This window comes from Stomoxys calcitrans, chromosome 5 (assembly GCF_963082655.1).
Source record: "Stomoxys calcitrans chromosome 5, idStoCalc2.1, whole genome shotgun sequence".
NCBI lineage: Eukaryota > Metazoa > Arthropoda > Insecta > Diptera > Muscidae > Stomoxys > Stomoxys calcitrans.
In genome coordinates this window covers 83,285,853-83,430,031 of record NC_081556.1, presented here as the reverse complement: position 1 = coordinate 83,430,031, position 144,179 = coordinate 83,285,853, and the positions used below count along the sequence as shown (strand labels likewise).

Here is a 144,179-nt window from a genome sequence, read left to right as displayed (position 1 = left end):
GCAACGCAGATATGTCAAGGAGAATACACTACTCGCTAAGGGCAAAAGGTTTATTTGCAGGAAAACATTAGGTGTTTGAAAACGTTTCAAAGTAATCCAGAATTGAAGTCCATCGGCAAAAAATGCTCAGTGCTTCAGTTCAAGAAGGAATAAAATTCTCTATTTCTCGTATGTATAGAACTAGCTGGACCGGTTTAATTTGCTACATTTTAAAATGCCAATAGATCGGCCTACATAATCCTTCGAAGAGCTTTATGGGACGTCCCACCCCCATAAAGCTTCCCCCAAAGTACTTGATCTCGTATATAAATGTCTTATTTTTACACTACTCAAAATGTAATTTCATTTGTGTCGCATTTGGTTCCAGTCCCCCAAACACTTTTGGGGTTAATGGGTTTTGGACCGCAAGTGGCCCTCTCGTAGAACTGGCAAAGTTCTTATCCATATTTTATTTTTTGTATGAATATCGATTGATATTTTCCATCGGCAAAGTTAAATTTTTAACAAAATTGGACAAAAATATACGATCGGACAACGAATATATCCTATACGAACATATCCTATGCGAAGTATGGTTCAAATCGGTCCATAACGTGGTATAGCTGCCATATAAACCGATTTGGGGTCTTGATTTCTTGAGCTTTTGGAAGGCGGACTTCTTATCCGATTTGACAGAAATTTTGCACATAGTGTTTTGATATCACTTCCAAAAACTGTGCGAAGTATGGTTTAAATCGGTCAATAACCTGATATAGCTGTCATATAAACTGAACTTGGATCTTGACTTTTTGAGCCTCCAGAGGGCGCAATTCGTACCCGATTGGAATGAAATTTTGCACGACGTTTTTCGCTATGACTTTTAACATTTGTGCTAAGTAAAGTTCAAATCGGTTCATAACCTGATATAGCTACCATAAAATCCTTGGATCTAGACTTCTTGAGCCACTAGAGAGCGCAATTCTCATCGGATTTGGCACAAATTTTGTAAAACGTGGCCTTCAACATACGTGTGTAATATGGTCTGAATCGATCTAAAGCCTGACACAGCTCTCATATAAACCGGTCTCCCGATTTTACTTCTTGAGCCCCGAATCAGACTAAAACTCGATATAGCTCCTCCTCCTCCGTCCATATTCATAATTCTAAAAAGAGATGCTGCGCAAAGAACTCGACATATGCGATCCATGGTGGAGAGTATATAATATTCGGCCCGGCCGAACTTAGCACTCTTTTACTTGTTTTCGTTTGAAATATAGGTGATGGGAAAATAACAATAGTATTGATAGTAAAGGGTGATTTTTTAGCTACTATCTTTTTGGCACCACTGGTTTAATCAGAACCCGCACGTTTCGTGTTTTGTTTCACTGTCAAACATCTTTAGTTTGGTCTATTATTTAACCATGAATCGTCTTACAAAAGAAAAATGCAAGTTATTGAATTTTATTATCAAAATTCGTGCCCTGTTAAGAAAGTTCATCGCGTGCATGTTCCATTTCATCGACGAAGCTCATTTTTGGCTCAACGGGTACGTAAATAAGCAGAATTGTCGATTTTGGAGTAGAAATCATCCAGAAGCATTGCAGGAGCTACCAATGCATCCAGAAAAAGTCACAGTTTGGTCCGGTTTTTGGGCTGGTGGCATCATTGGACCGTACTTCTTCAAAGATGATGCGAATCGTATGGTAACTGTGAATGGTGAGCGCTATCATAAGATGATATCCAACTTTTTTTGCCCAAAATGCAAGGTATTGACATTCATGACATATGGTTTCTGCAAGACGTACCACATGCCACAAAGCAAGCGCAAAAAATGAACTTATTAGGAGAGGAGAGTTCGTTGAACATTTTTTTTCACATTCGGGACCGGTCAATTGGCCTCCTAGATCGTGCGATTTACCGCATTTAGACTATTTTTTGGAAATATGGAAAGCTCATGCCTATAAAAATTCACCCTTTATATATTGAAAACCTTTCGCCATAATACAGTGAAAAACGCATCATTTATATCTTAATATAGTCCAATCTCCATCGTATTCAAGAAGGCTAGATAAGAGTCTAACACAACTCATTGTACCACATTCATCGGTTGAAAAATATTCTTTTTATGGGCCTACACAATACTACAATAAATGAAGCTTTTATGGGCCTATGATCCTAAATCGGAAGATGGGTTTATATAACAGCTATATCCAAATCTGAACCGATATACGCCAAATTGACGAAGGATGTTGAAGGGCCTAACGCAACATACTATCCCAAATGTCATCAAAATCGGATAATAAATGTGGCTTTTATGGGCCTAAGACCCTAAATCGGCGGATCGGTCTATATGGGGGCTATATGAAGATATAGTCCGATACTGCCCATCTTCGAACTTAACCTGCTTATGGACAAAAAAAGAATCTATGCAAAATTTCAGCTCAATATCTCTATTTTTAAAGACTGTAGCATGATTTCAACAGACAGACGGACGGACGTGTTTAGATCGTCTTAGATTTTTACGCTGATCATGAATATATATACTTTATAGGGTCGGAAATTGATATTTCGATGCATCGCAAACGGAATGACAAAATGAATATACCCCCATCCTTCGGTGTGGGGTATAAAAAGGCGTTAATTTCGGCTGGGCCAAACTTTGGATCCACCACCTCGGGTATATATGTAAACCGCCTTTGGTCACAATCTGGTGAAAAACTCTTAATTTATGCCCCAATAGCAGCTTTATCGAAATATGATCCGATTTGGACCAAATTCGACACGGACAGTGAGGGGTCTAATATGTACAAGTCAATGTTCAATTTTGTAGAACAAAATATTGATATTTTTGGTAGTACAATAATATCCAAATATAACCAATCTGAACCATAAATGCATAAGTCACTGTGTCAAATTTCAGCAAAATCGGATTATAAATGCGCTTTTTATAGGGTCAAAGCTTTAAATTGGGTTATAGGGTCAAAGCTTTAAATCGAGAATTCGGTCCATATTGCAGCTATATCCAAATCTGAACCGATTTGGGCCAAATTATAGAGGGATATCAAAGGGCTTTACCTAACTTACTGTCCCAAATTTCGGCGACATCGGACAATGCATTCGCCTTTTAATAACTTAAATAGAAAGATCGATCTGTGTGGCAGCTATATCCCAATTTGGACCGATTTAGGCCAAATTAAAGAAAATTATCTAAGGGGCATAACACAACTCACTGTCCGAAAATTTCGGCGCCATCGGACAATATATGAGCCTTGAATCAAGAGATTGGTCTATCTGGCAGCTATATCCAAATCTGGACCGATCTGAGCCAAATTGAAGAAGGTTAGCAAGTGGCTTAACAGAACTCACTGTCATAAATTTCGGCAAAATCGGATAATAAATGTGGCTTTTATGGGCCTAAGACCTTAAATCGGTCTGTATGGGGGCTACATCAAAATATAGTCCGATATAGCCCATCTTCGTGTAGGTGTTTTTCCTTTTAAGTAGTAAAACACTTTTTGTATATAATTTTTACTTAACATACGTAACATTTTGAATTGTTTGTCAAATATTTATTTCACAGAAAACTTAGATATACATTTTCTTCATTCGTTCTGGAACTGTTAACTAATAAACAACAAAAACCGACTTTGGGATTAATCAATTTATTTCTGGAAAATTGGTGCGTAAACAGCTGTCGGATCAAACATTTACGTTGCATCCCATAACTGGCGATCCTGCCAGGAGCTATTATTGAATTTTTTTGGAAAAGAGGCAAATTATATATTCGGATAAACGATTGCAGCTTTTTCATCAGTTTTTCTCTGTGGAACAACAGTGAGCAGTTTGAGTTTCCGCTAATTTGGTATACCAGCTCTGTGGGAATTGGGAATTAGCATTGGAAAATAGCAAAAATTTGGAACGTTCTCTAAAATCTAAAATTACGGCAGATTAAGCACTAAGAGACGCCAACAAAGAAATATAGTATCCTCATTTAGAAGCGGTCGTGAGTTATATAATTAAATTATCTTGTATAATTATCCATATCCATTCAATTAGGTTAAGATATTTTAAGCAAACACCAATTAACATACCACCAAACAAATTTATATACATTTACTGTAAGCTCTTCCACCAGTATGAATCCTTCTAATGTCGCAACAAATAATGAGTCTAGCACTCAAAATGGGCAGCCATGTCCTCAGCAAAGCATAGCTTCAGCCAGTCTTGAAATAGCGGTCACGGTGAAACTACCTGAATTTTGGACAAGTTGTCCCGAGGCATGGTTTATCCACGCAGAGATGCAATTCGCAACTAAAGGGATTACACAATCGAATACGAAATACGAGTACATTGTCACAGCGTTGTCTCAGGAGGTTATTATGTCTGTCTTAGATTTTATTCAAAATCCGCCTTCTAGTGATAGGTACGGAGGAATTAAGCGTATTTTGATAGAGCGTCATACTATTAGTGAGAACAAAAGGCTAGCCAAAATTTTGTCCAACACGGAAATTTGTGACCGCAAACCTTTAGAGTTTTTTAGATCCTTATCATTTCTTGCTGGGACAAACTTTAGTACTGATATTTTGACAAAGCTTTGGATTAGAAAGTTACCAAAAAAATTAAGCGTCGCTCTGACTGCGTCCAATTTAACAGATCAGGACCAGTTAATGCATTTAGCAGACAATCTATGGGATGTGTTGCAGGAAGACAACGAAATTGCAGTTGTTAAAGGGCTAACTGCGTCAGATTCAACAAAAGATAATTTGGGGAAAATTGTTAGCACTTTAGCTCAAGCCACGAATAATTTATGCGAAGGATTTAAAAGTCTATCTCTTGAAGTTAACGCAATGAGAAGAGATTGGGAGGAGTCTAGGCGGCAATCTCGTAGTTTCGGATTTAACCGAGCAAGGTCTCGTTCCAGGAGCAGAGGATGGCTTTGCAAATTCCACTATAGGTTCGGGGAAAATGCACGGAAATGTGAACAGCCATGTCACTTCGAATCTCGACAGAACCAAACAAACCAATAAATCCCATTGTTGAGGCGACAGACAATGGGCGGTCAGATTTAGTAACTCGTCGCCTTTTCATTTATGATAAGTCTAATAAATTAAATTTTTTAATAGATAGTGGTGCAGATATCTCTGTTTTACCTGTTTCTGCGTTTGGTTCATCTCAACGAGCATCAGATATTGTTTTGTCAGCGGCCAACGGTTCGAATATAGCTACGTTTGGCAGGAAAATTCTTCATGTAAATTTAGGACTCCGACGAGAATTGCCCTTTGTCTTTACAATTGCTAAAATTGAGAAGCCGATTATAGGCGCAGATTTTCTTCACAAGTATGGTCTTTTAGTTGATGTGAAGAACGGGGCTTTATTAGATCCACTTACTAGCTTATCAACAAAGACGGTTGGCCAATTGTGCAATATTTCCCTACCCAAGGCATTTGCAGTGGAAAATAAATACACCACCCTTCTCAAAAAGTATCCGTTACTGATATCAGAACCCGACTATTCAAAACCTGTAACACACTCAACGGTACATAGACTGACAACAAATGGTTCCTTGCCATTTTCAAAACCTAGACGATTAGATCCTTTGAAATACAAGATCGCGAAAAAAGAATTTGAGTTTTTAGTTAAATCTGGGATATGTCGACCATCAAATTCAAGTGTAGCTTCACCTCTTCATCTAGTCCCGAAAAAGGAACCAGATGATTGGCGTCCATGTGGAGATTTCAGAAGACTTAACGTCGTGACTGTTCCTGACAGATATCCATTACCACATTTGCACGATTTCAATATTAATTTGAGAGGTAAGACGATTTTTTTGAAAACTCGATTTAGTTCGAGCCTATCATCAGATTCCAATGGCGGAAGAAGACGTACATAAAACTGCAATCACTACTCCTTTCGGTATGTTCGAATTTTTGCGAATGCCGTTTGGGCTCAGAAAAACACCTACATTCGAACTTAACCTGTATATGAACAAAAAAAAAAAAGAATCTGTGCAAAATTTCAGCTCAATATCTCAATTTTTAAAGACTGTAGCCTGATTTCAATATACTACCGAGCGTACTGTGTGAAAGATTAAAACTTAAGGTCAATGGAATAATTGGGCCCTATCAATTCGACTTTAGACCTGGTAAGTTCACCCTGGACCAAATATTCACACAGCGCCAAATCCTGGGAAAGACCTGAGAAGGCCGATTTAGATACCTCTTTACGTTCAAAGGTATTTCAAGCCATGTCTGAGTTTGGTATCCCTGCAAAATTAGTAAGACTCTGCAGGATGACACTTGCTGATAGACGTTCCTCAGTAAGAATGGGAAAGAATCTCTCCAAACCATTCAATACGAAACAAGGTTTCAGACAAGGAGACAGCTCGTGTGATCTCTTTAATATCCTGTTGGAGAAGATTATACGAGATGCAGATGTGAATAGATATGGTACACTAATCACAAGAGAACACATGCTACTCGCCTATGCCGACGACATCGATATCATAGGTCGGTCACCGGTAGTAGTAACTGCAGCCTTTGAAAAAATCGAGAGTCAGAGTCTGGCAGTAAATGGAAATAAGAAGAAATGGATGGTTTCAACTCCAAAAAATCCTTGCACAACCGAGCAGATAAGAAAATGGAGAAAGTTGGGAACCACATCTTTGAGACAGTCAGTAACTTTGTCTAGCTCCGCACCCCCGTAACTAAAACGAATGATACTAGTTTTGAGATTAAGCGAAGAATAATAATGAAAAACAGATGCTACTTTGGACTAAGTTACCAGTTTAGAAACAAGGCCACCTCTCAGCTGAGGCATGGGTACTTGTGAAAGCAGATGAAGCAGTGCTTGGAGTATTTGAGAGAAAGATTCTTCGTAAAATATATGGAACAGTTTGCGTTAATGAACAATACAGGCGACGTATGAACCAGGAGCTGTATGACGACGATAGCATTTACACGCATCAAAATACAACGGCTGCGTTGGCTAGGTCATGTTGTCAGAATGGATAAAGAAGCACCAGCAAAAAAGTCTTTCGAAGACAAACACAGTGGTACACGCAAACCGAGAAGACGAAAAGCCCGATGGAAAGATCAAGTGATGGGAGACACCTTGAAACTTGGTGTCAGAGATTTTAGAATGAGCGCAGAAGATCGAGGCGCCTGGAACGCTATTCTATGTTCAGCTAGTGAAACAAGTGTTCTATCATAGCCAATTAAAGTAAAGCAAGTAGTCTGATTTCAATAGACAGACGGACGGACATGGCTAGATCGTCTTATTTTCACGGCGATCAAGAATATATATGCTTCATTCGGTCGGAAATGGATATTTCGTTGTGTTGCAAAGGGAATGACAAAATGAATATGCTCCCATCTTTCGGTAGTGGGTATAAAAATCCAAGCGAGCTCAGCCATATTTTGAAATGTATAACAATGCATGGATCAGGTACCCCCAGAAAAATTAGTCTGCTGATATCAGCAAACACTGTCTGCTGACTTTAAATAAAATATTTCAAACTTTTAAAAGAATCCATTCAAAATTTTTGAACTTCTAAACAACTATTAAGGCATTGGCTATATGTTCATAAAAAATTGTCATTGTTAGGCGATCGTTTTTTTGCTTAAAAGCATATGACTAATAGTAGTAGTTAATTTGTTTGCTGTTATTCGAATTAGTTAAAAAAAGTAACAAATTTTAGGAAATTAAAAAAAAAAATACGTTATATGCATGTAAAATTGGAAGATAAGATGGAAATCTAAAATTGTTGAAATATTTGAGCTTTTTTTAACTTTTTAAAAACAGCAGAAAATGTTTTCTGTTTTAGCAACAAATTACTGTCATCTTTTCCAACAATATTCGAAAAAAATTTGTAATGTGATGAAACCAGAACAGGCAAACATAAACAAGTAAAATCGTGTTAAGTTCGGCCGGGCCGAATCTTATATACGCTCCACCATGGATCGCATTTGTCGAGTTCTTTTCCCGGCATCTCTTCTTAGGCAAAAAAGAATTTAAAAAAAGAATTTCTTTGCTATTAGATCGATATAAAGATATGGTTCGGTTTGGACTCCCCCTTTGAGGGCTCCAGAAGTAAAATAGAGAGATCGATTTATATGGGAGCTGTATCAGGCTATAGACCGATTCAGACCATAATAAACACGTATGTTGATGGTCATGAGGCGATCCGTCGCACAAAATTTCAGGCAAATCGCATAATAATTGCGACCTCTAAAGGCTCAACAAGTCAAGATCCCAGATCGGTTTATATGGCAGCTATATCCGGTTATAAACCGATTTTAACCTTATTTGACACAGTTGTTGAAAGTAAGAATGAAATACGTCATGCAAAATTTCAGCCATATCGGATAGGAATTGCGCCCTCTAGAAGCTCAAGAAGTCAAGACCCAAGATCGGTTTATACGACAGCTATATCAGGTTATGGACCGATTTGAACCATACTTGGCACAGTTGTTGGATATCGTAACAAAACACGTCGTGAATTGCGCCTTCTAGAGTCTCAAGAAGTCAAGACCCAAGATCGGTTTATATGGCAGCTATATCAATACATGGACCGATATGGCCCATTTACAATCCCAACCGATCTACACTAATAAGAAGTATTTGTGCAAAATTTCCAGCGGCTAGCTTTACTCCTTCGGAAGTTAGCGTGCTTTCGACAGACAGACGGACGGACGGACGGACAGACAGACGGATGGACATGGCGAGATCGACAGAAAATATCGCGACGATCAAGAATATATATACTTTATGGGGTCTCAGACGAATATTTCGAATAGTTACAAACAGAATGACGAAATTAGTATACCCCCCATCCTATGGTGGAGGGTATTAAAATAACATAGCAACCTTTTCAGCAGATTTTGTTACATCAAATTTGGCACAAGCATTTTCTTGGTCCAAGAGACGAAGCCTATTGAAATTGGAAAAAATCGGTCCAGATTTGGATATAGCCCCCATATATATGTTCGTCCGAATTGGGCTAATTTATTCGTCACTTGTAAACCGATTCTCAAGAAAATTTTCACGATTCTCTTATAAGTCTCGAAATTATTGGTGAATTTCTAGAAATCGGTTTAGATTTAGATATAGCTCTCATATATTTGTTCGGGCGATTTAGACTAGTTTGGCAATAATTTGGTCATTTGTTTACCGGTTCACACGAAAACTGGAAACAAAGATTCCCCTAATGATTCCTGATATTGCTCTTGAATTTAATAGAAATCGGTCCAGATTTAGCTAAAGCTCTCATATATATATGCAAATCCCGATTTTCCCTTTTAAGGCCTTTGCTAAGCCATTTATCAATAGATCTTCTTAAAAATTTGCACAACGATTTACTCTATGTACGGATGTTGATCGAAATTCTACATACCAAATTTAAGCAAATTTAAGTTTCGACGACTTAACCTGCGTACCCAATGTGGTGTAGGTTACCAAAAGGTCGGATTCGCTCAACTTTAGCCCGTTTTTACTTGTTTTTTTAGATAATGTATCGTGATTACATTGATATATGCCAGGACCTATTGAGTAATGGTCGAGCATGTCAAGATTTGGTAGACCTTTATATGAATTTTTATACCGCCTACCATAGGATGGGTAGGAAGTATACTAACCTAGTCTTTCCGTTTGGAACACCTCGAGAAATTGAGTTACGACCCAATAAATTATACATTTTCAAGATGATCTTGACATTTTAAGTCGATATAACCATGTGCGTCCGTCCCTCCGTCTGTCCAAATAACGAACGGATGAGGATATTTGCTTGAAATTTTGCACATAGACTTCTTATTAATGTGTGTCATTGGGAATTGTAAATGCATCATATCGGTTCAGATTTGGATATAGCTCCCATATAAACCGATGTCGTGATTTGATTTCCTTTTGTCCATTTTGGATGAAATTTCGCACGGACTGTTTTTATATGACTTTCCACTTCAACTATGCAAATAACGGTTCAAACCTCTCAGTAACCTGACATATCCCCTTTATTAACCGATCTTCCCATTTGACATCGTGAGTCTCTGGGAGACGCAATTGTTGTGTAATTTGGCTGAAATTTTGCACAGCGTGTTTTGGTATGATTTCCAACAACTTGTTGTCAGTATCAATTACTGTTCAAGTCGGTCTATAACCTGATATATTAAATTTCACATGAATCCCATTAAAGAACTGGACGACACCACTTGGTGGAGAAGTTTTAACATGGCAGGATATCTCATACATGTAGCCAGCATTAGTAAGGGGTAACCAACGCTGAAAATATATCTGTTGTCCACGCCAGGATTTGAACCCAGGCTTTCGACGTCATAGGCAGACATGCTAACCTCTGCGCCACGGTGGCCCCCCTATATAAACCCATCTCCCGATTAATCTTCGACGGCCCCTAGAAACTTCAATTTGTGCCTGATTGTAAGAAGTTTGATATGTAAAATGCCTATATGTCTTCAAATATATTCATATGTGATTATTTTTTTGCAGAATTCGTAGAGGTGGGTTCCAAAATTCTTCCCTGCCGAATTCAGCACATTTTTACTTGCTTTCTCTTATGTCGACTTGTGGCTATATCAATTCAGCAAGTGTTTGATAAAAACCAACTTAAATAATATTTCTTGTCTTTTAATAATTTATTTTAACCCGAATGTATAAAAGGATACATGGCTGTAAATAGTCGAGCGTGTGATGTAGGACAGAGAAGAGAATACTTGTAAAAGCTTCGGAAATCAGTTGGTTATGTGCCACCGCGCGTTGCAAATACATCATCAGCTTGCTGCATTTTCAGCTAGCCACAGAAACCCAAGAAACAGATGTTTATAAATGGCAGAATACTTAATTGGGGAGGTAATTTTCAAGCTACAGATTTTAACTTAAGCATCGTAAAAAATAAAACAAAATACATATTACATTAAAAATGTACATTCATATACATATAATTTAATATTTTATATGTAAAGTAAAAAATGCCCACAGTATAAAACAAATGAGGACCATTAATCAAAATAATAAAAGCATGAAAACAATGATTTATTTGATGTATTTATTTTTTTTTTATACAGATTGTTTGTCATTTTAAATATTAAAGGCATTATTAACACTTATCGCATGTGCAATAAGTTCCAAAATGTAGTGTTTTTCCATGTACTTTTAGGGACCCTTTAGTGCTCACAGTCCCCCTAAAAAAGATTAACGAGTAGATTGAATATAACAGTTGAACACGGTGGATGGAACTGAAGGGAAAGTTTAAGCAGTTCAAATTTAAGTAAATTAGCTTCCATATAATATAGTTATGGTTTTTGAGGCTAAGGTTAAGTTAGGTTTAGGTGGCAGTTTGCCATCAGACTCACTTAGACGATTTTGTTCTATAGTCTCTTCAGATGTTCTATAGTCTCTTCTTCCTCGCAGATGTTCTATAGTCTCTTCTTCCTCGGAGTCCTCACAGCTTTTCCAAAAGTTGTTACTGCCAACCTTCAGTCTGTCAGCGTTTTTCCAGTCAGAAAGTGACCTGCCATGACGGACAGAACGACTGAAACCTCTGTTCTAGTCAGCGACACCAGTCTTAAATCTTAAATTTTTACACGATTAGTCTTAAATTTGGAGGCCACCGTAGCGCAGAGGTTAGAATGACGCTGAACGCCTGGTTCCGAATCCTTGCGAGAACATTAGATTTTTCTGCGGTGGTTATCCGCTTTTAATGCTGGTGACATTTGTAAAGCACTTTGCCATAAAAAACTTCTCCCCCAAAGAGGAGTCGCACTGCAGCACGGCTGTAAAAATGAGGCCGCTTAGATTTGAATCGGACAGCACTCGGTGCTATATAAATGGAATGCTCATAGGCAAATTTGCATTTGCAGTCTAAAATTTGGTAACAGATTTTGCTCAAAATAACTTTTAGATGCGTCCATAAAAAATATTCAGACCCATGTAAACCGAGCCCAGAACCTCTTGAAGCTTTAACTTTTTGCACATTTCTAGGTGTTTGAACCAGAGAATTGCATGAAACCCAAAATTTGGCACAATATAGCCACTTTGGCCAATGCAATTGTATGTTACGCATGCCACCTAAAAACAAAGTAAGCTAGAACACACTCAAATATAAAATAGAGTGAGCGATGCCCGAACGTTTTACTAATCGTTCAGTGGATGTGTTTTTCAATTTAGTCGACGAACATCGTGCATTCTTTGCAAATGAGCACCACTCAGATGAGTGCCAAATGAAGCCACAGCAAGCAGAGGAATGAGACATCAAGTGTTGTTGAGCGGCACAGATATACTCCGTTGTTATTTATTGCTTTTTATACCCACCACCGAAAGATGGGGGTATATTCATTTTGTCATTCCGTTTGCAACACATCGAAATATCCATTTCCGACCCTATAAAGTATATATATTTCTGATCAGCGTAAAAATCTAAGACGATCTAGCCATGTCCGTCCGTCTGCCTGTTGGAATCACAGTCTTTAAAAATAGAGATATTGAGCTGGAATTTTGCACAGATTCTTTTTTTGTCCATAAGCAGGTTAAGTTCGAAGATGGGCAGTATCGGACTATATCTTCATATAGCCCCCATATAGACCGATCCGCCGATTTCGGGTCTTAGGCCCATAAAAGCCACATTTATTATCCGATTTTGCTGAAATTTGGGGCAGTGAGTTGTGTTGGGCTATTCGACATTTTTCTGCAACTTGGCCCAAAACGGTATAGATTTGGATATAGCTGCCATATAGACCGATATCTCGATTTGAAGTCTTGGCCACATTAAAGGCGCATTTATAATCCGATTTCACTGAAATTTGACACAGTGACTTATATTAGGCTTTTCGACGTCCGTGTCATATCGTTCTACTAAGACCAATATTTTGGAGATGTTGGAACATTTCATATTTCAATTCCTTTATAACGAGTACTGCTCAAATATAAATGGCATGCCTGTGTCAATTAAAGGATGGTGGAGACTGTGCATTAAATAGAAGAATTCTTCGATGCCAAGGGGGTTTTCAACAATGTGTGGCCTAACATACTGATCTCATCTTTAGAGCAGTGCCGAGTGGGCCGAGATAAGGAAGAAATAGGTATATGACATGCCACAAAGGGTATTTTAACTCCACTACCTGAGACGACACTTGATGTGGAGTGCGAAAAAACTACTGCCAGCGGCACAGTCTTAGATTGAAAGAACTCTGGTATTGTCACCAGGAAGTTCATGCAATACAAATAAACCAAAGCTGGAAGACAGAGTTGGCTTGGGTTTTTTCATTGTGAACCCTGAGAATTGGAGTAAAAATGTGGGTTCCAAAGCAAAAATACCAGAAATTGGGGGTATATTTGTGTGGTTCATACACCGATCTGAACCGTTTTAGAAACAGTTGTAGATATGTCTAATAAAACTTCCCGTTCCAAACTTCAGCCAAATCAGATGAAAAATGCGCATTTTAGATCTAGAGTTTGGTACCGCTGCCATATAGACCAATCTCTAGATTAAACATCTTAGTCTTAAATGTTTTGTAAAGATCGGGTCAAAAATAGTATAGCCTTAAAGGGCCATGTCAGATGAAAGATATAAAAGGGATAACAACCAAGTGCTCTAAGTTATAATACCATTTTCCACAGTTGTTGTTTAGGGCATAAATAGCCTTAAAAGATATGTAGTACACATATGATTTCTTAAAGGCACATTGAATAATTTTTGCGATTTTTGCGATTTGGAACGAGGCCGAAGCGGGGACGGAGCTAAAGCGGAGCGGTTAAGTTTTTGCCGGAGAGGGAGTGCAATTTTTTCGACTCCAAGCGAAATGGCTTGAAATCTAAATTCCGCTCCGGCCACTCCGCCCCCATTACGCTCTAGCCATGCTCCGCTGCCGGCCGCTCCGAATCCCTGGTTTTAACTCTAAAACCGTTTTACGGTAAAAGAAAACTGCAAATAAAATTGAATAAATTTAAGAAGATGAGCAACATGTAGCTTTTTTGTTTAAAACAATGTTCAGAAAATACAAGGAAACTGCTCGTGGTGCCACATAGACAACAACAAAAGCCACCCTGACATTGCAATGAGTTTATGAAGAATCTTTGGCACGCTTGACATGCTATTTTTTTATTCATAAGAATTTTTTTCTTTGTTTTGCCCCTTTTAATGCATGCAACAATGTGTGGCATGAATGAGACGAGCATTAAAAAAACTGCATATTCAGAGGGTAGTGTTATATTCTGAAACTAGCACTCTACTCTAGCAGAGATATTAAGTCGTAACAATATGCTGATACACGTCTGTGTGGGTGTACACAAGGATACATACATGTATGGGTGACTATACATAATGCACTACTACAAATAATAAATTTTAAAATGAATGCAAATGTCATAAAATAAAACCAACTTAACCGAAAACGTAACACCGACCAACTACCCGTTGGCAGTCAGACGGGAATTTATCCCTTTGCCACTGTTGTTGCTGGCTGATGGCTTCCAGTTGGCGGCAAATATTGCACGTTACTTTCTGTTGCTCATTGTGGAGAAATATTTGTGGGCAAATGTTAAAGGGTCTTAAAACAATGTGATATAATATAGAATTCAAATGTTGCAAACAATCTTTCAACCGTTTTCATACTCACCGTTATGGTGGTGTCTATGGTATTCCTGCCATTGCGTTTGTAATACCTCGTAACCTTTAGAAGTCAAGATCCCTGATCTGTTTATATGGCAGCTATATCAGGTTATGTGTCGATTTGAAATTCATGCTAAATTTCGGCCAAATCGTATGTGAATTGCGACCTCTATTATATACCATACTTAGCACAGTTGTTGAAAATCATAACAAAACACTCCGTGCAAAATCTCAGCAAAATCGGATGAGAATTGCACCCTCTAGTGGCTCAAGAATTCAAGATCCAAGATCGGTTTATATGGCAGCTACATCAGGTTATGAACCAATTTTAACCATACTAAGCACAATTTTTGGAATTGATACCAAAACACCACGTGCAAAATCTCAGCCGAATGGGAAACAAATTGCGCCCTCTAGATGCTTAAAAAGTTAAGACCCAAGATCGGTTTATATGGCAGCTATATCAAAACATGGACAGATTTGGCCCATTTACAATCCCAACCGAAGTTTCAAGCTCAACAAAGTTTCAAGCTCCTAGCTTTTCTCCTTCCAAAGTTAGCGTGCTTTCGACAGACGGACGAAAGGACATGGCTAGATCGACTAAAAATGTCATGACGATCAAGAATACATATACTTTATGGGGTTTTGGATGCATATTACGAGGTACGAGGATATTACGAGGATAACGAAATTAGTATACCCGTTATCCTATGGTGGAGGGTATAATAAGGGACCACCTTTTTATACCCCAGTCCGAACGAAATGCTATGCGCCGACACCTCTGTAGGGAGAATTTTTAAATTTCTTGTACCCCACAGTTGTCACCAGCATAAAGAAACAATAGGTTAGGTTTAAGTGGCAGATCAAACTCACTTAGTCGTTTTCGTCCATTGTGATACCACAAGAATAGAAGAAGGAAAATGCTTTCTATTTTCTACCGTTGAACCATCCAGATCGCTTTAAAAAGCCCAACAACTTGCGAATGTTCACATCTGCTAAATCAGACAGGTTCTCAAGGAATGGAGAACCAAAATTGGAACTCCTTCTGACTGCTAGTGCGAGACACACACACACAGAATGCGTCTACAGTCTCTTCTTCTTCGATGTCCTCAGAGCTTCCGCAAAAGTCGTCGCTGGCAACCTTCAGTCTGTCAGCGTGTTTTCCGATTAGACAATGACCTGTCATGACGGAAACGTCTGTTCTAGCCAATCACAGCAAAGCGGTACGGGGTTTGCCTTTTATATTTCGGGATTGCACAACCCTTGTCTTGCAATCTGCCAACTGACAGCTCTATCGTAAAGCTTGACAATTTTGGGGTTATACATGCTCAGAACGTTTCGACATACGAGCGCTATTTGTGTTGTTTACAGTAACTTAAATTGCCCAACAAATGGAATTTAATCGTGAAAATTTTTCATGCGATTATTTTTTTCAACTTTCGACGTGGATTAAATCAACAACAGTGCATCGATGAACTTAATTCAATTTTTGGCGATGAAGCTTAATCAAGGACCAGAGTTTATCGATGGTATGGAATTCAGAAATACGTTCTCCAGGAATATAATGACTGCCAATCTGCCTGAGAACATATTTATGCCAATCGTCGTAATTACATTATATCTTTGCTATTCCACGATTTTCGGAATTGCAACGATCTTTGCTTGATACACACTGCAGTGGTCGGGTAACGTTTTCGATATGGCCAGTTCTAAATCTTAAGAGTACACACCTGGCCGTCTAGCTTGTAACCATTCGTATAGAAGTCTATGTATGTTCCATTACAAGGGATATCGTAGGTCCAATCGGTTCTATCAGGAATAGTGGTACAGTACTTTTTGTCAGAAAAGAGAGGTTAAACAACGCCGAAAATTTTTCTGATCGTCTCTACAGGCTTTTAACTTTATATGAGGACATGATAATCTCTGCGCCACAATAGCTTCACACTTGGGATAGTGTACCCTTTATAAATCAAACAGGCGAAGTAATGGCTAGATCGTCGCAGACGAGTATATACTTTTTAAACGGATAGGTAACATGAAATAAGGCGTTAAGTGGAATGTTCATGGGCAAAATTTGCAAATTAAATACAATTCATTGTTTAATTTTGTAGAACCAAATATTGGTACTTTTGGTAGCCATATCCAAATATAGACCGATCTGAACCATATATAGTCACTGTGTCAAATTTCAGCGAAATTGGATTATAAATGCGCTTTTATGAATCCAAGATGAATGGCAGCTATATCAAAATCTGAACCGATCTGGGCCAAGTTGAGGAGGACTGACGAAGGGCCTAACACAACTCCTTGCACCAGATTTCGGCAAAACAATAAATGCGCCTTTTATGGGCCCAAAACCTTAAATCGAGAGATCGGTCTATATGGCAGCTATATCCAAATCTGGACCGATCTGGGCCAAATTGAAGAGGTCATTCGAAGGGCATAACACAACTCCCTGCCCCAGATTTCGGCAAAAACGGACAATAAATGCGCCTTTTATGGGCCCAAAACCTCATATCGAGAGATCGGTCTATATGGCAGCTATATCCAAATCTGGACCGATCTGGACCAAATTGAAGAGGGCTGTCGAATGGCCTAACACAACTGCCTGCCCACAATTTTGGCAAATCCGGACAATGCTGAAGGACATGGCTAAATCGTCGTAGATTTTTACGCTGATCAAAAATATTTATATTGGGTTGCCCAAAAAGTAGTTGTCGGTAATATAGTAGTAATAAAGTCGGCGTTGACAAATTTTTTCAATGGCTTGTGACTCTGTAATTGCATTCTTTCTTCTTTCAGTTATCAGCTGTTACTTTTAGCTTGCTTTAGAAAAAAAGTGCGCGAAATTTTGTTTACATTTGTTTGTTTGGCGTCAATTTTAATATGGGTTCCACATGTATTGAAAGAAATTCATTTAACAAACCGAATCAACGCTTGTGATATGCACCTTAAACGCAATGAATTCGATCCGTTTTTAAAACGAATCATAACTGGAGATGAAAAATGGATAGTTTACAACAACGTTAGTCGAAAACGATCATGGTCCAAGCATGGTGAACCAGCTCAAACCACTTCAAAGGCTGATATCCACCAAAAGAAGGTTATGCTGTCTGTTTGGTGGGATTGGAAGGGTGTGGTATATTTTGAGCTGCTTCCAAGGAACCAAACGATTAATTCGGATGTGTACTGTCAACAATTGGACAAATTGAATACAGCCATCAAGGAGAAGCGACCAGAATTGGTCAATCGTAAAGGTGTCATATTCCACCAGGACAACGCTAGACCGCACACATCTTTGGTCACTCGCCAAAAACTGAGTGAGCTTGGCTGGGAACTTTTGATGCATCCACCATATAGCCCTGACCTTGCACCATCAGACTACCATTTATTTCGATCTTTGCAGAACTCCTTAAATGGTAAAACTTTCGGCAATGATGAGGCTATAAAATCGCACTTGGTTCAGTTTTTTGCAGATAAAGGCCAGAAGTTCTATGAGCGTGGAATACTAAATTTGCCAGGAAGATGGCAAAAGGTTATCGAACAAAATGGCAATTATATATTTGATTAAAGTTCATTCTAAGTTTTATTAAAAATGCATTTACTTTATTTTAAAAAATCCGCAATTACTTTTTAGGCAACCCAATACTTTATAGGTTCGAAAATGAATATTTCGATGTTTTGCAAACGGAAAGATAAAATGAATATACCCCCATCCTTCGGTGGTGGGTATAAAAACAAAAACAGCCCTTTCTGGAGAGTATAGAAAGTCGATTAGTGAAAAAGTGTTTCTATCTTGAAATCAATATATGTAAATTCCATCAGACCACTGGTACTGTGTAGTGGTACTGTGTTTAAGTCGTATATTTATGCTCTAGGTTACACAACTATTTGCAACTATCACGCGCATTTTGTTGCCACACTTTTGTATGGCTATCACTCTTGCTGGTTTCTATCAAAGAACATGTGTTGGGTGCGATAAAATCCAATTCCATAAAAATGCATAGAAAGTATGGGAGAGGGCTAACAACAGCGCCAACGGCACAAGCAACAGTGGCAACAATAACAATATTAAACTTAATGTTGGTACGAATAGTTCAACTACCAGCTATTCACTTAAAGCAACAGGACTAACGACGACAATAGCAATGGCAACGACAACGACAACGGTCACAGCAACAAAGACATCGACATCAATGACAATCCCCACCACATGTACAATAGTACAAAGTATTTGGAATGCAAGTTGACTGCAAGTACCATGGTAACAGGAAAAGGATTACTCAGAACACTATTGGGGTTGTACTCTAACTCATTCATGCAATATTTGACCAAACGACCCAGTCAGCCCAAACAATCTGCCAGACCAAAGGACCACATGTGGTAACAACAACCCACAGCTCCAGAACCTAAAGTCAAAAGGGTAAACAGGCAATACTAGCATCATTGTCATTGTTAGGACCCTCGAAGAGAATTAACTAACACACCCACATATGTTAGACAATCTTAAAGTATGCATGGATGTTCATAGAACAGTGGATGGATGATTAATGTCTACATCACAAACAACGTACCTGTAACGAAGCAAATTTTTTAATTAAATAGGTTAGGTTAGGATGAAAATAGGGTGCAGATATTAATCCCCATGCCATGCCCCATGCCCCATGCCACTATGGACGTACACCTAAGCTAGTAATCGGCTTGTTGTGCGCTCTAAGAACTAAGAAGTAATTTTAAGTTAGGAATTCCGTCCTACTTACAAAATCCTTAATTCTTTTCAATATAACTCCCCTAAGTTGGTTTATGTCTGGTATACTGTCCCTACCAAAGTGCCGGTATCTGTTAGACGCGAAAGCTGGGCAATGACAAGAGGAATGCTCCAAAGTCTCATCATCTTCCCCGCATGCCCTAGACATGCTATCACTTGTCGCACCGATTTTACATAAGTGAGCTCGAAGTCCAAACCGAGAGAGGTTGTTCCGGAAACGCATTCCCCGAAGAGATGAGTGGGTGGTGGGTTCTGTATTTGAGTGGGATGAGCCTCGGACTTCACTATTGGCTTTAGGATGGGGTCAGGGACAGTATTAGGGTCCAATCAGAGACAGTTGAAATCGGATTGTTAGTTAGATTGCAGGACGAGTGTGCTGTCTTTCGGGCTGGGGTCTGTGCCTTTACGTTGGCCGCAAAGAAGATTCGAAGGACGGACTTACCACCTTATAATACTTCTAAGGGGTAAGGATCCGAACCAGCTATGCAGAATGGCCGAAAAGATCTTGCAGTTGGCATACGACTGGGCTAGACCTAGGGTTCTCAATGATAACCCAGCGAAAACTGAAGTATACTTGTTCACGAGGAAGACAAAGATGGGGCAACTTTGACGCACCCCGTTTCCTTAATAGAACGATTTCAAGATCTGATAAGTACAAATAGTAAGGAGTGATCTAGGATAGGAAACTGATTTGAAGTGTCACATTCAGGAGCATACCGAAAAGGCTCCCAGATGTTGGACACTATGTAGACGGGCCGCAGGCTCGAAATGGAAACCGAATCCGATGTTAGTCCACCGGATCTACAAGAGCGTGATTAAACCAATTACTTACTTACGCCTCATTAGTTTGGTGAAATGCGATGGAGAAAAAAATCAACGTAAGGTTTAAACAGGTTCATCGAATATTTTGTCTTGACGTAGGCAGGGTGATGAGGACCACGCCCACTAGGACACCTATCTGACCCATAGACATACAGGTTAAGTGTGAGACAGACACTGCGGTTATGAGACTTAAGGCGGTGTGAGAATGAATAGCGATTAGGAGCAGGTCATACTATTGGGAGTATAATCGAGGCGACCACGGCAATCCAGAAAGGAATGGACGAGGTTTTCGATCGGATACCTGAAACGACACTTGAGATTGAGTGCGAGGCACTGCTGTCAGCGGCACAGTTTTGTGTTGACGGAACCCTGTTATTGTCATCTGGAATATCATGCTACACCGTTGGTTCAAAGCTAGAGGACAGACGGAGCCTGGGGGTCTAGATTGAGAAACCAGGGACATAGATCTGTTTTCGACTGCCTGACCATTAAACGACCCTGTAGACGGAGATCGGCCGATCACGTTATGCGTGAGGTGGTGTGTTGTAAACTTGAGGACGTCGAGTGTGAAAATCTTTACCATCAGTTAACTCACCATCAGGGCAAGAACAACCAGGACGGTAATGTCGCGAACAGTCTTGGTATGTAAGAAGAAGATTAACGCTTCCTCTGAGCCATTGTTTGGGTGCCGGGCCATAGAGGAGTAAGGGGGAATGATAAAGCAAACGATTTGGCAGTGGAGGCCAGAGGACTGCAGTCAATAAACTTTGTTAACCCGAATCCTTTCCGGTCGATGCAGTCTGAGTTAAGGGCGTGTGCTACGAACTGTGAAAGAGTCGGTTGGACGGCGAAAATCTTATGGGGTGATCTGGATCGTGGCGGGACAAGGGCATTACTGAAAGGAAGTAAGAAGGAGATCAGTATAGCTTTTAGTCTTATAAAGGGATATTTAGGACCACGAACTCACTTTTGTTAAATCGGTGCGGCAAGTGATAGCATGTGTAGGGCATGTGGGGAAGATGATGAGACGTTGGAGCATTTTCTATGTCATTGCCCGGCTTTTGCGGCTAACAGACACCAGTGGGGACACGATAGCAGACATGAACCAATTTAGAAGAGTGGTATGGAAATCAAATAAGGATTTTTAGAACAATGAAATGAAATTCCAAACTTAACATTTTCTTTTTCGAGGTTACTTTTTATACCCTCGACCATAAGATGGGGGGTATACTAATTTCGTCATTCTGTTTGTAACTACTCGAAATATTCGTCTGAGACCCCATGAAGTATATATATTCTTGGTCGTCGCGACATTTTATGTCGATCTAGCCATGACCGTCCGTCTGTCCGTCCGTCTGTCGAAAGCACGCTAACTTCCGAAGGAGTTAAGCTAGCCGCTTGAAATTTTGCACAAATACTTCTTATTAGTGTAGGTCGGTTGGTATTGTAAATGGGCCATATCGCTCTATGTTTTGATATAGCTGCCATTTAAACCGATCTTGGGTCTTGACTTCTTGAGCCTCTAGAGTGCGCAATTCTTATCCGATTGGACTGAAATTTTGCACGACGTGTTTTGTTGTGATATTCAATAACTGTGCCAAATATGGCTCAGATCGGTTCATAACCTGATATAGCTGCCACATAAACCGATATTGGGTCTTGACTTCTTGAGCCTCTAGAGTGCGCAATTCTTATCCGATTGGAATGAAATTTTGCGCGACGTGTTTTGTTATGATATACAATAACTGTGCCAAGTATAGTTCAAATCGGTCCATAACCTGATATAGCTGCCATATAAACCGATCTTGGGTCTTGACTTCTTGAGCCTCTAGAGTGCGCAATTCTTATCCGCTTCGAATGACATTTTGCACGACGTGTTTTGTTATGATATCCAATAACTGTGCCAAGTATGGTTCAAATCGGTTCATAACCTGATATAGCTGCCATATAAACCGATCTTGGGTCTTGACTTCTTGAGCCTCTAGAGTGCGCAATTCTTATCCGATTTGAATGCATTTTTGCACGAAGTGTTTTGTTATGATATCCAACAACTGTGCCAAGTGTGGTTCAAATCGGTTCATAACCTGATATAGCTGTCATATAAACATATCTGGGGACTTGAGTTCTCGAGCTTCCAGAGGGCGCAATTCCTATCCGATTTGGTTGAAAATTTTCATGAAGTATTTTATTCTTACTTTCAACAACTGTGTCAAATAAAGTTCAAATCTATTCATAACCTGATATAGCTGCCATATAAACCGATCTGGGATCTTGACTTCTTGAGCCTCCATAGGTCGTAATTATTATCCGATTTGCTTGAAATTTTGTACTACGGATCCTCTCATGACCATCAACATACGTCTTTATTATGATCTGAATCGGTCTATAGCCCGATACAGCTCCCATATAAATCGATCTCTCTATTTTACTTCTTGAGCCCCCAAAGGGCGCAATTCTTATTCGAATTGGCTGACATTTTACACAGGTCTCCAACATGTAATTTAATTGTCGTCCAAACCGGACCCTTTCTTGATATCGCTCTAATAGCAGAGGAAATCTTTTCTTATATCCTTTTTTTGCCTAAGAAGAGATGCCGGGAGAAGAACTCGACAAATGCGATCTATGGTGGAGGGTATGTAAGATTCGGCCCGGCCGAACTTAGCACGCTTTTACTTGTTAGTTCTTTAGTTTTCAGAGCGCACGGAGGATCTCTGCTTGATACACAATGTAGAGGTTGTGTAACCTCTTCGATATGACCACTTCTAGATCTTTAAAGTACACCCTAAAGCCCCCCTGGTCGTTTAGTTTGGAACCATCCGTATAGAAGTCTATGTAACTTCTGTTACCTGGGATATCGTAGTTCTAATCGGTTCTATCAGGAATAGTGGTACAATAATTTTTGTCAAAAAGCGGCTCAGGCAGGGTGTAATCCACACTGCCTGGAACATCGGATATTGAATCAAGTATACCACATGTCCGTGGCCGCCATATGACCAATGAGAAAGCTCCCTTAACCTCGCTGCAATTTGGGTGGCCACAATGTCCAGAGGCATAAGATGTAGCATTAAATTCAATGCATCAGATGGTGTCGTCCTCAGTGCGGCTGTGATGCACAAAAAAGCCATCCTTTGAATCTGGTAAAGTATTGAGCAGTAAGTGGAGATAAGACAAAGTGCATGGTATCAACCCCCACAAAGCCCTATAGATCCAAGGAGATTAAGATAATGGAAAACGTTGACAACTTCAACTTTGAGATAGTCTGCTAAATTTCCCATGAACATTCCATTAAGGAACAGGGGATACTTCCCTCATATCAATGAGTGAAGTCCGCTTAAAGTTAAAGCTAAATGATAAGTGGCTTCCGTGGCGTGACACCACTTGTTAGAGAATCTGGCAGGTGACCTCACAAATGTAACCAGCATAAGTAATGGGATAACAACCGCTGACAATATTTCTGATATTCACGTCGGGACTTGAACACAGGCGTTCGGCTCCATAGGCGAATATGCTAACCTCTGGCCTCAACTTTGAAAAAGTCAGAGATACCTCGGTACCGCCGTAAACGAAGCAAATGGCATCAGTTTTGAAAGAAAACTAATGATAATATTGGTTAACAGATGCTACTTTGGATTGAGCAAACTATTCAAAGAAAGCAAAGCCACCACTGGACAGACAAAAATCGCACTATGCAAGACGCTAATACTATTCGTACTGTTGTATGGCTCCGGAACATGCGTATTTGTAAAAACAGGTGAGGAAGTACTTTGCATTTGCGTTAATGGGGAATATAGGCGTCGTGTGAACCACAAGCTGTATGACTACGATAGCATAGTTAAACGCATTACAACACTACGGTTGCGTTGGCAAGGTCATGTTGTCAGAATGAGCGAAGAAGCTCTAGCGAAGAGGTCTTTTGAAAACGACGAAAATAGAACAACCAAAAGGCGAAGACCTAAACTCCAATGGAGTGACCAAGTGGAGAAAGACTTCACGAAACTAAGTGTCATAGATTAGAGAAGGAGCGCAGAAGATTGAGGCACTTGAAAATCTATTCTATTTTAGGCTAGAGGAACAAATGTTCTGTAATGACAAACATAAATAAAACCAGTAAGGAAAGGCAAAAGTATAATACCCTACACCTACCCTATAAACACAAAAGGGGGGCCTACATCCAATTCTGAAACAAATTTGATGTCTCCAGATAGATATAAAATTCCTGTATCAAACATCGAGCAAAGCAAATATGTTCAAAATGTAATAACTACGGTTGACAAATGGCAACCCATTATCCAAAATCTGACGAACAAATACATGGGAGCTATATCTAAATCTGAACCGATTTCGACCTAACTTTATGGATATTGGGTATTTGTGAAACCGATGTACACAATTTTGGGAAGATTGGTCAATAAATGCGCTTGCAGTGGGTCTAGGAGTGAAAATCGGGCGATATATACATCTGAACAGATTTCTATGAAATTCACCAGTAATATCGAGAGTCATAAGAAAATCCTTCCTGTTGAATTTCGAGAGAAAATCCTTCCTGCCAAATTTCGAAAGAATCGGTTGACAAATGACCATGTTATTGCTGTATTACTCCAAATCGGACGAAAATATATATGGGAGCTATATCCAAATCTGAACCGATTTTTATCAAATTCACCAGGAATATCGAGAGTCATAAGAAAATCGTTCCTGTTGAATTTCGAGAGAATCGGTTTGTAAATGACCATTTTATTGCTGTATTACTGCAAATCGGAAAAACATATATATAGGAGCTATATCCAAATCTGAACCGATATCTATGATATTCGCCAATAATATTAAGTGTCATAGGAAAATCCTTCCTGCCAAATTTCGAAAGAATCGGTTGGCAAATGACCATGTTATTGCTGTATTACTCCAAATCGGACAAAAATATATATGGGAGCTATATCCAAATCTGAACCGATTTTTATCAAATTACTCAAATGTATTACTGCAAATCGGAAAAACATATAAAGGGTGATTTTTTTGAGGTTAGGATTTTCATGCATTAGTATTTGACAGATCATGTGGGATTTCAGACATGGTGTCAAAGAGAAAGATGCTCAGTATGCTTTGACATTTCATCATGAATAGACTTACTAACGAGCAACGCTTGCAAATCATTGAATTTTATTACCAAAATCAGTGTTCGGTTCGAAATGTGTTCATTCACCGTTCAGCGATGAGGCTCATTTCTGGTTGAATGGCTACGTAAATAAGCAAAATTGCCGCATTTGGAGTGAAGAGCAACCAGAAGCCGTTCAAGAACTGCCCATGCATCCCGAAAAATGCACTGTTTGGTGTGGTTTGTACGCTGGTGGAATCATTGGACCGTATTTTTTCAAAGATGCTGTTGGACGCAACGTTACGGTGAATGAACACATTTCGAACCGAACACTGATTTTGGTAATAAAATTCAATGATTTGCAAGCGTTGCTCGTTAGTAAGTCTATTCATGATGAAATGTCAAAGCATACTGAGCATCTTTCTCTTTGACACCATGTCTGAAATCCCACGTGATCTGTCAAATACTAATGCATGAAAATCCTAACCTCAAAAAAATCACCCTTTATATGGGAGCTACATCCAAATCTAAACCGATTTCTATGAAATTCGCCAGTAATATTGAGAGTCACAAGAAAATCCTTCCTACCAAATTTCAAGAGAATCGGTTGACAAATTACAATGTTATTGCTGTATTACTCCAAATCGGACAAACATATATATGGGAGCTATATCCAAATCTGAACCGATTTCTATGAAATTTACCAGTAATATCGAAAGTCACAAGAAAATCCTTCCTGCAAAATTTCGAGAGAATCGGTTAGTAAATGACTATTTTATTGCATTATCACTGTAAATCGGACGAACATATATATGGAAGCTATATCCAAATCTGAACTATTTTTTTTTAATTTCAATAGGCTTCGTCTCTAGGCCGAAAAACATGCCCATACCAAATTTGAAGACAAACGAAAGAAAATTGCGACCTGTACTTTGTACACAAATTAAAATGGACAGACGGACAGACAAACAGACAGACGGACATAGCTAAATCGAATCAGAAAGTGATTCTGAGTCGATCAGTATACTTATCAATGGGTCTATCTCTCTTCCTTTTGAGTGTTACAAACTAATTCACTAAGTTATAATACCCTGTGCCACAGTAGTGGTGTAGGGTATAACATGTAAGAGCGTGCTAAGTTCGGCCGGGCCGAATCTTATATACCCTCCACCATGGATTGCATTTGTCGAGTGCTATGCGCGGTATCTCTGTTTAAGCAAACAGAGAGTATTGAATAAGAACAATAATGTTATTGGGGTTATATCAAGTTAAAGTCCGATTCGGGACATAAATGAATGCTGAACATTGCAGAAGTCATTGTGTTATATTTCAGTTCATTTGGATAAGAATTGCGCCTTGTAGGGGCTCAAGAAGCAAAATCGGGAGATCGGTTTATATGGGAGCTGCATAAAGCTACTGATCGATTCAGACCATATTTGAAGGTCATGAGAGAAGCCGTTGTAAACAATTTCAGCCAAATCGAACGAGAAGTGCGCCCTCTAGAGGCTCAAGAAGTCAAGAAGCATGATCGCTTAATATGCCAGCTATACCAGATTATGAATTGAGTTGAACCATACTTAATACAGTTGTTGGAAGTGATACCAAACCACCACGTGCAATATTTCAGTCAAATCGGACGAAAATTGCGCCCTCTATGGGGTCAAGAAGGCAATACCCCAGATCGGTTTATATGGCAGCTATATCAAACCATGCGCCATACTTAGCACAGTTATTGGAAGTCATAACAAAACACCTCAAGCAAAATTTCAGCCAAATCAGATGAGAACTGCGCCCTCTAGAGGCTCAAGAAATCAAGAAGCATGATCGGTTTATATGCCAGCTATACCAGTTTATGAACCGATTTGAACCATACTTAACACAGTTGTTGGAAGTGATACCAAAACACCACGTTCAAAATTTCAGTCAAATCGGTCGAGAATTGCGCCCTCTAGAGGCTCAAGAAGTCAAGACCCAAGATCGGTTTATGTGGCAGCTATATCAAAACATGGACCGATTTGGTCCATTTACAATCCCAACCGACCTACACTAATAAGAAGAATTTGTGCAAAATTTCCAGGGTCTAGCTTTACTCTTTCGACAGTTAGCGTGCTTTCGACAGACAGACGGGCGGACACGGATAGATCGACTTTAAATGATATGATGATCAAGAATATATATACTTCAAGGGGTCTCAGACGCATATTACGAGGTGTTACAAGCAGAATGACGAAATTATTGTACCCCCATCCTATGGTGGAGGGTATAAAAAGGTGATAAGATTCTGCAGTCTTTTAACTATTTCCACTGTGCTAAAGTTTCTCTTACTGTCGCTTGCAGTTATCAGCCAGCAACGCCTTACTGGTAAAAGTAAGAGCAGGGTTAAAAAAGCAAAACTATGAAATGCCGTAGGGAACATAAAGTGCAGCCAAGCGTATTTAATAATTTAAGGAATAAACAATAAGGTAGTAACTACAACGACTTGTTGTTCTAAGGGTACTGGGGAACTCTTCTATTTGTATTTGTAGCAGTTACTAACAAGACAAAGCAAAAAAAAAGGAACACAAATTGACAAATTACAAAGGGTCAGTAAGTCTAGGTGGTTGGTTGGTTGTTCGAATGTCATGGCACAGTAAACCCAATGGTCTGGAGGTTCCAGACTACTCATAGCCACGATAATGCAATCAGCTATGCTGATTACATAGACTTTTGCAATAGCAAACGTGTTTAGATATGTTTTAAAGACCCCCTTTGAATTTGACCAAAGCGAATAGGTTCAACCGATACATAGAACTCCAAACAAAACTGCTGTGCGGGTGCATTTCAATGAAATTTAAAGTAAGCACACTCTCTGCCGCTACCAATGAGATTGTGCGTATCTTTGGTAGTTGTTTTTATTTTGTTCCTACGACAACCCTCCCTTGTTGGCCGTCTTGTGGCAGCAATAATAATTACCTGCCTAACTAACCAAACTGGCCAAAATCCGGCAAAGTGCAAAACGGCCCTTCTGTTCTTGCTGCACAATGAAGAGGAAACACAAAACAAAAAAAGAAAAATAAACCTGAAAACAAGTCACATAGACAGCAACAACGTAAAAGAACCTTGTCCAAAGCCACACCATCATCATTCAAAACTGTTTTCATGCTGGCTAAGCTGGAGTATTGTGGCGGGCCATTCGTTAAAAACATCTGTCGTTCTACGAATTTAAATTTTTGCAAATACATTCGGGAGACTCACCATTTGGAGTCTCTCAGAGAGGGAGATGCGCCAATTGCCAAGCAAAGAGAATATTTGGTTTTTAGGAAACTGAATAAGAGAAGCAAGTTGTGCCGTACTCTTAATTAAATCAAAATCACGTATGGTCAGCTTAGATCTCAACTTACATGAATTTGCTTTGTGATTCGTGTCGTTTTGATTGGATATTTTCGATAATATTTTACGGCAATATTATACTCTCCACCATAGCATCGGGGTATACTAACTTGAAAATATATAAATTCGTGGCCTTCTTGACATTCTTTGTCGATGAAAACAAGTCCGGTCTGTCAACTCAGTGAATTTGTCAATATAGAAAATATTGTTCACCGATATGTTTATCACCGCAACTTTGATTTGAAAGGTCTCAGTCCGAACAATTTGAAAACCGAACTAAATTTTACCTTGTGGCAGTCTGGGCCTTCTTTTGCAACCATAAAATAGTGTTCGTCTGAGCTTAAATAGGAGCAGTTGAGTAGCCACGCCGTAATGAAAAAAAAAAAAACAAGTAAAAAGGCGTTAAGTTCGGCCGGGCCCAACTTTGGCTACCCACCACCTGGGGTATATATGTAAACCACCTTTCGTCAAGACCCGGAGAAAATACATGCCCCATAGTACAATAGCTATATCGAAATATGTTCCGATTTGGACCAAATACAAATGAGTACAAATCTTTGTTCAATTGTGTGTAACAAAATATTGGTCTTTTTAGTAGCTATATTTCAAAAATAAACCGATACACGACGCGGATGTCGAAAAGCCTAACATAAGTCACTGTATCAAATTTCAGTGAAATCGGATTACAAGTGCTCCTTTTATGGGGCCAAGACTTTAAATCGGGATATCGGTCTATATGGCAGCTATATCCAAGTCTGGACCGATCTGAGCCAAATTGAAAAAGAATGTCGAGGGGATTAACTAAACTCAATGTCCCAAATTTCGGCGACATCGGACAATAAATGTGCCTTTTATAGGCCCAAAACCTTAAATAGAAAAATCGGTCTATAATGCAACTATATTCAAATCTGAACCGATCTGGGCCAAATTGAAGAAGGGCATCGTAGAGCCTAACATAACTGACTGTCCCAAATTTGGACGAAATCGGACAATAAATTCGCCTTTTATGGACCCAAAACCTAAAACCGAGAGATCGGTCTATATGGCAGCTATATCCAAATCTTTACCGATCTGTGCCATATTGCAGACGTATAAACAAAACGAGATATTGGAGATTTGTTTGGATCTTTGACCACCATCCAGCAAAAAAAATTAGGAAATCGTAAATCGAACCACAAACGAAGATTTAGTATCTACAACAAATTCTCGGAATGCCGATGTGACCAATTTTAGGGGACTTCCAAAAGACGCCCGTACAACCTAGAGCCTGGAAATTTCGAACGTGATCTTGATAACACCTCAGCTCTAACCATTCCAAATTTTAAAGATATATCTCTTCCCGTTCTCACACGGCATATTTTTTTCTAGTTTTTTTTTTCTTCCACTGTGCGGCAGTGGAAGGTGAGTTTTTATTGAAGGTATTTCCAAATGCTATTATTGTATAAAAGAAATTTGTAAGTTTTGCAGCTTTTTGAAAAATTTTGTTCCAGACATTTTTTTGCAATGTCAACACTGAACTGTGAGTATATGCAGGACATTTTAAAGAGAAATTAGGTGGTTGCTAAGAGAATTTTGTACAAGAGAATAGCTATGAAATCTCTTATGCTTGAACTCTCATGTTACAGTGTTTGTTTACACCGCACTCATTGGCCCTGTGGGAATTAAAACAACCTGTTTGCTTTAACGACTTGTATGTGGCCCGCTAGTATTTCACTCTTGAGCTCTGTGTATTTGAAATTTTGAAAACCTCTCCCAACATTACTCTCTGTGAGCAGGCCTTCATACACTCTGTGTGTGTTATAAAAGGACGAATATTGCAGTGAAACGAATTTAGTCCTACGTTAAGTGTTGCCGTTACAACAATCAAGCGGACGGTTGTCATTGAATGCGAAGAAGAACATATAGGGAGGAAAAACACACATTTAAATATTTATAAGCAAAGGATAACACTACACTGCTTGTGTACGCGTGTGTTCGTGAAGCAAAGTGTGAGCATTCGTGCCGCACAACCAGAAACAGCAGCAACAAGAGTGCAGTGCGAGTGATTGATTTAAGCTGCTAGAAATTTAAATAATTATTTAATGCATGAAAGAAATCTAAAAAAAATCCATTGTTTAACAAAATTCAATAGAAGTTTTAACAACATTAGTAAGTGTGAGTGTTTGATGGCAACCTTTTTTACTGTGCCACTCCAAGTAAATAAAGAAGTGAAATAACTATCAAAACAATTCGTTCGTTAAAAAGGCCCATTGTTAAGGCAACAATTCAGTGCAAAATGTTTGCAGTTTTCACCGGTAAACTGGGGCTAATTATGCCCATTATTATTTTACAACTCTTAATAACGTCCGGTTATGCCGGTTGGTCAGAAGCCAGTATTGTCATCGACATGAATAACATGTTGCGCGATACCTCGACGGAAGTGAACACAATGCCCTCAACAATATCCTCGATGGCATCAGCCACATCGTCCTCATCCTCCCATAGACAAATGACGGAGAATATTTTGCGTAGCGATCAGAAGGAACACAGTGTTAGTGCTGAAAAGGATGCCCTGTACAGTGGCTACAATGAGCCAAGTGCTGAGCTGTTACGCTTTGTCAATGACAATGAAGCTGGCAATTCCGACGAGTATGCGAATGCGGATAGTGGCTTCAGCGGCAGCAGCAGCAGTGATAGTGTTGACAATGAAATCCATTTGGCTTCTCGTCAAAGTCGCAACACCAATGACATCAATAACGAGGATGACAATAACGATTACATGCAGTCGTTATCCTTAAGAGATCAAGTTCGACTACTATCGAAACAATTGAATGTTTTAATGAATCGTCGTCGTGAGGATTACGAATTGTTGGAGCGTAATTTACGAAAATCTCTAAGGACTCAATGGCAGGATAAATCCCCAAAATCGAAAACGAAGCACTCTGTGGTGGCCACACAATCACAGAACGTTGAAGCGGATGATGAGGACAACAATGGCCCAGTGCCACAGAACAATGGCAATGATTTGGATTTACGCAATGAATTGGAAGCTCTGAGGTTAGTTGCGCTTATACTATTGCTTCTCTTTGCTGCTGCTATAGTGGTTGCAACAAGGAACCACGACAATTGTTGTAATTATAATTTTAGCCCATTACGGACACTTAATTCCCTTACAAAACTTAGTGCTTAAGATGTGGAATATTTTAGCACCCTAGGCCATAATACGAGTAAATTGTGTGCAATTGTCTGGGATTGGTGCAGGAAAAAATGCTACATAAAAACATAAAATAAAACTTTTTTTCAGTAGTGCAAAAAGTAATTTCGTTAACAAAAGCGCATTAAAACAAGTAGGGAAAGTCAAAGGTCGGGCGGAACCGACTATATTGTATTCTACACCTCTGGGTCTACCAACTACTTTTAAATAAATGGACGGTTTGCATGACTAAATTTGGCCAGATTTAGATCTAGCGTGCCTGTTGAGATTTGCACACCAATTGGCATGTCAATTAAAACACCTCATGCAAAATATTTCATAGATAGGACCAAAATTGTGGCGACTACAACCATAAAGATTTTATAGGATGAATAGGTATATATGGCAGTTATAAATAAATTTGAACCGATTTTGAAAAAAATTTAATACGTACTGGGACACTAATTAAAACAAATAAAAAGGCGTTAAGTTCGGCCGGACCGAACTTTGGATACCCACCACCTCGGGTATATATGTAAACCACCTTTCATCAAAATCCGGTGAAAACTGCATACCTTATGTCCCATAGCAGCTATAACGAAATATGTTCCGATTTGGATCAAATACTTATAAGTACAAGTCATTGTTCAATTGTGTATAACAAAATATTAGTATTTTTAATACCTAAATCTAAAAATAAACCGTTCAGAACCATATACAATATGGATGTCGAAAAGCCTAACTTAAGTCGCTGTGTCAAATTTTAGTGAAATCGGATTATAAATGCGCCTTTTTTGGAGCCTAGCCTTTAAATCGAGATATCGGGATATATGGCAGCTATATGCAAATCTTGATCGATCTAGACCAAATTGCAGAAATGTGTGGAGGGGCTTAATTTAACTCTCTGTCCCAAATTTCGGCAACATCGAACAAAAAATGCGCATTTTATGGGCTAAAAACATTAAATCGAGAGACCGGTCTGTATGGCAGCTATATCTAAATCTGGACCGTTCTGGGCCACATCGAAATATCCACATCCGACCCTATAAAGTATATATATTCATGATCAATGTAAAAATCTAAGACGATCTAGCCATGTTCGTCCGTCTGTCTGTTAAAATCACGCTACAGTCTTCAAAAATAGAAATATTGAAACCTTGCACAAATTCTTTTTTTTTTTTTTTTGTTTATAGGCAGGTTAAGTTCGAGGGCAGTTTAAATTCGGGCTATATCGGACAACATCTTGATATACCTCCCATATAGGCCGATCTCCCGATTTAAGGTCTTGGGTTCATAAAAGTTCCATTTATTATCCGACTTTGCTGAATTTGACACAATGTTGTGTCTCCTTGATATTTGTACCGAATATTGTTAAGATAGGGCTATATTTAGACATAGCTACCATATAGACCGATAGACCTGATTTCGCTGAAATTTGGCACAGTGATCTGTGTTGGGCTATTCGACATCGACATTTATGTAACTCCTCGAAATATTCATCTAAGACCCTATAAAGTATATGTATTTTTGATCGTCCGTCTGTCTGTCTGTCGAAAGCACGCTAACTTTCGAACGAGTTAAGCTAGCCGTTTGAAATTTTGCACAAACACTTCTTATTAGTGTAGGTCGGTTAAGATTGAAAATGGGCTATATCGATAACGTTTTGATATAGCTGCCATAACAACCGATCTGGGGTCTTGACTTCTTGAGCCACTAGACGACGCAATTATTATTAGACGATTTGGCTGAAATTTTGTATGAGGTGTTTTGTTATGACTTCCAACAAGTGTGCTAAGAATAGTTCAAATCGATCCATAGCCTGATATAGTTGCCATATAAACCGATCTGGGGTCTTGACTCGACTAATTCGATCCGTGTGGAGGGTATATAAGATTCGGTCTGACCGAATTTAGCACGTCTTTACTTGTTTGTGTTTAATTTCATTTTATTATGTATTGATTTATTTTTTTTTTATTTTATTTTACTTTATTTCATTTTATTTTATTTTAGTTGTTTTCATTTTATTGTATTTTTTATTTTATTTTATTTTATTCTTTTTTATTTGATTATATTTTATTTTATTTTTTTTATTTTATTTTATTTTATTTTATTTTATTTTATTTTATTTTATTTTATTTTATTTTATTTTCTTTTATTTCATTTTATTTTATTTTATTTTATTTTATTTTATTTTATTTTATTTTATTTTATTTTATTTTATTTTATTTTATTTTATTTTATTTTATTTTATTTTATTTTATTTTATTTTATTTTATTTTATTTCACTCTTTTCTGCTGCTCAACCTATGGAGGGGATGTTGCTTTTATAAATGGATCATCAGACATTTTCAGCAAACATTTTAATAGGCACCCTGCTGGCGTTAAAATGCAAACATTTCGCGATGACAGCAGAACTGCCGCCGTAATAGCAGCAAAATAAACTACTAACAGTCAGCAAACAACGTCAGCTATTATCAGCAGACTTTTTTGTTACAATAATTTGTTTTTGGAAACCTCGAGATACGTATCATCTTGGGTAATTTCTTCATATAACCTGCATGCATACCGATCTACCGATTTAATGTCTAAGTCCTATGGAAGCAGCATTTATTGCTCGATTTCGCTGAAAATTGGGAATGTGAGCTGTGTAATTCCCTTAGTCATTCGTGGGAAGTATGGTTCAAATCGTATTAGTTAGCTGCCATATATACCCCCATATTTGGTCTTTCATCCAGATTTTGCTGAAATTTAATACGGTGATTTGTATTAGACACCTACACATCCTTCCCGAATATGGTGTGGTTTGGATCATATCCACATATGGTATACACACATATGAATTGTATAAAAGTTTAAAAGGCTCTGAAATTAATGTAGCAAAATGCTAATGTCATGAAGATGTACTAAAACAAGTAAAAGCGTGCTAAGTTCGGCCGGGCCTAATCTTATATACCATCCACCGTGGATCGCATTTGTCGAACTGTTTCCACGGTATCTCTTTTTAGGCAAACAGAGGAAAAAAGAATATTGAATATTGAAGACCATAGTAGAAGTCATTGTGTAAAATTTCAGTCAAATCTAGTAAGAATTGCGCACTTAAGGGGCTGAAGAAGTAAAATAGGGAGATCGGTTTATAGGGGAGCTGTATTAGGCTATAAACTGATTCATGCCCTATATGATACGTATGTTAAAGGTCATGGGATAAGCCGTTGTACAAAATTTCAGCCAAATCGGATAATACTTGCGCCTTTTAGAGGCTCAAGAAGTCAAGACCCAAGATCGGTGTATATGGCAGCTATATCAGGTTGTGGACCGAATTGAACCATATTTGGGACTGATGTTGAAAGTCATAGTGAAACACGTCGTGCAAAATTTCACTCCAATCGGATAAGAATTGCGCCCTCTCGAGGCTCAAGAAGTCAAGACCACTGATCGGTTTATATGGCAGATATATCAGGTTATGGATCGATTTGAACTATTCTTAACACAGATGTGGATGTTACAACAAAACACGTCGTGCGAAATTTCAGCCAAATCGGATAGGATTTGCGCATTCTAGAAGCTCAAGAAGTCAAAATCCCTGATAGGTTTATATGAAAGCTATGTCAGGGTATGCACCGATTTCAACCATACAGTTGTTGGAAGTCATAATAAAACATCTCATGCAAAATTTTAGCCAAATCGGATAAGAATTGTGGTTTATATGGCAGCTATTACAAAACGCGGACCGATATAGCCCATTTACAATGCCAACTGACCTACACTAATGGGAAGTATTTGTGCTAAGTTTCAAGCGGCTAGCTGTACTCATTCGAAAGTAAGCGTGCTTTTTACAGACAGACGGACGGACGGACATGGCTAGTTCGACTTAAAATGTCATGACGATCAAGAATATATATACTCTATGGGGCCTCAGACTAATATTTCGAGGAGTTACAAACAGAATGACGAAATTAGTATACCCCCATCCTATGGTGGAGGGTATAAAAAGATACAAATACCGATATTCCAATGGTTATAGGAGGGTTTTAAATATCTTAGATCGGCAACTAATCAGCCTAAGCCATTTTTTTACTTTTCCCCTCAACGGGTAACCTCTTTCACGATGGAGAAATATTTCTGTGATCCCACAATTACAGTTCACTGTCAGTTGATGGGATAATTTCGATAACTTCCAAACCATCCACATGCACTCATCTCATTGGAACGGTCCCCTGGACATACTGGACGTCTCCTTTCATTTCTATTCAGACCGATTTACGGTCTTTCATCCATAAATGGTTTATTTATTGCCTGGTTTAGCTTAATTTTGACAGAGTGAGCTGCGTTAGACCCTTGAAGTCCATGCTGCTTTTGGCCTACATCGAATCATAACTGCCACGGATTCACAAATGATGCAATTTCGCAGGATTTTATTGAAATGTGGTGGTGGGTATCCAAAATTCGTCCAGGCCGAACTTAACGCCTTTTTTACTTTTTGTGTGAAATTTTTTGATTTATTGATTGACAAAGTGACAAAAATATGTGGAAGTAATCTTAATTTCAAAATCTATTCACTTTTGACTTGCGTATTGCAGTGAGTCGGCCAAAAAACGAGTTGACAGCTGCACGTTGCATACAATCTGCAGGTATTTTGTCCCATGCCCCTACAACGGCTTTCACCGACGCATCTATACTGGCAAATTTTTTAGTCCTTGCATTGCTCTCTAAAGTGACGCAAATAGAAAAGTCCAACGCAATGGCATCTGGTGAATTGGAAAACCACTGTGTGGAAGAATTGAAGTGTGGAATATATATTTTTTTTTAGATTTATTTTTGTATGGATGGCCAAACCATAAATTCTTCTTTCCTAAACCAAATTTCCGCTGAAAGCAGTGGCAGTGTCAACATTTTTGACATATTCCTAATTCTATCAAAAAAATGCTGGGCACTCGAGAATTTCTGTTGCCATTTTCATTTGAAACATTTGCGCTCGTCCAGTCATCATATTAGCTGTGGAAAAGCTCAGATCCTTGCTAGTCAGTTAGCCAGTCCCTAGATTGCTATTGATAAGTATAGGCTTATAAGCTTGAAATTGTTTTACTTTATTGTTGGTGTTTGCTTTGTGTGTTTTTTGTTTTGTTCTTCCTCTTCAGTTTGATGATGTACAGAAATTGTGGTATATTGACTTTGATGGACATTTATTGGGGATATGTTAAATCATGCATAATTGAATTAAAGCCTCAGCTCTATGAAGCTCATATTGACTATACACATACACTCGTACATATACGAGAAATGCCTGCAAGCATACATGTCCTTTTGGGCTATTTTGCTATTTTATACACTAAATGCCTTGTATACTTGTTCACATGTACATGTGTGTGGACTATACCAAGCGGTGTAGTGCGGAGTTGACCTCACAAAAGGCCTTTTTTGAAGAAACGAAATAGTTCATAATATTATTGCAAAGCAAAGTATCATCGTAGCGCAGAGGTTGGCATGTCAGCCTATGACGCTAAACGTCTGGGTTCGAATCCTGGCAAGACCATCGGAAAAAAATTTCATCGGTGCTTTTCCCCTCCTAATACTGGCAACATTTGTGAGATACTATGCCATGTAAAAACTTCTCTCCAAAGAGGTATCGCCGTTCGGACTCTGCTATAAAAAGAGGCCCTTATCATTGAGGTTAAACTTAAATCGAACTGCACTCATTGATATGTGAGAAGTTTGCCCCTGTTCCATAGTGGAATGTTCATGGGCAAATTTTGCATTTGCATACATCGTTTCCCTTAACTAGTCACTTTTGCAACTATAAGGCCTCGACTTCTAATTCCCTTCACAATTCCCCCACTAGTAACAAGCAATGAGAATTGGTGTCCGTATGAAAATAGAGTTGAATCCAGTCAACAACAATTGCTTGAACTGGCCGACAAACAATAAATGCCAAAACAGCAAAAATAGACCAAACTGAAATTTATTTAATAAACCCTAAAAGAATGGCAGAAATCAAGTGATTGCCAGGAGCTTGGCTCCATTGAGTCAATATTACATTCGATATCCACAATAGTAACAGCAACTCCTTCAAAGGCAAAAAGATGGAGGGGACAGAAAGAGAGAGAGAGAGAGAATGACACTGGGTTACTAGTGTGCCACTAAAGTTGGATTTTTTGGTCGATGATTTTCAATAACAAACCAGATGTGAATTATAGGTAATAAATAAACAAAACCAAAAAGCTCAAAAAGGTCAGTGTGTGGTTTGAGGTCCGATATTACAACTTGGTCAGTTCACACTAAATCAAGAATACTGTTGGCAACGTTTTCAATAACTAATGAGCCAGCGAGTTAACAAGTAAAAGAGCTAATTTTGGCAGGGCCAAATCTTATATACCCTCTACCATGGAGAGCATTCGTCAAGCTCTTTGCACAGTATCTCGCTCTTAATAGGCAAACAAAGGACAATAAATAGGACCCATTCGGGCCCTACTCGCCTTAATTGTTGCAGACCATAGCAGATATCATTGTGCAAAATGTCAGCCAAATCGGTTGAGAATTGCGCCCCATAGGGGCTCAAGAAGTACAATCCGGAGATCGGTTTATATGGGCGCCATATAAGGTCTTAAATCGAGTTGAGTCATACTTGGCACATGTGTTGGAGGTCATATTAGCAAAGTTTCAACCAAATCGAATTACAATTACGACCTCTAGAGACTCAAGAAGTACGATCGAGAGATCGGTTTATATGGGCACTATATCAGTTTTCAGGTCATATTTCGCACGAATGTTAAAGGTCTGAACTGAAGACTACTTCACGCAAATGTTGACCGTGACTGCACCTCAAATGGTCCATCCTCTTAGCTCAATTTTGGCCAACATTTCAGCCGGTTTCTAACGAATAAATGCTTCAATCTTGTCTTCCAATGCGTCAATTGAAGCAGGCTTGTCTGTATCGACATGAGCTTTAACATAGCCACACAAAAAATAGTATAACAGCGTTTAATCCCACGATCTAGGCGGCTAATTTACCTGTCCCGAACGTGAAATCAAGTGTTCACAGAACTCGCCTCTCAATAAGTCCATTGTTACGCGAGCTGTGTGGCATGTGGAACCGTCTTGTTGAAACCACATGTCATGCAAGTCAAGCTCTTGCCTTCTGGGCAAAAAAAAAGTTGAATATCATCTCACGATAGCTCTCACCATTCACAGTTACGTTACGATTCACATCACCTTTGAAGAAGTACGGTCCAATGATGCTACCAGCATATAAGCCCCACCAAATTGTGAGTTTTTCTGGATGCATTGGTAGCTCTTGCAATGCTTCTGGCTGATCTTCACTCCAAAATCAACAATTCTGCTTATTTATGTACCCATTGGGCCAAAAATGAGCTTCGTCACTGAACACAATTTGAATACGATGAACTTTCTTAACGGGGCACAAATTTTGATAAAAAAGCAATAATTTGCAAGCCTTGATCGTTTGTAAGACCATTAATGGTTAAATTATAGACCAAACTGAAGACTGAAGATAGCTTCCATATAGACCGATGTCTAGGTAATGGGTCGGAAGCCCACAAATTCTGCCCGATTTCGTGCACTTAATATTGGACAAAAGCCAAGTTAAAGGGATGAAATTAAAGGTCTTGATGGAGAATTCGTCGAAGAGTGGTGTCACAAATTCCTATAGCAGCTGCGCGCATTTACTATTTTCTGGAGTTATAATGTTCCATTGAAGTCAGTTTCTGGCTAGGGCTACAAACCCGCAATTCGGAAATGAGTTAACCCTTGACATAATCGAATTACGGCCAGAAATGAGTTTGTGAGGAGGAATTTCAAAGCAAGCGCTGAAGGCAGGTTGCGTAGCATCAAGTGAGCGACCGTTAAATAAGAAGCTCTCGGCGGCGAAGGCTGTCTGATGCCTAGATCTGAGAATGATGGAAACTGACTGGAGAGAAACAAACTTGGGGACTTTCCCCCTATAGATGCGCCAACCCTCGACCATCAACCCGCCCAACTCACCGTTCGGGAATTTTTCGAATATGAAAGTTTCTCTGGTGCACTCTGTATCTGGGTGATCATAGTACAATAGAAAGCATTAAGCAAAATGTCATCTCATTTAGATAAGAACTGCGCCCTCTAGAGCAACGATGCCCAGCCCCTTCACGGTGGCGTTGATGGCAAGTCAAACGTTTTCTTATTCTCTATATTTCAGTCGTTGTTGAAACAGCAAGGAATGAACATGCGCAGGAGTATGGTCATCGCTTTTCTCCTTTTATTTTAAAAGCAATGAATTTTATATCTACCATCGAAGGATGGGGGTATATTCATTTTGTCATTCCGTTTGCAACACATAGATATATCCATTTCCGACCCTATAAAGATCAAGATCAAAAATATATACCCTGATTAGCGTAAAAATCTAAGATCATCTAGCCATGACCGTCCGTCAGTCTGTCCGTCTGTCTGTTGAAATCACGCAGTCTTGAAATACAGTCTTTAAAAATAGAGATATTGAGCTGAAATTTTGCACAGATTCTTTTTTTGTCCATTAGCAAGTTAAGTTCGATAATGGGCTATATCGGACTATATCTTCATATAGCCCCCATATAGACCGATTAGCCGATTTAGGGTCTTAGACCCATAAAAGCCACATTTATTATCCGAATTTGCTGAAATTTGATACAGTGAGTTGTGTTAGGCCACTCGACATCCTTTTTCAATTTGGCCCAAATCGGTTAAGATTTGGATATAGCTGCTATATAGACCGATCCGAGGATTTTGGATCTTAGGCCCATACTGGCCACATTTATTATCCGATTGTGCTGAAATTGACCGCCATATCGACCGATCTCTCGATTTAAGGTCTTAGGCCCATAAAAGGCGCATTTATTGTCCGATGTCGCCGAAATTTGGGACCGTGAGTTGTGTTAGGACACTCGAAATCCCTTTTCAATTTGGCTCAAATCGGTTCACATTTGGATATAGCTGCCATACAGATCTAACTCTTGAATTAAACCCTTGGCCCGGCTTTTTAGCCTTTTTACTTGCTTCTCAATGTAATGTTGATCTTCGAATTAACTTCTTGAGTTCCAAGAAGCCCCAATTTTTACGCGTTTGGCCGGGAATATACATGTGAAATATGCTGTTTAACTTCAACACCCATATACACCTATGCCCGCTTAGATGGTTCGGCCCCAAATAATCGATCCTACGGTTTGACTACTTGAAACCTTAGAAGCCTCAAGTTTTGTCTTATTTGCCAGAATTTATGCCTCTCAAGACCAACTCAAAATCCTGATCAGATAGGTCTGTAAAAAGTTATAGCCCACATGCAGGGATTTAAGTTCAACCGACACAGGGATTTAAGTCCTTGAGCCCCTATCAGCCTGAATATTTATTCAATTTAGTAGAAATTGGGATCGCGTAGTACATCCATATCCTCTTACGTTTAATAAGGGCGTTCAAATGTCGCCCTTATTAAAATCGATCTCCTGATTTCAACTTGTAATTCCTAGAAGAGTCAATTTCCGACTCAAATGCAACCGCAAGCAACCTAAATATATAGTGGTGGTTTCCAAGATTTGGCGCGTCCGAACTTAGCACGTTTTTATACCCGCCACCATAGGATGGGGCTGTACTAATCTAGTCATTCCGTTTGTAACACCTCATAATATTCGTCTGAGACCACATAGAGTATAAATATTATTGATCATTTCGACGTTCTGAGTCGATCTAGCCATGTCCGTCCGTCCGTCTGTCGAAATCGCAACAATGATCGAGCGCGTTGAGCCAGCCACTTGAAATGTTGTACAGATACACAATGTTGAAGTAGGTCGTTGGGGGATTGCAATTGGGTCATATCGGTTCATAAAAGCCGATTTCCCGATTTGACTTCTTGAGCCCTTACCAACCGAAATTTTTGTCTGATTTGATCCGTCACTTGGAGGCCACCGTACCTCAGAGGTAAGCATGTCCTCATATGTCGCTGAACGCCTTGGTTCGAATCCTGGCGAGACCATCAGAAAGTTTTCAGCGGTGGTTTTCCCCTCCTAATGCTGGCAACATTTATGAGGTACTATGCCATGTAAAACTTCTCTCCAAAGAGGTGTCGCACTGCGGCACGCCGTTCGGGCTCGGCCATAAAAGGCATGCCCCTTATCATTGAGCTTAAAATAAGAATAAAATAATGCCCTTCCATTAAATTTATTTTGTATAAATTTTTAGCAGAATCCATGGTGGTGGATTCCCAAGATTCGGCTCGGCCGAACTTAGCACGCTTTTACTTGTTAATTGTCATCCTACGCTTCATATTGTGCCCAATCACCCGCCATATGCCATCAAGGCTTTGTTCTTTCTTGAAAACATGCATATATTTCCCTCCTCTGGCAATGTTATATTATTTTTGCCTGAAATATCATCAACATTTCTCATCAAATCTACAGCTTTAATGGTATTTATCACAAATGAAGAATGAAATCCTTTTTGTTGTATATTCGATTTTCTTTGCAAAAATAAATTGTTGATATTAAAGGAGTCGAACTACTTTGACCTACCATTCAACCTCAACGCAAAGTCATTTCTTTTATTTGGGGCGCACACACTTTTGCTGTTTAAGCAGCTTCAAGTGAAGTGGATATTTGGCTTACTTTACTTTTGATTGGCCGACAAACATGTAATAACACAGAGCTTTTCTTTTTCTTAGGGAAAAATGAACGTGAACATTGGAATCCAACAAATGTGCGCACAAGGTGAGCACACAAAAAACTGCCTAGGATTTGTATTTGAGTTAGAAAAGAAACCCTTCAGGGGATTAGGAAGAAAAATGTGAAATAATTTTGATCCAGTGTGGAATTAAATGAAAATGTTTTATCGAAGAATTGCAAAAACCATCGGACTTTGTCTTCTATAAACATTTTTAAGGAAAACGTTTAAAGATGCCATCAATGAGTTTAATGTGCCCCACACCCCCTTCTGTTTGAAACGTCTCATTTAAAATGTCACTCGTTGATATGGGTCAGCACAATGGAGGAGCAGTGTCTGCGACAACAAAAGACAACAAACAAATTTTTCGTTAAACACTTGCTGTGATGGCATATCCTTTGTAGGGATTCCTTGGCCCAATCATAACAATAATTCTGGAAATAGACATGCCTTAATGTATCCTCCTCAGTATATCAATGAATTTTTAAGTACTCCTTCCCATTTGCCGGCTGCCAACATATTTGTGTATGGGTATGGTATTCGGTTGACTGAATTGAGCCTTTGTTTTTTTTGGTTATTTTTGGTTAGTCCCAACTGTCCCCATGGTATTGTATCCGGTCTACATTTTTCGTTTTTGTGCAAATAAAACTCAATAACTTTTCGTTTATTATACTTGGTATATTCATTATGTACGTTTTCCTTACAGCTTCCCTTTTTTTGGTTATTTCGGGAAGTCGTTATTGCTTTTCGTTTATATTTCCCTGCAGCCTAGCTCCCACTTCCACAACAGTTGGTACTCCCGCTTTCGCTTCCCTGTGCACCTATGCGAAATGGCAACAATGTATTAAATTGTTTCAATTTCGCCTGTAAGGGAAAAGAGCTTGAGGAGATGATTGGGGTGTTTCATTCTTTTGCCTACCACACACAGCTCACAACTCTCTCACACCCACACATGGATACCTACAAATGAACGAAATTCTTTGAGTTGAAAGCATTTTGCCTCACAATTTTCCTGAGGAAAATATTCAACTGCTGTGAGCCCCTTAACTAGGTATGTGTGTACCGGATTTTTAATCTATAGCTTGTTTAATATTTGCTTGTTGTGTTGCTGTTGTTTTTTTTGCTGCTTCTTTGTTTGTTCAGAAAAGTTCGGCAACAGTTACCTTTTGTTGAAATTTCAGCACAAAGGAAGACCTCTTCCAACTCATTGCCCTAAAATGAGATATTTTTTAAATGAAAAATGGTTAAAAACAAAGTTTAACCAAAACCAATACCGAGCAACAACATTTCAAACTTTAAGTGGTTCGTTGAAACCAATGAGAAAAACAAACTCAACTACACTGAGTTGAGCTGCGCTGCGTTGCGTTGCGCTGCGCCGAGTTAAAATTTCGTTTATTCTCCCACAATAGAAAAATGGGCAAAATTCAATAATCATTCTTATAAAAGGCAATTTAATATACGAGAACGTTGTGAAACAAGATATATGCGTCTCCTAGGTAACTCCTAAATATATGCTTTAAATTATGGTTGATTTATGCAAGCAGCCCTAGCTGCTGCTCCTGCTGCTGCTACCTTAACACAGCACGACAATGGTGTTTTCTTTTATTCTTTTAGATTTGCCAGAGGCTCTTGTTTTGTGTTTTTCATTTTATTGGGATAAGACCACAAAACAATGCCCTCAGGCGTTGTAAGGGGAAACCAAACATTAGGAATCCCTACATTTTACATTTATTTTGGGAAAATTAAAAGTCCTTGTTGTCATATTTCCTGCCTTTGAGCATTGCCAGTGATCCCAGCAGCCGAACGAACGAACGAACGAAGAAACTGCGAAGCACATGTGCGAATGCGAATACAATTTGATACCCAATTTGGAATACTACTAGAAAATGTATTCCATCACAGTAAAATCATAAATTCACAAATTAAATTAAAATCCCTAGCTTTGTTGCCAAATTTCTGTAACCGTTGGCTTGGAAAGTTGCAGGAACTTAAGCCAATGGCATTGGTACTTAATTTTTTTTTCTTATCAATACAATTTGTATTGCTTGTAAATTTTTAAAGTCTTACATCTTAAACGACCTTGTCATTGGATTTCAGTAAAAAATTACAAATTAATTTATATTTACGTTATACATGGGCTGAATATGGAACTAGTAAGAAAAAGCAAAAGTTGGGAGAGTCGCATATGTTTAACCCTGTACTAGCGAGTGCATTTACTAGTTGTAGCATAAAATTCGGCTAAAGGCATGAAATCTTTATTTGAATCGATAGCACGGTCCATATAATTTAATGTTTGAAGATTGTTTCATGCCTATGTTGACCGTGACTGCGGCTCAAATATTCAAATATATGAAATATTCACCAAACTCGCCTCTCAATAAGTCCTTTGTTACGCGTGCTGTTTGGCATGTGGCGCCGTTTAGTAGAAACCACATGTCATGCAAGACAAGCTCTTTCATTTTGGGCAAATAAAAAGTCATATAACATCTCACGATAGCGCTCACAATTAACTGCTACGATACGATTCACATCATCTTTGAAGAAGTACGGTCCAATGATGCCACCAGCCCATGAACCGCAATAAACTAAAATCATTTATGTTTTGATACAAGCCGTTTGCGTCGCTTAGAGTTGAATAGTTGCGTTGATTCTTTGCTATACACCTGCAAAAAAAATATTGGCAAGCTGCAGCTGTTAGACTTTTAATGCTATATGGTGATGTAGTCTGGTGATGGCGAGAATGGATTATTTGTCATTCACAGCCGCACTGAGGGCGACACAATCTGAAAAACTATATGTTATGCTACACCTAATGGCTCTGGACATTGTGGCTAGACAAATTGCTGCCATCACTTCTGGAGGTAAAGATGTTTTACTTGACGTCCACTTCGAGAGCCCTAACCCACTTAGTAAAATTTCAGAAAATCGAGTAACAGATGCGCCTATATAAACCGATCTGGGGTCTTGACTTCTTGAGCCTCTAAAGCCTCTAGAGGGCGAAATTCCTTCCCGATTTGGCTGAAATTTTGCATGACACATTTCGTTGCAACTTTCAACAATTGTGCCATGTATTGTTCAAATCGGTCCATAACCTGATATAGCTGTCATATAAACAGACCTGGGGTCTTGACTTCTTGAGCCACTAGAGGACGCAATTCTTTATAACCTGATATAGCTGCCATTTAACCGATCTGGGATCTTGACTTCATGAGTCTCTATAGGGCGCAATTATTATCTGATTTGGGTGAAATTTGTACAACATGACCTTCAACATACGTGTCAAATATTGTGTGAATCGGTCTATATCCTAATACAGCTGCCCTATAAAACGATCTCCCTATTTTACTTTTTGAGCCCCTAAAGGGCGCAGTTCTTATTCGATTTGGCTGAAATTTTATACAATGACTTCTACTATGGTCTCCAACATTAATTCCATTGTGGTCCGAATCTGACCATAACTTGATACAGCTCCAATAGCGTAACAATTATTTTCTTTTATCCTTTCCTTTACTTTGTTTGCCTAAAAAGAGACACCGGGAAAAGAACTCGAAAAATGCGATTCATGCTGAAGGGTATATAAGATACGGCCCGGCCGAACTTGGCACGCTTTGTTTTTATTCTTCATACCAACATTCTGTCAAACCAGTAAAAATTAAAGCTTCTAGAAGCCCAACAAGGATCATCGAGGGACCGGTTTACATTGGAGCAATATCAGGTTAAAGACTGATTGGAAGTCGTAAAATTTTGGCTTGCAGGGGTTCAAGAAGTCAAATAGGGAGATCGGTTTATATGGGATCTATATTAAGTTATAGACCGATATGGACAGTACTTGACACGGTGGTTGAAAGTCCTATCAGAACACTATGTGCGAAATTTAAGCCAAATCGGACAAAAATTGTGACTAATAAGGGTTCAAAAATTCAAATCGGGAGATACGATTTGGACCGTACTTAGCACAGTTATTAGAAGCCATAACGGAACAGCACTTGCAAAATGTCAGCTAAAACGTTAAAAAACTGACTCAGAACGTCCAGACGACCAGGAATATATACTTTATTAGGTTTTAGACGAATATTTCAAGGTGTTACAAACGGAATGACTAGATTAGTATACCCCCACCCTATGGTGGTGGGTACAAACACGATCGGGAAGCTATACGAATGTAATCTGTCGTTATTTTGGGCCATTCCTATAGTATGCCTTTCTAAAGTACATCCATACTGGGATATTTTTTAGTCCTGCCCTGGTTCTATAAATGGTCAAAAGAGAAAATTCCATCGGATTGGCATCTGCCGATTTCGAAAACCACTGTGGGGTCGAAATGAATTGCGGTACATGATTTCTTAGCCATTCTTTGTGTATCATACATTGGCTTTATGTGACAGTGCCGAGTCTTGTTGATATGTCCATGGTTTGCGTGCACACCAATCCAAAATAGTTTCCGAAATGTTTTCTCTATTAAAAGTAGCATTTATTTTGACACCAGGCTCCTCGATGGAAACAATTGGAGTGCTATCATAGGCGGTCACAATTGTCCATCACATCACTTGAGATGGAAAATTTCTTCCGATGGTCATTTATAGGCTTATGTTTTGCTGCCAGCAACTCCTTTGCTCTTTCTAGTCTGACTTTTTTTTGCTTTGGTGTAGACGAATTGAGCTCGTTTTTCGACATATGTTGCTTCCTTTTACAAGCCATTTTACAGTCTCTAACCATTTGCCACTACAGTGTGGATTTCGTTGAATTCAAGCATCCGCTAAACGAACCATTTCAGTGGATGTTGCCAATTTTTACCATCTACATGACATATAAAAACGTTACCTTTTCTATTATAATAATTTGTATAATACACAAACATTTTTTCTTTGGTTCACTTTAAGGTGTTTGAGTTCGCCAACGATATCCGGATATCATTTTCCCGCCCTAAAATAACACAATCACATTAATGCGCTTAAACTGCACCACGAATCACTTTCTTTTTAAATAAACACAGAAGCAAATGCTTTTGGTGACGTGTTGTTGTATTTTTATCCACATTTGTATGTAAGGTATCGATTCTTGTAGAACTGCTTTAGTGATCATGCTTTTAAGACCGATCGTCGCGTGAACGTTATGGCCATTGGTTATTTAAATGCGCCGAGAACTCGCCTTGTCAAATGAAGTATCACAATCACTCAGTGCATAAGTAAGAGCAAATACCAACCGGCCTCTTTCTGAGACTCTCCGCTCGATATCGCTTATTGTGTCACATTTGTATCATATAATCTCTAACTTAAATTGAGAAGACGCATACGAAAATGCGTATTCTCCACCAGTTATATAATTAAAATTTTCAACCTGCAAAATATAAACTTTTTTGGGATGTAAAACTCTTGCCCCTTCCTATCATTACGTTGTTAATTAATTCCAATCCATTACAAGTCCCATCCTATTTTGAGCTTTTCGAAGTTTAACACACTACCATTACCAATTGACAATGACATCTCTTTATTAGAAATTCTTTTAACCAAATTGAATTTTATTTGCCGTTGGAAATCTTACAGGCAAAAGTTTGACAGACGATTTTTCCCTTTAACCACTTAAAAATTAAGTTGTAACTTTTCGTTTTTTTTTTTTGTTGTCACTTCAATGTGTTCAACAATCTGCTAACGGGAGCGAAAAGAGATTCAACAGCTTTCGAAAGATACCAAAATAGCATAGAGGACGCACCACCATTCCTATAGATTACAATCTTAAATCAATTTAAAATAAAAACCCCAAATTGTTTTGGCTAAAAGTTGTTTTTTATTATTGATGGATATGCCCAAAAGTATGCTTCTATTTTAGACAAAAGCAATTATCTTAAAAGAATCTAGAAGTTGCAAGGAAAAAAAAAACCTATCATACTTCTTCTTTGCTTCTCCCACATAAACTCTCCAAGGCATAAACAGGACACTTTATTGAAAAGACGAGTATTTGTGGCATTTACAGTCAGTCCATTGTTCCAAAGACTTCACAAAAAAATTGTTGAAGTATAACGTGGGGGATTTACTTTACAAAATCTTTAAAGTGTATATACGTATGTGTACTCTAAATGTTGATTAATGTATTTTTAATTGATCGATGCTGTGTGCAAGAGCAAATAAATAAACCAACAGGGATTTAGGAACATTTTGTATATGGCTTAAAAAAAATAGGAAAAAGCATAGCATAGCAGTCATCAGGGAGATTTCATTGTAATAATAAATGTGTTGCATATTTTAAGGCAAGCAATATATAAACTGTATATTTACTCCATCCTCATGATAATTCAAATGCGTGTTGAAAGAACTTTTGAGTTTTTTTTTATGTAATTCAATAATTGTTTCAAATATCATGGGATCGTATGCCAGTATGCCAAAATTTATTGTCAAATTTTATAAGGCTAACAATGTTTAAATTGTTGGATTCGATTGATTTATTTTTTATCTTACTCCTCTTAAGGTTATAAGCTCTACTGTTTCACATTTAATTCACATGCATGGCACTTCATTTTCCCATTATTCCAGACAAGAAGTTCAAGAATTACGCAATGGCCAAACGGCGAGTTCCTCGGGCAACAAGGAACGCCTTACCATCGAATGGCTGCAACAATCTGTGTCTGAGCTGCGAAAACAACTTGTGGAATTGCAACAAATTGCCAGCAATGCCATGCGAGATGTGGCAACACGCACCCAAAGTTGGGAGGATTTAACCACCATTCGTAGTGATTTCCAACAACTTAAGCTGGAATTAGCCGCCCTCAAGGAGCACCAACAGCAGACCGATGTCTATGTGCAGGAGTTGCGTGAGGAAACCCAACAACAGGAGGAGGATTATAAACGCCTGGCGATGCATAACAAACAAATTCTCAACAATGTGACCAAAGATAAGGCAAGTGTAGCCAATAAGGAGAACATGGAGCAAAATATTGAGGTATGTTGATTTTTATTTTTAAATATTCAGGGATTACTTTAAAATTGCAATAGCTATGAAAACTGAAATGGGATTGAAAGAGAGACCTTTTTCTTTGCCTACTTGAATTTTGGCTTTGGGTTTGCGTCAAAAAGTAGATATTTTGTTATTTAAATTAGGTAACCTGAAAGTATGCTTTGCTTTGCGTTTCTGGAATTATAAATTGACTGAGAAAACGAATCAACAAAGCCAAGAGAAATATTTAATGAGAAAAGAAATGCCAAAGGTAAATTTGCACAAATAAATACAGCAAGCAAACAAATATATGGTGTAGTGGCTTTAATAAGAGAAATGAAGTTTTTGGGAAACAGAAAATTCTTTAATAACACCAAACGATAGGTGCATACCCTTCTGAGATTTAACAGAACACAGAAAACCTACAAAGGGTAACTGAAGTGGGAATCGGAATTAAATAAAACTATCTCAATCAAACAGTTAGAAAACTGGGTTCGAAACCTGGCAAAAACATCAGAATAAAATTCCAGCGGTAGGTATGCTGGCGACATTTGTGAGGTATTATGCCTTGTGAAAAATTTCTACCAAAAGAGGTTACGTACTGCGGCACACCGTTCAGACTCGGCTATAAAAAGGAGGCCCCTTGAGCTCTATGCGAGCTTGAAACTGAATCGGACAGCAATCATTGATATGCGGGAGTTTGCTCCTGTTCCTTAAGGGAATGTCCATGGCCAAATTTGCATTTGCATTACTTAATTATGAAAATTTGATCTTCTAGAGGTTCTAGCTGCGAAACTTTTCTACAAATAAACATCTGACCCCATTTGTTATGAGGTTTTTTGTTTGTGGTATTGTAAACACAAGCATTTTTATACCCACCACCGAATGATGTGGGTATATTCATTTTGTCATTCCGTTTGCAACACATCGAAATATCCATACATATTCTTGATCAGCGTAAAAATCTAAAACGATCTAGACATGTCCGTCTGTCTGTTGAAATCACGCTACAGTCTTTAAAAATTGATATATTGAGCTGAAATTTTACACAGATTCTTTTTTTTTTTTTGTCCATAATCAGGTTAAGTTCGAAGATGGGCTTTATCGGACCATATCTTGATATAGCCCACATATAGACCGATCGGCCGATTTAGGGTCTTAGGCCCATAAAAGCCACATTTATTATCCGATTTTGCTGAAATTTGGGACAGTGAGTTGTGCTAGGCATTTCGACGTCCTTCTTCAATTTGGCCCAGATCGGTCCAGATTTGGATATAGCTGCCATATAGACCGATCCTCCGATTTAGGGCCTACGTCCCACAAAAACCACATTTATTACCCGATTTTGCTGAAATTTGGGACAGTGAGTTGTGATAGGCATTTCGACGTCTTTCTTCAATTTGGACCAGATCGGTCCAGATTTGGATATAGCTGCCATATAGACCGATCCTCCGAGACGTCAACTGGAAGTGATACAAGAATTACCAACAAATTACCTTTCCTGTAACAAACAATCTTTTGCTGCAAACGAAACATTTTTGTCTTAAACGAAATTTGGAATTTTCTTAATAAAGACCCATCTTTTACCATAGGCAAAGTTTCTAAACGTTTTACCAGAACCCACCTGACTTTTACACCAATTTTGGGGCCAAGTGATTTGGATACGCCTCATTTCATAAACTTCCCTCTAACCAATGGCAATATGGGGTTAAAATACAATAAATGGTATTTGAGAGAAGAGCGGCAAAGTATTTCACTTAAAACTCTTAAATTGTCAAATATAAGTGCTCAAAAGAAAAATGTGTGCCATATATTGCAAAAGAAGACGCATCGGAGCAGGCCCGGTGCAGCTAGTATCTCATAAATACAACAAAAACCGTACAGATTTCTTTTATATATCATCAGCAAGAGACCCACCATGTAAAGATTTGTATCCACTCAAAGGATTTTTATCGTTCTTTCAATTGTTTGGCGGTTCGTTTAACGCTCTTATTTTAGACGGCGTGGACTTGAAAGTCGAGAGGATTGGCATCAAGTTCACTGATGACAATCCTCTAGCCCGTGCAGCCATGTTGCCTGGTAACTCGTTCGTCATTACATTGCTTTGGGCCATCACCCAAATCATCCGGATTTTGTCATACTCTTAGACAGGTTGAAATATAAAACAATTCCATTTGAAGGCACATTTTCTTCCACGAAAAACTAAAACTCCTATACAATATGACAATTTTCATTCATGATTTCCATTGTCGAAAGAAGGATTTCGCCTTTAGAAAAAATGTTTGCTTTTAACATAAAATTTAAATCTTATTTACTTCTTTAACTCTATAAATATTTCTTAGAAAGATTATTTGTGCAAAAAATGGTTCTGCATTGAAAACTCCAATGAAAACCATCATTATGGTATTAAACTGAATAAAGCTACACCTTTATTCATGTGTAACAGTTGGAAGGACCGATTTCAAAGAACCTTTTTTTACATCGTCAAGCAGCCTTAGTGTCAGATCCATTTCAAATCCCATCTCAATTAAAGAGCCTTAAATGCCTCCAACCACTTCATAAATATGTATTTCCTCAGCAGCACTTCATAACCTTGCTACTCCTACAATTTCTAAGAATATTTACGCCTGTAGTACAGACATATGGTTACGTAGCAACTCAAGTTAAAGATTTCTTTGTATGTTCAAACAGGCTTAGCATTTTCCAAAAAGATTTATTAATCTCACATTGTTTCTCTGACGAATTCTTTGTTGCTTACCCGAAAAATTCTTGCGGCCAAGTACAAAGGAGCAGGCAGACATTAATATTTTGTAACATTTTTCTAGCAAAAAAAAAAAAATATACTTTACAAATCCTAAAAGTATGCTCGTGTTTCGTTGAGCTGATGACATTTCATTTAAATCATCATAATGAGCAACGCAATGATTTCGATGAAGATTAAATTCCAATATACCAAACAATATGTCGTCTCGCTGCCTGTGGCTATGGTCTAAACAGATTCATGTCATACTTTACATAGTAACTCCAGATGAAAAATAAGCCACAAGCTCTCACAAACACCACCACATTCTTCAATGTAAGGTCTTATGTAATACCAAATACATATCAAATAGAATTTTTATGTGACACTTGTTTTCAAAAGGATTTGTTTGTTTTTTTTTTTTTTTTTTTTGTACAGCTAGAATTTTCATTTTGTGTCATAGCAAGGCAGGGGAAATCTAATATTTTTCTATTTACCAAAAGTATTAGGCAAAATAAAAAATGCCAATTTTCCCGACCTTTTTTGTATTGCACCAATGAGAAAAAAACAGCTTACTTTCCCGAAAGTATACTACAAATAGGAGAACAAAAATATTTACACAGCACATAAGCAGTACTGAAAAAAAAACAGCAATAGCAATGCCAATATACCTACGAGTCTATAAACAAGATGTCAATGACAATGAAAACAAGTATATTGAAACATTTGGTATTTACGTGTTTGCAAAATCGTAAAGTTTACATTATAATACAACACTGGTATATGGGGCCCCCAAGAGCTCACCACCAGCAGCCATTACCTAACATGCTCTACATAACGTGCATGCCCAAAATACCTACAAATACCAGCTACTCCACCAAAGTTATAGAATTTAGAAATATTTTCTATGCTAGACATGTCGAAAAAGGGTTACGAAAAATGCGAAATAGTTTTTGAAATATGCAATGAGCGAGATGCGGTTAAATCCCCTTATGTAACATTTCAATTAAACAGTTGAACATTATTACACTTGACACTACTTTTTTTAATGATTTTTCAATGTGTTGCCAACGAATGGACAAAATTACGACATATCTCACTTACCCGATAATAATGCTGCACAATGGCAAAGCATTGCTTGTGCTATGGACAGTGGCGCGAAATCCATTGTTGGCTGCCAGGAGCCCCCTCAAGGAAACCATGATACTACCAGGGGTTTTGTATGACTTTTGTGAGATATAAAGGGGAGAATTATCTGTCCGAACATGTAGAGCGAAAGACTAGTGTGTGTGAAAAGATCATTGTACTCAGGAGCAAGGATAAAATCCAAAGATCCAACTCATGGCCACGCTACATGCAGTACGCTTCAGCAGAAGTGAAAATGGGTAACTGGTTACAGATACAAAGAAAGTCCTGAATATATGGAGCAAACACTTTTCGAAAATTGAAGCATTGACGAGTATACCTCCGATTCAACCCTGATGACGGTTTTAAGTGTTCATCATCAAAGCAGAATGAAGTGATAAAAAATAGGTTATGTGAGCAGTCTTTTTTATACCCACCGAAGGATGGGGGTATATTCATTTTGTCATTCCGTTTGCAACACATCGAAATATCCATTTCCGACCCTATAAAGTATATACATTCTTGATCAGCGTAAAAATCTAAGACGATCTAGACATGTCCGTCCGTCTGTCCGTCTGACTATTGAAATCACGCTACAGTCTTTAAAAATTGAGATATTGAGCTGAAATTTTGCAGAGATTCTTTTTTTGTCCATAAACAGGTTAAGTTCGAAAATTGGCTATATCGGACTCTATCTTGATATAGCTCCCATATAGACCGATCCGCCGATTTAGGGTCTTAGGCCCATAAAAGCCAAATTTATTATCCGATTTTGCTGAAATTTGGTACAGTGAATTGCATTGGGCCCTTCGACATCCTTCGTCAATTTGGCTCAGATCGGTCCAAATTTGGACATAGCTGCCATATAGACCGATCCTCAGATTTAGGGTCTTAGGCCCATAAAAGCCACATTTATTATCTGATTTTGCTGAAATTTGAGACAGTGATTTGCCTTAGGCCCTTCGACATCTTTCTTCTATTTGGCCCTGATCGGTTCAGATTTGGATATAGCTGCCATATAGACCGATCTCTCGATTTAAGGTTTTGGGCCCATAAAAAGCGCATTATTGTCCGATGTCGCCGAAATTTGGGACAATGACTTGTATTGGGCCCTTCGATATTTGTCTTCAATTTCGCTCAGATCGGTCTAGATTTGTATATAGCTGCCATATAGACCGATCTCTCGGTTGAACAATGACATGTACTTATAAGCATTTGGTCTAAATCGGATGATATCTATAGAGCTGCTATGGGGCATAAGGTATGCGATTTTGACGAAATGTGGTTCACATATATACCCGAGGTGGTGGGTATCCAAAGTTCGGCCCGGCCGAACTTAACGCCTTCTTACATGTTTAACCTCAACCGTCAGCAGAGGAACACCTCAAGGAGGTGTACTGTCTCCTCTACTTTGGAATATAGCCATTAACAATATATTATTGTCTCTGGAAGAAAAAGGCGTAAAAGTGGTCGCGTATGCTGATGACGTGGCAATTGCCATTTGGGGAAAGTTTCCCAACACTCTGAAAGATATACTTCAGGAAGCTCTACATGCAACAGCAAAGTGGGCTACCGAAAGTGGTCTAGGTATAAATTCTTGCAAGACAGAAGTAGTTCTTTTCAGCAGGAGACACAAGTAGCCTGCAGTGGCACCTGTCTCCTTGAGAAGAGACAATGCCGCATTTAGAGAAAGAGCAAAATAACTGGGTGTTTTGCTGAACAGGAAATTTAACTTCAGATCCAACATTTTGGTAAGGGTAGGTTTGGTTAAGTAAGAGTGGCAGTCCTTTACAGACTCACTAAGACAATTTTAAGTCCATTGTGATACCACAGAAGCGACAGACCAACGCTTCTGGCGGGAATTGAACCCAAGACCCCTGCACTGGTAATCCAAATACGCTACCAACTCGGCTACCGGGGCGCCCAATTGCCACGTAAGTGTAAGAAAGGCAACTCTTGCCTTTCTTACCCTTGGCCCATCTTACACTTACGTGGCAATTGGACGTCCCGGTAGCCGAGTTGGTAGCGTCCTTGGAATATCAGTGCAGCGGTCGTGGGTTCAATTATCGCCGGAAGCCTTGGTCTGTCGCTACTGTGGTATCACAAGAGAACCATTGGCAAAAGTTGGGGGTTTAGACTGCGTGTCATGCATTGGGTATATACTGCAGTTATCAGACCAATAATGCTATATAGTGTTGTGGTCTGGTGGACGGCGCTTCAAAAATCCACCTACTGCTCAATACTTAACCGAATCCAAAGGATGGCTTCTTTGTGCATCACAGCCGCACTGAGGACGACACCATCTGATGCACTGAATTTAATGCTTCATCTTATGCCTCTAGACATTGTGGCTACCCAAATTGCAGCGACCACTGCTGTGAGGTAAAGGGAGCTTTCTCATTGTTCATGTGGCGGCTACGGACACTGTATTAGCCTTGATACAATATCTGATGTTCCAGGCAGTGTGGGTAACACCCCACCTGAGCCGCTTTTTGATAAAAATTACTGTACCACTATTCCTGATAGAACCGATTGGAACTACGATATACCTGGTAACAGCAGTTACATAGACTTCTATGGACGGTTCCAAACTAAACGATCAGGTGGGCTTTGGGGTGTACTCTAAAGATCTAGAAGTGGTCATATCGAAAAGGTTACCTGACCACTGCAGTGTGTATCAAGCAGAGATCCTTGCAATTAAGGAAGTGGTGGAATGGCAAAGGTATAATTTCATTGTAACGTTTGGCATAAATATCTTCTCAGACAGCCAGGCAGCCATTAAATCCCTGGAGAACACAAAAACCGCCCTCGACTGTCGCAGATCTCTCAACGAGATGGCTGAGTCTAAGTGAGTCTGATGGCAGACTGTCACTTAAACTTAACCTAACCCCAAAGTTTTTCCTTTGAATGAAAATTGTCTCCTTCTGCTTATCAGCTTATTATACCCTCCACCACAGCGTATAGGTTAGCATGTCCGCATTTGACGCTCTACGCCTAGGTTCCAATCCTGGTGAGACCATCAGAAAAAATTTTCGTCGGTGGGTTTCCCCTCTTAATGCTGGCACCATTTGTGAGGTACTTTGCCATATAAAAACTTCTCTCCAAAAAAGTTTCACACTGCGCCACGACATTCGGACTCGGCTTTTGAAAGGAGGTCCCTTATCATTGAGCTTAAACTTGAATCCGACTGCATTCATTGATATGTGAAAAGTTTGCCCCGGTTCCTTAGTGGAATGTTCATGGGCAAAATTTGCACTTTGCATATGTAGGCTATTATGTAGTCGCCACCGCCTGACTTTTTCCTTTCTTTATTTCGTTTTTTATATGGGCTTAAATGGTCTTCCTGCTAAATTACAACCAAATGTGGCAAGAATTGTGCCCTCTATGGAGCCCTAAAAGGGCTCAAGAAGTCATATCGGGAAATTGGTTTACATGAGAGCTGTATCGAGTTATACGCCAATTTGGACCAAACTTGGTAGGGATGTTTCAGCCAAATTTCACACTCTAGGGGCCCATCAGAGGCTTAGGAAGACATGTTGCGGAATTGGTTTATATGTTAGCTTCATCAGACGCCCCAGTAACTGAGTTGATAGCGAGCTCGGATTGCCGGTGCAGGGTTTGTGGGTTCGATTCCCACCATAGGCCTGGTCTGTCGCCACTATACCATCACAATGGGATAATATAGTCTAGCTGAGATTATTTACAAGACAAAGTGTCATTTTAAACTAACATAACTTATGGAGAATATCGATTGCTTGATATTAAAAGGACCTAACTCAATTTTTTCCAAAATGACGTTTTTTGTTTATTGAGAAAGATAAATGTCAGATGCACCTTCCCTCAAAATATCAGGTGGATATAATTGCAAATGGCGTATTTATAACGATTTCATAAACAATTTGTTTCCACCTCCCATAAAGTAACAAAAAATCGACTTAGGCCATTTTTAGACTAAACCAACGATATGTAAAACCCTTTGGACAACCCTTTCTGATGAAAAACGAAAAAGCAGTAGCAACCTACATTCATTTTTAAGCCAACATACAGTGGAGATGTGACAACAAGCTTAACAAATACACATTTACATTTAAGGATATGCAAAATTTATGACAAGCAAATATTTATAGTTAAGAACGTATCATAATGTATACACACACACACACACATGCACCCAAGATTTTCTACATTTGTGTCAAAATGCTCTGGTAAATCTTTTGATGTAAGGGATTTCATAGAAATCTGTCGCCATCAACAAAATATTATGTAAAAAATGATTATGAATGATGTGAAGGTGGTATTGTTTATTGTAATTCACAGTTAGGATATTTTTACGCAATGCCAAAGCCATGCAACAAACGGTTGGAGCCAAAAATTGGAATATTCAGAGAACAGAAAGACCGTTGCCTATATTGTTTGTCTTTTATTTTTATTTCTTATGAAATATTTAATATCCTATGCAGCATAGCAGACCTTTGCAAAAATTGTTTTCAAAAGTCACAGAAAAAAGTGTCTTTTCAATAAATTATTAATGCATATATGCTCTAAATATGAACATATTATGCATATGATATTTTCATTGAATACTGCAAGCTCTTGAATAAACAATTCTGTTACTTGCAAGACCAAACTTTAAAACACTGCTTTAACTGTGTGGAAAATGGGAATTTATGATAAAGTTAGACTGTATTTTATTCAGCTCATATCCCAGGGCTAAATGTCAAAAGAATAAATCCTGATATACACAGTTATTATTGTGTTTGAATTTTGTTGTTGTTTTTTTTATACAAACAACATGGCTAAAATGGTCCAGAAAATAGGCAATGGAATATTTTATTATGTGTCACAAAAAAGAAAATAATAAATTTATGTCAACTTGTGCTGTTTAGATATTTTCGTTTTTAATTAAATTTGCATAAGGATTAAGAAGGCAACTAAAAAATATGTTCTCTAAAGGTAGTTTATATTTTCTTTTAATTATATCTTAAGCCTTTTCATTTTTGTGGGGAGGATCTTGGCCAAACCAAATTGAAAATGTTGTGGTTAGCTTTGGTAATACAAATATGGATTATATTTTTATTCCCACCACCGAAAGATGGGGGTGGGTATATTTTGTCATTCCGTTTGCCACACATCGAAATATCCATTTCCGACCCTATAAAGTATATATAATCATGATCAACGTAAAAATCTAAGACAATCTAGCCATGTCCGTCCGTCTGTCTGTTGAATTACGCTACAGTCTTTAACCCGTAAGGAAAGGCAAAAGTCGGGCGGTGCCGACTTTATAATACCCTACACCTACCCTTAGATACAAAAGTGGGACTTTATCTAATTCTGAACCAATTTTGATGGACCTCGGCGGATGTATTCAGATAGGTTATTAAAAATACTGTATCAAATTTCGAGCAAAGCTCGACAAATGACGGGAGATGGGAGCTATATCTACATCTGAACCGATTTCGATCGAACTTTATGGATATTGTGGAATTCATCGAGGAAAGCGTTGTACCAAATTTTGGGAAGATTGGTCAATAAATGCGCTTGCAGTGGGTCTAGGAGTGAAAATCGGGCGATATATATTTATGTAAGCTATACCTAAATCTGAACAGATTTCTATGAAATTCACTAGTAATATCGAAAGTCATATGAATATTCTTCCTGCCAAATTTCGAGAGAATCGGTTAACAAATGACAATTTTATTGCAGTATTACTGCAAATCGGAGGAACATATATATGGGAGCTATATCCAAATCTGAACCGATTTCTATGAAATTCACCAGTTTTATTGGGAGTCATAAGAAAAATTTTCCTGCCAAATTTCGAGAGAATCTGTCGACAAATGACCATTTTATTGTTGTATTACTGCAAATCGGACGAACATATGTGTGGAAGCTATATCCAAATCTGAACCGATTTCTATGAAATTCACCAGTAAAATTGAGGGTCATAAGAAAATCTTTCCTATCAAATTTCAAGAGAATCGGTCAACATATGACCATTATATTGCAGTATTACTGCAAATCGGACGAACATATATATGGGAGCAACATCCAAATCTGAACCGATTTGTATAATATTCACTCTTACTATTGAGAGACATAAGAAAATCCTTCCTGCCGAATTTCGAGAGAATCGGTTAACAAATGACAATTTTATTGCAGTATTACTGCAAATCGGAGGAACATATATATGGCAGCTATATCCAAATCTGAACCGATTTCTATGAAATTCACCAGTAAAATTGAGGGTCATAAGGAAATCCTTCCTACCAAATTTCAAGAGAATCGCTCAACAAATGACCATTTTATTGCATTATTACAGCAAATCGGATGAACATATATATGGGAGCTATATCCAAATCTGAACCGATTTGTATAATATACACACTATGAAATTCACCATTTATATTGGGAGTCATAAAATAATCCTTCATGCCAAATTTCGAGAGAATCTGTCGAAAAATGACCATTTTATTGCAGTATTACTGCAAATCGGAGGAACATATATTTATATGGGAGCTTTATCCAAATCTGAACCGATTGTTTCCAATTTCAATAGGCTTCATCTTTAGGCCGAAAAACATACCCATACCAAATTTGAAGACGATCGGATGAAAATTGTGACCTTTAGTTTGTACACAAATTAAGATGATCATTCGGACAGACGGACGGACAGACAGACAGACGGACATAGCTAAATCGGATCAGAAAGTGATTCTGAGTTGATCGGTATATTTATCAATGGGTCTATCTCTCTTTCTTTTTGGTATTACAAACTAATTCTCTAAGTTATAATACCCTGTACCACAGTTGTGGTGTAGGGTACAAAAAAATAAAGATATTGATCTGAAACTTTGCGCAGATTCTTTTTTTATACCCACCACCGAAGGATAGGAGTATATTCATTTTGTCATTCCATTTGCAACACATCGAAATATCCATTTCCGACCCTATAAAGTAGATATATTCTTGATCAGCGTAAAAATCTAAGACGATTTAGACATGTCCGTTCGTCTGTCTGTTGAAATCACGCTACAGTCTTCAAAAATAGAGATATTGAGCTAAAACTTTGCACAGATTCTTTTTTTTTTGTCCATAAGCAGATTAAGTTCGAAGATGGGCTATATCGGACTATATCTTTATATAGCCCCCATATAGACCGATCCGCCGATTTAGAGTCTTAGGCCCATAAAAGCCACATTTATTATCCGATTTTGCTGAAATATGGGACAGTGAGTTGTGTTAGGCCCGTCAACAGCCTCCTTCAATTTGGTGGAGATTGGTCCAGGTTTGGGTATAGCTGACATATAGACCGATCTCTCGATTTTAGGTTTTAGGCCCATAAATGGCGCATTTATTGTCCGATGTCACCGAAATTTGGGACAGTAAATAAAGTTAATTCTGAAATATGGCACAGATCGGTCTTGATTTGATAAGCCCTTCGACATACTTTTGCAATATGGGTCAGATCGTTTCAGATATAGATATAGCTGCCATACAGACACGTCTCTCGATTTAAGGTTTTGGGCCCATAAGTGGCGCATTAATTGTCCGATGTCGTCGAAATTTGGGACAGTGAGTTGGATAACTCTACTTAATTTTCCATGAACATTCCATTAAGGAGCAGCGTATATTTCTCCCATATCAATAAGTGAAGTCCGATTAAAGTTTAAGCTCAATGATAAGGGGCCTACCTTTGTATGCCGAGTACGAACGGGGTGCCGCATAGCGCCAACAGTTGGTAGAGAAGTTTTAATATGGCAGGATAACTCACTAATGTAGCCTGCATTAGTAAGGGCATAACCACCGCTGAACATATTTGATGTTCATGCTGAGATTTGAACCCAGACATTGTAATTCTCAAATTGGACTCCAAAGTATTACCACAATAGCAACAAACTATCACTCTGAAGGGAATCGAACCCACGACTGTTACTTGCCACGATTCAATAACAGCTGTTCAGAGTCAAAGGCGGACCGGTTTACCTTTGGTCCTAGATCATAATTTCTTGGACCATAATTCTAGGAAACAAAATACACATATTGCAAGCATCTACAAAACTCTTACATTAGAACATAACTTCAAATGGGATAGGATACAAATGCAAATTTGGACATGAACATCCCATTACTGAACAGGGGCATACTAGTACTTCTAACATATCAATGAGTTTGGCCCGATTCAAGTTTAAGCTCATATCTAAAGGACCTCCTCATAATAGCCGAGTCAGGGAGGCGTGCCCCAGTGCGACACCTCCTTGGGGAGAAGTTTTTACATGGCTTGGGATGAGATGTGATGGATCCCTTCAATTGGCAGAAAGAGATGCCAAATGTATACAAAAATGCTTGCTGCCAGTGGGGTTGCTTGAAATATATCTAATTCTAAAATTGTAAGGTTTCTCTTACAAGGATCTAATTTAAAATTAATTTCTTAACTCTCTCCGATGCATTGCTTACCTTATTTCTTTACCTTCTAAGCTATAAATTTCAGTTATAAATGAGTTAAAGCCTGCGGGGTATTTGTTACTCAATAAACTACAAGTTAATGACTTTTTGTTTTCGTTTTTTGGTGTAATTACCTTATGGCACAAAATTTTATTATATTTATAAACATTAATTTGCTAAAGAAGAACACCTGCAACCATGCTACAATGAGAATGTAATTAAGATTAATAACCATCATGAGTATTGCTATAAAATTAATATTCAATGGGGGAATACCTAATACGAGTACATTTACATATATTATATTGAAGTTTCAAAAAGATTAGTTGAGCTAAAATATGGCGGAAAATGTTGCTTGCAATCCTGCAGAGATTTAGCAAAAACTAATTAAATTGTATGTGTTTAGGCCCAGGTTTGCTTAGACAAGATGAAAGGTCCACTTTACGGATATAAGAGGCTTTAAATTTACGATATGAATGAAGGTACAACCACATTTTGGTAAAAGTAAAAAGAGAAACTAAATACATAAAATAGTTGAATTATATGACTAAATGCCAGGCATTCTTTAAAATATTTCAACAGCAATGCCTCAACAACATTGAATTTATTTATGGTCACTTTGTTGCCACAAAATTTAATATTAAGTCATTACAAATATTTACCAATATATAAAAATTCTTGATTGGGTTTACATATTACATAAATTAGCATTTTCTTTCCCTCAGCTTCAGGGGTAATTTTAAGGCAAAATTCAATTATACAATTTGTTCCCAATTTGATACATAAAATTTTTAAGTGCCACATATTTGCCTTAAAGCATGCCACAAAATATATTCAATTATGTTATAATTAAAGTTTAGTATAATCGTTCTAATGAAAAATATAAATAAATAAATCATGTATTGTAAATTAATAAAACAAATCATTATGGATTGATTCACTTGAAAATTTCTAGCTGGCCGAGTACACATACAGCGGTCAAAAAAAGTATTCATCATTCAATGTTTTTTTTTTAATAAGTCTACAAAAGACAATTGGAATAAAAACATATTAAACTAATGATGCAGTAGTGCTTGTGTGATATATATGTACACAATTTCATTGTTTTTAAAGAAAAAAATAGTATTTATTGGAACAAAAAGGGCCATTTTACAGCTGAACACAAAAAATTAAACAAAAAAAGTATTCATCATTGCAAAAAAACAAAAAAATAAATAACATAATTTAAAAAAATTAATACTTTGTTATTCGACCACCGCGTCTTATAACTTCTTTTAAACGGTTTGACATCGATTGGACTAATTTAGCGGTTATATTTTGGTCTATATTAGTCCATTCCTCCATTATCACCTGTTGCATTTGACTCTTGCTCGAAAAATTGCGCGTTCTCAATTTGCGTTCGAGATGTTCCCAAAGATGTTCAATTGGGTTCAAGTCGCGACTTTGAGGAGGAGTTTTAATGACTTTGGGGCAGTTATACAGCATCCACATCTTGGTATTTAAAGCAGAATGTTTGGGGTCATTATCTTGATAATATTGAAAGTTATTACCAAGCCCAAGTTTTACAGCACTATCTTTTAAATTCCTCTTTAAAATGTCAATGTAATACTTATGATCCATTACTCCATTAATAATTTCAAGATTTCCCGCTCCTGAAGCCGCCATACACCCCCAAACCATTAAACCACCTCCACCATGTTTTACAGTAGCAACTGTGTTTCGTTCTTCAAGCTCTGTATTTGGTTTTCTGTACACTATGACCTTTCCATCGCACCCAAAAAGATTAAACTTGCTCTCGTCTGCAAAAATGACTGTTTTCCAAAATGATTCGGGCTGTTTTACATACATTTTTGCGAAGTTTAGCCTTTTCACTCGGTTTATTTTATTTATAAAGGGCTTCTTACGTGCAGTTCTTCCTCTGTAACTATGCCTTTTGAGTGTATTTCGAATTGTTTGTGTAGTAACTTCCTTCCCTAAATATTCCATAGTGTTTTTACGAAGAATGGTCGCATTTGTCTTCGGAGTTTTCTGAACTTGCCGCACTAGCCAACGCACATCTCCAACTGAAAGTGCTTTTGGTCGACCAGATCTTGGTTTATTGTCAACAGTTTTCGTTTCTGTCCACTTTCTGATGATGGATTGTATAGTAGATCGTGGTCTATTTAATATTTCACTGATAGTTTTTTGAGTTAAACCATTCCTGTGGTGTTTTATTATCAAAACTTTTACCTCATCAGAAACCTCGTTTTGCTTACGACCCATTTTGACAAAAACTATATTTTCAATGAAATTAAATATTTGCTGTCAAGGGCAAAGCCTCCTTTACTAAATAAAACAGAAAAGGGGGATTCCCAAATAATATTTGAATTTGACTTTGATGATAGCACATCAATGATGAATACTTTTTTTGTTCTGTTTTTGGTGTTATTATATAAAATTGCATTTTTTGCGCTAATTAAATTTATTTTTTGAATTTATTTTAAAACATATTACGAAAAATAAACTATTGCATAAAACTGCATTATTTGTTTACTTTAAATATATGAATGTATATATGAATGTAGTATATGCTTTATCTCAATAAGATTTTAAGACAAAAAAAGAAAGCGCAAACAGACAAATATTAAAAATTTTACGTTTAAGGCCAGCGATGGCAAGCATTTGATTTTGAGTTTATTAAAAAAACGACTTTAGTCGTTCAAGTTCAAGCGGAATAGTACAATTGCGTTATAATTCTCTGGAGTATCACAACCTGATCTTGTTGGCGAACTCATACCCTTCAAAGTGAACAAAATGTTTGCGTTTCGCACAATAAAATAATGAGACCGAATCGAATGAAATATTTTTCTTCGTCTTGTTTCAAAACTTGTACGGTTTCTCTCAAAGTTCCTAAATTCCTTTCTTTGTCTGGGCTCCAGGGCATTTCAAGCGTTGACTGCATCCACTTTCTTTTATTTCCATTTACTAAACGACCCACTTCAATTGACTCTTATTGGATGTCTTCAATGGCTGCAGATACAGACCTTGAAGTCGTTGGCATAGGCATAGGTGGCATGTTCTTCTGCGAGTAGTGTGCCTTGCACATTCACACCACCATAAAGTAAAATTTTATTCGGTTAGACATTAAAGAGATCACACGACGAGCTGCCTCCCCACCTAAAACCTTGTTTCGAATAGCTACTGTTGCCTTGTTGTTCTCCAGCTGTTTTACCTTCATTCCGACTTCTTAGCATATTAATTCGGTCATACACATGTTTTCCTATTAAGCGAATAGACATTTTTATACCCACCACCGAAGGATGGGGTATATTCATTTTGTCACTCCGTTTGCAACACAACGAAATATTCATTTCCGACCCTATAAAGTACATCTATTCTTGATCAGCGTAGAAATCTAAGACGATCTAGCAATGTCCGTCCGTCTGTCTGTTAAAATCACGCTACAGTCTGTAAAAATAGAGATATTAAGCTGAAACTTTGCACAGATTCTTTTTTTGTACATAAGCAGGTTAAGTTCGAATATGGGCTATATCGGACTATATCTTGATATTTAGGGTCTTAAGCCCAGAAAAGCCACATTTATTGTCCGATTTTGCTGAAATTTGGGACAGTGAGTTGTGTTAGGCCCTACGACATCCATCGTCAATTTGGCCCAAATCGGTCCAGATTTGGATATAGCTGCCATATAGACCGATCCTCCGATTTAGGGTCTCAGGCCCAAAAAAGCCACATTTATTATCCGATTTTGATGAAATTTGGGACAGTGAGTTGTGTTAGGACTTTCGACATTCTGCTTCAAGTTGGCCCAGGTCGGTCCAGATTTGAATATAGCTGCCATATAGACCGATTTCTCGATTTGAGGTTTTGGGCCCAAAAGACATATTTATTGTCCGATTTCGCCGAAATTTGGGACAATGAGTTAAGTTAAGCCCCTTGATATAGTTCAGAAATATTGCACAGATCGGTCCAAAATTGGATATTGCTGCCATATAGACCGATCTCCCGATTTAAGGTTTTGGGCCTATAAAAGGCGCATTTATTGTCCGATATCGTCGAAGTTCGGGACAGTAAGTGAAGTCAAGCCCTTCGATTCCCTTCTGCAATATGGCACAGATCGGTCCATATTTGAATATAGCTGCCTTATAGACCGATCTCTCGATATATAGTTTGGGGCCATAAAAGGCGCATTTATTGTCCGGTTTCGCCGAAATTTAGTACATTGAGTTGTGTTAGGTCCTTCGACATTTTTCTGAAACTTCCTCTAAATCGGTCCAGATTTCGATATAACTGTCATATAGACCGATCTCTCAATTTAACTTCTTGAGCCTCTGGAAGTTGAAATTTTTGTCCGATTTTTTTTGTCCAAATCGGATCATATTTCTATATAGCTGCTATGGGGCATAAGGTATGCATTTTTCACCGGATTTTGACGAAAGGTGGTTTACGTATATACCCGAGGTGGTGGGTATCCATAGTTCGGCCCGGCCGAACTTAACGCCATTTTACTTGTTTTTTAATCACTTTTATCATTGATATTATCATTTTCGTGATTGATATTATCATTTTCGTGACTGAAGCAGTTTCAATTAAAAAATTAATTTGATCAATTAATTTCGTAATTGAAATCGATTTTTATTTCTTCCTATGTCCAGAGATTTGAATTGTTAGATAAGAAAATTCGAATGTTAATTGTTAAGGATTTTTAGTTAGAATTCAGACTATAACAAAAACATATTTAAACCCAATTTTTTAAATATAATGATCATATGATTATATCCATTACCATTGGATGGGTGTATACTAATCTAGTCGTTCCGTTTTTAACACCTCGAAATATTGATCTGGGACCCCATAAAGTATATATATTTTGGATAGCGGTCGAACGCGTTAAGCTAGTCGCTTAAAATTTTGCACAGATACTTAATGTTGATGTAGGTCGATGGGGATTGCAAATGGTCTATATCGGTTCAGATTTAGATATAGCTCCCATATAAACCGATCTCACGATTTGACTTCTTGAGCCCCTGGAACAAGCAATTCTTGTCCGATTTGACTGAAATTTTGTGTATAGTGTTCTGTTATCACTTGCAAGAAATGTGGCAATTACGGCCGAAATCGGTGAAGAACCTGATATAGCTCCCATATAAACCGATCTCCCGATTTGACTCTTTGAGCCCCTGGAAGCCGCAACTTTTGTCCGATTAGGCTGACATTTTGCATGAGATGTTCTGTTATGACTTCTAACAACTGTAGCTCCCAGTTTTTACCAGAATCCATTGCGGTGGGCTCCCAAGATTCGGCCCGTCCGAACTTACCTGTTTTTGCTTAATATCTACATCAAATGTCTCAACTTTAGTCGTTGTAAAAAATGTTCCACATTTTTTTTTTCAATGTATTATAATGAGTTATTAATAATCACAAACTCTTTGCATGTTATTTTAGTTAGTTTTTAATATCAATAAAAAAAACTAAAGAATCACAATTTGTTCTTAAAACTATAACCATCTAATCTAGTTCGCAACATCAAACTTTGCTAATAGGGCTTTTGATTTGTTGCCTTTAATTCGGAGTTTCCATTTTTGCTAAAATTAATAAACTTTTATGAACTAGACAGCATGTGTGATGCATATGTTGATGAAAGGTTTGTCAGCTTCATAACTAGAAACTTTTGACATCCCCAAAAATTTCAGGAATTTTTAATGTGAATCCATATGTGGATGAATAAACCTCATGAAAGCCATATTGGTGTGCTTTACCTTTTTTTAATGAACACAATTTAAAAACTTTTATAAATTTTTTTTGTTATAAAACCATTCAACGCACACTTGCAACATAACCTATAGAATTCAAACACTAATACTCTTAAAGGTTAATGACTATGCATGAGCAACGCCACCACCATTTTAAAGTTTAACTGCTTAAGCCGTTAACATTTAAAGTAATTGCTGAAATATAAAACAATTATTTGTTACGTCAAATGGGGAACTATTGAAGCTGTGAATATAGACCAAAGAATTTAAAATTGCCCACGAATATTCAATTGAGAAACTGTGGGGAAATTCCCTCCTACCAATGAGTATTGTCCGATTCAATTTAAGCTCAATGATATGGGACCACCTTTCAAGAGGCGAGTCCGAACATTGTGCCGCATAGTCACATCTCTTTGCAGACGTTAATGGTACTCCGCACAGCCACCCAATTGTATCATTGCTCTAACGCTATATTTGGTCTGCCCATGCTATGCAGACAGCAGTGTAAATACCGAGTGGAGAGTTTCACGCTCACACCGGCATATTCGAATAGCAGAGTATATGCCGGTCGATGATCGGGCCGTTACGGGATAACTATGAGCACCACACAGGCTGGAACTTTGAGCTCCGACTTGTGTGGTGTCCATCGTTACCACTGGAAGCTTGGCTGAAAGCTACCGGGCGCGTCCACAGGTTGCGGATGGTGGAAAGCTCCGTTTTTATGCGGAGTAGCTGCAAACGCGGCCGCGGGCAGTCAGCGATTTTCGAGAGGAGAGTCTCAGTGAGGAGTCAGATGGCACTGGCTCTTAATTAAATACTGAGTGCCAATGATACTCGAGATGACAAGGCGAGTTATTGGCGCCTTCAAATAACCAATGGCCAACATCAGCGTCTGTTCCCTGGTTAGGGGCGGCTGGGGGCGAGCGTCGGATCTTGGAGCAAGCGGCTCGACACAATCCCTCTTTGTGGCTAGCCGCTTCCTCCAAGATTCCACAAAACCCATGCGGTTGGGGCGCTGGGCCAGTAACCCGCCCCCGGAAAACTATGACAACTACTATGAGAAACAAAGGAATAGTAAAAACGGACCCCCCCAACGTTGACGACCCACGCAAACGAAAAAAGGACCATGATTTGCGGATCTGCACCGCACTCTTTGTAGAGAAAGTGCAGTTTACGCGCTGGCGGATGTATGAGAGAAGTACAAGGCAGATATTACGGCCTTACAGGAAGTGCGATGGACTGGGAATGGCATCACTACAACACCAAACGATGACGAACTATACTACAGCTGCCATAACACGAGACTTGCAATTGGCTGTTTATTTATGGTTAGCCGGAGACTGAAACACCTTGTCTCCAGCCTTACTCCAGTGGATGAGAGGCTAGCCACAATCCGCATAAAAGCCAAACTCTTCAACATCAGCCTTATTTGTACCCATGCCCCGACGGAAGACAAAGACGGCAGACCAAGGATATTTTCTACGAGCGCCTAGAGAGAGAATATGACCGCTGCCCCGTCCATGATATTAAAATCGTTCTGGGAGATTTTAATGCGAAGATAGGGAAAAAAGACATTTTTGGTCCAACAGTCGGAAAGTTTAGCCTCCACAAGATAACGTCCAGTAATGGGTTGAGGCTGATAGATTTCACCGCGGCAAAAAACATGGTAGTTAGTAGCACCACATTTCAATATAACAAGTAAGAGCGTGCTAAGTTCGGCCGGACCGAATCTTATATACCCTCCACCATGGATCGTATTTGTCGATTTCTATGCGCGGTATCTCTTTTTAGGCAACCAAAGAATATTGAATGAGAACTGTTATCCTATTTGAACTATATAAAGTTATAGTCCGATTTGGACCATAAATGAATGGTGACTATTCATTGTGTAATATTTTAGTTCATTCTGATAAGAATTGCGCCTTGTAGGGGCGCTCAAGAAGCTTAATCGGGAGATCAGTTTATATGGAAGCTGTATCAAGCTGATGAACGATTCAGACCATCTTAGATAAGTATGTTGAAGGTCATGAGAGAAGCCGTTGTAGAAAATTTCTGCCAAATCGGATACGATCTGACACTGCACGGAAGCTGGACATTGAAAAGCTGTAAACACAACAAATGGCAGCGACATGCTCCTCTCGACTGACCCAACTGCTTGAAGAAAACACTTCAAGTTCCGATGATAGAATGGCTCAGTGGCAAAATATTGGCCACGCCATGGAAAATACCGCGACTGACACAAATATCATGCTGAGGATATGGAAATAACATTTTATCCAACTGCCAGTGTCCAACTGCGGCGCCGAAGAGCTTATTTGCGCAATCTGGCTAGAAGAACGCATACCCGTTGATTGGAACCTCAGCATACTATGTCGCGTACACAAGAGAGGAGACAAGACGGAATGTGCCAACTCCAGAGGAATAAGTCTCCTCCCCATCACATACAATATACTCTCGAACGTACTGTGTTAAAGAATACGACCTTAAGTCAATGAGATAATTGGGCCCTATCAATGCGGCTTTAGACCTGGTAAATGTACCCTAGACCAGATATTCACACTGCGCCAAATCCTAGAAAAGACCCGAGAAAGACAAATCAACACCTATCATCACTTTGTTGACTAAAAAGCCGCCTTAGATACTTCTTTAGGTTCAAAGATATTTCAAGCCATGTCTGAGTTTGGTATTCCTGCAAAATTAATAAGACTCTGCAGGATGACACTTGCTGATACGCGTTCCTCAGTAAGAATAGGAAAGAATCTCTCCGAACCATTTAATACCAAACGAGGTTTCAGACAAGGAGACAGCCTATTGTATGATCTCTTTAATATCCTGCTGGAGAAGATTATACGAGATGCAGGTATGAATACACATGGCACACTAATCACAAGAGAACACATGCTACTCGTCTATGCCGACGATATCGATATCATAGGTCGGTCACCGGAACAAGTAACTGCAGCCTTTGAAAGAATCGAAAGAGAGTTAATGTAAATGGGTATGGCAGTAAATGGAGATAAGACGAAATGGATGGTTTCTTCTCCCGAAAAGCCTTGCACAACCGAGCAGATAAAGAAAATGGAGAAAGTTGGGAACCACAACTTTGAAACAGTGAGTAACTTTATCTACCTCGGCACCGCCGTAATCGAAACGAATGGCACCAGTTTTGAGATTAAGCCAAGAATAATACTGGCAAACAGATGCTACTTTGGACTATGTAAGCAGTTTAGAAACAAGGCCACCTCTCGACAGACAAAGATTACACTATACAAGACACTGATACTGCCCGTTCTTTTTTTTTTGGTTCTAAAGCATGAGTACTTATGAGAGCAGATGAGGCAGTTCTTGGAGTATTTGAGAGAAAGATTCTTCGTAAAATATATGGACCAGTTTGTGTTAATGGAGAATATAGGCAACGTATGAACCACGAGCTGCATGACGACGATAGCATATTTACAAGCAAATACAACGGCTGCGTTGGCTAGGTCATATTGTCAGAATGGATGAAGAAGCTCCAGCAAAGAAGTCTTTTGAAGGCAAACACGGAGGTACACGCAAACCGGGAAGCCCAAAGGCCCGATGGAAAGATCAAGTGGTGGGAGACACCTGGAAACTTGGTGTTAGAGATTTAAGAATGAGCGCAGAAGATCGAGGCTCTTGGAGCGCTATTCTACGTTCGGCTAGTGGAACAAATATTCTGTCATAGACAATTAAAGTAAAGTAATGAGTGAAACTCTCCAAGCAGTATTTGCACTGCTCTCACATTTTGAATCGCAGAACATGGACAGACCAAATATAGAGTGAAAGCAATGTTACAATTGTATTGTTGTGCGGTGTGCCATTAGCTTTTTTGAGATATACAGCCAGTTAATAATGGCTGTATATCTCAAAAGTGTCACTAGCATGGTACGTATAGCAAACAGCGTCGATACGAAACTATGTCCTTCACGATGTGAAACTTTGTCCTCCATATTGGTCAATTTCAAAAATTGTCCATTAAATTGTCCATTAATAGATATTTAGGCAAATACCTTCGAACCATAATGAACAGCCCGTCTCAAGATTAGATAAGGTAGGTAGATAGGCCGCATATCTGCAAAGTAACATTATAAAAGGTCATTATTCTTTTTTACTGGTCATATATATTGACATGATAGATGTAATGCGATATAGTTTTCAAATTCATAATTTTTTTTAGGGTTCTAAGTATATCATATGCAATTCATGCAATCATTAGGCTCAACTCTCTTTGAATCTAACGAATACAACATTTTCTACCTTTGCTACCCTAAGCATTGCCAATCACCATTTGCTAGCTTCCGACCTAAGAAATGATAATCTCTTTTCCTTGGAATTATTCTTCATAACCCATAAATGATTAGCCTTTAGCCTTAATGTCTGTAAGTCCTTTGGCAAACATTTTCAAAGTCATTTGCAAAACATTGACACTATATAAATATACAGGGGAGCATATTAATATTACTCATCTACCTTTTATGGACCTGCCAAATGGCTTTTGATGGCTGTAACACCTGTTGGGATTTTTTTTCTGCTTTGTTCTTCCGTTTCTTTGAAGAAGAACAATTTCCATTTGATTAGCATACATTTCGGCATTTTTATTAGAACATTGCGTTGAGTTGTGATTGCTGGAGGGAGTGGTGGTGGGTGGTGTGTGATGATGGTATGGGACGGGTTGAAGGTAGGGTGGAATGCAATAAACAAAAGCATAAATCATTTCCTCTCCTTTTGTATTATTTCGAACAACGACTGTTACATGACTTTTAGACCATTTGCGCCCTTCTTCCGTTTGTTGTATGGCCACATGGCCGTGACCATTTTTTGTACCTTATGCAGTCACTCCCATGCCAGACATTTTAGGAAATTGCTGTTAACCTTTATTGGGTTGATGTTATTCATTTTGACTTTTTTTTTTTTGGCCATGGAAACGTTGGTATAAATATGTCGTTTTTTTTTTGTTTTTTTGGCTTCCTTTAAGCCATTGTTCTGCATTTAGTGTAGTAGACATTAAACCATTATAACGAAGCGTTACATTATGATACTTATAACAGTAATAATCATAACAATAAAAATATCCAAATGGCTATGAATGTGCGTGTGTATGTGCGTGGGAGTGTGTGTGTAAGGATGTATACACTTGAAAAATTTAACTTTACAACATTTCAGGTAAAAAAATTTCCTTACTAACCTTCTACGGAGGCGGCAGTATCGCAGAGGTTACCATGTTCGCTTATGACACTAAACGAATGGGTTCGAATCCTGGCGAGAACATCCGAAAAAATTTTCATTTGTGCTTATCCTCACCCAATGCTGGCGAAATTTGCGAGGTACTATGCCATGTTAAAACTTCTGCTTAAAGAGGTGTCGCATTCCAGCACGCCGTTCGGACTCGGCTATAAAAAGGAGGCCCCTTTTCAAAGAACTTTAAATTTGAATTGGACAGCACTCAGTGATATGTGAGAAGTTTGCCCTAGTTCCACGTTCATGGGAAAATTTGCATTTGCACTTACCTTCAGTTCAAATGTTTCCTTACTATTTTGGTACAGGAATTATATCATATTTGGATATAGCTACCGCATATGCCGATCTTCCGATTCAAGTTCTTGAGCTGGTCATACATACCATCGCGGGATCATAGAGGTGACGACAGGAAACCTGGATGGACTGCGAGAAGTTTGGGATAGAATTCCTCAGACAACACTAGGGTTTGAGAGTGAGGAAATGTTGCCAGCGGCGCATTCGTGCATTGGCGGGACCCTGGTTTTGCGATCTAGAAGATCATGCTATACGAAAGGATCGAACCTAGTGGTAAAGTGGAGTGAAGTATATATTGAAGACCCAAAGATTGATGTCTACTTACGACTGCCTGACCATAATACGTTCACACAGACGCAGATCCGAGCAATCACGGAATGCGCGAGGTATTTGGGTACAAGCGCGAGAGCGTCTAGTGTGGACTTCATTGCAGAGAGTAGACTATCCATTAAAACAGTAAGGACAGTGAGGTCACGAACGGATCTGAGTATAAGAAGATCCGTTCGTGACCTCAGGCCTTCTCTGTGTATGGAAAGATTTGGTACGAAAGAGCAGACGAGTTGGCAGTAGGGGCCGAAGGAATGCCATCCTCAAACTTGATGAATGCAATCCCTATCCCATTGTGCGACGCAATCCGAGTTAAGGGCGTGGGCGATAAATATGCATGTAACACTATGGAGCAGTGAAATACTCGGTTGGATGACGAGAATCCTACGGTTGGATCTAGGTAAGGAGGGAATGAGGCTGCCACAAAGAGGGAGCAAGAAAGTATGCCAGTATGGATTTCTGCATCATCACAGGTCTCTTAGGACAACGGGCGCATCTGTGCAAAATTGGTGCGGCATATGACAGCGTGTGTGGGTCATGTGGGTACGACGAAGATTTATTGGAACAATTCCTATGTCAATGCCCATCTTTCACAACTAACATACCCCGGCACTTGGGTGCGGATACGGTGACGGACTTGAACCACCTTGGAGGCATGAACTGGTCGACGATTAAGAATTTCGTGAAGAGGCTGCCACTGGGAGGGAGCAGGACTACGGGCACACCTGTGCAGGATTAATGCTACAAAAGACAGCGTGTGTAAGTCATGTGGAGAAGACGATTAGAAATTGGAACATTTCCTATGTTAATGCCCAGCTTTCACAACAAACAGAATCCGGCACCTGGGTGCGTATACGGTTCCGGACTTAAACCATCTTGGGGGCATGAACTGGTCGACGGCTGAGGATGGATTGCTGAAGAGCACAGAGTTTCTGACGTAGGTCGTTCGGTGTTACTTTGAGTATTTTTAAGCGCAAAACAAACCGATTGATGGCTTAGGTTTATGCCCACAGCGACATGGGCAGTTAATGGTTCGCACCTTATTTTAATACCCACCACCGTAGGATGGGGAGTATGCTAACCAAGTCATTCCCTTTGTAACACCTCGAAATGTTGATATACAACCCTTAAAGTGTTTATGTTCTCGATCGTCTTGACATTTTAAGTCAATGTAGCCTTGTACGATCTTCCCTTTTCGAAATCACAATAGCGTTCGAGTGAATAAAGACATCAGCTTGAAATTTTATATAGATATTTTTTTATCTTTTGGGGATTACAATTGGACTATAGCGATTAAGATGACCTGATATCGCTCCCATATATACCCATCTCTCGATTAGTCCATAGAAGCTTCAATTTTTGCCTGATTTGGCAGAAAAATGGTACATAAAGTAAAAATAAATCCTTCAACGAAGTTCATTTTTGTAAAGTTGTACCAGAATCCATAGTGGGGGGTTCCCGAAATTCGGCTCGACCTAACTTTCACATTCTAATTTGTTCAACCTAAACTTACCAAACGTAACCTAAGTTCTTGGGCTAATAAGAGGAGCATTTATTACCTGATTTTGCTAAAACTTGGCACAGTGAGTTATGTTAGGCCTTTCAACATCCACGTCCTTTATAGTCCAGATCGGTCCATATTCGAATATAGCTGCCCTATATCTCTATCTATGTTATAATTTTCTTTTTAATTTTTCCAAGTGTAAGAACTTACATCCTGCGCTCATGTGTGGGTGTTTTGTAATACAATACATTGCATGAGTGTACAACTGGGTGTGGATAGCCATTTCATTCTGTACGAGTGGGTGTGGGTGTGTATGTGCGACAATGTGAATGACTGAGTGCGTGTTAGTCATTTGCACAAATTCCAAGTCTCATGCGTATCATCGGGGAGTTATTTTTGTGGTGATGGCAAAAGAAATTCAAACTTCTTTTTATTCCTCACATTCACAGACGACTATAAAAAGTTTTGCTTTTCAGTTTCCTGTATTCTTTATGTTCAGTTTTTTTGTAACTTGGCATTGTTTTGCACTAAAAGGAAAAGGAAACAATTTGTGAGAGCGGGGGGAGAGTTTTGCAGGAACCCGGAAACAAATGAATTTTATTTTTCCATAATGAGTCGAGGGCTTTCAGTTTGAAGACTGTGTGTGTGTGTGGTCCCTAAAAGAATTTTTTTCCTCAACATGTATGCCTTGCAATACATCGTCATCATAAGATGTTCATTAAAACATTTTCATCATCGTTGGGCTGGCTGTACAAAAGGAATTCGTTCGTTCTTTCCCGCCAATAAAAGTACAATTTATAAAATTTTCTTAATCATCATTTCTCTGGACACCCCAAACTCTCTGGACTAGCCCCAACCGCTTGTTAAATAACAAGCTGCTCATACATTTACCAAATAGGCTTATGGGAGATAAAGAAGAACAAAGGAGAAGGACATCAACAAGAATATGATGATAACGATGGTGTTGACGAAAGAGAAGTAGCCCGCCCAACATTGCTAAAATATGCTTTAATTACTATGAAAGGGTTTATGAAATATTCATCAGACAACCCGGTTTTCATTGGAAGGCGCAGGATTAGTGCTTTCCAGCTTTAGTCCTTTTTTGTGAGTCGAGTCTTTGTTAATAGAAAATTCTATGAACTCTAGATGCTCGTTAGGGAATGCAAAGCATAATGACTATTACTTTTCACTTTCCATATTAATGAACGAACGAACGAACGAGCGAGCGGTTGGTAGGTCGGTATGTCTGAAAAGAAGGATGAATATTATGTTTCAAAAGGAAATGGAATAAAATTATTTGTATTTAAATTTAAGGAATATAAAAGCAGCTCAAGGAAAAAAGGAAAAAAATTGCTAATTCACTTAGGTATATAATTATTTAAGCAATATGAATTTAATTTAAAGTCTCTTATTAAAACTCTTTTATTAAGCTATTTACAATTTTGAATTGTTAATTTATAGTTTTTGTTTCTTTTATTCAACTTATATATAGAAATGCCATTAGTAAACTCAAGGGGATGCTACATAATTGGTGTGTTTTATTTTTGTTCTGGATACACAAGTCATGAAGGACAAAAATAGAACCCAAAAAATGTATCCCATGTCTGTTAGTCTGTTAGTTTGACATCAGGTGGTTGCAGTGTAGAGTTCGCAATTTTCATTCGATTGAGCTAAAATTTTCTGCAATCATTTCTCTCATAACTTTCAGCTGACTTATAAAGCAAGTAACAAAGCGTTAAGTTCGGCCGAGCCGAACTTTGGATACCCACCACCTCAGGTATATATGTAAACCGGCCTTAATCAAAACCCGGTGAAAATTGCATACCTTATGTCCCATAGCAGTTATATCGAAATATGTTCCGATTTGGACCAAATACTAATAAATACAAGTCATTTTTCAATTGTGTATAACAAAATAACGGTTTTTTAGTAGATATATCTAAAAATAAACCGATCTGAACCATGAACAACATGGATGTCGAAAAGTCTAATATAAGTCACTGTGTCAAATTTCAGTCAAATCGGATTATAAATGCGCCCTTTTATGGGGCCAAAACTTTAAGTCGAGATATCGGTCTACATGGCAGCTACATGCAAATCTTAATCGATTTAGACCAAATTGCATAAATATGTGAAGGGGCTTAACTTAACTCTCTGTCCCAAATTTCGGCTACATCGGACAATAAATGCGCCTTTTATGGGACCAAAACATTAAATCGAGAGATTGGTGTATATGGCAGCTATATCCAAATCTGGACCGATCTGAGTGAAATTAAAGAAGGATGTCGAAGGGCCTAACACAACTCACTGTCCCAAATTGCATCGACATCGGGCAATAAATGCGCTTTTATCGCGCCAAAACTTAAAACCGAGAGATCGGTCTATATGGCAGCTATATCCAAATTTGAACCAATCTGTGCCATAATGCAGAAGTATGTCAAGGGGCTTAACTTAACTCACTGTCCCAAATTTCAGCGACATAGGAGAATTAATACGCCTTCTATGGGCCTAAAACTTTAAATCGAGAGACGGGTCTATATGGCAGCTATATCCAAATCTAATCCGATCAGGGCTAAATCGAAGAAAGATGTCGAAGAGTTTAACACAACTCACTGCCTTGAATTTCAGCGACATAGGACAATAAATGTGCCTTTTATGGGCGTGAGACCCTAAATCGTCGGATCGGTCTATAAGGCAGCTACATTCAAATCTGGACCGATTTGGGCCAAATTGAAGAGGGATGTCGAGGGGCCTAACAAAACTCACTGTCCCAAATATCGGCGACATCGGACAATTAATGCACCTTTTATTGACCTAAGACCCTAAATCGGAGGATCGGTCTATATGACAGCTATATCCAAATCTCGACCAATCTGAGCCAAACTAACGAAGGATATCGAAGGGTCTAACACAACTCACTGTCCCAAATTTCAACAAAATCGGATAATAAATGTGGCTTTTATGGGCCCAAGACCCTAAATCGGAGGATCAGTCCATATGACAGCTATATCCATATCTGGACCGATCTAGGCGAAATTGAGGAAGGACATTGAAGAGCATAACACAACTCACACTCCCAAATTTCAGCAAAATAGGGTAATAAATATGGTTTTTATGGGCCTAAGACCCTAAATCGGAAGATCGGTCTATATGGCAGCTATATACAAAACTGGACCGATCTGGACCAAGTTTACGAAGGATGTCGAGGGGCCTAACACAACTCACTGTTCCAAATATTGGCGACATCGGACAATTAATGCGCCTTTATGAACCTAAGACCCTAAATCGGAGGATCGGTCTATATGGCAGCTATATCCAAATCTGGACCGATCTGGGCCAAATTTACAAAGGATGTCGAAGGGCCTAGCGCAACTCACTGTCCCAAATTTATGTAAAATCGGATAATAAATGTGGCTTTTATGGGCCTAAGACCCAAAATCGCAGGATCGGTCTATATGGATGCTATATCCAAATCTGGGCCTAACACAACTCGCTGTCCCAAATTTCAGCAAAATCGGATAATAAATGTGGCTTTTATGGGCCTAAGACCCTAAATCGGCCGTTCGGCCTATATGGGGGCTTTATCCAAAGCTAGACTGATGTAGGCCAAATTGAAGAAGGATGTTAAAGCACCTAACACAACTCACCGTCCCAAATTTCAGCAAAATTGGATAATAAATGCGCCTTTTATGGGCCTAAGACCCTAAATCGACGACAGACGGACGGACATGTCTAGATCGTCTAATATTTTTACGCTGATCAAGAATATATATACATTATATGGCCGGAAATGGATATTTCGATGTGTTGCAAACAGAATGACAAAGTGAATATACCCCCATTCTTCGGTGGTGGGTATATTTAACGATAGAATCAATACTATTTACTTTTAGAAATGTCAAATATTGCGATTATCTATAGTTTGCCTGCACTGATTACTTATCCAGAACCTAGTAGTACTGGAAATATGTCATTTCCATACAATTTTTGCTGCACTGCAGTCTATAGTACTTAAATAAAACAGGCCTAATGTTGCAAACCTTTATTGACTTAATGTAATTAAGTGATTTGTGGAGATTAGATCTCGCCATCCCTTTGTCTCTCACCCAATAAATCTAAGTCATTTCCAGTGGGAGCAATAACAATTTTACAATAAAATCCTTTGCTTATATTTAAGATTAAACGCAAATAAACCATATGACACTTGACATATTAAAGCTTGAGTGTATGTGTGTGTGCAAGTGGACATTTTTATTTTCCAACTCGGCCCCGAAGGCCACATTTATTGTCCACTGAGCTATATGCCAACTGGGAAGTAAATATAACGCAATGGCAAATACAAATATGCACAGTTGTTCCATATTTAATTAAACAATAATGAAATGATTAAATTAATAAAACAATAATAAAAAAATTTTTTTTTTTTTATTTCAATTATCATTAAAATAATTAATACAATAAGTACTCGATATCCAAATAGACTTTGAGTGCTCAATCGCTAAAAGTGTTGCAGATATGCAGGCGCATATTAAGCAGGTAATTGGTATGCATCGATGCTGTACAGCTCAATAGTTGAAACCATTTAAAAAGTTTAAAGCTTTTGGGGAATAACAAGTAAAAACGTGCAAAGTTTGGCTGGGCCGAATCTTGAGTACCCACCACAATGGAGTCTGCTAAAAACATTAAGAAGGGGATAATTTAACTCAAAATGCAAATTTGCCCATGAACATTCTATTAAGGAACAGGGGAAAACTTCCCACACATCAATGAGTGCTATCCGATTCAAGTTTTAAGCTCAATGATAAGGGGCCTCATTTTCAAGATCGAGTCTGAAATGCGTGCCGCAGTGCTTCTATGAATGGCAAATGTCGCTAGCATAAGAAGTTAAAAACCACCGCTGGAAAATTTTTTCTGATGTTCCAAATATATATGTTTAATTTTAATCATCCTAACTGATTTAATGACATTCGTGTGTCTTTAAAAGTGAAAGGTTCAGATGAAATTTGAAACAGTGAGTTGTATAAGATTCCTTGATGTCCCTGCCTATTACTATCCAGATCTGAGGATAATTTGACTTAGCTGCTATGTAGAAACCGATCTTCCTATTTTGGGTCTCATTCCCATAAAAAAGCGGAGTTATTGCTCGATAAAAATTTTAAAGTGTGCATATATAAAGCTCCTTAGCATACGAAAAATTCCGATCCAGATTGGCCCATATTTGGATATAACTATGAATACGGAAGTATTCTACTAAAATAGGGTAATAAATATCCATGGAGGTGGATATTTAAGGTACGGCACTGCCAAACCTTAAGCATTTTTGCCTCTTTTGAGATTGTATTTGCTCCTTGCCGCACTTTTAGGAATTTTTTTTACTCTCCTCCATTATATGAGGGTATACTAATTTCGTCATTCTGTTTGTAACTTCTCGAAATATTCGTATAAGACCCAACAAATTATATATATTCTTGATCGTCATGGCATTTTAAGTAGATCTAGCCATGTCCGTCCGTCCGCCCGTTCGTCTGTCAATCGAAAGCACGCTAACTTTCTAAAGAGTAAAGCTAGCCGCTTTTTCACAAATACTTCGTTTGAGATTGTAATTGGGACATATCGGTCCATATTTAGATATAACTGCTATATAAACCGATCTTGAATCTTGACTTCTTGAGCAACAAGAGGTCGCAATTCTTATCCGATTTGGCTGAAATTTGGGATTTTTTAATGATTTCCAACAACTGCGCCAATTATGGTTCAAATTGGTCCATAACCTGATATAGGTGTCATTTAAACCGATCTTTATTTGTTGAATCTCTAGAAGGCGCAATTCCTATTCGATTTGGCTGAAATTTTGCATGATGTATTTCGTTATGAATTTCAACAACTGTGCTAAGTATGGTTCAAATCGATCCATAACCTGATATATCTGCCATATGAACCGATCTTAAATCTTAACTCCTTGAGCCACTAGAGGGCGCAATTCCTATCCGATTTAGCCAAAATTTTGCAGGATGTATTTTGTTATGACTTCCAACAACTTTGCCCAATATGGTTAAAATCGGTTTTATATAACCTGATATTGCTGCCATATAAACCGATTCTTGAGCCTCTAGAGGGCGCAATTTTTATCCGATTTGGTTAAAATTTTGTGCAACGGCTTCTCTCATGCCTTCCAACTTACCTGTCTGGATCGGTCTATGGCCTGATACAGGTCTCATATAAACCGATCTCCCTAGTTTACTTCTTGAGCCCCTAAAAAGCGCATTTCTTATTCGATTTAGCTGAAATTTTAAACAAAGACTTCTACTGTGGTCTCCAACATTCATACCGGGAAAGATCTTGACAAATGCGATCCATTGTGGAGGGTATATAAGATTCGGCCCGGACAAACTTAGCACGCTTCTATTTGTTTTCTTTAAAACGTTGTTACTGTGCTAAGTGCATAGTTAAGCTCGCTCTGATATATTTTTATGTTTATGCTACAACGTTTTACAAATGTTCTTATTACATGTGATGTTGAAAAATCGATCTCTTTAAATCATAGCAACATAATCATCCAATTTAAATGGTGTTTTATGTTCAACAAATTTTAAAGTCCTGTTCCTTTTGAAGACATTTTTACACAAATTTTTTTTTTTACATCTTCTTTGAGTTTTGAAAACTGAGCAAACACAACGAAGGAGTTTTCATTCTTCTGTGTTCTGTTTTCAGAAGACAAAAGTACAAATGCATGGAAATGTGCAGGAACCTATAAATGAGAGTGAACCGGCCACAAACAGCGTGTGAAATTTAAAACATGTTGCACAAGCAATGTGTTGCAAAACTCACAAGTGTCCTCTTAACTTATTCCCATATACATACCTACATACCTTCGTTGCCTCTGCCATCTCTTTGACCCTCTCCTCATACTTCTTCACCTCTACTCACTGTGACCATCAAGCCCTTTAGCAATATGTAGTTTGTCCACAGCTGACCTTATTTTTGTGTCTGGCTTCCAAAGGAGTTTCTTTTGACCATAAATTATAATGGGTCTTTTTTATCAGGGCTTGTGAAAATTATTAGTCAACATCTGTTCGATGTTTATTGTATCAGCCTTAATCAGACACGGTATTCATGGAGCTTTTGCTCTGCTTATTTTGTGGTAGGGAGATATTAAATTTTGTTTGCTTTTTGGCACTGTGGGCAACCTAATGTTGGACGAAACAAATCGAAGAATAAAAAAAAAGAAAGCAAAAGAAGCAGGAAAAAAAATGTTAACGAAGTCACCATCAAAAGAGGATAGTATTGCTTTGATTTCGAAGTGTAATAAGCCGTAAAAAGTTTATGACATGTTTGTGTTAATGTTCTTTTAGTTGTCAGATTTCCAATAACCGAAATTGGAGCTAAGAGGATTGATGTAAATAATATTGATTTCTATACGCTATTCGTTCAAAAGTCAATCGAAAAGATAGAACCACAAGAAGTACGAATGTAAATAAGCGCTCATTTTAAATAAAGGCTTTCTTTTTCAGAAAGACCGAATTTGAAAAGAAAATATTATTCAGCCAAGCTGAATTTAAGTTTACTAAGAAAACCTTATTCTGAGCAGGGTTAAAGTTTTCCTACAGAAAACTTTATTAAGCCGGGCTGTATAAAAGTTCTCCTATAGAAAACCTTATTCAGCCAGGCTGAATTGAAGTTTTCCTATAGAAAACCTTATTCAGCCAGGCTGAATTGAAGTTTTCCTATAGAAGACCTTATTCAGCCAGGCTGAATTGAAGTTTTCCTATAGAAGACCTTATTCAGCCAGGCTGAATTGAAGTTTTCCTATAGAAAACCTTATTCAGCCAGGCTGAATTGAAGTTTTCCTATAGAAAAGCTTATTCAGCCAAGCTGAATTGAAGTTTTCCTATAAAAACCTTATTCACACAGGCTGAATTGAAGTTTTCCTATAGAAAACCTTATTCAGCCAGGCTGAATTGAAGTTTTCCTAAAGAAAACCTTATTCAGCCAGGCTGAATTGAAGTTTTCCTAAAGAAAACCTTATTCAGCCAGGCTGAATTGAAGTTTTCCTAAAGAAAACCTTATACAGCCAGGCTGAATTGAAGTTTTCCTATAGAAAACCTTATTCAGCCAGGCTGAATTGAGGTTTTCCTATAGAAAACCTTATTCAGCCAGGCTGAATTGAAGTTTTCCTATAGAAAACCTTATTCAGCCAGGCTGAATTGAAGTTTTCCTATAGAAAACCTTATTCAGCCAGGCTGAATTGAAATTTTCCTATAGAAAAGCTTATTCAGCCAGGCTGAATTGAAGTTTTCCTATAGAAAACCTTATTCAGCCAGGCAGAATTGAAGTTTTCCTATAGAAAAGCTTATTCAGCCTGGCTGAATTGAAGTTTTCCTATAGAAAAGCTTATTCAGCCAGGCTGAATTGAAGTTTTCCCATAGAAAACCTTATTCAATTCCCTTAAATTTTGGACATGCTTTGTTGTAGTTACTTTATGGCACTCTTACTGTAACATCATCTCTTGGGAGTTTAAATTTTGTACAGTCGCCGAATCATGCAAATACGTATGTGCAGTACATATAACATTGTATATCGGTTAAATGTACATAGCTATCAACTTTCAACCCATTTCCATTATTCACTTTGCTGCATGTCAACCACAGTAGGCTATTAAGCAATTTTTCTTTGGATCGACTTCCGAGATATTCTTGAATTCCATTGTCTTTCTTATCACGAATCCTTTTGTTTCATTTGTATGACACACAACACATGAACGCTCCTTTAAACTTAAAAAAAATAAGAAGTCATCATCTGCAAAGAACTGTCTTGTCATTTGTTTGTTATCTTTTCGCTTTTGTTATCGGAATGTATTGCGGTGAAAAGGAATGTTTTTCGTTTCTATTTCTAATATTTTCATCTTCTATTTTCCATTTCCTGTTTACATTAAGGCGGTTAGAAATTTGCAAGGATACGGTGATATTGCAATGGAGGACGAAAACGAAATATGGTCATACAAGCTGAGTAGTACCACATTGTTTTCTTCGATGATCTTAATATGGTACAAGAGTAGTAACGTAATTTATTTGGACCTTGGAAAAAAATTTTTTAACACTCAAAATTTGTTGAATTTTATTTAAAACAAGTAAGAGCGTCCTAAGTTCAGCCGGGCCGAATCTTATATACCCTTCACCATGGATCGCATTTGTCGAGTTTTATGCACGATATCTCTTTTTAGGCAAACAAAGAATATTGAATAAGAACTTTTATGCTAATGGAGCTATATCAAGTTATATTCCGATTCGGACCATAAGCGAATGCTGAACATTGTAGAAGTCGTTGTGTAATATTTCAGTTCATTCGGATAAGAATTGCGACTTGTAGGTTCTCAAGAAGCGAAATCGGGAGATCAGTTTATATGGGAGATGTATCAAGCTATTGATCGCTTCAGATCATATTAGACACGTATGTTGAAGATCATGAGAGAAGCCGTTGTACAAAATTTCTTCCAAATCGGATGAGAATTGCGCGTACTATGGGCTCAAGATATCAAGATCCAAGATCGGTTTATATGACAGCTATATGGGATTATGAACCGATTTGAATCATACTTAACACAGTTGATGGAAGTGATACCAGAACACCATGTGCAAAATTTAATCAAAATCGGATTGGAATTGCGCCCTCTTGACGCTCAAGAAGTCAAGACCCAAGATCGGTTTATATGGCAGCTATATCAAAACTTAAACCGATATGGACCATACTTTTCACAGTTGTTGGAAGTGATACAAAAACACCACGTGCAAAATTCAGTCAAATCGGATGACAATTGCGCCCCCTGGGGACTCAAGAAGTCATGACCCAAGATTGGTTTATATGGCAGCTATATCAAATCATGATGCGATTTGGCCCATTTACAATCCCAACCGACTTACACTAATAAAAAGTGTTTGTGCAAAATTTCAAGCGGCTAGCTTTACACTTTCGAAAGTTAGCGTGCTTTCGACAGAAAGACGAACGGACGGACGGGCAGATACACGTACATGGCGACTTAAAATATCACGACGATTAAGAATATATATGATTTATGGGGTCTCAGACGCATATTTCGAGGTGTTACAAACAGAATGACGAAATTAGTATACCCTTATTCTATGGTGGAGGGTATAAAATCAATATTAATATGAGGTGTTTAGTTTTTACTTCCGACAAGTATGCTAGGTATGGTCCAAATTGGGCCATAAGCTGATATAGCTGCCATATACACCAATCTTCAGATTTGTCGGCACGTATTAAATGTTTTCCAATAGACATACCAAATGCGTTCCAAATAGGTTTATAAACTGATATAGCTCCCTTATAAACAGATCATCCGATTTGACTTCATAATTTTTATTATTCGTCTAAACACCTATTTCGAAATCCTCCAAAAACGTTCCGGATTTTATACCGCAATTTACACTTATAATATGGGTTTAGGGTATTATATTGTCAACACCATCAGATTTTGGCTTTTAACCTGTTTGAAGAAACCTTTATTAAAATTCCAAAGTACATACACTCACAGTGCCTTTAACTGCTCAGAATCGAATACATCTCCATTTTTACTGAACATTCATCGATATTAGAGACATTGTTTCCGTTTCTATTGTTGATTTCCGTTTTATGGATGTTAGGAAATGAATGTGTGAAACCCATACTCAAGCCTTCGAAACGAGAATTGGTCTCCCCAGTCTTTTGGCATGAAAAGGCTTTATGTGTTTGTGTCGGAGCAACTGAATTGTCATTGTTATCAATAGACAACAGATTGATGTTCATTATTTTTATGTTGTTTATCTGCGATTGACAATTGCAATAAAAACATAAGATTTTATTTCGTTTCATTTTCAGTCGTTTGTTTAGTCATTCGTTTTTGTTGCAGAGGGAAGTGGAGAGGCTACACCGCAAAAGGCAGTATAACAGATGTTCGGTAGATTCTTTGAGTGTGTGACTAGCTAAAAGATGAAGTATATGTAGGTCAGAAAATCAATACAGAAATAAAAATTGTTTTTCCATCAGATATTTTTATTGTTGGCATAATTTGTTTTAATAATTTAGACTAAAAGAAATTTTTTCAAGGAATAAGCTAAATTAAAAATTTTTCTTGGAATCAGGAAATTTTAATTAGGAGATATTTATACTCAATGAATTTAAAAAGAACAAGTAAGAGCGTGCTAAGTTCGGCCGAATTTAAAAAGAACAAGTAAGAGCGTGCCAAGTTGGGCATGCAAAATTTCAGCTAAATCAGATGAGAACTGCGCCCTCTATTGGCTCAAGAAGTCAAAATTTAAGATCGGTTTATATGACAGCTATACCAGATTATGAATCGATTTGAATCGTACACGGCACAGTTGTTGGAAGTGATACCAAAACACCACGCGCAAAATTTCAGTTGAATCGGACGAGAATTGCGCCCTCTAGAGGCTCAAGGAGTCAAGACCCCAGATCGGCTTATATGGCAGCTAGATCGACATAAAATGTCATGACGATCAAGAATATATACTTTATGGGGTCTCAGACGAATACTTCCAGTAGTTACAAACAGAATGACGACATTAGTACACCCCCATCCTATGGTGGAGGGTATAAAAACTTCTCCACAAAGAAGTGTCGCACTGCGACATGCCGTTTGGACTCGGCTATAAATAGAAGCTCCTTATCACTGAGCGAGCTTAGAAACTTAAATCGGACAGCACTCATTGATATGTGAGAAATTTGCCCCTATTCCTTAGTGGAATGTTCATGGGTAAAATTGCATGTCAATCTATGGCTACTATCTGAATACAACTTAATTTCCCATGAACATTGCGTTAAGGAACAGGGGGTACTTCTCTACATGGCTATTAGAATGCAAATGCAAAAGTATCTACGAACATTGAGATAATGGATACTTCTCTCATATCAATGTTTAAATGCAAATTTGTCCATGAACATTTCATTAAGGAACAGGGATGCTGCTGCTGTCCGATTCAAGTTTAGGCTCAAAGACAAAGCAGTACGACACCACTTTGGGAAGAAGTTTTAACATGATAAAGTACCTAACAAATATCGCCAGCATTAGGAGGAGAAAACCACAGCTGAACATTTTTTTCTGATGTTCTCAGCGTCATAGGCCGACATGCTAGCCTCCGCTCAATGATAAAAGACCTCCATTTTATTGCCGACTTAGAGCGGCACGCCGTAGGGCGAACCCACTTAATAGAAAAGATTTAGCCGATAAAAAATTTCTTATGTCCCCTCCAGGTTTCGAACCCAGGGTGTTCAGCATAATAGGCGGCTATGGTAAACTCAAGGAATATTAGTGAACAAATTGCCGGACAACATATAATTACACGTTTCTGTGCTTGGTTCTGGTGTTTTCACTCAAGTTTTGCCAAATAAGTTAAATGCCATTAAATTGTTGACCAATTATTTGGGAAATTGAATTTTTCATTTTGATTTTTGAGATTTGTTACGAGTGTTTATTTTCAATTTTGTTCAAGTAGTTGCAGTAGGGTATATAGTTGTTGTTGACTTTCTGTGGACTAAGCTGACTTGTTATTCATGCATTATACGACTTGTTTGCTTCGAATGGGTTTTGTGTCCTTCTTCATTCGGTGTCTGCTTTATAGTCAGTCGACAGTGTGTTGTTTTTTTGCTGTGACAGCATTTGATTGCGATGGGATTGGGGGAGATGTTGCAGCTAAGGGTGGCATGGTTGCCTACTACTTGGATTTCGTTGTCAACATCAGTGTTTTGGTTTGGTGTTTGGTGGTATTGTAGCTGTGTCATTGCTGACAATGATATTGTGTTATTGTTGCTGTGTTTATTGTTGCTTCTGCCATTGTCACTGGCCTCCTCTTGAGTTTGTGTGCCAAGCTTTGTGCTTGCTGGTCTGTGCGTGCCTGGTTTGAGGAGGAGTTGGGGGGGGGGAGGTGTAGGAGTATGTGTCCAAATTAATGGCATTCTTTTGTACTGTCATTCGCTGACATATTCAGATCATTAATATTGTTTTTGTTGCCATTTTACTCGGTTGTTGATTGTATTTTTGTAAGCCGCTCTCCTCTTTCTCCACCTTCAACCAATCTGCGGGCATGTGACGATTATCATTGTGCCATTGTGAGATTTTTTGTATGTCTCTGATTCATTCATTCATTCACTCACTCTGTTGTTGTTTGCGTAATGCATTTGCATTTTGTTGCCAATGTGAGAGAATACCACACAACACAGTTACAGAGCCATTCATTCGAATAACATTTGTACGATTTTCTTCCTGCACGCGCAAGTGTGTGTGTGTGTGTGGGTGGCACTGTTTATCAAGGGAATTAAATCAGTTCTCAGTGATTATATACCAGTCAGTTGATAGCAATGTTTATTGGTATGCGTGAGCTACATACATTATTTTCTGTGTGAGTTGTGCTGTTGTAAGCGTTGTTTGCCATGTGGGAGCAACGCCTTTCGGAGGGGATTTGCTAAAACACTCCCCACAACTGTCTGGCGACCAAAAGGCATCATGGCATTTCTCTTCCAATAATTTATGCAAATTTATTTTCAATTGTGTTTAACATTAACTCAAGTCTTGTGCTACTGCTGCAATTCACTGGTGTTTTATAAAATTTGAATATTGTACGAATTAATCAAACGCCTCCTAAGGGTATACTTCAAAATCGACATCCTTAAATGAAGTGTTTACAAATTTGAATTTAGATACGACATTTAAAATTGGATTTAAATTGCCATTTTAACATAGCGCACAGTGACATGCAAGAGTGTATATAAACTACCACTACTGTGGTACTGGGTAGTATAACTAAGTGCAGTTATTTGTAACACCTATAAGGAAGGTAGATAGACCCGTTGATAGGAAAATAGGTCGACTAACAATTACTCTCTGATTCATTCTAGCTATGTCTGCATATAAGATCATGTTCATTTGTGTACAAATTACAGATCGCAATATTCGTCCGATTATCTTCAAATTTAGCTCGAAAGTTTATATTTCCTGGAAACAAAGCCTGATAAACTCTTGTGTACAAGATGAGGTCCCTAAGAATATAAAATTGGAATGTCATGCCATGGCCATGATCGAAGCAAGGACATTCTCTTTAGGTACTTTTAAGATCTACACTTCTGCAATGAAATCACCTAAATCGGTTCATTTTTGTCCAATAAACACACTAAGATACAACACTGTGCGCCGGTCGGACTCGGCTATAAAGAGGAGACCCCTTATCATTGCACTAAAACTGCGGACAGCACTCATTGATATGTGAGAAGTTTGCCCTGTTCCTTAATGGAATGTTCATGGGCAAATTTACATTTTATGTTGGAGCATCTTAATTTGTATCCTCTTCCCTTTACTTCAGCTGCTTACACTTTTTCATACCCACCACACAAGGATGGGGTATGATAATTTTGTCATCGTCGCAAAATTCTAAGAAGGTCTAGTCATGTGCGTCCGTTTATTTGTCTGGGGTTATCACACTACAGTCTTCAAAAATTAAGATATTTAACTGAAACTTAGCTCAGATAGTTTTTTTACCATAGGCAGGTTAGGTTCGAAGATGGGCAATATCGGAAAATCTCTTATATATAAAATTCAATTTGTGTTTGTTTGTTCCGTACAGACTCAAAAACGGCTGAGCCAATTACCTTGAAATGTTCACAGATTATGTAGGTTGATCTGTAAGGCAACATAGGCTATATAATTTTTTAATATCGCAAGGGGGGCGGACCCTCCCCCTAACCACAAAAGTACTATCCAAAAATAAAAAAAGAGCGATCGGGACAATATGAGATTCAAATGAAAGTTATTTAAGAGTAGAGTACGAATTTCATAATAAAAGTTGGGTCCAAGTACCTGGGGGCCGGCCCAGCCCCAAAACCCTTTAAAATAGGGTTTTTGACGCTCATGACAATATGGGACTCACATGAAAGGTATTCGGGAGTAGATTACAAATATGGTCAGGAAGTAGGAATAGGCTTTATAATTTATTGATATTGGAAGGGGGCGGACCCTTCACCGTTAACCCAAAAACACTAACACAAATCAAAAGTGGACCGATAAGGACAATATGGGTATCAAATGAAAAGTATGCGGGAGTAGATAACGAATATGGCATACAAATTCATGTCAAAGTATAGGGGGTCACCCAACTCCACAAAAAACGCCTAAATAGGCACATTAGCCAATCACGGATATATGGGACTCGGTTTTTTTGTTCCGTATAGACTTAAAAACGGCAGAACCGATTTTCTCGAAATTTTAGCATATTGTGTAGATTAGTCTGGAGGGAAACATAGGCTTTATAATTTTTATGCCCTCCACCATAGCATGGGGGTATACTAATTTCGTCATTCTGTTTGCAACACCTCGAAATATGCGTCTGAAACCCCATAAAGTATATATATTTTGTCAAAATTCTAAGAAGGTCTAGTCATGGGCAATATCGGAAAATCTCTTATATATAAAATTCAATTTGTGTTTGTTTGTTCCGTACAGACTCAAAAACGGCTGAGTCAATTACCTTGAAATTTTCACAGATTGTGTAGGTTGATCTGTAAGGCAACATAGGCTATATAATTTTTTAATATCGCAAGGTGGGCGAACCCTCTCCCTTACCCCAAAAGTACTATCCAAAAATAAAAGTGGAACGATCGGGACAATATGAGATTCAAATGAAAGTTTTTTAAGAGTAGAGTACGAATTTCATAATAAAAGTTGGGTCCAAGTACCTGGGAGCCGCCCTAGCCCCAAAACCCCTTAAAATCGGTTTATTTGACGCTCATGACAATATGGGACTCAAATGAAAGGTATTCGGGAGTAGATTACGAATATGGTCAGGAAGTAGGAAAAGGCTTTATAATTTATTGATATCGGAAGGGGGCGGACCCTTCACCGTTACCCCAAAAACACTAACACAAATCAAAAGTGTACCGATAAAGACAATATGGGTATCAAATGAAAAGTATGCGGGAGTAGATAACGAATCTGGCATAAAAATTTATGTCAAAGTATAGGGGGTCACTCCACACCACAAAAAACGCCTAAATGGGCACATTAGCCAATAACGGGTATATGGGACTCGGTTTGTTTGTTCCGTATAGACTGAAAAACGGCAGAAACGATTTTCTCGAAATTTTCGCATATTGTGTAGGTTGGTCTGGAAGGAAACATAGGATTTATAATTTTTATACCCTCCACCATAGGATGGGGATATACTAATTTCGTCATTCTGTTTGCAACACCTCGAAATATGCATCTTGATCATGATGTCATTTTAAGTCCGTCTGTCCATCTGTCTGTCGGAAGCACGCTAACTTTTGAAGGAATAAAGCTAGCCGCTTGAAATTTTGCACAAATACTTTTTATAAGTGTAGGTCGGTTGGGATTGTAAATGGGCCAAATCGGTCTATGTTTTAATATAGCTGCCATATAAGCCGACCTGGGGTCTTGAGTTCTTGAGCCTCTAGAGGGCGCAATTCTCGTTCGATTTAGCAGAAATTTTGTACAACGGCTACTCTCATGACTCTCAACATGCGTGTCGAATATGGTCTGAATCGATCACTAGCGGCTCCCATATAAACCTATCTCCCAATTTTGCTTCTTGAGCCCCTACAAGGCCGAATCGGGTCATAGGCAGGTTTTTACCATAGGCAGGTTAGTTTCGAAGATGGGCAATATCGGAAAATATCTTAATATAGCCCCCATGTATACCAATCTCTGGACTTATAATCGAAGGCGGCTTTTATTAACCGGGTTCGCTTATATCTGGCATAGTGAGTTTCGTAAGGCCCCTCGACAACTGTGCCAATTACTGTCCAAATCGTTCTATATTTGGAAGTTCCCACGATTTAAATCCCATTTACGTACCATTGATACAAAAATGAGCTTAGTCGCTCAATGGCAGCAGCGCGCGATGAACTTTCATAACAGAGCACGCACGCATTCATAAAAAATTCAATAATTTACAAGCGTAGTTCGTTTGTAAGACTATTCATGGTTAAATAATATACCAAACTGAAGATGTTTGACAGTGAAGCAAAACACGAGAGTGCGTGGCCGGTTCAAACCAGTGTTGCTAAAAAATCACCCTTTATTACCCTACTTCGCTTAAATTTGGCACACGAGATATGAAGTTCTCCTCGACATTCGTACTGAACGTATCTATACGAGCTATATTTGGATAAAGCATCCATATAGACCGATCTCCCGATTTAAGTGTTGCCGATTTCGGTGAAATTTGGCAAAGTGATCTGTGTGAGACCCTTCGACGTTCGTACCCCCCTATTGACCGATTTCCCGACTAAGGGCCATTCAACCATAAATGGCTGAAATTTTGGTAGTGTGTGTCGCATTAGATCCCTACACATCTCTCTCGAATATGGATGTTTGTAGCTCCCATATTTGGATCTGGCTGCCATACATATGCATAAATCATCCAATTTGCGGTCCTTAACTCATATAAGGCCCTTTAAACCCCTTGATTTACGCTTGGTGCAGATGAGATCATATTTCGCTGTTATGGGTTCATAAATTAAGCAATTTTTCTAAATTTTGACAAAATGTTAGTAAATATATGTAAGGTGATGGGTATTCAAAGTTCGGCCCGGTCGAATTTAAAGCTGTTTTACTTGTTAAGTGATGATGTAAAACTTAAATAGTGTTTTTAAAAGTAAAGGAAATTTTTATATGAAATGGAAAATTATGTGTTAACAAAAATATTATAGTTTCGTCCTTTCTTACATTTTATTGTCCTTTAAGAATTCAAATTGATGTGGACAACAAAAACTCTCTTTTTTCCATCTGGTGTAAAACGAGAAAATGTTTGCTTCCTATTCATTCTTGGCATATTTTCACGCTTCGCATATTTTTAGTAATTTTTATTGCATACTTTTGCATATTTTTCGGAGCCTGGTAAATAAATCCTTTAAGCCTACTTTCAAAAGCTTATGAAAGAGAAAGCAAAATAAAAAAAACGAAATAAATTGTAATAAAAATGCCAAAGCATCCCTTCAATTAATCATGTTTACTTTTTTCCACTCATATTTCATTCTCTTCTTCTACTTTTTCACATTTTTTCTTGCAGTTAAGTTCCCTGTCATCGTCTGCAACAACTGCATCTGTCGATCTGTTGGCCGACCACAAAAGACGTCACCTCCGCTTTCAGCGTCAACAATTGCATGAACTTCAATTGTCGCAACGTCAACTGAGGCGTCAGTTCAACGAATTGAAATATCATCGCATTGGTGAACGTGTGCGCAGCATTGAAATCGAACAGCATCGCATAGCGGATGCCAACTTCAATCTATCGCGGCAAATTGCTTCCTTGGATAAGTTACACTCCTCCATGCTGGAGCTGCTCGAAGACGTTGAGAATGTCCAAATGAAAGTTGATAAAAATCTACCCGAATTACGTCACGAAATTTCAAAATTGGAATTTGGCCATGCCCAGCTCATGTCCGAGCAAAATCTGGTGCGCGAAGAGGGAAAGAATGTGGCACGCTCACTGCAGGCAATGGCAGTCAGTGTCAGTACTTTGCAGGACGAACGTGATGGTGTGCGTCGAATGCAATCAAGCGTGGGTGAAATGCGTACCCAATTGGATCGTTTGCAAACAATGGTCGACGATGTGCAAAGAGCTCTGCAACATCGTCAGCATCGTGGCGCTCCAGTTAATAAGGTAAGTGTGAGTGTTTGTTAGATGGATGATTGTGAAAGGCAAGTAGTATAGAGGATACAGAGCGACAAAGAACAAAATTGGATAGTTGATGCTGACACACTGCCAAATGATGGTATACCAACTCCTAATTAAGTTTCAATTTTTGTAAGGGTAAAATATGTGTACATCTTTTCTTAATTAGATGATGTAGACAAGAGAAAATATGTCAAATGGATCTCTTAGAATATCTAATGGAATATTTATAACATACGAACTAAAATAGGCTTGTTAATTTCAGTAAAAAGGGTCAATTTGAACAAGGGCGGTCTTATATAAAAAACAGGTACAAATTCTGTGTAATAAAAAATTACAAACATGAATTTAGTTGAAGGACATGTGTGTACTTTACTTACAAATTTTCTGCCATCTCAGCCAAAAATTTAAGACTCTTGGGGCCAGAGAAGGCATTTTAGGAGTTCGATTTACATAGGAACCATATCAGCTTATAGGCCGATTTGAACCATGTTTACCACCGAAGTTGGAAGTCTTCCTACTACTAGCAACATTTCAGCCAAATCGGACAATTATTGGGATTTCCGTGGACCCTCGATGTCTAATCGGGAGATCGGATTATATGGGACCTATATCAGATTATATACCGATTTGGACCACATCTGGTCACTGCTATTGAAAGTTTTAACAGAATACCACTTTCAAAAATTTAGCCAAATTGGAAACAACTACGGCTTCCAGGAGCTCAAAATATCTAAGTTGGAGATCGGTTTATTTGGGAGCTATATCAGGTTTTGTACCCACTTAAGCCATACTTTGCGGTTTGTCTGGAAGTCATAACAGAACACTAAGTGTAATCTCCAACGACCTACATCAAAAAGAAATTTTTGTACCCAATTTCAAGAGGCTCGCTTTGCACGTCGACCGCTAATCACGTTACTGATGGCGGACGGACAGATATGGCTAGATCGACTTATAACGTTAAGACAACTAGATTAGATTAGGTAAGGTTAGGTTTAAGTGGCAGTCTCTCATCAGACTTACTTAAAAATTTTCTTCCATTGTGATACCACAGGAACAGAAGAAGCCTTCTAGTTCCTACCGTTTAACCGACCATCCAGGTCGCTTTAAAAAGCCCAATAACTTGCGAATGTTCACATTCGCTAAATGAGACAGGTTCTCAACGAAATGAAAACTTAAAGTGAAACTCCTTCTGACTGCCAGTGCGGGGCACACACACCGCCGATGTTGTTCTTCGATGCCCTCGCAGCTTCTGCAAAAGTCGTTACTGGCAACCTTCAGTCTGTTTTCCGATTAGACATTGACCTTACATGAAGAACACAATGACTGAGACGTCTGTTCTAGCCAGTGGCAACAAAGCGGTAGATCTCTTCAAGTCTAGAATAGTTTTGGAATGCTCACAGCCCCCTCATGATGACCATCTACCGTTCGTTGTATTTCAGGCCTGGTCCTGTAAACTTAGCTTATGTATAGCTTAAGGCATACCCACAGATTCCAGTGGCCCTGGAGTGTGTAAGGTAGTTCCTAGTCTCGCAAGCTAGTCTGCTTTAGGATTCCCTGGGAAATTTCTGTGGCCCGGCACCCAGAACAGGTGAATTTTGAACTGTTTAGCCATCTCATTCAGAGATCTGCGACAGTCGATGGCGGTTTTTGCGTTCAAAAATACTTTTTCCATGGATTAAATGGCTGCCTGGCTGTCTGAGAAGATATTTATGTCAATAGACGTTATGACATTATATCTTAGCCATTCCACCATTTCCTTAATTCCAAGGATCTCTGCTTGATACACACTGCTGTGGTAGAGCTACCTTTTCATTATGACCAGATCTAGATCTTTAGAGTACACTCCAAAGACCACCTGGTCGTCTAGTTTGGAACCATCCGTATAGAAATCTATGTAACTTCTATTACAAGGTATATCGTAGTTCCCATCTGTTCTATCGGGTATAGTGGTAAAGTACATTTTATCAAATGTCGGCTAAGGTAGCATGTAATCCACCTGCCTGGAACATCGGACATTGCATCAAGAATAACACAGTGTCCGTAGCAGCCATATGACCAATGAGAAAGCTTCCTTAACCTCACGGCATTAGTCGCACTAATTTGACTAGCCACAATGTCCAGAGGCATTAGAAATAGCATTAAATTCAGTGCATCATTCAGTGTCGTTCTCAGTGCGGCTGTGATGCACAAACAAGCCATCCTTTGGATCCGGTTGAGTATTGAACAGTTGGTGGACTTTTGAAACGCCGTCCACCAGACCACGACACAATATAGCATTATTGGTGTGACAACTGCAGTATATACCCAATGCATGACACGCGGTCTAAAGCCCTAACCTTTTGCAAATGGTTCTCTTGCAGGTGTATAGGGCAAGAGTTGCCATTGTTGCCCTTGGAGTTTAAATTCCTATCCAGCATAACACCCAGGTATTTTGCGCTTTCTGTAAATGAAATATTCTCTTCTCCCAAGGCGACAGGTGCCACTGTAAGTGACTTGTATCTCCTGCTGAAAAGAACTACTTCTGTCTTGCTTGGATTTACACCTAAACCACTTTCGGTAGCCCACTTTGCCGTTGCACGTAGAGCTTCCTGAAGTATATCTCTTAGTGTTCTGGGAAACTTTCCCCTTACCGCAATTGCCACGTCATCAGCTTATGCGACCATTTTTATACCTTTTTCTCCCAGAGTCAATAATAAACTGTTAATGGCTATATTCCAAAGTAGAGGAGACAGTACATATCCTTGGGGAGTTCCTCTGCTGACCCTTTTTTTTTAGATCGACAGATCCCAAGTCCGCCGTCATGCATCTTTTAGTAAGTAAGTTATAAATAAACTTTCTTACGGTAGAGTTGATGCCTGGAAACTCCAACTCCTTCATGATTGACGTCGGTTTTATATTGTTGAAAGCACCAACAATGTCAATAAATGCTACCGTTGTATTTTCCTTGACAGCGAGAGAACCCTCTATGTGGCCGGCTAGGTCGTAAAAGGCTGTTTCAGTGGAATTCTTAGTCCACGTACCATTCCAAGAAGTCATATCTGGAGATCGGTTTGTATGGGAGCTATATCTAAATCTGAACCGATATGGCCTATTTACCATCCCCAATGATCTTCATTGATACTAAGTTTCTCTGCAAAATTTCAAGCTGCTAGCTTTACGCGTTCGACCTCTATCGTGATTACGACAGACGGACGGACGGACAGATGGTTAGATGGCTAGATGGATTCAGAATGCCAAGACGATCAAGAGTAAATATATATTTTATTAGGCCTTAGACGTATATTTCGAGGTGTTCCAAACGGAATAACTAGATTGGTATACCCCCATACTAAGGTGGTGGGTATAAATGAATTATGAATTGTCTTCTTTTTGGAACTTAAAGTCTAAGAGGAGAGAAAAACAAATGTTTACTTCGCATACACTTGCTTTATTGCAATATTCGTTTAGTAGATTAAAGCATTAGGACCTAAAAATGGTTCGTGAAGTTCACACAATTGAGAAAATGATCAATGTGATTCAAAACAAGTAAAAGCGTGCTAAGATCGGCCGGGCCGAAACTTGGAAACCCACCACCATGCATTCTGCTAAAATATGGGATAAAAATCGCTGCTTCTAAGGGCTCAAGAAGTCAAATTGGGAGAAAAAATTGTCTAAAGGCGTTAAATCGCACGATCTAGGCGGCCAATTGACCGGTCCGAACATGGAATAAAATGTTCACCGAATTCGCCTCTCAATAACTTCATTCTTATGTGTGCTGTGTGGTTGTTAAAACCACATGTCATGCAAGTCAAGCTCCTCCATTTCGGGCCAAAAAAAGTTGGATCTCATCTCACGATGGCGCTCACCATTCACAGTTACGTTATGATTCGCATCATCTTTGAAGAAGTACGGTCCAACGATGCCAATAGCCCATAAACCGCAACAAACAATAACTTTTTCTGGATGCATTGGTTGATCTGGCGATGCATCAGGCTGATCTTTACTCCACAATCGACAATTCTGCTTATTTACAGATCAATTGAGCCAAAAATGAGAAAAAGAACAATTTGCAAGCGTTGTTCGTTTGTAAGACGATTCATGGTTAAATTATAGATCAAACTGAAGATGTTTGGCAGTGAAACAAAACACGAAACGTGCGTGAGCTGTTTAAACCAATTAACCAAGATAATAGATAAAAAAATCACCATTTATATCAGGTTAAAGACAAATTTGAACCACCCCGTATGGTGAATATTGGAATTCACAACAAAGAATTATGTGCAAATATTTCAGAAAAATCGGATACCAACTGTACTTTTAAGAACTAAAATCAAGAGATCGGGTTATACGGATACTAGATGTACTTTTAAGAACTAAAATCAAGAGATCGGGTTATATGAGAGTTGTGTGTAAACATTAACCGAATTTGACCATTTATAGTCCAAAATGACCTACATTTAAAGAAATATTTTTGCAAAATTTCAAGACTTTATGTATAATTTAAGTGATCTTAGATCAATATTTCGCAGTGATACAGACGGATTGATGAAGCTGGTTTACCCAAAACTAAGGTGGAGTTCTGCAGGTCCAAAATTATAATGAAACTTATCCGATTTTTGATTAGAAATCTGTCTATATACAGCCTTAAGCACATTTTATCATTTATAGATTATTTGGTCATTTGTTTGTCACCTTTTGAACCTAACTCGTTGATTAAAGTTAGCAAAAACTTGATATACGTCTTCATTTAAAAAAACTCTCGGAATTTTCGAAATTTAAACTTTTTCTATGTTTACTTCCAAAGTTGGTATTTTGAAAACAACAATAACCCAAAAGATGTATGGGTGTTTCAATTAAGCCAAAACAAAGCTTTGCTGGCTGCTAGCTATGAAAGCTTTTCAAAGACATGCTGTGCTTCAATCAAAATGTTTCCTTCCTTTGTCCAATTTCATGTGTATGTGCTGAATAGTTCGTTGTTCTTTTAGTTGGTAGTTTTTTTTGGGGGGTGGGAGGGGGGTTTTTCGTTGAATCGAAATTTGTTTTCCCATTTTAGTGCCCGTTGTTGTGTTGTTACTACAGCTGCTGGTCTTGGTGGAATTTTGAGCTGTCGCAGCCATATTGTGTTTGTCAACAATGCACATTGCACAATGTTCTTGTTCTCGTTTTGGTTTTTGAATCACCACATGCTAGAACAAAACCAAAAAATCCTTGTGGAAAATTCAAATGTGTCACGTTGCGTCAACGTTTGCTCAACTCCTTTTCTATGGAAATCCCAGTTGCCATGTTCCATGGTATGACTTTGGTTTCATAGGACATGAATGTATGATAATCATTTCTTAAAAGATTTTAATTTGAATTTTATTTGCGAACTTAAAGTGCTCTTTTGTTTTTGAGGTTAACAAATTTAAAATAAACTCTTATTCTTGTTCTTTAGTTTCTTTAGAATTTCCATCTAAGTTACATAAAATATCTATAACAGAGCTGACCACTAAAATAGGAATCAATCGAAAATTTTATGTGGGTGTTAAACGAAATATTCAATAAAAACTTAAAAATTCGCTGAAAATAAAATTTGGTTCTCGGTCAGTTGTGTGCTATAATAAAGGGCCACTTGAATTAAATCATAAAACTGACCAAGAACAAAACTTTATTTTCAACGTATTGTTAACTTTTTATTGGATATTTCGTTTAACACCAACATAAAATTTTCGATTGATTTCAATTGTAATGAATCTTGTTGTAGTGGTGAGTGGCTATGTTAGACTTAACTGTTCATAGAAATTGGCCTAGATTTGAAATAATTCTTCCAAATCTTTAAAGACTGTTGACGTAAACAAGCCTTCGACCATAAATTATATATACAATTTATTTTTACCCTCTGCCAGGTTAGGTTCGATGATAAGATATATCGGAGATTCGGACCATTATTGAATTGAATGCTGAACATTGTAGAAGTTATTGTGTAATATTTCAGTTCATTGGGATAAGAATTGCGTTGCAGACATTTATGTCAAATCGGATAAGAATTGTGCCGTCTAGAGGCTCAAGAAGTCAAGATCCCAGATCGGTTTATATGGCAGCTATATCAGGTTATAAACCGATTTGCGCCATACTACGCACAGTTGTTGGAAGTCATACCAAAACTTCACGTGCAAAACTTCAGTCAAATCATGTGAGAATTGCGCCCTCTAGAGGCTCAATAAGTCAACACCCAAGATCGGTTTATATGGCAGCTATATCAAAACATGGACCGATATAGCCCATTTACAATCCCAACCGACCTGCACCAATATGAAGTATTTGTGCAAAAATTCAACCGGTTAGCTTTACTCCTTCGAAAGTTAGCTTGCTTTCGACAAACAGACGTACATGGTCTATATATTCTTGAACGTCTTGATATTCTGAAACGATTTAGCTTGTCCGTCCGTCCGTCGAAAGCATGCTAACTTTCGAAGGAGTAAAACTAGGCACTTAAATTTTGGCACAAATAGTTATTACTAGTATAGGTGATGGCCATATCGGTGCATATTTCGATATAGCTCCCATATAAACAGCTCTCCCGATTTGATTTCTTGAGCCTCTAGAGGGCGTAATTCTAATCCGATTTGGCTGAAATTTTGTATGAAGTGTTCAGTTATGACTTCCAACAATTGTGTTAAATGTGGTCAAATTCGGTTCATATGTTGATATAGCTGGCATGTATAACGATATCGGATCTGGAATTCTCGAGCCCCTCTAGAGGAGCAATTATTACCAGATTTGGCAAAAACTTGGCATGGCTTGTTTTGTTTTGACTTTCAACAACTATGCCGAGTATGGTTGTAATCGGTTCATCACCTGATAAAGTTCCCCTATGAAATGATCTCCCGATTTTACTTTTTGAGCCTATAGCAACTTTTATCCGATTTCCCTAAAACTGTTTATAACAGCTTCTCCTATGATCTTTAAAGTGCGTGCCAAATATGGTCAAAATCGGTTTATAATCTGTTATAGCTGCCACATAAACCGATATGCCGATATTATTTCTTGAGTTCCTGTAGGGCGCTATTGCTCTCCGATTTGGCTGTCATTTTGCACAATGCTTCTGCTATAGTCTCCAACATCCAAACCAAGTGTGGCCCGAAACGGTCCATAATTTGATATGGCTCCAATAGCATGGCAATTTTTAGTTAGAGAGTTGGACCCATTGATAAGTATACCGATCGACTCAGAAACACTTTCTGATTCCATTTAGCTATGTCCGTCTGTCTGTCTGTCTGTCCATGTTAATTTGTGTACAAAGCACAGATCGCTATTCTCATTCGATCGTCTTCAAATTTGGTATGGGCATGTTTTTCGGCCCAAAGACGAAGCATATTGATCGGTTCAGATTTGGATATAGCTCCCATATATATGTTCGTCCGATTTGCAGTAATACAGCAATAAAATGGTTATCTGTGAACCGATTCTCTCGAAATTTGAAAGGAGAGATTTCCTTATGACTCTCGATATTGCTGGTGAATTTCATAGAAATCGGCCCAGATGTAGATATAGCTGTCATATATGTATATTGCCCCATTTTCACTCCTAGACCCACAGAAAATTTTTTTGATGCGCCATGGTGACTTCCGGTGACTTCCTAAATTTGAAGATTCATGCCATTAACTAACTTAATTTCTTGCTTCAAAATTTTACGACAAAAAATTAACAACCGAAATTTATGCAAGCCAACGACTTCAAAGCAGCTTGTAAAATGTTTCCGATAAAAATCGCATTTACTCTGACACCCGGCTTGATGAAAACGGCCATTGGCAGTTTCAGCAGCCCATACGTGACTTGAGATGGGATTTTATGAATTGCTCAATCGGTAAATTTTTGTCGTCAAAGCAAAAGATGTTCGGAAATTCAGGTGTTGTTGCAATACACCAACATTTTGTTTGTTTGAGGTGTTTGAGTTCGCCAACAATAGCCGATAAATCACGCTATTACTATTCTACTATGCAAATCCATCACGAATATCTTTCTTTTCAAATAGGCTTAGAAGCAAATGATTTGGTGGCCTGTAAAAAATAGAATTTAATGTCTGCTTATGAAGCTGGGCGCCTGGGTTCGAATCCTGACGAGAATATCAGAAATATTTTCAACGGTGGTTATCATTAATGCTGGCGACATTTTCGAGGTACTTCGGTCCAAAAAGCTGTTGGGCTATGACACGCTGTTCGGACTCGGCTATAAAATGGAGGTGTTTCGTCATTGACATAAACTTGAATCGGACAGCACTCATTGATACGTCAAGAGTTTTCCTCCTATTCCTCAATGGAATGTTAGGGAAAAATTGCATTTGTAAATGACCTAATGAGCTGCCAATAAAACAAATATCTTGTTGCTGTCAGTTGCTTTTGACAAATACACGGGTGTAAACTTGGTAACACTTCGTCTCAGCTACCCTTTATATGCAGTATTCTTAATCACTTTTAGTCAATCGTTTAGATGTCCATTAGTCTATTAGTTTCTCCGCCCCTTTGTCTGTAGAAGTCTTTGGTGTTTACAAAAACTCTAATCTAAGCCTCTAAGTTGGTTAGAGTCTGGTCTCGTATCCGCACCTTAGCGCCGGAGTGTATTAGCCGCCTAAAATGGACTTTGACATAGAAAATGTTACAACATCGTCTTCACAACTTGCCCAAAACACATTGTCATTTGCGGCAACTGTTCAGCATAAGTGCCTCCTAGTTCTTTCTGTCCCGTAATGATACCGGAACCACCACTTGCGTCCTTCATACTTTCTCTCAGTGAGAATCTCGTGTGCTCACGATCCGAATACCCCAGGATTTCCGTCGTCCTTTGGGTCGACACTGAAGTGTCCGATGAGAAATTTCTTCTAATCTATCCACGTTTCCTATCATCGCCTCAATTACACCGCGATGGTATGACCTTTTCCTATTCTCTATCTATTCTCCCATTGCCTTTGGTCTTATATGGCAGCTATATCTAAATCTGAACCGATTTCTATGAAATTTACCAGTGATTTCAAGAGTCAAGAAAAAACCTTCCCGACAAATTTTAAAAGATTCGGTTAATAAATGACCACATTATTGCAACATTAGTCCACATTGGGAGCTATATCCAAATCTGAACCGATTTTTTTCCAATTTCAATAGGCTTCGTCACTACGCCAATAAAAATGTATTTGCCAAATTTGAAAACGATCGGATGAAAATTGCGAACTGTAAAATCGAATCAGAAAGTGATTCTGAGTCGATGGGTATACTTATCATTGGTCTATTTCTCTCATTTCTGGGTGTAACAAACAAATTCACTAAGTTTTAATACCCTCTACCATAGTGGTGGTGTAGGGTATAATGAATTCCCTTCTCAGCCAGGATCCATTATGGGTGATTAATGTTGGTCAGCCATACGAGTGGCGATAAAACTCCCCCTTGCGGCATATCCTGTGCCACTTTCTCCCCGATCTTTATGTCTTGGGAAGCAAAACTTATTCACCCGTTGCTACGCGTATGGTTTATACAGTGTGTCAGCCCTCACTTTGTTATAAGCCCCCCCTATGTCGAAGCATTCAACCAATATGTGTTTCTAGGCATCGAAGGACTCTTCTATTTTATGCACTACCTCAAGTCAGTTATATAATCTACACATACACAAAAGCAATGAAGAGAACCAAAAATAATTTAAATATTGGTATGGTATACAAAAATTAAATTAACTTCATTTGTCTAATACGTGAAGTGCACTATTGGGATTGTAAAACAAGCAAAACTTAAAGCATACTTTTAGGCTATCAAAATATTTTTAAACTGTTCAGATTGATTATTGAGGGCATACTATTGCTTTGATATGTGAGTTGCAGAGATATAAAGAAAAACTTTGCTCCTTCAATGACTATTGCTTTTGGAATTTCTTTAATTTAGCTCACATTGTTGCACGTTAAACTTATTTTCTTTGTATTTCTCTTTTATTTTTAGAAATTCCTGCATCATCGTGACAATAAATCATCAACGATGACCAGCAATGTGCATGGGGAGGAGGAGAACGCTACACAAACTGCCCAGTCATTGGTGGCAAAATTGGAAAATGTCGAACAACAATTTGAATCAATTATAGCCAAGCTGCCCAAGGACTGCAGTGAGGTGACACCGAGTGAGGATGCCCCAACTAATGATGGCCTGTATATGATAGCGCCGACCGGTGACCATCATCCACAGATGGCCCACTGCACTGCAGATGGCTGGACTAGTATACAGAGACGCTACGATGGCAGTGCCGACTTCAATCGCTCATGGGAGGACTATGCCAATGGTTTCGGCTCACCGGCCGGTGAATTCTGGATAGGCAATGAACAATTGCATCATTTGACCTTAAACAATTGCACTCAGTTGCGCGTACTCATGCAAGACATCTACGACAATGTGTGGCTGGCCGAGTATGGTCAATTTTACATATCGTCGCGCTCCGATGGTTATCGCTTGCATATTGGTGGCTATAGTGGCAATGCCTCGGATGCATTGGACTATCAGCAGGGTATGCAATTTTCGGCCATCGATGTGGATCGCGATATATCACAAACGCACTGTGCTGCTAACTATGAGGGTGGGTGGTGGTTCTCCCATTGTCAGCATGCCAATCTGAATGGACGCTACAATCTGGGCCTGACATGGTTTGATGCGCAGCGCAATGAATGGATTGCCGTTAAATCCAGTCAAATGATGATCAAACGTCAGTCACATGAGACATGTAATTATGTGAGGGGTTTGGCGGCAGCCACTTCTACTGCGACGACATCCACAGTCTCAGCAACGACGACTGCAACGGCGACAGCGACAATAAATTCTAACAAGTCGATACCCTTATTGATGAATAGCTTAAGACCGAGTAGTGACTATTCATCGGAGTCCGTGTAGAAGATGAATATGTTCCTAACCCATACGTGAGATACTATGCACACCCTAACCCCTACCACCCCACCCCCCCCCTCTTCCAAAACATATCTCCCCACCCAAAAATACCTGCCTCCTCGTTGTCTTAAGTTATTTACATATTAAGGGCATTTTTTACACAGAAAATGAGCATAAGCAGTATAAATGTCGTAAAACTTGTTAGAGTTAGAACCACCAAAGCCATACCTTACTATAGTTCGCGGTACCGTACGATTGTGTAGTACATACATAGGTGAGCCTATCGACATGCATATGTATGTGCGAAGCAAAACGAAACCACAGACGGGGTAGGAGTAAATGGACCCATACTGGCAAATGTGACCAAGGTTATTCCTATCCCGTCTGCCTTTTCATATGTATTGTCCACAAAACACTCACCAAAATAAACACACACGCACACATATTCACAGCTCTTTGTATATAAAGATTTATAAAAAAAACAACAGTTTAGTGTTTTTTTTTTGTTTTTTTTTTTTATTATTATTATTTTTAATCTCTTATTGTTTTATTTTCATTTGCATAGAGGAAATGAATAAAAAAAAAAAGAATATAAACTAAATCCACCAAGGATATACATAAATGTATGTATTTTTTACATTTTTTAACAATAAGCCAACAATAACCATAAGCGTCCATTAACAGTCAATAATGCCATCGTCAGCAACAGCATTCGCATCCGCCTCATGATAACACCCACACACACACACATCAACCGTCATCATCATCATCTACATCAACATTATGATTAGTCGTAGGAGTATTTGTAAGAATGCTTATCAAATAAGTGCTTTGTTAAATTCGTATCCTTCTTTTATTGTTTTGACAATTTGAAAGCAACAGCAGACAACAAATTAATGGAATTCTCAAAATGCACACCAGCTACCAGGTTAGTCTGTGCGCGTGAGCGACAATGCCATTAAACATTCAACATAACCACTCATTTCAATACATCAATAATTTTCCTAATTCATAATATGTGAGTGAAATTTGTTTGAGCACCATGTGGTATGAGTTATTTGAATTTTAAATTACCCATACTACCATGGGTTTGCTTTGCGAAGGGCAAATAATTTGATAGAGACAAAGAAGCATTTTTGTACAATGTAATCCCTTGGTATTACAAATAAATTGTTTTTCACAATTTATTGGCTTCTACGTTTAAAGGGTTATTAAATAAGAGCTATGGATATTTCAACTTATGTATAGTCAACAGGAAGTAGAATACTCAGAGGTTTTAGTTATTATCAGTTCGAAATTGGTTTCTTTAAAATTTAAAGTAATATATTTTGAGATAGTTGCATTGTTGCAAAGAACGCACAGGGTTATAACTTGTTTAAAACACCTACAAGGAAGAGATATCTTATATAAAAATGAATTTGTGTTCGTTTGTTTGTTCCGTATAGACTCAAAAATGGCTTAACCGATTACCTTGAAATTTTCACAGATTGTGTAAGTTGGTCTGTAAGGAAACATATGCTATATAATTTTTTGATAGCGGGAGGAGGCGGACCCTTCCCTTACCCCAAAAGTGCCACCAAAAAATAAAAGTGTACCGATCAGTACAATATGGGATTCAAATGAAAGGTATTCAGGAGTAGAATACGAATTTCATATTACAAATTGGGTCTTAACAACTGGGGGCCGCCCCAACTCCAAAATCCCCTAAAATAGATTCATTGGACGAGTATGACAATATCGAACTCAAATGAAAGGTATTAGGGAGACGATTACGAATATGGTCAGGAAAAAGAAATATGCTTTATAATTTGTTGATGTCGGAAGTAGCGGACCAATAAAGACAATATGGATATCAAATGAAAGGTAATGATGAATATGGTACTTAAAATTGGGTCCAAGTACCCAGAAAGTCACCCTAACCCTAATCTGACTAAAATCTGACAAATTGAACATAATTTCAATATGGGGCTCAAATGAAAGATATTCGGGAGTAGATTACAAATCTGGTATACAAAATCAGATCGAAGTATGGGGGTCACGCCACTCCCCAAAAATACCCCAAATGGGCATCTGAACCCATGGTGACTATATGGGACACGGTTTGTTTGTTTGTTCCATGGAATCAAAAACGGCTGAATAGGTTTTCTCTTTATTTTTGCAGATTGTGTAGGTTGGTCTGGAAGAAACATTACCCCAAAAACGCCACCCAAATCCAAAAGTCCAACGCTAGGCGCAATATGGGTATCGTATTAAAATTTGGGTCCAAATACCCCAAAACTCCTCTAAACAGATATATTAGACGTTCACGTTAATATAAGACTCAAATAAATCGGCAGTAAATTACAAATATGGCACAAAAAATTAGGTCTAGGTAATGGGCCGCCCCAACCCCAAAACTCCTCTAAACAGATATATTAGACGTTCACGTCAATATAAGACTCAAATGAATCGGCAGTAGATATGGCTTAACCGACTATGGTAATATGGAGCTCAAATCCACAGCATTTGAAATAAAGAACGAATTTGATATCCATTTTCAGGGCAAAGTTTCGGTGGTCGCCCCAGCCCCAAAACACCCACCAAACGGTTCATATTTACCTACCGTGGCAATATGGGGCTCAAGTTAAAGGGATTTGGGAGTGGATCACGAATTTGATATCCATATTTGAGTCGAATTAATTCTCATTCTTTTCGGTAAATTTACACTCATTTTCGGGACAAAGACCCTGGGGATCACCCTACACTCAAACATAACTTATTTAGCGATTATGCCATTATGGGGCTCATATAAAATGTATTAGAAAGTAGATCATGAATCTTATATTTACTTTAAGGGTCAAGTGTCTGAACATATTTGAGGAATATGGCTAAAAGAGGCTCAAATTTGATATCTGTTTTATGGTCAAGTGTTTCAGGGACGAACCATCTCTTAAACTTCCCTTGAACCAAACATATATACCGCTTATAGCAATATGTAACTCAAATGTCGTTTTTGGGAGTAGATTATGAGTCTGTTATTCACTTTCGGGGCAAAGAGTTTGGCTACTCCAATCCACCACCAAAACCAATAGAATGAAGTAGCTCTAATATCCTAACTTTAATGGACGGACCCTCCAGACGCCAGATCTCGGAGATGGGTGGGGCTATTTACACGAAACTTAGTTTGTTTTTAATAAATCTAATAAACAGAAATTTGGTATACTTATTTAAGGTAGGATGCCTAGGGCGTTTGCCCCACCTCCAAAGCCCGCCAAACGCAAATTTAAACCAATAATGGATGAAGGCGCAGCGAAACGGGCCCTGTCCAGCTAGTATCTTATAAGAATAAAATTTCACTCAGAACAAAATTATGACTCGGTTAAGCCATGTCCGTTAGTTTGTACGTGAAAAAATTGCAATTGTCATTCGGTCATCTACGAATTGGGCATGGACATCACGCAGACGAGCTGATGTATACGCCTCATTTGAATGTCGAATTCATTCTGAATTCTTAATATGTCGACTTTCTCACAATCACATCTTTCCATCTCTCTCCTTTTAGCATAATAGACTTTTCTCCTCTCGTCTTTTCTCCTGATTCATCTCCTCCATCTGCAGGGTTGCTCTGTATGCCACAATCTTGGCTTCAGCAGCATATGGACACTCCTGTTCGTATCATGTCTTACTTTGAAGGAGTGTTCTTGTGCCCAAGAACAGATTTTGAGGCAATTTTCCTAGATTGGGCAATGGTTTGCCACTGCGCCGTTATGTTTTCGGAAAAAGGAGAGCTTTTATCAAGCATTTGGGTCACTCCAGTGGAGTATGCAGTTGCCATCTGTTGTATTTGCAGCTTATCGTCTCCCAGTTCCAGTGTAGGGCCAGATCCTACTTTTCTCTTTACTCGCCACTTTCAAACGGGTGCGAACCTTTGTTACAATGTGATAATGATCCGAATCTATATTAACTTCCCGGATCGATCGTAAATCTCAATTTGGTGTCCTTCTTGTTGATATATTTTCTAAACAGACTCACCTATACTGTGTTAGTCCATTGTGATCTACAATAGCGACAGACCAACCCTCTAGTGGGAATCAAACCCATAACTTCATCACTGATAATACGAGTATGCTACCAAATCGACTAACTTGGTGACCAAGGGGTCAACCATTCGACTTTGTGAATTTTTATACCCTACACCGCTACTGTGGCACAAGGTATTCTAACTTAGTGAATTTGTTTGTAACACCAAAAAGTATACCGATCGACTCAGAATCACTTTCTGATTCGATTTAGCTGTCCGTCTGTCCATGATAATTTGTGTACAAAGTACAGGTAGCAATTTTCATCCGATCGTCTTCAAATTTGGTATGGGCATGTTTTTCGGCTTAGAGACGATGCCTATTGAATTTGGAAAATCGGTTCAGATTTGGATATAGCTTCCATATATATGTTCGTCCGATTTGCAGAAATAATGCAATAAAATGGTCATTTGTTAACCGATTCTCTCGAAATTTGGCAGGAAGGAATTTCTCACGACTCTCGATATTACTGGTGGATTTCATAGAAATCTGTTCAGATTTAGATATAGGTCTCATATATATATCGCCCGATTTTAACTCCTAGACAAGCGCATTTATTGACCAATCTTTCCAAAATTTTGTACAACGCTTTCCTCGACGACTTCCACAATATCCATATAGTTTGTTCGAAATCGGTTTAGATCGCATGTATATATGTTCGTCAGATTTTGGATAACTTGTTGTCATTTGTCAACCGTAATAAGAACATTTTGAACGTATTTGCTTCGCTCGAAATTTGATACAGGAATTTTAATAATGTATCTGGATACATCTGCCGAGGTTCATCAAAATTGGTTCAGAATTAGATGTAGCCCCCTTTTGTAGGTCGGCACCGCCCGACTTTTGCCTTTCCTTACTCGTTTATGTTGATAATAAGGTAATGATCCGAATCTATATTCGACCCTCGGATCGATCATACATCTAACACGCTTGTTTTGTGGCTAATCTCTCATTCACCAGAGTATACCTGGAGACAAGGTGTTTCCGTTTACGACTAACCACAAATCCAAAGACAAATTCATGCCTCGTGTAATGGCAGCTATAAGTCCGCAGCTGTAATCCGCATACTGTAACTTCTCTATAAAAAGTCCGCACATTCTGGTGCAGTTCAGCAGATCATAGTAATTTTTTCGTTTGTATGGGTCGTCAACTTGAGCATAGTCAATTTTTTGCTATTTCTTTGTTTCTCTGCGTTTGGATTTCCGGGGGCGGGTTACCGGTCAAGCGCCCAACCACATTGTTTATGTGGAATCACACATGTATCCCTTGATATTGCTTGCCGTTTATTATCAAACTAGCGTTTAAGATAAAAATTCTTTAAAATCAAGTAAAAAATCTTTCTTCAAAAGAATTGTTTACCTAAAAAAAAATTAAAACATGGATATCTTTAAATTAAATTCAGCATTTTTTGTTCGAATCTTTCAAGTTAGAACATTTTTTTGAGTGTATATGATCAAGGAATTTTGTACATGTCCCTATTTGCAACTGTAGTTAAGGTGTAGGGCATTACATAGTCTGCATCGCCCAAATTTCTCTTTCCTTACTTCATAGTTTAAATTTCACCATAAAACAAAATCGATAGAAACAGTTGACTTGTGTCTTTGTAATATTTTGTTGAGTTTTAATTCGACATCACTAACAAGCATCCTAGCTCTTATTTTATAAACATTTTGCATACAAAAGCCAATGAAACAAAAATATAACAAGTGGCGAGCTTTGAAAATGCTACCATCAGTTGTCACAATAACCACTGCAGTCTCATTATCAGTCATGGTGTCTCAGTATTTTTCACAGTCATGGTAATTAAATGTTCTCTCAAGCGAAAGCAAGAATCAGAATAAAAACGAACGTACACACTACCAACTCCAGCTAGGTACACAAATACACACACACACAGATAGACCCACACACAGAGACACACTAATGAGTGCTGTGAGAAGTTTAATGAATGTTAAGTTTTAGTTTTAATTAGAGACATTGGAAGACATCATCATTGTAAATAGCATTATAGAGTATTTAAATTTAAGTTTTTCTTTTCTTTCATTGTATCATTAAAAGAAATAGTTTGTAAAAAAAACTCTTTAATATGTGTAATTGTATTTAGAGTAACTGAAAAAGCAGAAAATGAAACCGAAAAAAAGGAATTATAAGAAATTGAAAACAATACGAAAATCAACAAAAATAACAACAATAATATTGATAGTATTTATAATACGAAGCACAAAAACTATATATAATAAAAGAAATATATGAAAATTAAAAGCCAAATATTATAACAAAAACACTTGATTATGATCAAAATCCGAATTATAATTACAAAACAGAAAAAATCGAAATCCTTTGTTTGCCTTTATTCAACAGCTTTTTGGGTGGATACACTGAGCAAAATAATTAGACTATGAAGATATATCAATAGCTGCAAAGTGTTTTTGTTCAAAAAGTGATGTAATGACTGCTGTCTTCTACCGGAAGTTGTATTGATAAAAGAAGTCTCACAGAGGGAGAAAACAAAAACCTCAGTCTACCTTTTTTGGATATTCAAGTATCTGAGCAGAGGTGTACAGCATTTTTCTAAAGGCCAGCAAATCGATACACTTTGCAACATGGTGGGCATCCGCAGTGATCTGCTGGTAAGTCGAGTAATATTGAAGATTGGTTGAAAGCGAGGCGTTATCCCACCTCTATGGGGATCTCCAAAAACGGAGTTGCATCAGAACTACTCCGTTTACCGGACGAGCATTCACTTGGGCAATCCTCGTGGTCGCCTATATTCTCCATTAACGCAAACTGGTCAATATATTTTACGAAGAATCTTTCTCTCAAATACTCCAAGCACTGTCTCATCTGCTCTCGCAAGTAGCCATGCCCCAGAACCATATAACAGCACGGGTAGTATCAGTGTCTTGTATAGTGTAATCTTCGTCTGTCGAGAGGTGGTCTTGTCTCTAAACTGCTTACTGAGTCCAAAGTAGCATCTGTTTGCCAGTATTATTCTGCGCTTAGTATCAAAACTGGTGTCATTCGTTTCGGTTACGGCGGTGCCAAGGTAGAAAAAGTTGCTGACTGTCTCAAAATTGTGGTTCCCAACTTTCTCCATTTTATTTATCCCCTCGGTATACAGATATAGATTTCGTCGGCATAGCCGAGTAGCATTTGTTGCCTCGTGAGTAGTGTTGTCTTGTGAGTAGTCTATTCACATCTGCATCTCGTACAATCTTCTCTCGCAGGATATTAAATAGGCAACACGATAGGCTGTCTCCTTGTCTGAAACATCGTTTGGTATTGTATGGTTCGGAGAGATTCTTTCCTATTCTTACTGGATTGGTAGATTAGATAAGGCTAATGGCTATCGGAGTCATGCAGTATTTGTTCTAAACTCCGGCTGCCTCGCAGACCTCAACAAGTCCGAAGGTGTTGTATCGGATAAGACTCAGCAGTAAAGCTTGCAAAATATCGATAGTACTGCCGATATTTTAGACTTTGGCTGAATATCGATTGATATTTTTCCTATCGATGCCATCGGCAAGTTACACTATTTGCAAAATTGAACAAAAAATTGGATATCTGATTGTTAATATATACCAATCTCACAATTATCATTCGTATCGGCCCATAACCTGATATAGTTCGCTTAATTAATCACCAGTTTTTAGTACTTGAGCCCATAGGGGACGCAATTCCCATTCCGATTACTCTTAAATTTTGTGCAATGATTTTCAACTGCCTTTACTAAATTAGGTTCTAATCATTCCATACATTGATATTGCTGCTACTTAAACCGATATCCTGATTTTTATACCCACCACGAAGGATGGGGGTATATTCATTTTGTCATACCGTTTGCAACACATCGAAATATCCATTTCCGACCCTGTGAAGTATATATATTCTTAATCAGCGTATAAATCTAAGACGATCTCGACATGTCAGTCCGTCTGTCTGTTGAAATCACGCTTCAGTCTTTAAAAATAGAGATATAAAGGTGAAACTTTGCACAGATTCTTTTTTTCCATAAGTAGGTTAAGTTCGAAGATGGGCTACATCGGACTATATCTCGATATAGCCCCCATATAGACCGATCCAACGATTTAGGGTCTTTGGCCCAAAAAAGCCAAATTTTTTATCCAATTTTGCTGAAATTTGGGACAGTGAGTTGCGTTAGGCCAGCCGACATCCCACTTCAATTTGGCTCAGATCGGTCCAGATTTAGATACAGCTGCCATATAGACCGATCTCTCGATTTAAGGTCTCATAAAAGGAGCATTTATTCTCCGATGTCGCCGAAATTTGGGACAACGAGTTGAGTTAGGACCTTCAACATCCTTCTTCAGTTTGGCCCAGATCGGTCCAGATTTAAATATAGCTGCCATATAGACCGATCTCTTGATTTGAGGTTTTGGATCAATAAAAGGTGAATTTATTGTACGATGACACAGTAACGGCCCGGCCGAACTTAACGCCTTTTTACTTTTTTAACTAAGCATACGTTATTTGTATGAATGAAAAGCCATAGGCGGGAGTATTTGTGGTGAGAGAATTAATGGGAATTGATAAATACTTTTAGTATTTTTGATGGTATTGTATTTCCAAAAGTATTTTGTAGAGACAATTGTTAATACAGTGGATAATGAGGAATTTTTTTTGCCCATCCCTATTTACTTGTATGTACACTTTTTAATCCGAAAAAAGATTTTCCTTTCTATTGTACGAAACGAGAAACAATAATAAAAACATTTTGCAATGAAAGCAAAGGAAATAGCAAAATAGCCTGAAACAAGTTTGTAAACTGCAAATATGTTTCCGTTTCCGTTTAATAGAAAGTTGTTACCAAAAGTAAACTTTTGCCAAACCACCGCCGCAAGACAACGGAGTGGTTTTTGCGCCTTGCCCTTTACATTTCTCCATGAGCCCTATTTGGCATAGAGATTCTTTTTGCTATTGCGTAACCAGAAGTCAGCCAGAATTCTGAGTTCCTGTAAGTATGTGTGTGACGTATTTATTTTATAACATCCCACTACTCGCTGGCACTTGTTACCAGGAAGAAGAAACTAAAGTTTTGTCTAAAAGTAGCTGCAGAAGTTGCAGTAGATATTAAATATTTATCATAAAATTAACAGGCCTTTAGATACAAAGAAGGCATTAAATTTATTTGAATCACTTGGTATAGCAAAAACAAGTAGGATAGTCTCACGGACAAGACTTCGTAGATTGAGATTATTATGAAAAAAACTTTTTAGGGAATGAATAGGGTTTAAACTGCAGCGCAGTTGAAGCAAGATTGTGGGGATCATTAGTGTAACCCACATGGTTTTTTGCTAAAAAAAATTCAAAACGGTAGATCAGTTAAGATGGATTCTATAAATCTGCGCCCTATTTTTACACCCTCCACCATAGGATGGGGGTATACTAATTTCGTCATTCTGTTTGTAACTACTCGAAATATTCGTCTGAGACCCCATAAAGTATATATATTCTTGATCGTCGTGACATTTTATGTCGATATAGCTAAGTCCGTCCGGCCGTCCGTCTGTCTGTCGAAAGCACGCTAACTTTCGAAGAAGTAAAGCTAGCCACTTGAAATTTTGCACAAATACTTCTTTTTAGTGTAGGTCGGTTGGGACTGTAAGTGGGCCATATCGGTCCATGTTTTGATATAGCTGCCATATAAACCGATCTTGGGTCTTGACTTCTTGAGCCTCTTGAGGGCGAAATTATTATCCGATTTGGCTGAAATAATCCATGAGATGATTTGATATGACTTTCAACAAATGTGCTAAGAATGGATCAAATCGATTAATAACCTGATATAGCTGCCATATAAACCCATTTGGGGTCTTGACTTCTTGAGCCTCTTGAGAGCGCAATTCTTATCCGATTGGAATGAAATTTTGCACATGGTGTTTTGGTATCACTTCCAACAACTGTACTAAGTATAGCCTAAACCGGTCTATGGTTTGACAACAACTGTGCTGAGTATGGTTGAAATTGGTCCATAACCTGATATAGCTGCCATATATACCGATCTGGGGTCTTGACTTCTTGAGCCTCTAAACGGCGCATGTATTACCCGATTTGGCTGAAATTTTGTACAACGGCTTCTCTCATGACCTTTAACATATGTGTCGAATATGGCATGAATAGCCTAATACAGCTCCCCTATAAACCGATCTCCCTATTTTACTTCTTCAGCCCCCAAAGTGCGCAATTCTTACTGGATTGTGCTGAAATTTTACACAATTACTTCTGCTATGGTCTCCAATATTCAGTTCAATTATGGTCCGAAATTAACCATTACTTGATATTGTTCCAATAACATCGGAATTATTTTCTTTTATCCTTTATTTGCCTAGAAAAAGATACCGTAGCAAGAGCTCGACGAATGCGATCCATGGTGGAGGGTATATAAGATTCGGCCCGACTGAACTTAGCACGCTTTTACTTGTTTTTGATAATATTGAAGTAAAAAAATTTTATTGATGATTTCATTCAGAAGGACATTCAACTTATGGCAGTGTTTCCATAGAATTTTTTTGTGAAAAATTTTTTATTTTCAATGCGAAAAGCAAACATTAAACTGTCAATGAAGGACTGCAGAAAACTCTTCAACAACGCAAAAGCTACAAGACCACACGATTGGGACATCTTTAAGGCTGAGCTTAGAAAATATAAGAGCGAGCTGAGAATTGCTCAGAACAAATCCTGGGTGGAATTCTGCAGCACCGTGGAGGATACATGCGAGGCCTCCAGGTTAAGGAAGAACCTGTCCTCGAGACCTATTACGGCGTGATATATTGAGAAGTCAGAAAAACTACAGACAATGTCTAGAGAGGACACACTAGAACTACTCGTTGATACACATTTCCCGAAAAACTCTCCAACGGACAATTTGGCGCCTGAAGAGTTTTTCACTGATATGCACTTGTCGCAGATAATTGGGGAAAATTGTCTCCGAGTCAAAAATCTTTTGGGTGATAAACCCGAAACTTCGACTCCTTTAAAACACCAGGCCCTGATTATGTTTCGCCGGTTAAGTTATAAGCTGCGCCCGAAACACTGGCTCCCTGGGTTGTGCGATATACTCTGCTTGTATCAGAATATCGTATATATTGTAGATGTGGGACGGAGGAACACAAATGTTTTATTCCAAAAGCCTTTCACACGAAGGTGTTCTTTAAGTTTGTCATCCTTTATGCTGATGACTCTAGAAAGAGAGGTTGATAGAAACATATCCTTGGAAATTTCTTGTCTTGTCAACAGTACTTCATAACCAAGCCGCCAACATAGAGGGATCTCTCGCTGTCAAGGAATATACAACGGTAGCAGTTCTTGACATTGTTGGTACATTCAATAATGTAAAACTGACGTCAATCATGAAGGGGCTGGAGTTTCTAGGCATCTTACTTACTTACTAAAAGATGCATTACGGCAGGCTTGGGATCTGTAGAACTAAAAGGATAGGTCAGCAGAGGCACACCCTGAGGAGGTTTACACCTTGAGGATGGTTCACCAGAGGCACACCTTGATGAGGTGTACTGTCTCCTCTTCTATGGAACATAGCCCTTAACAAAATATTGTCGTCTCTAGAAGAAAAAGCTGTTTAATTGGCCGAGTACGCTGGTGGTCAGAGGATAGATTCCCAGCACTTTTACAGATATATTTCAGGAAACTCAACGTACGACGGCGAAGTGGGCTACCGAAAGTGGTATTGGCGTAAATCCGTCTAAGACGGAAGTTGTTCTGTTAAGCAGGATATACAAGTTACCTACAGTGGCACCTCTCTGCTTGGAAGTAAAAAATATTCCATTTACTGATAACGCACAATATCTAAGTGTTTTGCTGGACTAGAAATTGAACTTCAGATCCAACATTTTGGAAAGGGGAATAAAGGCAACTCTTGTCCTATACACCTGCAAAAAAGCCATAGGCAAAAGTTGGGTGTTTTAACCGCGTGCTATGCACTAGGTATATAGTGCAGTTGTTAAACTAGTTTGCTATATGGCGTTGTAAACTGGTTGACGACGGTTCAAAAATCCACCTACTGTTCAATACTCAGCCGAATGGCTCCTTTCTGCACAAGAGCCGTACTGAGGGCGACACCATCTGATGCACTGAGTTTAATTGTGCTCCTTATGCCTATGGTCATGGTGGTTAGACAAATTGCTGCGAACACAGCTGTTAGGTTAAGGGAGCTTTCTTTTTGGTCATGCGGTGGTTACGGATACTTTGTTATCCTTGATACAATGCCCACACATTACCTGTGTTGCTTTTTGATAAAAATTACTGTACCACTATTCTTGATAGAACCGATTACAACCGACGACCAGGTGAGCTTGGGGTTTACTCTTAACAACTACGACTGATCATATCGAGTACATCACCCTACTAATGTAGAGTTTATCCCACGGAGATACTTGAAATTAAAGAAGTGGTGGAATGGCTAATAAATAATGGCATATCGACGATTAACACAAATACCTACTCAGACATAGAACATGTTGTTTTGGCATAGACGGAGCGATGAGGACCACGCCCACTAGGAGACTATTCTAGATATCGGACCCATTGACATACAGATTAAGTGTGAGGCAGCTACTGCGGCTATGAGACTTAAGGCTATGGAAGAATGGGTTGAGGATGGGAGCTGCTCATAACATCGTGGTATAATAGAGGCGACGATAGGAAACCGGGAAGGAAGGGAAGAGGTTTCCGATCGAATACCAGAGATGAACCATGAAGTCGAGTGCGAGGCACAGTTGCCAGTTACCCTAGTATTGCCATCTGGAAGACCATGTTACACGGATGGATCAGAGCTAGAGAACAAAGTGGGCCTGGGGTCTACATTGAGAACCCAGGGACTGAGATTTGTTTACGACTGCCTGACCATAATACGGTCCTGCAGGCGGAGATCCGGGCGATCACGGAATGCGTGAAGTGGTGTGGTACTAACGCGAGGATGTCGATTGTGAACATCTTTACCGACAGTAAAATTGCCATAAGGGCAATAACAACCAGGACGGTAAGGTCACGAACAGTCTTGCAGTATAAGAAGGAGATGAACGCCTTCTCTGAGAATGGGAAAATCCGCATCGTTTGGGTGCCGAAATAAGGGGAAATGAAAGGGCAGGGAGTGGGCGACGAATGCCCATGCAACATTGTGGAACAGCGAAACGGTTGGTAAGACAGCGAAAATCCTATGGGGAGATCCAGATCGTGAGAAGACGAGGCTATTACTGAAAGGCTATTACTGAAGTATAGATATTGGTATCATAACGGGACACATAGGACTACGATCTCACTTTTGAAAAATCGGTGCGGCAGGTGATAGCATGTGTAGGGCATGCGGGGAAGATGATGAGACGTTGGAGCATTTCCTTTGTCATTGTCCGGCTTTTGCGTCTAACAGCTACCGGCACTAAGGTGTAGACACAATACCAGACATGAACCAACTTAGTGAAGTGATATTGAAAACAAGAAAGGATTTTGTAAGTAGCAAAGAATTCCTAACTTAGATTTTCCTTTACGAGGTTATTTTGTTGGTATTTAGAGCGCACAACAAGCCGGTTACTGGCTTAGGTATATGTCCAATTTGGCATGGGGCGGATTAATATCTGCACTCTCTTTTTAACCTAACCTAATCTACTCAGACAGCCAGACAGCCATTAAATCTCTAGGGAACTTATTTCTGAATTCAAAACCGCCCTCGACTATCGCAGATCTCTCAGCGAAATGAATGAACAGTTCAAAATTCAGCTGTTCTTGTTGCCGGGCCACAGAAATATACCAGAGAATTGTAGAACCGACAAGCTTGCCACGCTAGGAAATACCCTTCACATTTAAGGGGAACTGGAATCTTTGGGTATCTTATGGCCTCTATCGACATGTAGGCTTTGTCTTCAGGATCAGGCGCGAAGAGTAACGAATGGTAGATGGTCATTGTGAACATTCCAAAATTATGTGACCTAATCTAGACTTGAAGAGGTCTATCGTTTTGTTATCGCTGAAAAGTCACTTTCCGATCGCAAAACACGTTGACTGAGTAAAGGTTGCAAGTAACGACATTTGGTGAAGCTATGAGGACGTTGAGGAAGAAGAGACTATAGAACATATGAAGTGTGTGTGTCCCGCAAGAGGAGTTCTACTATAGGTTCTCATTTCTTTAAAAACTTGTCTGATTTAGCGGATGTGAACATTCACAAGTTTTTTGGTTTTTCAGGCGATATGAATAGGAACCATCTGTGGTATCATAATGGTCAAAAACGTTTAAGTGAGACAGATGGCTGAATGGTCCATAAACCTAACCCAATTTAAAATAATTCAACAATTAAGGGCCAAAATAATCTGTTGTTGAAAGCCTATGCTCGAGTTTAGAAGGGAAAATATTATCAGAAGTCGTCAACTTGACAGAAACGTCATTGATGTTCATTATTTGCCGTTCGGCGCCAAGACGGATATGCCTGCCTATGCACTCTAGTTATCTTTTGGCCTATTCCCGTTTGATGGTTTTCTTCAGCACAAACATACTGTCATATTTGTATACCTTTCACCACTACTGTGGTATACGGTTTCAAATATGACAGTATGTTTGCGCCGGTGGTATGGTATAACTAAGTGCATTTGTATATAATTCCCAGAAGGAAGAGTGCTAGACCCATTGATAAGTTCACCAGTTCCAGAATCACTTTATGATTCGATTAAACCATGTCCATCTGCCTGTATGTCCGTCTCTCTGCCCATGTTCATTTGTGCAAAGGTCGCAATTTGCCTCTGATCATCTTCTAATTTGGCACATTCATTTTCATTACTCCAGTGCTGAAGCCATAAAATTGGAATAAATCGCTTCAGATTTGAATGTAACTCCCATATATAAAGAGTGATTTTTTAAGAGCTATGGGAAAGTTAAAAGAAAACACATAAAATTCAGAAAAAAGAGTGACATCTTTATTTGAATCGATAGTACTGTCCATATAATTTAATGTTTAAAGATTATTTAATGCAAATGTTGAACGTGACTGCGCCTCAAATGACCGGTATCTCAGGAATAAATGCTTCAATGTTGTCTTCCAATGCCTTAAGTGAAGCGGGCTTGCCTGTACAGACATGTGTTTTAACATAGCCCCACACTAAATAGTCTAAAGGCGTTAAATAGCACGACCTAGAACTCGCCTCTCAATAAATCCATTGTTACGCGTGCTATGTGTCATGTGGCACCGTGTTGTTGAAATCACATGCCATGCAAGTCAAGCTCTTGCATTTCGAATTTGGGTATAATATCACGGTAGCGTTCACCATTCACAGTTACGTTACGATTCGCATCAACTTTGAAGAAATACGATCCAATGATGCCACCAGCCCATAAACCGTACCAAACTGAGACTTTTTGTACCCTTTACCACCACTGTGGTACAAGTTATTATAGCTTTGTGCGTTTGTTTGCAACGTTAAGAAGGAGAAGAGCTAGACCCATTGTTAAATATAGCGATCGGCATAGAATCACTTCCTGACTCGATTTAGATATGTCCGTCTATCTATGTATTCTTGTAATCTAGGTGCAGAACGTATGTTTTGTCTGATTCTGATGAAATTATACACAGGTATATTTTTTGGTCCAAGGACGTACGCAACTGATTTTGAAAAAAAAATCGGATCAGATTTAGATATGCCTCCCATATATATCTCTCATCCGATTTGCCATTTAAATGATTTCCGCACAATAATCCGTATTTATCTTGAGCTCAATGAAAACGATTGATGTTGTTGCAGTTGTTTTAACCACCACAATGGCGTTTGACAACATTACCAGCATCATTATAACGATTTATAGTGTGATACATTAACATTTTCTTTACTTTGAGGTGCTTGAGTTCGTCAACAATAGCCGGTTGGGATTTTCAGACAAATATAACATATTCTCACTATTACTATCGAACTCCATCATGAATAACTTTCTTTTTAAATAAACTTAGAAGCAAATGACTTTTGTAGCTTTTAAGCAGCATAATGAGCTGTTAATAAAATAAATGTCATGTAACTGTAATTTTTTGTTTTACAGCATACCAGGGCGAATTAGGTAATAATTCGTGCCAGCTACCCTGTGCTTAGTTAACCAATTTCTTCCATTATTTCTACAACGCTTATTTCAAGAAGCTTTTATCGTTTCGCTTTAAATTCATTATTTTTTTATGGCCACAAAATTTGCTTCATTGTTTTTTGTTTCCTTGGTTTAACATCCCTGAAGAAAAACCCTTTCATCTCGTTCTTTGGGTTTCTTCTGCTTGTTGAATTGCCATCTACGGCCCGGATGACGACTCAAATGGCAGGGGAGTGTATTTAATAGAAATCATTTAACATTTTCCTAAAATGGTTTTACGCAATTAACACCTTATTGTTGTTTCGCACCTCTTTGTTTGTGTGATTCTCTGTGTGTGGTTGATATTCCTGGCGTTTCGTCGGAATCCTTTCTCAACGCTCTGCATTTAAACCATAATTTTCCATCCACTGAACTGGTAAGAAATCCTGGTGGGTGAAAAAGTGTTCGCACACCAAAAAAAAAAAAAAAAAAACAGCTCCCATACATTAACAATGACGATGGCGATGATGACGATGTGGATGATGAAAGTGGAAAATGAGAAAAGTTGTTGGGGAAAATCATTGTTGATGTTGGGCGATGATTTATTCCCAAAGAAAATCTCCTTGAAACGATTATAATTTTAAAAGCGCACGTATCAACTGTTGAGCTCATGAAAAAAAGTTTGGAGTACGTAATTTTAATTAAAATAATTTTAAGAACGTTAATTAACGCGCGCACTAATTAGTTGAATAAAATGACAAAATAAATATCCTGAGGACAGTATGACTTTTATTTTGGAGAAAACGAAACAATAATGCTCACAACGTAGACAAAACGAAGATGGAAAAAATCCTCTTGAGAATTTTTGTATAAACTGCGATGTGCATTTGAAATAAGGACAAAAAAAAAACATGAAATACGTTTTTCATTCAGTTTGTTATCTTCCCAGAGGAAAAAATGTTGGCACTTTATTTTTTATACCATACATCATGTAGCGCTAGGCAAATTTGTTCGTAATATACAGTCATAGTCATTATTAAGTGTATGGATCAACTTGGAAACATTTAGGTCGATCTAGTAGTGATCTGTCTTTCCATGTTAATTGGTGATGCTTTGATGTCTTGATAATGGTGATTGAACGATGATGGGGTTGGAGGTAAAGGACTGCTCAAGTCGAATCGAAATAAAGGGTGATTTTTTTGAGGTTAGGATTTTCATGCATTAGTATTTGACAGATCACGTGGGATTTCAGATATGGCGTCAAAGAGAAAGATGCTCAGTATGCTTTGACATTTCATCATGAATAGACTTACTAACGAGCAACGCTTGCAAATCATTGAATTTTATTATTTTTGAATTTTTATTTTTTTGGGACCGTGAGTTGTGTTAAGACACTCGACATCCTTTTGTCAATTTGGCTCAAATCGGTTAAGATTTGGATATAGCTGCCATACGGACCTAACTCTCGAATTAAGCCCTTGGGCCCATAAAAGGCGCATTTATTGTCCGATGTCGCCGCAATTCGGGACTGTGAGTTGTGTAAGGCCCTTCAATACCCTTCTTCAATTTCACTCAGATCGGTCCAGATTTGGATATAGCTGCCATATAGACCGATCTCTCGATTTAATGTTTTGGTATTTGGTCCAAATCGTATCATATTTCGATATAACTGCTGTGGAATATAAGGTATGCAATTTTTACCGGATTTTGATGAAAGGTGGTTAACATATATACCCGAGGTGGTGGGTATCGACCACCTTCAGCCCGGCCGAACTTAACGCCTTTTTACTTGTTTGCATATAAACTTGATCTTCTGGTCTCATAAAATCGTATTTTAGTTATATATAGCCGCTATATAGACCAATCTCCATACTTTAAGTTTTGAGGCAATAAATTGGTAATTTCTCATCCGATTACGATAAAATTTGGAACAGTGAGTTCTGGTAGACCCCTTTCCATTTCTGTGAAGTGTGGTTCTGAACGGGCTATATGTGGATATAGATGCCCTTAGACCGACCGCCTGATCTCCCGATATATGGTATTGAGGCCATTAAAGATTCATTTATTACCCGAATTCGATGAAATTTGGCACAGTGTGATCTGGTACACCCCTACTCATTCCTGTCAAATGTGGTCCAGATCGGACCATATTTGGATATAGCTGCAATATAGACCAATCTCACGATGTAGTGTAATAAGCCTATAAAAGGAGCATTTTTTATCCGATTTCAATGAAATTTGGCACCCCTCTCATTTCTTTGAGAACCTGTCTGATTTAGCGGATGTGAACATTCGCAAGTTATTGGGCTTTTTAAAGCAATCTGGATGGTTCAACGGTAGGAACTAGAAGGCATCTTCCTTCTTCTGTTCCTGTCATATCACAATGGTCGAAAACTTTAAGTGAGTATGATGGCAGACTGCCACTTAAACCTAACCTACTTTAAGAAAGCTATGAGTTCCAGGTATTGCAAAAAACCTAAACTATTCTGTAAAGAGGACACAATTTACTTCCATTCGTTAGTTATACCGTATGTCATTCAGGATACACAAATGCCAGCCTTGCTCTATGAAGACATTAATCGCTTATTATGCCTAATTCTTATACATACTATGAAAACGCGGAATATGTTTCTGTCCCTGTGCTGTTAAATAGCAAACCTTCAAGGCAAAATATCAACCATCACGTGGAAAAGCAATTAATAATAAAAGTTAATATTTTAAGCGTTTGAAATCCCCTACCAATCGCTATTCCCATGTCCATATTCTAGCATATAGGCGACAGTGTAGCTATGGGAAGGTAAAGTTCTTCGGAGTGTATTAACCTGATACACATTTTCTTTGAATACTATCACTGCTGTTGCCATTGTCCCCATGAGATGTTTTTTATTTTGCCCCAGTTAATTAAAAAGTCTATTTAAATCAGAAAATAAGACGTCTCGTGCTTTTTGCCTACATGAATTCTCAACATCATACAACGCACGTCCTAGTATAATTTTCTGTCACGTTTGCATTCAAATATGTTTCCATATAACTGTCTGCTTAAATTCCCATTACGTTGAAATGTTGGTGATCAATTTAGGAATTTAACACAATGGAGTGTTGAAATACCTTTCACCCCAAGATGAAACATATAGAATGTCCTATGTTTATAACAGTAGGAAATATTTATTTGAGATTGACGTGACTTTCAATGACTACAATGTGCTCGACAGTTACAACATTCGTTGTCTGTCCGACCTATTTTTAAGCATACAAGCAATGAGAAACAGGTAGAAAAGTACATTCACCACTATGGAGATATATTTAATACTACATTAGTATCCAAGGAATCCTTGAGGAGCTTCAGACCATTTAATTCACACGGACCCGATGGAATATTTCCGGCGTTACTACAGAAAGAGGCAGACTATCTGACGCCTCGTCTGGCCGAAATTTTCACAGCGTGCTTAGGATTTGCATATACTCCGAAAGCCTGGCAGGTGGTAAAGGTAGTGTTTATTCTCAAGCCCGGCAAGGCAAATTATGCGACTCCAAAGGCCTACAGACCCATAAGCGTCCTTACGTCCTTTCTTCTCAAAACCATGGAGCGTATTGTGAACACCATGATAAAGAGAAGGACATCCAGCGAACTGCTCAAATACAAACAGCATGTCTATGCCAAGGGAAGGTCGGTGGAGACTGCCCTGCACGAGATTGTGCATAAAATAGAAGAATCCTTCGATGCCAAAACGTACACACTGGCGGTATGCATTGACATCGAGGGGGCTTTAACAATGTGCGGAACGACACACTGATCCATTAGTTAGGTTAGGTTGAAAAGAGGGTGCAGATATTAATCCGCCCCATGCCACCATAGACATACACCTAAGCCTGTAATCGGCTTGTTGTGCCCTTTAGAAACTAAAGAGTAACAATCCCTGAATGTTTTCCATTCCACGCCCCTAAGTTGGTTCATGTCTGATATTGTGTCTCCACCTAAGACCGGTTCGACGCGAAAGCCGGGCAACGACAAAGGAAATGCTCCAACGTCTTATCATCTTCCCCGCATGCCCTACACATGCTATCACCTGCTACACCGATTTTTCATAAGTGAGCTCAAAGTCCTATGTGTCCCTTTATGATACCAATAGCTATACTGACCTCCTTCTTGCTTCCTTTCAGTAATAGGCTCGTCTTCTCACGATCTGGATTCCCCATAGGATTTTCGCCGTCCTACCAATCCATTCCTTAGACCATTAACGGGTGGACCCGGTCCTTAGAGACTGGATAAACCATATGCTAAGGAACAGGTGGATAAATTGTGTGTCTCATGGCATAAATATAAGGGAGAAAGTGGCACAGGGGGTGCATTTTATCGCCACTCCTATAAGTGACCACCATAAATGACCTATTACGGATGCTGACTGAGGAGGTATTTGAACCCGTCTGCAACGCAGTCAATGTTATAATACTTTTTAGGGGGTAAGGATCCGAACGAGCTATGCAGAAGTGCCGAAAGGGTCTTGCATATGGCATATGACTGCGCTAGACCCAGAGAGGTCTCAATGTTAACCCAGAGAAAACTGAAAAATGCCTGTTCACGAGGAAGATGAAGGTGGGCCAATTTAATGCACCACATTTCCTCAATAAGACGATTTCGATACAATAAGTATAGTCCGATTCAAGTTTAAGCTCAATAATAAGTGGACTCCTTTTTATAGCCGAGTCCGAATGGTGTGCCGCAGTGCGATACCTCTTTGGAGAGAAGTTTTATTTCGAGAGAAGTTTTGTTTCGATATCTGAAAAGGTCAAATACTTAGGTGTGATCTTACAAAGGAAACTGAATTGGAGGTGTCACATTCAGGAGCGTACTGAGAAGGCTCACAGATGTTGGGCACTATGTAGACGGACCGTAGGCTCGAAATAGGGCCAGAATCCGAGGACAGTCTATTGGCTGTACAGGAGCTAGATTAGACCAATATTTACTTACGCCTCAGTAGTTTGGTGGAGTGCTCTGAACCATACAACAGGTTCAGAGAACATGTGGCCTTGGCATAGGCGGAGCGATATGAAGACTATTCTAGATATCCGACCCATTGACATACAGATTAAATGTAAGGCAGCCACTGCGGCTATGAGACTTAAGGCGATTGAAGAATGGATTGAGGATAGGAGCAGCTCATACCATAGCGGTATAATCGAAGCGACGATAGACTGCCTGACCCTAATAAGGGCCTGCAGCGGAGATCCGGGCGATCACGGAATGCGTGAGGTGTTGTGGTACTAACGCAAGGATGTCGAGTGTGAACATCTTTATGGACAGTAAAATTGCCATAAGGGCAATAACAACCAGGACGGTAAGGTCACGAACAGTCTTGCAATGTAAGAAGGAGATTAAAGCCTTCTCTGATGATGGGAATATCCGCATCTTTTCGGTACCGGGCAATAACGGAGTAAGGGGAAATGAAAGGGCAGACGATTTGGCGGTGAAGGCCAGGGAACTGACGTCAATAAACTTGGTTAACCCGAAGCCTTTCGGATCGACACAGTCCGAGTTAAGGGAGTGGACGACGGATGCGCATGCAACATTGTGGAAAAGCGAAACGGTCGGTAGGACGGCGAAAATTTAATGGGGGGATCCAGATCGTGAGAAGACGAGGCTATTACTGAAAGGAAGCAAGAAGGAGTTCAGTATAGCTATTGGTATCATAACGGGGCACATAGTACTACAAGCTCACTTAAGTAAAATCGGAGCGGCACGTGATAGCTTGTGTAGGGCATGCGGGGAAGATGATGAGACGTTGGAGCATTTCCTTTGTCATTGCTCTGCTTTCGCATCCAACAGGAGGAGATACAATATCAGACATGAACCAACTTAGGGGAGTGGTATTGAAAACAATTAAGGATTTTGTAAGTAGCACGCAATTCCTAACTTAAAATTTTATTGTTAGAGGTTACCTTATAGTTTTTAGAGCGCACAACAAGCCGATTAGGTGTATGTCCATAGTGGCATGGGGCGGATTAATGTCTGCATCCTCTTTTCAACCAGACCTAACCTAACCTAACATTAGTATGTATTAGAACGACATACATTTTTCAGCGAAATCAAGTGAAAACAAGTAAAAAGGCGTTAAGTTCGGCCGGGCCGAACTTTGGATACCCACCACCTCGGGAATATATGTAAACCACCTTTCATCAAAATTCGGTGGAAATTTCATACCGTATGTCCCATATCAGTTATATCAAAATATGTTCCGATTTGGACCAAATACTAAAAGTTCACTAGCTATATCTAAAAATAAACCGATCTGAACCATATACGACACGGATGTCGAAAAGCCTAACATAAGTCACTATGTAAAATTTCAGTGAAATCGGATTATAAATGCGCCTTTTATGGGACCAAGACCTTAAATCGCGATATCGGTCTACATGGCAGCTATATTCAAATCTCTACCGATCTGGGCAAAATTGAAGAAGGGCTTCGAAGAGCCTCACCAAACTCATTGTCTCAAATTTCAGCGACATCGGACAATAAATGCGTCTTTTATGGCCCCAAAACCTAAAACGTAGATATCGGTCAATATGGCAGCTATATCCAAATCTGAACTGATCTGTGCGATATTGCAGAAGTATGTCAAGGGGTTTAACTTAACTCACTGTCCCAAATTTTGGCGACATCGGATAATAAATAAGCATTTTATGGGCCCAAAACCATAAATCAAGAAATCGGTCTATATGGCAGCTATATCCAAATCTGAACCGATCTGGGCCAAATTGAAGAAAAATGTCGAAGGGCATAACACAACTCACTGTCCCAAATTTCAGCAAGATCGGATAATAAATGTGGCTTTTATGGGCCTTAGACCCTAAATCGGAGGATCGGTCTATATGGCAGCTATATCCAAATCTGAACCGATCTGAGCCAAATTCACGAAGGACATTTTAGGGCCTAACACAACTCACTGTCTCTAATTGTAGCAAAATCGGATAATAAATGTGGCTTTATGGGACTTAGACCATAAATCGTATGATCGGTCATATTGCAGCTATATTCAAATCTGAACCGATCTGAGCCAAATTCACGAAGGACATTTTAGGGCATAACACAACTCACTGTCTCTAATTGTAGCAAAATCGGATAATAAATGTGGCTTTTATGGGCTTAATACCCTAAATTTGAGGATCGGTCTATATGGCAGCTATATCCAAATCTGAACCGATCTAAGCCATATTGACGGAGGATGTCGAAGGGCCTAACACAACTCACTGTCCCAAATTTCAGCAAAATCGGATAATAAATGTGGCTTTTATGGGCCTAAGACCCTAAATCGGCCGATCGGTCTATATGGGGGCTATATCAAGATATAGTCCGATATACCCCATCTTCGAACTTGACCTGCTTATGGACAAAAAAAGAATCTGTGCAAAGTTTCAGCTCAATATCTCTATTTTTAAAGGCTGTAGCGTGATTTCAACAGACAGACGGAGAGACGGACGGACATGTCTAGATCGTCTTAGATTTTTACGCTGATCAAGAATATATATACTTTATAGGGTCGGAAATGGATATTTCGATGTGTTGCAAACGGAATGACAAAATGAATATACCCCCATCCTTCGGTGGTGGGTATAATGAGAGAATCAATTAACAAAAGACCATTTTATTGCAATATTACTGCAATTCGGACGAACATATATATGAGAGCTATATATTAATCTGAACCGATTTCGAAAAAGCTTTACAGACATTGTGGAAGTCGTCGAGAAAATCATTGTACGAAGTTTTGGGAAGAGTGGTCAATAAATGCGCTTGCAGTGGCTCTAGAAGTGAAAATCGGGTGATATATATAAAAATATATATGAGATCTATATCTCAATCTCGACCGAAATTGAAATTCCCCAGTAATGTCGAAAGTCATAAAAAGTCCTTCCTGCCAAATTTCGAGAAAATCGGTTAGCAAGGATAGGATGGGGGTATACTAATTTCATCATTCTGTTTGTATCTACTCGAAATATTCGTCTGAGACCCCATAAAGTATATATATTCTTGATCGTCGTGACATTTTATGTCGATCTGGCCATGTTCGAAGGAGTAAAACTAGCCGCTTCAAATCTTGTACCAATACTTCTTATAAGTGTAGATCGGTTGGTATCGTAAATGGGCCATATCGGTCCTTGTTTTGATATAGCTGCCATATAAACCGATCTTGGGTCTTGACTTCTCGAGCCTCTAGAGGGTGTAATTTTTATCCGATTGGAATGAAATTTATCACGACGTGTTTTGTTATGTGCCAACTGTGCCAAGTATGGTTCAAATAGGTCCATAACTTTATATAGGTGCCATGTAAACCGATATTGGGTTTTGATTTCTTGAGTCTCTAGAGAGCGCAATTCTTAGCCGATTGGAATGAAATTTTGCACGAGGTGTTTTGTTATAATTTCCAGTAACTGTGCCAAGTACGGGTGAAATCGATGTATATCCTGATATAGCTGTCATATAAACCGATCTGGGGTCTTGACTTCTTGAGCATTTAGGGGGCGCAATTATTATCCGATTTGCAAGAAATTTTGTACGACGGATCCTCTCATGACCATCAACATACGTGTTTATTATGGTCTGAATCGGTCTATAGCCCGATACAGCTCCCATATTAATCGATCTCTCTATTTTACTTCTTGAGCCCCCCAAAGGGCGCAATTCTTAATCGAATTGGCTGACATTTTACACAGGTCACCAGCATATAATTTAATTGTGGTCAAAACCGGACCATATCTTGATATCGCTCCAATGGCAGAGGAATTTTTTTTTTAATCCTATTTTTTTTGCCTAAGAAAAAATGCCGGGAAAAAAACTCGACAAATGCGATCCATGGTGAAGGGTATATAAGATTCGGCGCGTCCGAACTTAGCACGCTTTTACTTGTATTGCATTATTACTGAAAATCGGGAGCTATATCCAAATCTGCACCGATTTTTTCCAATTTCAATAGGCTTCGTCTCTAGGCCGAGAAACATTTCACTTTCACTTTAATTGGCTATGACAGAATATTTCTTCCACTAGCCGAACGTAGAATAGCGTTCCAAGCGCCTCGATCTTCTGCGCTCATTCTAAAATCTCTGACACCAAGTTTCGAAGTGTCTCCCACAACTTGATCTTTCCATCGGGCTTTTGGTCTTCCAGGTTTGCGTGTACCACCGTGTTTGCCTTCAAAAGTCTTCTTTGCTGGAGATTCTTCATCCATTCTGACAACATGACCTAGCCAACGCAGCCGTTGTATTTTGATGCATGTAACTATGCTATCGTCGTCATATTGCTCATACAGCTCGTGGTTCATACGCCGCCTATATTCTCCGTTAACGCAAAGTGGTCCATATATTTTACGAAGAATCTTTCTAAAATACTCCAAGCACTGCCTCATCTGCTTTCACAAGTACCCATGCTTCAGAACCATATGACAGCACGGGTAGTATCAGTGTCTTGTAAAGTGTAGTCTTCGTCTGTCGAGAGGTGGCCTTGATTCTAAACTGCTTACTTAGTCCAAAGTAGCATCTGTTTGCCAGTATTATTCTTCGCTTTATCTCAAAACTGGTGTCATTCGTTTCGGTTACGGCGGTGCCGAGGTAGATAAAGTTACTGACTATCTCAAAGTTGTGGTTCCCAGCTTTCTCCATGTTCTTTATCCGGTCGGTTGTACAAGGCTTTTTGGGATTGGAAACCATCCATTTCGTCTTATCTCTATTTACTGCCAGACCCATTTTCACTGACTCTCTTTCAATTTTTTCAAAGGCTGCAGTTACTACTTCAGGTGACCGACCTATGATATCGATATCGTCGGCATAGGCGAGTAGCATGCGCTCTCTTGTGATTAGTGTGCCATATCTATTCACTTCTGCATCTCGTATAATCTTCTCCAGCAGGATATTAAAGAGATCACACGAGAGGCTGTCTCCTTGTCTGAAACCTCGTTTGGTATTAAATGGTTCGGAGAGATTCTTTCCTATTCTTACTGAGGAACGCGTATCAGCAAGTGTCATCCTGCAGAATCTTATTAATTTTGGAGGGATACCAAACTCAGACATATCTTTGAACCTAAATAAGTATCTAAGGCGGCTTTTTAGTCAACAAAGAAATGGTAGGTGCTGATTTGTCCTTCTTGGGTCTTTTCTAGGATTTGGCGCAGTGTGAATATCTGGTCTAGGGTAGATTTACCAGGCCTAAAGCCGCATTGATAGGACCCAATTATATCATTGACTTTAGGTTTTAATCTTTCACACAGTACGCTCGAGAGTATCTTGTATGCGATGGGAGGAGACTTATTCCTCTGTAGTTGGCACATTCCGTCTTGTCTCCTTTCTTGTGTACGGGACATAGTATGCCGAGGTTCCAATCATCGGGTATGCGTTCTTCTAGCCAGATTGCGCAAATAAGCTGATGCATACGCCTTATCAGCGTGTCGCCTCCGGTCTTAAATCAGCGGGTAACCCATCGGCTCCAGCTGCCTTGTTGTTCTTTAGTCGGGTTACTGCTACTTGGACCTCATTCTGACTAGGAGGTAAACATTCTATACCATCCTCTTCGCCGCCAACATCGGACACTAGCAGTTGGGTAAAATGTTCTTTCCATATCCTTAGCATGTTGTCTGTGTCAGTTACCAGATTTCCTTCTTTGTCTCTGCAGGAGGATGTGCCTGCACCAAAGCCATCGGATTGGTGTTTAATTCTTTGGTAGAATTTCCGGACTTCATTCTGACTCATGTACATCTCAATTCGCTTGCACTCACGTCTTTCAATTTCCTTTTTCTTTCTGCGGAATAGACGTTTCTCCTCTCTCCTTTTCTCCCGATACCTCTCATTCATCTGGCGAGTTGCTACTGATTGCAGGGTTGCTCTATATGCCGCATTCTTGGCTTCAGTAGCATCTCGACACTCTTGTTCGTACCATGGGTTTCTCGGAGGAGGCTTCCGATAAACAAGTACGGATTTCGCGCCATTTTCCATGGAGTGGGCAATAGTTTGCCACTGCGCCATTATATCATCGGAACAAGGAGTGCTTTCATCAAGCAGTTGGGTCAGTCGAGTGGAGTATGCCGCTGCCTTTTGTTGTGTCTGCATCTTTTCAATGTCCAGCTTCCGCGCAGTGTCAGATCGTACTTTCCTCGCCATGTTCAAACGGGTGCGAACTTTTGCTGCAACAAGGTAATGATCCGAATCTATATTCGCTCCACGGATCGATCGTACATCTAACACGCTGGATGAATGCCTTCCATCTATCACAACGTGATCAATTTGGTTTCTCGTGTTTTGATTGGGTGACAGCCATGTGGCTTTGTGGATATTTTTATGTTGAAATCTGGTGCTACTAACTACCATGTTTTTTGCCGCGGCGAAATCTATCAGCCTCAACCCATTACCGGACGTTATCTCGTGGAGGCTAAACTTTCCGACTGTTGGACCAAAAATGTCCTCCTTCCCTATTTTCGAATTAAAATCTTTCAGAACGATTTTAATATCATGGGCGGGGCTGCGGTCATATTCTCTCTCTAGGCGCTCGTAGAAAATATCCTTGGTGTGCCCGTCTTTGTCTTCCGTCGGGGCATGGGCACAAATAAGGCTGATGTTGAAGAATTTGGGTTTTATGCGAATTGTGGATAGCCTCTCATCCACCGGAGTAAAGCTGGAGACTAGGTGTTTCAGTCTCCGACTAACCACAAATCCGCAGCCAAATTCATGCCTCGTGTTATGGCAGCTATAGTATAATTCGTCACCGTTTGGTGTTGTAGTGACGCCATTCCCAGTCCATCGCACTTCCTGTAAGGCGGTTATCTCTGCCTTGTACTTGCTCCAAGATCCGACGCTCGCCGCCAGCCGCCCCTAACCTGGGAACAGACGCTGATGTTGGCCATTGATTATTTGAAGGTGCTAATAACTCGCCTTGTCATCTCGAGTATCATTGGCACTCAGTATTTAATTAAGAGCCAGTGCCACCTGACTCCTCACTGAGACTCTCCTCTCGAAAATCGCTGACTGCCCGCGGCCGCATTTGCAGCTACTCCGCATAAAAACGGAGCTTTCCACCATCCGCAACCTGTGGACGCGCCCGGTAGCTTTCAGCTAAGCTTCCCGTGATAACGATGGGCACCACACAAATCGGAGCTCAAAGTTCCAGCCTGTGTGGTGCTCATAGTCATCCCGTATCGGCCGGGAAGGACGAGAAACATACCTGTACCAAATTTGAAGACTACCGGATGAAAACTTCGACCTGTACTTTGTACATGGACAAATGTACATGGACAGACAGACGGACGGACAGACAAGATCCAATTTCAATAGGCTTCGTCTCTAGGCCGAAAAACATGCCTGTACCAAATTTTAGACTACCGGATGAGAACTGCGACCTGTTCTTTGTGCACAAATTTACATGGACAGACAGGCAGACGGACATAGCTAAATCGAATCAGAGAGTGATTCTGAGCCGATCGGTATACTTATCAATGGGTCTATTTCTCTTTCTTTTGGGTGTTAGAAACAAATGCACTAAGTTATAATACCCTGTACCACAGTAGTGGTGTAGGGTATAATAACAACTTAAGTTATATTATAGTCAGAAATCTAAGTTTCCAATAATATAAACTAAGCCGAAGTATAAGACCATATATGGACATAGCCGCCATATAGACCGATCTACCGATTTAAGGTCTTCAATATTGTCCAATATAGCTGATTAAAGTCAGTATTACTTCACATACATATTAACTACTATATGAGGACACTAAACCCTACAGTGGTAAATGAACAACGTTGTAAACATATTAAGACCAGTCTCACAACACAGCTCTTAGTCTAAAGTAAAAGTTTATGCTTTAATAATTTTTTTTTTATTTTTAATATTATTTTTCATGACAATCTTCATATATTGTGACTGGATATTACAGAAGTGTCTTAAATGAACAAAGTGATGATAAACTTTAGACAACAGATAACTTTATTATTAATGAATGTTAAATAGTTTCCTGCATAAAAATTCGTTAATAAAAAATACATATGGATGCAATATCACCATCAACACCAAGGCAACAAAGTTTAAACGACTTTGTAATAGTTTTGAACAATATGCATACCGTTTAGGCTTTTGTGTGTGCGTGTGTGTGTGTGTGAGGCGTTCCTCATGTGTGGGCGCATGTGATTAAATTGCCAGGATTTGAGAGCAGGATGCAAGTTTACTTTATACTTTTGGTCCTCTTCTTGTTCACTATCACCTTCAATACAAGGAATTGTGCAATCTTTGCACAGGAGTATAGAGTCATGTGACACACTGCAGTGACATTGTGTACTTTGGGAAAGAATAATATTGCCCTTGTTGCAAAGAAAACTTTTGTAATTCTTTTAAATCGTGCAAGCGTCTATCTGGTTTTCATCAGTTTCTAAAAGCAAGTTTAAATAAGAGCGGTAGACCTAATGATTTAAATGGAAGTAAGATAAGTTGAAACGCATAAACCATTACCGACGAATGGGTTGGGAAAATACCCAAAAATAGATATACTACAATAGCTTGCGTTGTGCAAATGGTATCCTGATGCGGATATCATTGACATAATGTGTATGAATGGAAATAGTTCAATTAAGAGAATAACAATTTCATGTCATTTTGGGATAAGAATTGGAGAAAAATGTTTTTATAGAGCAAATCTTCTAACAAAAATAGTTTTTACATCAAAAACCCATTTTAGACGCTCAAAACATGTAAAAAAATTTTAAACCAACAAGTAAAAGCGTGCTAAGTTTGGACGGGCCGAATCCTATATACCCTCCACAGTGGATCGCATTCTTCGAGCTCTTGCCACGGTAACTCTTTTTAGACAAACAAAGGATAAAATAAAAGAATTGCTATGTTATTGGAATAATATCAAGTCGTGGTTCATTTCGGACCATCATTGAACTGAATATTGGAGACCATAGTAGAAATCATTGTGTAAAATTTCAGTCAAATCTAATAAGAATTGCGCACTTTAGGGGCTGAAGAAGTAAAATAGGGAGATCGGTATATAGGGGAGCTGTATTAAGCTATGAACCGATTCATGCCATATTCAACACGTATATTAAAGGTCATGAGAGAAGCCGTTGTACAATTTCAACCAAATCGGGTAATACTTGCGCCCTTTAGAGGCTCAGTCAAGATCCCATATCGGTTTATATGGCAGCTCTATCAGGTTATGAACCGATTTGAACTATTCTTTACACAGTTGTTTAAAGTTATAACAAAACACCTCGTGCAAAATTTCAGCGAAATCGGATAAGAATTGCGCCCTTTAGAGGCTCAAGAAGTCAAGACCCCTGATCGGTTTATATGGCAGATATATCAAATTATAGACCGATTTCAACCATTCTTTATACAGTTATTGGAAGTCATAACAAAACACGTTGTGCAAAATTTCAGCCAAATCGGATAAGAATTCCGCTTCCTAGTGGCTCAAGAAATCAAAATTCTAGATCGGTTTATATGGCAGCTATATCAGGTTATGGACCGATTTGAACTATTCTTAGCACGGTTGTTGAAAGTCATAATAAAACACCTCGTCCAAAATTTCAGACAAATTGGATAAGAATTGTGCCCTCTAGCGGCTCAAGAAGTCAAGCTCCCAGATCGGTTTATATGGCGGTTATATCAAAACGTGGATCGGTACAGCCCATTTACAATCACAACCGACCTTCACTAATAAGAAGTATTTTTGCAAAATTTCAAGCGGCTAGCTTTACTCCTTCGAAAGTTAGCGTGCTTTCGACAGACAGACAGAAGGACGGACGGACGGAGGGACAGACGGACGGAAATGGCTAGTTCGACTTCAATTGTCTTGACGATCAAGTATATATATACTTTATACTATGTTTCGAGGAGTTACAAACAGAAAGACTAAATTAGTATACCCCCATCCTATGGTGGAGGGTATAAAATGTGTTCGGCCGTGCCAAACTTTGGATGAACATAAACATTCCACTAAGGAACAGGGGAAAACTACTCGCATATCAATGAGTGCAGTCCGATTCATGTTTAAGCTCAATGATAAGGGACCTCCTTTTTATAGCCGAGCTCGAACGGCATGCCGCAGTGCGATACCTCTTTGGAGAGAAGTTCTACATGGCATGGTACCTCACAACTGTAGCCAGCATTAGGAGGGGAAAACCACCGCTGAAATTTTTTTTTCTGATGGTCTTGCCAGGATTCGAACCCAGGCGTTCAGCGTCATAGGCGGACATGCCAACCTCTGCGTTACGATGGCCTCCGATATAGTAATCATCCTACTTTATTAAAACTCCACTACCATATCCATAGTTATGTCTAAATAGGGGCTGGTCTGGATTATATTTAATTCAGGTCCCGAGAACTCTTACACAAGTCACAGTTTCATCGTAATCAGGCAATGAATCCGTTTTTTATGAGAGTAAAACGCTAAATTGCAAGATAGGATATGACATTTATTTGTATACCCTCCACCATATAACACCTCGAAATATGCGTCTAAGACTCCATAAAGTATATATATTCTTGATCGTCATGACATTTTAAGTCGATCTAGCCATGTCCGTCCGTCCGTACGTCTGTATGTCAAAAGCACGCTAACTCCTCTGGAATGAGTTAAGCTAAGCGCTTGAAATTTTGTACAAATATTTTTTTTTAAGGGTGGGTCGTTTGGGATTGCAAAAGGGCCAAATCGGTTCATGTTTAGATATAGCTGCCATATAAACCGATCATGGGTCTTGACTTCTTGAGCCTCTAGAGGGCGCTCTTTTCGTCCGATTAGACTGACATTTTGAGCGTGATGTTTTAGTATCACTTTCAACAATTGTGATTAGTATGGTTTACATCGGTTCATAACCTGATATAGCTGCCCTTATGAACCGATCTTTGGTCTTGACTTCTTCACCTTTTAAAAGGGCGCAATTCTTATCCGCTTAAGCTGAAGTTTTGCACATGGTGTTTTGGTATCACTTCTAACAACTGTGCTAAGTATGGTTTACATCGTTTCATAACCTGGTATAGCTGCCATACAAATAGATCGTGGATCTTGAAATCTTGAGCCGCTAGAGGGCGCAATTCTTATCCAATTTGGAAATTTAGCATTAAGTGTTTTCTTATGACTTTCAATAACTGTGCAAAGTGTGACGCAAATTAGTGCATAACCTGATATAGCTGCCATATAAACCGATCTGGGATCTTGACTTCTTGAGCCTCTAGTTGGCGCAATTCACATCTGATTTGGCAGAACACATGTACAACGGCTTCTCCCATGACCTTCAACATACGTGTGCAATATGGTCTGAATCGATATCGATATACAGCTGCCATTTATTTATTATCCGATTTTGCTGAAATTTGAGACAGTTAGTTGTGTAAGGCCCTTCGATACCCTTCTTCAATTTGGCTCAGATCGGACAAGATTTGGATATAGCTGCCATATAGACCGATCCGCCGATTTAGGGTCTTAGGCCCATAAAAGCCACATTTATTATCCGATTTTGCTGAAATTTGGGAGAGTGATTTTTTCTAGACCCTTCAACATTCTTCTTCAATTTTGCCCAGATGGGTCCAGATTTGGAAATAGCTGCCATATAGACCGATCTCTCGATTTAAAGTCTTGCACCCATAAGAGCCACATTAATTGTCCGATTGTGCTAAAATTTGGGACAGTGAGTTGTGTTAGGGCCTTCGACATCCTCCGTCAATTTGGCTCAGATCGGTCCAAATTTGGACATAGCTGCCATATAGACCGATCCTCCGACTTAGGGTCTTTGGCCGATAAAAGCCACATTTATTTTCCGATTTTGCTGAAATGAGTGTTCTTAGGCCTTTTCACATCTTTCTTTAATTTAGTCCTGATCGGTTCAGATTTGGATATAGCTGCCATATAGACCAATCTCTCGGTTTTAAGTTTTGGACCCATAAAAGGGGCATTTACTGTCCGATGTCGCTGAAGTTTGAGACAGTGAGTTGTGTTAGGCCCTTCGACATCCTTCGTCAATTTGGGTTAGATCGGTCCAGATTTGAATATAGCAGCCATATAGACCGAACCTCCGATTTAGGGTCTTAGGCCCGTAAAAGGTGCATTTATTGTCCGATGTCGCCCAAATTTGGGACAGTGAGTTGTGTTAGGATCTTCGACATCCGTGTCGATGTATTTAGTCCAAATCTTAGTACTTATTAGTATTTGGTCCAAATCGGAACATATTTCGTTATAACTGCTATGGGACATAGGTATAAAATTTTTACCGGATTTTGATGAAAGGTGGTTTATATATGTACCCGAGGTGGTGGGTATCCAAAGTTCGGCCCGCTCGAACTTAACGCCTTTTTACAGTGAGTTGTGTTAGGATCTTCGACATCCGTGTCGATGTATTTAGTCCAAATCTTAGTACTTATTAGTATTTGGTCCAAATCGGAACATATTTCGTTATAACTGCTATGGGACATAGGTATAAAATTTTTACCGGATTTTGATGAAAGGTGGTTTATATATGTACCCGAGGTGGTGGGCATCCAAAGTTCGGCCCGCTCGAACTTAACGCCTTTTTACCTGTTATACGGAAGATATTCTGGTAACTGGGTACCGGAAGTTTAGCCCGACCCAATCTAAATTTTTCTACTTGCTCCTTTGTCTAATGATTTTAATCTTCTTTGAAAATTTACAGGAAGCTAAAGACAAAATTAGGGTTTTTTTTTCTTAATACAGGCTTCATGTTTGCCTACAACCCCCTTTATATAATTCAAGTTTAAATTTTGTCATTCAACTGCTTTATGAGACTATTCTTCAAAATGCCATCCATATTATGGTAAATACGTTTCATTTAATTGGTCCCATTTAAAAAGAGTATTATAATGCAAAATAATGACGACAATTGATACAAGTACTATTTCGCCAACCAACACAGTTGGGTATAGGATTTTTCTAAAAACTTATCGCTTTGAGTCCTTACCAAGATTAATCTTTTGCTGAGTACAAAAATGTTGAAATAGAACTTAGTATCAGTCTGTTTGGAATTATGGGGAGTCTCTACTTTCAAAATATCAATTTTTCATTTCCATCTCCCAGCTTCTTTGGGACATGCAATGGTGCTTTTGCTTTTTCGGGTGCGTATCTTGTGTTTTTAAATTATTTCGGCCCATTTATGAAAATTGCTTTGAAAGGACTTACAGCAGTCCACTTTTTGAGGAGACCACAATAAAGTTTCGTCATATTTTGCATAAATACATAGAGCAAACAACCATTTCCAAAAATAATTACATGACCTCAAAAAGATATCTGGCTGCCGGTCAGTCGACGTCAACATACGTAAACAAAAGGCACAAGTGTACAGATCCAATGGAAAACCCAAACAACTCCCCCCACAAAATGGACAACCATTTATTCTCCTCAGTTTTGTTGTGTTGTATTTTCTACTTGTTCGTCTACTTTGGTCGGAATAAAAAGAAGCTTAAAGAAACGTAATCATCTTTGTTTGACTGTTAAAAACAAATTTGGAAAATTAAAAACAAACATTTGGTTAAGGAAAGTTACGGGAAAACACCAGCACTTTCAACCGTAATCAGAAGTGTTGCCACGATTCGTGGAAAAGTATTATTTATTTTTCTTTGCGTTTCTTTTTATTTTGGTCACAAAATTATTTTATTTTGTTATTGGATTTGTGTCCAGCTAAGACCAATGAGTTTTGTTTCTATTTCGAATAGAAAAGCAAAACAAAAAAAAACCCTCTAAACAAGTAAAAAGGCGTCAAGTTCGGCCGGGCCGAACTTTGGATACCCACCACCTCGCACATGTATGTAAACCACTTTTCGTCAAAATCCTGTGGAAAATGCATACCTTATGCCCCATAGCAGCTACATCGAAATATGTTCTGATTGGACCAAATACTAATACAAGTCATTGTTCAAATGTGTATAACAAAATATTGATCTTTTTAGTAACTATACATATCTAAAAGCAAACCGCTGAACCTTATACGACACGAATGTCGAAAAGCCTAACATAAGTGACTGTGTCAAATTTCAGTGAAATCGGATTGTTAATGCGCTTTTCATAAGGCCAAATCTGGACCGTTTCGGGCCGAGTTGCAGAAAAATGTCAAAGAGCCTAACACAACTCACTGTCCTAAATTTCGGCGAAATCGGACAATAAATGCGCCTTTTATGAGACCAAGAACATTAATCGAGAGATCGATCTATATGGCAGCTATATTGTAATCTGGACCGATCTAAGCCAAATTGAGGAAGGTAGTCGTAGGTCCTAACACAACTCACTGTCCCAAATTTTAGCGACATCGGGCAATAAATGCGCCTTTTATGGGCTCAAAACCTTAAATCGAGAGATCGGTATATATGGCAGCTATATTCAAATCTGGACTGATCTGAGCCGAATTGACGAAAAATGTCGAAGAGCCTAACACAACTCACTGTCCCAAATTTCGGGAAAATCGGACAATAAATGCGCCTTTTATGACACCAAGAACATTAATCGAGAGGTCGGTCTATATGGCAGCTATATCGTAATCTGGACCGATCTAAGCCAAATTGAGGAAGGTAGTCGTAGGCCCAAACACAACTCACTCTCCCAAATTTCAGCGAAATCGGATAATAAATGTGTCTTTTATGGGCCTATGACCCTAAATCGGTGGAACGGTCTATATAACAGCTATATCCCAATCTGGACCGATCTGGGCCAAATCGACGAAGAATGTTGAAGGGCCTAACACAACTGACTGTCCTAAATTTCAGCAAAATCGGATAATAAATATGGCTTTTATGGACCTAAGACTCTAAATCGGAGGATCGGTCAATATGGGGGCTATATCAAGATATAGTCCATCTTCGAACTTAACCTACTTATGGCCAAAAAATTAGTCTGTGCGAAATTTCAGCTCAATATCTCTATTTTTGAAGACTGTAGCGTGATTTCAACAGACAGACAGACGGACGGAAGTGTCTAGATCGTCTTAGATTTTTACTACGATCAAGAATATATATACTTTATAGGGTCGGAAATGGATATTTCGATGTGTTGCAAACGGAATAACAAAATGAATATACCCCCATCCTTCGGTGGTGGGTATAAAAATATGTAATGGGTGATTTTTTAGCTATTATCTTTTTGATAACACTGTTTTAAACCGCTCAAGCACGTTTTGTGTTTTGTTTGACTCTCAAACATCTTCAGTTTGGTCTATAATTTAACAATGAACCGTCTTACAAACGAACAACGCTTGCAAATTATTGAATTTTTGTTATCAAAATGAGTGCTCTGTTAAGAAAGTTCATCGTGCGCTTCTTCCATTCCATCGACTTAGCTCATTTTTGGCCCAATGGGTACGTAATAAGCATAATTGTAGATTTTGGGGTGAAGATCAGCCAGAAGCAGTGCAAGAGGTACCAATGCATCCAGAAAAACTCAGAGTTTGGTGCGGTTTATGGGCTGGTGGCATCATTAGACCGTACTTCTTCAAAGATGATGCGAATCGTAATGGAACTGTGAATGGTGTGCGCTATCGTGAGATGATATCCAACTTTTTTTTTTGCTCAAAATGCAAGAGCTTGACTTGCATTACATATGGTTTCAACAAGATGGAGTCACATGCCACACATTGACATTTCATTTTACATTCGGGACCGGTCAATTGGCCGCCTAGATCGTGCGATTTAACGCCTTTAGACTTTTATTTGTAGGGCTATATTAAAGCTAATGTTTACACAGACAAGCCCGCTTCAATTGACGTATTAAAAATCTACATTAAAGCGTTTAATCGTGAGATTCAGGCCGAAATGTTGAAAAATTATACTATGCGTATGGACCATATGAGGCCCTGACACGGCCAACATTTGCCTGAAATTTTTTTCAAACATTAAATTATATGGACCGTTCTATCGATTCAAATAAAGATTTTATACATTTTTCTGATTTTTCTGAATTTTATGTTTTTTTTTTTTTTGTATTTGAAAACTTTCTTATATCTCTTAAAAATCAGCCTTTAGTTTTTTGGGCCAAATTTCAGCCAAATTAGGTGAAAATTTATAATTCTAAAGGCTGAATAAGCCAAATCCGGCGATCGGTTTATATGGGGGCTATAAAGACCGATTCGGATGTTGGAAGTTATAACACAAGTTTTTGTTTCAAATTCCAGCTAAATCAGTTGCAAATTGAAGCTCCTAAGGGCTCAAGAAGTCAAATCGGGAGATCTGTTTATATGGGGGCGATATCTAAATCTGAACTGATATATCCTATTTGCAATCCCCAACGTCCTTCGTCAATAAAAAGATTTCAAGAGGCTAGCTTTTCGATTTCGACCGCTAACGTGATTTCGACACACGGACGGAAGGACGGACCTGGCTAGATCGATACAGAACGTCGATACGATCCAGAATATACTTTATGGCGTCGCAGATCAACATTTAGAGGTGTTACAAATGGAATGACTAGATTAATATACCCCCATCATATAATGGTGGGTATAAAAACGGTATCAGATAATATTGAGCCATGAGATGGAGGCATCCTAGACCATTTCTTCCCCCTGCATATACTCGATAATGCATGAACACCTAGCCCTATTCGTTGGTGCAAAGAAATGTTGAAAAACAAATAAAAAGGCGTTAAGTTCGGTCGGGCCGAACCCACCACATCGGTTATATATGTAAACCACCTTTCGTCAAAATCCGGTGAGAATGTATACCTTATGCCCCATAGCAGCTATATCGAAATATGTTCCGATTTGGAGCAAATACTAATAAGTACAAGTTATTGTTCAATTGTGTATAACAAAATATTGTTTTTTTAGTAGTTATATCTTAAAACAAGTAAAAAGGCGTTAAGTTCGGCCGGGCCGAACTTTGCATACCCACCACCTCGGGTATATATGTAAACCACCTTTCATCAAGATTCGGTGAAAATTTCATACCTTATGTCCCATATCAGTTATATCAAAATATGTTCCGATTTGAAGAAGGACGTCGAAGAGCCTAACTAAACCCACTGTCTCAAATTTCAGCGTCATCGGGCAATAAATGCGTCTTTTATGGCCCCAAAACCTCAAACCTAAATCGGAGGATCGGTCTATATGGCAGCTATATCAAATCTGAACCGATCTGGGCCAAATTGACAACGGATGTCTAAAGGCCTAACGCAACTCACTGTCCCAAATTTCAGCGGAATCGGATAAAAAATGTGGCTTTTATGGCCCTTAGATCCTAAATCGTAGGGTCGGTCTATATGGCAGCTATATCCAAATCTGGACCGATCTGATCCAAATTGATAAAGGATATTGGAGGGCTTAACACAACTCACTGTCCCAAATATCAGCAAAATCGGATAATAAATGTGTCTTTTATGGGCCTAAGACCCTAAATCGGCGGACCGGTCTATATGGGGGCTATATCAAGATATAGTCCGATATAGCCCATCTTCGAACTTAACCTGCCTATGAACAAAAAAAGAATCTGTGCAAAATTTCAGCTCAATATCTCTATTTTTAAAGACTGTAGCGTGATTTCAACAGACAGACGGACAGACGGACGGACATGTCTAGATCGAACATAAGTCTCTGTGTCAAATTTCAGTGAAATCGGATTAAAAATACGCCTTTTATGGAGCCAAAACTTTAAATCGAGATATCGGTCCAAATCTAGACCGATTTGGGCCAAGTTTCAGAAAAATGTCCTAAAACAACTCACTGTCCCAAATTGGGGCGAAATCGGATGATAAATGCGCCTTTTCTTGCCCCAAAACCTTATATCGAGAGATCGGTCCATATGGCAGCTATATTCAAATCTGCACCGACCTGGGCCATATTGTAGAAGTATGCCGAGGGGCTTAACTTAACTCACTCTCCCAAATTTCGGCGACATCGGTCAATAAAATATGGCAGCTATATCCGAATCTGGATCGATCTGGGCCAAATTGAAGAAGGATATCGATGGGCGTAACATAACTCACTATCCCAAAATTCAGCAAAATCGTTTAATAAATGTGGCTTTTATGGGCCTAAGATCTTAAATCGGCGGATCGGTCTATATGGGGGCTATATCAAGATATAGTCCGATATAGCCAATTTTAACCTGGTTATGGACAAACAAGTAAGAGCGTGCTAAGTTTGGTCGGGCCGAATCTTATACACCCTCCACCATGTATCGCATTTGTCGAGTTCTATGCGCGGTATCTCTTTTTAAGCAAACAAAGAATATTGAATAAGAACTGTTACGTTATTGGAGCTATTTCAAGCTATAGACCGATTCGGACGATAAATTAATGCTGAACATTGTGTAATATTTCAGTTCATTCGGATAAGAATTGCGCCTTGTAGGGGCTCAAGATGCATAATCGGGAGATAGGTTTATATGGGAGCTGTATCAAGCTATTGATCGATTCAGACCATATTAGACACGAATGGTGAAGGTCATGAGAGAAGCCGTTGTACAAAATTTCTGATAAATCGGATAAGAAGTGTTCCCTCTAGAGGCTCAAGAAGTCAAAATAACAGATCGGTTTATATGGCAGCTATATCAGGTTATGTTCCGATTTACGCCATACTTAGCACGGTTATTGGAAGAAATAACAAAACACCTCATGCAAAATTTGAGCCATATCGGATGAGAATTTCGCGCTCTA

At 38.8% G+C, this 144,179-nt stretch overlaps 1 protein-coding gene across 1 annotated transcript; it reads left to right on the top strand.

The window, feature by feature from the left end:
• The first annotated feature begins 30,507 nt into the window (after window positions 1-30,507).
• Window positions 30,508-110,702, top strand: LOC106088602 (protein scabrous). The gene is made up of 4 exons (XM_013254192.2): window positions 30,508-31,680; window positions 49,021-49,426; window positions 92,954-93,547; window positions 103,501-110,702. Exons 1-4 carry the CDS (start codon window positions 30,920-30,922, stop codon window positions 104,434-104,436), a joined length of 2,697 nt encoding a protein of 898 aa, XP_013109646.2. The 5' UTR covers window positions 30,508-30,919; the 3' UTR covers window positions 104,437-110,702.
• Window positions 110,703-144,179: the final 33,477 nt, after the last annotated feature.

Coding starts and splice junctions, on each gene's coding strand:
- LOC106088602 (XM_013254192.2), top strand. CDS start 30,920: ATGTTTGCAGTTTTCACCGGTAAACTGGGGCTAATTATGCCCATTATT. Junction 31,681..49,020: donor AATGAATTGGAAGCTCTGAG/GTTAGTTGCGCT, acceptor CCATTATTCCAG/ACAAGAAGTTCAAGAATTAC. Junction 49,427..92,953: donor ACATGGAGCAAAATATTGAG/GTATGTTGATTT, acceptor TTTTTCTTGCAG/TTAAGTTCCCTGTCATCGTC.